Source organism: Diospyros lotus, chromosome 10 (genome assembly GCF_014633365.1).
Source record: "Diospyros lotus cultivar Yz01 chromosome 10, ASM1463336v1, whole genome shotgun sequence".
NCBI lineage: Eukaryota > Viridiplantae > Streptophyta > Magnoliopsida > Ericales > Ebenaceae > Diospyros > Diospyros lotus.
The window spans coordinates 29,410,300-29,551,568 of record NC_068347.1 but is presented as its reverse complement, the minus strand read 5'-3'; the positions used below and the strand labels follow the sequence as shown (position 1 = coordinate 29,551,568).

General features: G+C 36.4%; 15 protein-coding genes across 21 annotated transcripts in view; 7 read left to right on the top strand and 8 right to left on the bottom strand.

The window, feature by feature from the left end:
• LOC127811395 (isoleucine--tRNA ligase, chloroplastic/mitochondrial) overlaps positions 1-35,716 on the bottom strand; it is a 41,749-nt gene extending 6,033 nt beyond the window's left edge. For 4 of the 6 annotated variants that reach the window (XM_052351211.1, XM_052351213.1, XM_052351212.1 and 1 more), the window contains exons 1-17: positions 35,511-35,716; positions 24,512-24,710; positions 24,190-24,353; positions 24,008-24,109; positions 23,077-23,146; positions 20,731-20,843; positions 20,316-20,384; positions 19,572-19,679; positions 14,883-15,033; positions 11,056-11,287; positions 10,574-10,860; positions 10,314-10,450; positions 5,672-5,819; positions 5,202-5,333; positions 3,201-3,329; positions 870-997; positions 626-790 (exon numbers count right to left, since the gene is read on the bottom strand). In XM_052351211.1, coding sequence (XP_052207171.1) covers positions 626-790; positions 870-997; positions 3,201-3,329; positions 5,202-5,333; positions 5,672-5,819; positions 10,314-10,450; positions 10,574-10,860; positions 11,056-11,287; positions 14,883-15,033; positions 19,572-19,679; positions 20,316-20,384; positions 20,731-20,843; positions 23,077-23,146; positions 24,008-24,109; positions 24,190-24,353; positions 24,512-24,710; positions 35,511-35,606 — 2,430 coding nt within the window. In that variant the 5' untranslated portion in view covers positions 35,607-35,716. The remainder of the gene's footprint in view (positions 1-625; positions 791-869; positions 998-3,200; positions 3,330-5,201; positions 5,334-5,671; positions 5,820-10,313; positions 10,451-10,573; positions 10,861-11,055; positions 11,288-14,882; positions 15,034-19,571; positions 19,680-20,315; positions 20,385-20,730; positions 20,844-23,076; positions 23,147-24,007; positions 24,110-24,189; positions 24,354-24,511; positions 24,711-35,510) is intronic. The other 2 variants (XM_052351208.1, XM_052351209.1) reach the window with 2 other exon arrangements.
• A 1,538-nt stretch (positions 35,717-37,254) lies between these two features.
• LOC127812143 (uncharacterized) lies at positions 37,255-40,695 on the top strand. Its single transcript, XM_052352474.1, has 4 exons — positions 37,255-38,494; positions 38,853-39,121; positions 39,518-39,727; positions 40,261-40,695. Exons 1-4 carry the CDS (start codon positions 37,282-37,284, stop codon positions 40,390-40,392), a joined length of 1,824 nt encoding a protein of 607 aa, XP_052208434.1. The 5' UTR covers positions 37,255-37,281; the 3' UTR covers positions 40,393-40,695.
• A 78-nt stretch (positions 40,696-40,773) lies between these two features.
• LOC127812144 (uncharacterized) lies at positions 40,774-42,564 on the bottom strand. Its single transcript, XM_052352475.1, has 5 exons — positions 42,198-42,564; positions 41,976-42,082; positions 41,712-41,862; positions 41,286-41,480; positions 40,774-41,204 (listed from the first exon to the last, which is right to left on the bottom strand). Exons 1-5 carry the CDS (start codon positions 42,444-42,446, stop codon positions 40,971-40,973), a joined length of 936 nt encoding a protein of 311 aa, XP_052208435.1. The 5' UTR covers positions 42,447-42,564; the 3' UTR covers positions 40,774-40,970.
• Positions 42,565-45,633: 3,069 nt separating this feature from the next.
• Positions 45,634-52,281, bottom strand: LOC127812094 (cation/H(+) antiporter 15-like). Of its 2 annotated transcripts, XM_052352415.1 has the most exons (4): positions 51,098-52,281; positions 48,728-49,181; positions 47,485-48,489; positions 45,634-47,075 (listed from the first exon to the last, which is right to left on the bottom strand). In XM_052352415.1, exons 2-4 carry the CDS (start codon positions 48,962-48,964, stop codon positions 45,975-45,977), a joined length of 2,343 nt encoding a protein of 780 aa, XP_052208375.1. In that variant the 5' UTR covers positions 48,965-49,181; positions 51,098-52,281; the 3' UTR covers positions 45,634-45,974. The 2 variants fall into 2 exon arrangements, with proteins under 2 accessions (XP_052208375.1, XP_052208376.1); XM_052352416.1 differs by lacking the exon at positions 48,728-49,181.
• Positions 51,062-52,479, top strand: LOC127811227 (universal stress protein A-like protein). Its single transcript, XM_052350936.1, has 4 exons — positions 51,062-51,293; positions 51,726-51,820; positions 51,923-52,041; positions 52,191-52,479. Exons 1-4 carry the CDS (start codon positions 51,122-51,124, stop codon positions 52,276-52,278), a joined length of 474 nt encoding a protein of 157 aa, XP_052206896.1. The 5' UTR covers positions 51,062-51,121; the 3' UTR covers positions 52,279-52,479.
• A 470-nt stretch (positions 52,480-52,949) lies between these two features.
• On the bottom strand, positions 52,950-55,417 carry LOC127812095 (translationally-controlled tumor protein homolog). Its single transcript, XM_052352417.1, has 5 exons — positions 55,252-55,417; positions 53,954-54,027; positions 53,648-53,773; positions 53,404-53,561; positions 52,950-53,244 (listed from the first exon to the last, which is right to left on the bottom strand). The coding sequence occupies exons 1-5, from the start codon at positions 55,277-55,279 to the stop codon at positions 53,127-53,129; spliced, it is 504 nt and encodes a 167-aa protein (XP_052208377.1). The 5' UTR covers positions 55,280-55,417; the 3' UTR covers positions 52,950-53,126.
• Positions 55,418-57,801: 2,384 nt separating this feature from the next.
• On the top strand, positions 57,802-61,332 carry LOC127810905 (chaperone protein dnaJ 49). Its single transcript, XM_052350498.1, has 3 exons — positions 57,802-57,961; positions 58,059-59,203; positions 60,828-61,332. Exon 2 carries the CDS (start codon positions 58,158-58,160, stop codon positions 59,199-59,201), a length of 1,044 nt encoding a protein of 347 aa, XP_052206458.1. The 5' UTR covers positions 57,802-57,961; positions 58,059-58,157; the 3' UTR covers positions 59,202-59,203; positions 60,828-61,332.
• Positions 61,333-62,523: 1,191 nt separating this feature from the next.
• LOC127811493 (eukaryotic translation initiation factor 2 subunit gamma-like) lies at positions 62,524-74,413 on the top strand. The gene is made up of 9 exons (XM_052351412.1): positions 62,524-62,643; positions 62,888-63,081; positions 63,241-63,302; positions 64,103-64,215; positions 64,297-64,399; positions 72,208-72,435; positions 72,528-72,746; positions 73,235-73,495; positions 73,897-74,413. Exons 2-9 carry the CDS (start codon positions 62,976-62,978, stop codon positions 74,197-74,199), a joined length of 1,395 nt encoding a protein of 464 aa, XP_052207372.1. The 5' UTR covers positions 62,524-62,643; positions 62,888-62,975; the 3' UTR covers positions 74,200-74,413.
• A 3,598-nt stretch (positions 74,414-78,011) lies between these two features.
• LOC127811994 (phylloplanin-like) lies at positions 78,012-79,571 on the top strand. The gene is made up of 2 exons (XM_052352231.1): positions 78,012-78,308; positions 78,982-79,571. Exons 1-2 carry the CDS (start codon positions 78,116-78,118, stop codon positions 79,272-79,274), a joined length of 486 nt encoding a protein of 161 aa, XP_052208191.1. The 5' UTR covers positions 78,012-78,115; the 3' UTR covers positions 79,275-79,571.
• Positions 79,572-81,865: 2,294 nt separating this feature from the next.
• LOC127811435 (uncharacterized) lies at positions 81,866-83,506 on the bottom strand. Its single transcript, XM_052351302.1, has one exon. The coding sequence runs from the start codon at positions 83,207-83,209 to the stop codon at positions 82,124-82,126; it is 1,086 nt and encodes a 361-aa protein (XP_052207262.1). The 5' UTR covers positions 83,210-83,506; the 3' UTR covers positions 81,866-82,123.
• Positions 83,507-84,343: 837 nt separating this feature from the next.
• Positions 84,344-94,601, bottom strand: LOC127811434 (glyoxysomal fatty acid beta-oxidation multifunctional protein MFP-a). The gene is made up of 18 exons (XM_052351301.1): positions 94,328-94,601; positions 92,379-92,450; positions 92,232-92,297; positions 92,095-92,151; positions 91,934-92,001; positions 91,781-91,862; positions 89,683-89,738; positions 89,278-89,580; positions 89,108-89,194; positions 87,820-87,994; positions 87,592-87,713; positions 87,332-87,495; positions 86,991-87,245; positions 86,772-86,893; positions 86,542-86,663; positions 85,807-85,955; positions 85,579-85,717; positions 84,344-84,950 (listed from the first exon to the last, which is right to left on the bottom strand). Exons 1-18 carry the CDS (start codon positions 94,413-94,415, stop codon positions 84,915-84,917), a joined length of 2,163 nt encoding a protein of 720 aa, XP_052207261.1. The 5' UTR covers positions 94,416-94,601; the 3' UTR covers positions 84,344-84,914.
• An 8,463-nt stretch (positions 94,602-103,064) lies between these two features.
• On the top strand, positions 103,065-111,660 carry LOC127810908 (uncharacterized). The gene is made up of 13 exons (XM_052350507.1): positions 103,065-103,872; positions 104,856-104,937; positions 105,328-105,519; positions 107,081-107,145; positions 107,226-107,385; positions 107,598-107,843; positions 107,962-108,078; positions 108,335-108,523; positions 108,614-108,695; positions 109,060-110,006; positions 110,109-110,610; positions 110,711-110,901; positions 111,034-111,660. Exons 1-13 carry the CDS (start codon positions 103,109-103,111, stop codon positions 111,484-111,486), a joined length of 3,990 nt encoding a protein of 1,329 aa, XP_052206467.1. The 5' UTR covers positions 103,065-103,108; the 3' UTR covers positions 111,487-111,660.
• Positions 111,661-113,149: 1,489 nt separating this feature from the next.
• Positions 113,150-121,349, top strand: LOC127810923 (uncharacterized). The gene is made up of 3 exons (XM_052350534.1): positions 113,150-113,442; positions 113,548-113,653; positions 121,077-121,349. Exons 1-3 carry the CDS (start codon positions 113,290-113,292, stop codon positions 121,157-121,159), a joined length of 342 nt encoding a protein of 113 aa, XP_052206494.1. The 5' UTR covers positions 113,150-113,289; the 3' UTR covers positions 121,160-121,349.
• A 2,327-nt stretch (positions 121,350-123,676) lies between these two features.
• Positions 123,677-125,643, bottom strand: LOC127811977 (protein DETOXIFICATION 55-like). The gene is given in 3 exon segments (XM_052352208.1): positions 123,677-124,023; positions 124,025-125,394; positions 125,494-125,643. Coding segments are annotated over 3 exon segments (1,467 nt in total). The 5' UTR covers positions 125,536-125,643; the 3' UTR covers positions 123,677-123,968.
• Positions 125,644-133,070: 7,427 nt separating this feature from the next.
• Positions 133,071-137,068, bottom strand: LOC127812105 (uncharacterized). The gene is made up of 3 exons (XM_052352430.1): positions 136,451-137,068; positions 133,939-134,180; positions 133,071-133,632 (listed from the first exon to the last, which is right to left on the bottom strand). The coding sequence occupies exons 1-3, from the start codon at positions 136,925-136,927 to the stop codon at positions 133,386-133,388; spliced, it is 966 nt and encodes a 321-aa protein (XP_052208390.1). The 5' UTR covers positions 136,928-137,068; the 3' UTR covers positions 133,071-133,385.
• Between the last annotated feature and the right edge of the window lie 4,201 nt (positions 137,069-141,269).

Below are 141,269 nucleotides of genomic sequence, written 5' to 3'. Positions count from 1 at the left end.
ATGGTATTATGTAATTGCAGACTTGCTTTTAGTTAAGTTGAACCTTATTTTCAATGCAATATCTTATTGATATAACAACATTTTTCTTTCAAATTTTAATAAGCATACCAATACATTATTCAAAGCAAACTACAAACCAAACTGGAGTACCAACTAATCCTACCCCCCCACGAGTGCGTATCTAGCTAAGTAGCGTACCTCATATCCAAATACATACCACATTCTGTGTAACTATGATCTAGATATGCATTCAAGGGAAAATGAGCTATGTACTTCTTCACAACAACAAACACAAGCCTTAATCCCACCAGGTCAGCTATATGAATTCTAGACCCCTTATCCATGCAAAAATTTTAATATTTGTCTTTCCTACTAATCATAAACTTCTTTCTCTTCAAAAAATTATAAAAAGGTGGAGGATCCAAGTGTCTAATTTCGATACAGATGTAGCACACATATCCCATGCCCTTACCAACATCATATCATGTGGACACACGTAAGGGCAAACAGAAGAATCTAGGTAACAGGAAAATCAATAGCTTCTATAAGTATTAAAAACCATGACAAATTCCACACCAGATATATCTGGGACCCAACAGGTGTGTATCTAGAGAATGCAGCATACCCTCCAATCATGAAGATTTGCCAAAAGAAATCTCAATGTTCCTCGTAGCTTCCGATATATGTCAGACATTTGACGGAGGACCTGAGGCCCAATCATCACATCACCCGAATAATCTACACTTGAAACCCAGAGTCTCAGAACATCAGCTCCATAGGAAGGTGCAGCCTGCCATGACAAAGTAGAAATATCATGTATCATTCAATAAATGAGAACATGTCTTCAAAATTATCAACTGGTGACTGACCCCTTTGTTCTTCCCTCCTTCAATCACAATGTTTGGATCTACAACATTGCCCAAAGATTTACTCATTTTTAAACCTCTCTCATCCAGGACAAATCCATGTGTTATCACACTTGAGTATGGTGCCTTTCCTGCAAGATTGTACAGAATCTGTCAAGAAAAGCATGCTACATTAATGGCATCTTAGCAGCTAAACTAGAAAACTAGAACCAGCCTTAGAGGCTTCCACTAGAAAAAAAAAAAGGGGGGGGGCCTTTCTACATGTCCTTGGCTTTCTTAAAACTAATTAGATTCAAGATCTCAGAGCTCTTCACTACTTAATCAATGCAAATGAAAAGTGTCAAACTGCAATGCAGGATTTTGTTTTTCTTTTTCAAACTGCAAAGATCTAAGTGTCATTAAGAGGAGATCTTGCTGAGAAAAGTCACCTTTCATACACTCTTCTGGCAATTGAAACTCATGTAAGTAAAGATTCTGGAGAAAAAAGAGGCCAACTCAAATGTCCCAACATTGATAAACTGAACATAACTCACATTCCAGTAATTAACCATTGACATTTTGCACCAACAACGATAATCTGAAGCCTTAATCCCACTAGGTGCCGGTGGTCACGTTTTGCATAAACAAAAATTTCTCCTGGCGCAAGAAGTATTTGTTTTAAAAGAGCCAAGTGCTCTAATAGTGCCAAACTGCAGTACTCCCTAATCAGAGAGTAAAGAGGAAAAGAATGACCTTCCTTCTATTGAAACCTTCCCTTGAAGCCCCTCAACCACAAGTGCTTGATTAATTCCACATGGGGTCGTGTGAGGGAAGAAAAAGTAAAGAATCATTATCACTATTAGTGGATGGATTGCATAAACAAGTTGTTTTTTGCAAATTAATTAAGTAATACTGTTTTTACACTTGTATTGCTGTCAAGGCGGCACATGAAGGTTGCAGAATATAACTCAGGAATGGACCCTATTCTTTGCTCATCTAGATTCCGTTTTTCTTCATCCTTCACCAATTTATTGTGTAATGCTGCTGCTCTTACACACGAACAGTCTTCTAATTGCTGGCATGTGAAGGTTGGACCATTGTCTCAGGAATCACCCCTATTAGTTTCTTCATCTCTCATGTTCCTTTTTGACGTTCTCCATCAAAATTATGTTTTTCTTAATATCAATACACATTAAAATAGCTTTAGTTTCTCTTCCCTTAGGCCCGCCATTTCTTTTTTGGAAAAGCTTTTGCTTGGAATACTCCTTGGTCCCCATTTTCACCTTAAATAAACCTAATACCGGTAACTTAAACTTGATTGGGAATAAACAGACTTATTATCATGACATGATACAAGATCCCCACTTAGTATTAAATAAAGATATTTGGTTATTATTTGATCCACCTTCTTACACATGATAGTACTTGCTTTGATGGCAGAAATATAGTAGACAGCTATGTTGTCACAGGGCAGTGAATTCAACAAATTTTAAACTGTGCCTTGCCAATAAAGCCGCAATCCACAGATAATATTTGTACTCTAAAATGCATCCCCAATGCACAAGGTTCGCTTTGCAAGGATCAGGGGAGGGTCATATTTGTAAGCAGCCTTCGTCTTGCTTTTTTGCAAATAGGCTGTTTTCAAAATTCGAACTCGTGACCTTCTGATCATAAAGGAGCAACCTTTTTGTTGCTACCAAGACCCGCCCTCCATGAGAATTGTACTCTAAACACAATAATATATGGAGGAATTTTGTCCCCTACAAGAGAAGTTACATATAATGTTGTCCCCTTCAAGTTCAAGAGAAGTTACATGTAATGCTAGGATGGGAACTATGATGTATAGAGATAAATAACAGAGTAAGAAATAAAAAACAGGTCAATTGCACTCAAACCCCCTTTGATTCAGGACATTTGCACGGAGACCCCTTATGGTTTAAAAGTGTCTCTAGAGGTTCCTGTGGTTTACTGTTTTGCTTGGACACCTCCTCCATTAGTTTGAACATGTCTCTAGATGAGGTGTTCAAGCAAAAACATTTATCCACAAGTACCTCCAGAGACATTTTTAAATTGTAGGGATTTTAAAATGACTTTGGATGAGGTGTTCGAGTGAAAAAAAGTAAGCCATAAGGACCTCCATAAACATTTTTAAACCACAAGGTGTCTCCTTGCAAACGACCTAAACCATAGGGAGTCTTGGAGCAATTTACCCAAAAATAAAATTAAAAAATAAAAAGTAAAAATTAGTAAATTTTGACAAAGAACACTTAATAAAGATTCCTAAAAACAATGTAAGATTGTAATAATATAATTTTAAACTGTAAATATTTAAACAGGGCAACTACCAAAAATTACCTTTTGTCGCGATACTTGTTAGTAAAGAACTCTGGAACCACCCGCGATGCTGGTCTGTACCTTCGAGATAAAGATCAGCAGGAAAACTAAGCCCGCTTCTTTTCTCCAACACAGAAGCCCAAGAAGAGCCTGAAATATGTCATGAGAAATTAGCAAAATGTCATGATTTATGATTTTATGAAATTAAATTATGGAATGTAGTTGAAATGAAAAAATATCAAAAGTCAAAAACCATTGACCATCTTTGCAATTAGGAACTGTGGTATATATGTTGCAAAGGAATGGGAGTGGGTAGCAAGATTTTGGGATAAAAGGAATTATCTAGAAACTCATGCACTGTATGCAAAAACTAAGCACAGACAGGATGCCAAACATTGAAAACAAAGCATTTAAAATATGCTTAGAAGCAACTTCTGTTGAAGGACGTCCAAAAAACAAACACTAATGATTTCGAGATAGTTTATGCCAGCATTGTGGTTATAAGAAGCTGTCATGACCCTAGGGTTTCCTAGAGTTTGAATAGGGATTTAGAAGAAGAAGAAGAAGAAGAACAGAATGGAGAAGAAAACAGAACAAGAGGAAGGGGAGATTGAGAAGGAAAGGGGAAGGGTTTGGCGAAGAGAAAGAAAGATGGGAGTGAGAGGGAAATAGACTGATTCATTCAATTCATTGATATCCTCTATTGAGAGGGAAGGCCCCTTTATATAGAACCCCCAGCTACTGTTAGAACTATACAACTGCACCTAACAACCTATTGTTATTTGTTACACTATCAGCTATGGCTACAACTTCCCCTACAACCATTTAAACCTTCTAACCATCCTTAACCAACCATTGCGTCCTGACAGAAGCTTTCTTAAGCTTTCACTCAAACAGCCATAAAAGCTTTTTGATTGCTTTTGTTGAGTGAAAAATAATAAATTAATAATATAAACGATAGAGTTGCCCTCTCTCTAACAGCTCAAGTTTTTAAATGAGTTGTTGGTCAATAATTTAACATGTTAACATAGCAAGAAAAGGTCATGTTTCTCACTGTTAACTCAATACTAAAATAGAATCAGCCAAAAAAAATCATTATTTAAATAGTTGCACATGTTTGGCCCAGTTATATAGTAAAGCCTGGCAGTTGTGAAGGGACATATTGAGAGCGGAAATAATAATGTACCAGGCAGAAATACCTGTCTCTAACAATATGCAGGAAGACAAATGAAAATCCTTCATTGAAACAGGAAAAGGCACATGGTAATAGAACAACAATTCATTTTTAAGCTTTGTTGGGAAGTTAGAAAGCTTGGGTAAAGCATTTTCAATATTCTACAACATTTTAATGTGCTTATTAGCATATTGGTAAACATTACAGTAATTTCCCATCAAACAGATCTACAAATATTTATCCAAACAAAATACCTCAATTTTTTCTCTCATTCTTACCGCCTTGGTCCGAGCATCCTCACATGAATTCTGGTTCATTCATTTTCCAACTTCGACAACTCATAAAGAACTTATTCTTTCACAAGTAAACAAACACACGTACAATCAGGAAAATAGCTACACATGTTTGAATTCTGGTTTATTAATCAGTAAACAAACAAGAGAGTGAGATAAAGAGAATAATCAGGAAATCAATATCAAATGTATTCAATAATCAAAAGCATGCGTTTTCTGAATGCGTATAAGCCTACTTACAGGTAAAAGCTCTAATCCTAACTAAACATAATTATGAATTCCTATCCAAATATAATCATCTCAATAAAAAGATAAAACCTAACTAAGAGATAACAAGACAATAGGATAAAACTTGAAATAACTATATCTCTAAAGTTTAAACAAAAGATAAACTAAACCAAGATAAGAATCAATATAATATCCCTATCAAAACCACAAACCATAAACTGCAAAAGGAATTTGTAATATCATATCATAAAAAATATCCTTGTTCAAGATTCAGAAATGTTAAAGAATGGTAGTTTTCTATATTTGTGTAACATAAAATTATAATACCTGAATCAAACCAAACATCCATTGTGTCAGTTCCCTTTTCATATTCTGATGCTTTATCACGATATTCATTGGGAAGCAATTCCTCCACCGTCATGTACCACCATGCATCACTACCCTTTTGGGAAATTATAGCTGTCAAAATAAAACGATCAAGAGCATATGAAACCAATATTAAGATGTAAATATTCTGTAACTTCATATAAATTCTGAAATGCCTGTAATCAGAGAAGGAAGTCATTAATGTGCTGCAACAGCATACGGAATATGCTGATGGATAGAAGTAGGAAAACACCAAAAATAGTGGACAGTATATGCCAGATGTTCAGATGGGAAACAAAGTTAGGAATTTTGACTAAGATCCTCAAAGAATCCACCGTCAAGATGAGTCAAACCACATTGATTGTGGACCAACCATAAAATAATACAAAAGAAGAGGCAGAAATCAGGGACTAGTTCTAGGTGGTCCTTACACTTTATGTGATCAATAGTCTCTTCATTCAAGAGGGGTTCCCTTGATTCCACATGATAAAAGACTGGAATGGGGACTCCCCATGTCCTTTGTCGTGAAATACACCAGTCAGAGCGGCTAGAGGTCATTGCAGAAATTCTGTTTTCTGCCTGAAAGTGGACATGCATTTTCAAACAGTAAGCACAAGCATATGTGTCAAGCAAGGAAAAATGTATAGCACATGTTTTGTGGGAGGAAGCAAACTAATGGACTTCCACCTAGCTGGTTGTTTAAGAGCTTTTAAAATCATCTTCTACATTTGCTAAAGAAGATAAACGTAAACATCACAATCATAATTTATAAATTTTATAACTTATACACGATAAATGGCCAATCTTAATTCTTCCACTACCATTGGGCAGTGCCCCAAACTGTCTTCCTCTGTAATCTTACAAGAACTAATCTAAAGCAGTTAGAAGAATTGGGGTGGGTGGGGGTTTTTTTTTTTTTTTTGGGGGGGGGGGGGGGGGGGGGTGTTGTATATCATATCAGTGTAAGAGAAAGGACACTACTGCCTTCTTTCTCCTTGGATCAAGAAGATCATTCTTTCAGCTTCCTTTTAACCCCCAACTACTAGGACAGCCATCTACAAAGCTTTGAGGAATTCATTTAAGATGTCAGTGGGGGGAGGGCGCAGAGTGGGATATTTCGTCTTGTTTGACAACCACATTTCAGTTATCAAGACAGCCATCCGCTCTGCTTCAAGGAATTTCTTTAAGATGTCCGGCACACAACCATATTTAGCCTAAAATGTTTCCTTTTTTCTGACTTTTCAGGATTAAAATATTATTGTGAAACATGCCTAATAAAAAGAGGGAACATTTAAGGATAGCAACAACAGCTGTAGTAGAAATGGTGATGATAACAAAGAGGGAACATTATCATGCCTACTAAAATTTACTTCACCTAAAAAAAGCAGTTAAGCTTTCTTGACTCCAAAAGCTAAGAGAAGCAAACAGTTCAAATTTCTTTGATATTGTATTCCTAGCCTTTATAACTTTGAATAGTTTTGGCAAAAATTATCAATGCCACAAACTCTAGAGATATTAGATAATGACATTTTTATGCTCTAACAATGGTCACAATACCCAACCACTTAGCAATTAGCAAGAGTAGACTAAAATGCCTATAAACTGATTCTACTCCTCCCTACATGCCTCATACTAACAGAAGAAGCACAGACAACTGAAGTTGCTGATGACTACAGTGACCTGAAATTCTATAAGACAGTTACCAAAGGCAATTTGACTTTCATTTGCCCCTCTTAATATTCATGAATTAAAACATGAAAGAACCATCTGTGCCCACACCATTCAATTTATACGTGATACTTTTTAACATCAGCATCTGCCCCAATGTAATTCAATTTCTGATGCAGTCACCAATCAAGACTCAGCCCAAGGCCGACCCAACCGTACCGGAACAGTATCACCAGAATAGTAGCGTCAAAACAATATTTTAATACTTCTTAAGTTTTAGAATTCTACTTGATTTAGGATTCTACTTCATGTTTCTACTTGATTTAGGATTCTACTTGATTTAGGATTTTATTTTTATTAGGATTCCAGTTAACTTTTATTTATGATTTATTTCTATTAGGATTCCAGTTAACTTGATCAACTATAGCAGCAGCTGTTACAACATTCTTAGTTTCGGAATCTAATTTCAGATTAATATCAAAAGTAGTTGCACTACCCGAGTTAACTAGCCTGCGAGATCCAACACCCTTATCCACAAAGAGACCCATGTGACCATCTTGTTTTTGCGTCTTCTTGAAAGTCAAGCTTCGGCCATTGAAGTTTGCCCTTTCAAGGGTTTATTTTGGTGTGTTTTTTTCACACTCACGCTACATGCTGCGTCAGGTGATATTAGAGCGGTTCATCAACCAATCATATGGCCAATCTTAAAGGTAACGGTAGCAACCAGCCTCGTGACGGTGATCGGGGGCTGCCCGCGGTTTGGAGAGCAATCGAAGAACAACGGGAAATAACTCATATAATAGAGCAGCAATTGGAGCGAATCCGCAACCAATTGGGCGTTTTACAACGAGTTAAGGATAATCGGAACCAGACTAATGGCGTGAATCAAGCTAGCTACGTTAAACCAGGAAGATCAACCATTAATCCTGTCCTCATTAATCCTAGAAGACCAATGATGGATGGTAGCGACGATAAGGATGATCTTGGTCGTATGATAGCCAACCTTAGTGGTAAAGGGGTTAGGAGGAATGCGCAACAACACAACCATTGGGGAAACGATGAGTATAAACTAAAGAATGGCTTTTCGATGAGTTTGGAGCTTGATTTTAAAGATTAAGTTGTCCTAGTAACCTCAACGTTAGCAAACTCAAGTCTAATTTATGCTGCTAACATGATAGAAACTCCAAGGTTATTGGCTCATACTGGGGTATTTTCTAATCCCGAGGGCTCAGGCATTGCTTCGCAATCCAAGAATGGTGGTGTTTCTTCTTATCGGCTTGCAACTGTAAAGGAGATGGAGGTCATGGTAGCAAATCCTTCTACAGTTTATTCAAGCTCTGGCATAGTTGAATCGAAGGCAATAGGAACATATTCACCTTTGCGATTGCAAAAACAAGATGGTCACATGGGTCTCTTTGTGGATAGGGGTCTTGGATCTCGCAGGCTAGTTAACTCGGGTAGTGCAATTACTTTTGATATTAATCTGAAATTAGATTCCGAAACTAAGAATGTTGTAACAGCTGCTGCTATAGCTGATCAAGTGCTTACACTAGAGGAGGATTCAAGCATCAATATTTTAAGTGATGGAGAGACTACTGGTAGTCATGGAATACGCCTTTATTCAAAACAGTTGCAAAAGAATGCTTCTCTAGGAAAGAAAAATCTACAGATAAATTCGGAAGCTGTTGAGGAGTCAAAATCAAGAAAGCTGATGAGAGAAGAAAGACCTTGTGATAAGATCTACCAGATTAGAGAAGCGCTCAAAATGGAATATTTAATGTCCTCAATCTAACAGTAATAATACAATGGAGGCAGAGGGCAACAAACATGGCGATGGTTGGACCCATCCCGACGAAGATAAGGCTAAGAGGGGGAGGAATGTCTTTGCTCATGTTCTCTTAATAGAAAAGTTCAAGCGGTTCAAGAAAATGCCAAGCAAAAGTTGCACAAATAAAAAGTACAAGGCGACAGCTGACAAGCATAGGAAGCACAAGGTATTTGAGATTGGAGATGAAGTCATGATATTCTTAAAGAAGAAACGGGTTCCAGCAGGGTAACAGAACAAGCTCAAGCCAAAGAAGTATGGTCCTCACAAGATTACAAAGAAGATCAATGATAATGCTTATGTTGTGAATTTGCCTAATCATATGGATATTTCCAAACATTCAATGTGGCTAATCTCTCTTTATACTTACCAGACGTGGATTTGTCCTACCCGGATCAAAATTCTAGGTCGAATTTTTTCTCAAGTGGAGGTGAATGATGCGGTCACCAATCAAGACTTGGCTCAAGGTCGACCCAACCATACCGGAATAGTATCACCAGAATAGTAGTGTCAAAATAATATTTTAATACTTCTTAAGTTTTAGAATTCTACTTGATTTAGGATTCTACTTCATGTTTCTACTTGATTTAGGATTCTACTTCATGTTTCTACTTGATTTAAGATTCTAATTCATGATTCTACTTGATTTAGGATTCTACTTCATGTTTCTATTTGATTCAGGATTCTACTTCATGTTTGATTAGAATTTTATTTTTATTAGGATTCCAGTTAACTTTTATTTATGATTTATTTCTATTAGGATTCTAGTTGGATTTTGTTTTCCAAATATTAGATAGATTTGGATTAGCCAAATACTATAAATATGCCTAGAACCTAGAGTTTGTAATCAAGTTTTCTCAATACAAATTTCAGCAACATATTTGGGTTTTCTTAGCAAAACAAGTCTTGTTTTTGCGTCTTCTTGAAAGCCAAGCTTCTGCCATTGAAGTTTGCTCTTTCAAGGGTTTATTTTGGTGTGTTTTTTTCACACCCACGCTACACGCTGCGTTAATTCCAGTCTCTGAATAATTATGCACCTCAACCATGTCTTCTCAAATATTATTCATAACTAGAATACAATAAAAAAGATGTTTCTCGTATCATCAGGTCCAATTGTATGATCCTGTCAGGAAATATCCGAACATGCAGCATACACAGTAAAATTTCATAGGACCAATTAGGATTGATGTAACAAAATGCCCCTTTATACATGATGCTTACTGGAGTTGAGCCCAATGACTAACTAATAAAGGGCTCAAATATTGATAAGCCCACAGACATGCAATTGATGGAACATAATACAAATTAGAAATGAAGCAAACCATAGGAGCCATGTAGTTCTACAATAAACAAAGAGGGCTTACATTTACATTCTTGTTGAAAGTATGGTTAAATAAGGAACATACCACCATTAATCTAGGAATAATAAAATATAGCAACACATTCCATAAAGAAGCAATGCTGAGAAACCTCCTGTACAAGAAATACACAAAATGGAAATAGAAAGCATAAAATGGTGAAACTGTGCTGGCATACTCATACAATGGCCCCATGATGTGATGCAATTGAGGAGTTAATACCTGAGATGGAATCCATTTTACTTGGCTGATTGCATCCATTGCAACCTTCCTAAATCCTTCCACAGATGCAAACCATTGCTCGGTTGCCCTAAAAATTGTGGGCTTCTTTGTTCGCCAATCATATGGATACTTGTGTACTGAATGAAATAAAATTAATTAACATCTTTTGATATAACAAATGCATCACCTCATGCTTTGTGACATCAGAAAGGTTAGACAATTTCCTTAATGTCATAGTAAAATGGGAGAAGACCACTTACTGTATGGTTCCACCATGATAATTAACATACGTTCATCCAAGTATTCGATGATGGCATCATTACCACACCCTAGCACATCAAGCCCACTAAATTGTCCAGCTTCTTCAGTGAACTTTCCATCATCATCTACAGGGGAAATTACAGGTAGACCATACTTCAAGCCAGTGACATAATCTTCCTGACCGTGACCAGGGGCTGTATGGACTAGTCCAGTTCCCGAGTCCGTTGTAATGTAGTCTCCCCCAAGGACAACCTGACATTCTCTGTTATCTATTGGATGAATATATCTGAAGCCACATTTGCAATCCACAGATTAGAAGTTGCATATGCAACCAATTCATTACACTGGCATTCTGAAGATATGCAATCCCTGATATGACCTTTAATATTAAAAACTGGCACAAACTAAGAATCAATTATGGAATCTAATTGTATGGCATTACTCCTGTAGGGTTTTAATAAATTATATCTCAATACATTACCTGTAGTTTTCAAGATCTGAACCCATTAATAGTTTCTTCACAACAAGCTTTGTGCCCCATTTTGTCTCTAATGTTGATACAAGGTCTGATGCTACAATAAGGAATGGCTTTTGCTGCTGCTTCAAAACATTTCCAAACCTTTTCTTTTTATCTCCAGGAGATGCAGAAACATCTCCTGAGAGTGCATGCAGCTCAACAACAGCATATTGAAGCTTTGGATTCACAGCAACAGCTGATCATAAAAAAAATAAAGATATATTACATATAATAGGCATACATATACCTAGAGAGGGAGAGGGAGAGAGATGTGAATACACATTTCCACTTGCCAGTGCATGCAAATGCGGAACAAGGTCTTCTGAAGTGGATATGATACTAATGCATGTAGTTTAGAAGAATAACAGATGCATCACTTTCCACCATATGCCATATTTCTCCTAAAGATAATAGTGCATAAATTCTAGAAAGCACACCAAACATAGACAATTCCCCATATGATCTTGTATCTCTAATTGAGTGATCATAGGACAGTCTACACCATAAATATACACCAGGAGTCTTTGGCATCAAGAGTCATTACTTCCCATTAAGGCAGGACATAGTTTTCTCAAAACATACATCATAACAGTTACATGAATCAGTATATACATATCAAGAGACATATCATTTCCAAGCTCCATCAAAATTTATGTGAATACGAATACACGAACTCATCACGGATCACAGCAGTATACATTATATAAAATCCTTGTTAAGGAGCTCACCCAAGCACTCTCAATCAGTACATGCTAGCATTAATAAGTATAAAAGATAAAACCAATGGTATTGCAAACTTGGAAAAGAAGTGAAAGAAAAAATCAAATGAGCAATTTGAGGTTAATGCTAACCAGGGAGACACAAATGTTTTATTCTTTAGATTGATAATCAACATATACACAAATGGAATCATCCAAGTAGACCTACAAGACGTTGAATATCAATCAATTGTGATACTAACCTCAAAAGGTCATCAGATGACTTGTTATCATTAACTAACTAAAATAAATGAGAATTACAAAATAGGTCTTCCCAGGGCAGAAAGGATCCAAAAATAGGCAGACAAACAAAAACAAGAAAGAAAGAAAAAGAAAAACTATAACAAGGGGGGAAAAAGCAGCAAATAACTGTATTCAAAAGGAATTCTCAGAGACTGCTCGGTTACAGTAAATGCAAGATAACAGTTGAAGCACACACTAGGAGGTAACGAAAGCGTGTGATTGAACAGTATATAAATATAAAAATATTGATTTCAACAGTAAAAAAGGATTTGAGTTGCATATTTTCTAGGCCTACCATGAAATGTCTAAAAAGTTATAACTAAAAGACCAACATAACTACAATGGTTTGGTTTCAGAGATCCAGTTCCATTTCCTCATAAGTGAGTGATACAGTAACTTTTTCTCTCATCCAGTCTAATATAGAAGTTAAAACTGGAAGAAACTAATCTTTAAGAAAAGCTCAATTAAAAAAAGGTGTGATGTGATTAGGAAATCTGAAGAAGATTAGATTCTTGACTTAATACTATTTTTGAATGAAAAACAAAGGAGAACACAAATTTCTAAGTATATGCCACCTTAAAACTAACATTTGTATCACATTCCCCAAGATAGGTTAAACACAAGTCTAAAATGTGTCTTATTATTTATGTAACCTTTTCATAATAGAATAAAGTTCAAAAACTTGAGGGGACAGCCGTCTCCATTGACAACATAGGCACTAAAGATATCGCCAATTGAACAGAATGAGCAATCAAAATTTTGAAAAAAAAAAATGTGAACATATCTTATTAACATCTCCTTGTCACAATTCAATCCCATATTAGTAGTCTACTTGGGAGGTCTTAGGTATATTCTTTGGTTCCATGAACCCATAAGCACTTGGTGAGGGCTTGTGGTGTTACAATTGGTATCAAAGATAACCTAGGACCACTATCGTGTGAGTGCAGGCTAGAAAAGTGTTTTGAGACTAGCTTAGGTCAGATTGAGATATGGGATGTTTGGCCTTGCAAAGACACCATGCATTAAAGGAAAGGAGTCTGTCACAACCCAATCCCACATTGGTAGAGTATTGGAGGGGTTTTGGGTATATAGCATGATGCCATTAACCCATAAGTCACATTTAGCTAGCATTTTTGGGTGAGGGCCAGTGGTGTTGCACCCTTATTTTAGAAATTTCCATTACGAGAATTCAAAAGTCTAATATTCAGTTTGTTTCTGAATAAAACTTGTCTCTATATACATATATGTAATGATTTCTTGTTCACATTTTTTTTCCATTACATATGATGTCAAAAATCATATTTTATATTTTTAGAATATTGCACTCTTAGAAGTTGGCCTCAATTAGCAATGTTAAAGATAAATGCAATGTGTCAGCAGTAGTGGCTCATATTGCAAAGCAAGAGATTAGTTATCAGGGCCAATTAATTTTGTAATTTTATATGGATGCCTATTCACTTAGGATGTTGCCCATATATGTAATTTATATCTTGTTTTTCAAAAATTAACTGTCTCCTCATGTAGGCGTTGGCAAACTGCCAAACACATTTAAATCTCCAGTTCTTTGCATCCTTATTTGTCTACTTTGTAAAATCATCTTTTTCAAGTGTTCAAATAGCAATCTTTATCTTGTATTGAAAGTAAAAACATGAGAGAGAGAGAGAGAGAGAGAGAGAACCCTACTCAAGGTGTGTGGTTGAATATCCCCAACCCAAAGAACTTCACTAACATTGGAAATTTCAAGTGTTGCAGAAACATAAAGATATTATAAATATATGCTGAAATAGGTATATTCAACACTTAGCAAAAAATAAATTAGGAATATCCAAATTGTAGCAAGCAAATAGAAATCTGATAGCAAGTTGGTTAAACATACTGTTATGGTGATTATGCCTACTTCACCACTGCAGTCAATTTATAGCAAAATTAAACAAGGTGCCAGCACATTAGTGGCTCTGTTTAACTGTGCATTACAGATGAACCAGATGCCCATGGTGCTGGTGAAGGCAAAGGAAAATACAGGGATGCCACAACTGATGATCACATGAGCTCTGTTGTTTCTTCCTCACAGAGGCTATGAATGGGAATAATTTAATTGAGACATAGAAGTAATGCAGTATGAAAGGGAAAAAGGAACTGACTTCCATTATAGATAGTAGAAAGCATAAACCAACTTGTAACCTAATTAAAATGACCTTTACCTATCTAATAAAGTAAAATTTTGAAAATGAAATTTTCAAAAATAATATGTAATACATCCCTTAAATTCTAAACAGAATAAATGACACATCAAATGAGTAATACAAAAAATATTTTATCAACGCAACAAAATTAACTTTCTATAAGAAAACAAGAAGATATTACAATCTGAAAGAAAATTAAATGCAACTTAAAAGGTTGCTTTAGTCCTTCTATTACATTTGCAATGGTGATAAGGGGGTAAGTATAACATTTTGTATAGCAAGGGCTTTAAGTGATAAACAGAGAGAGTTTATGAGAGATTTGCGTAATTTTCTCAAAAAAGTAAAGTTCTTGGTTTCACGTATACCCAAAAAATAAATGTACCAGTGGCACCATGTTCTAATTTTTTGATAACTTCTTGGTTGGATGTCCCCCATTTGGTTTTGAGACTAAAAACATCAACTAATATCAACATATGCCACAAATGTTCAAGAAGCAAGCAACCAGCAGTTTGATGAGTATGGAGAAAAATAAACAGGAGCATTTTAGCAAATGAATAAATCAATCTGCAAATAAGTATTCAAAAAGAAACTAATATAAGATGCCTACCAGCATTGGCTGGAATAGTCCAGGGAGTTGTGGTCCAAATGACCAAGGACAAATTAGTAAAGAAATCCTCTAGTGAACCACCTGAAACTGGAAGTGTGCTGACTACTTTGAAACTGACATACATGCTCTTTGAAACATGCCCCTCAGGATACTGCAAGGGAGCTTTAAATTGAGTAAGAAAACAGTTCATACAAACCCTGAAAGATAAGCATCAACAGCACACCATGAAAAATGAGTGAAGGTGCAAGGTAGTCGGGCGAAAGGCACCCTTAGGGTGCTGTGAACCTTATATGATCCGAGGTGCTAGGCACTAAAAAAGCACTCGCCTGACCAAAGCAAGGTGTTAAATTTAAAAAACAATAAAAAAATATTTAATATGAAAAAGTTACATAATCAAAGAATGTAATATATAACATTAACACACAAAATATAAGTTATATAGCAAATGTTCAATATTTATATATAAAAAAAACAATGTTAACTACTTATTGGAAAGCAAACAAACATACAATATAATATAAATATTTACACAAAAAATATAAGTTATATAATTTATATAAAGTTATATGTGATATAACATTAACATACAAACAACATTATATATGAAGTTCTAAGTTAAACTGTGTCACGACCCAAGGGTCTTTATTGTCATTTTTTAAATTTCTTGCAAGTAGCAGTGTAACTAACTGGTCTGTTGTGGGGTGAGGACTGTCATACCTCATGTGCAGGCTGTTACTGCCTATGCATGGCCTATAAAAGGCTTATATGCATGAGGATGGGGATTCATTCATGATAATAACATTGAATTCTTTCCCTCTTAATTCTTTCTCGTAATTCTCCCTCCAAATTCTATCTCTCTTTCCCTCCCGATATTTCCTTTCTTGTTACCCATAAACATCAGAAATTCAAGTCTCGATCCAGAGGCTTGACATAATGGAACAACCAAAAGGTTTTGAATCTATGAGAGCAGGTTTGCTTGCTAAAGAAATCCCTCTATGGATTAAAGCAATCCCCTAGGCAGTGGTACAAGAATTTAACACATTTATGCTAACACAAGGATATGAAAGAAGTTCATATGACTGTTGTGTATACTTTAGGCATGTGTCAACTAGGATCTCCATTTATTTACTCCTATATGTGGATGATATGTCGATAGCAAGTCAAGGAGACGAGGAAATTCAGCAGTTAAAGGCTAAGCTTAAATCTACATTTGAAATGAAGGAGTTGGGGGAAGCAAGGGAGATCTTAGGTATTGAGATCAAAAGGGACAAACAGGAAAAGAAACTTCTACTATCACAAAAATCTTACCTTGAGAAACTCATCAGAAAGTTTCACATGACAGATGCTAAGGGGGTGAATGTCCCATTGGCATAACATTTTAAATTGACGCAGCGTGTAGCGCGTGTGAAAAAACACACCAAAATAAACCCTTAAAAGAGCAAACTTCAATGGTCGAAGTTTGGCTTTTAAGAAGACGCAAAAACAAGACTGTTTTGCTAAGAAAACCCAAATAGATTGCTGAAATTTGATTGAGAAAAACTTTATTACAAACTCTAGATCCTAGACATATTTATAGTATTTGGCTAATCCAAATCCATCTAATATTTGTAAACAAAATACAACTAAAATCCTAATAAAAATAAAATCCTAATTCAACATAAAGTAGAATCCTAAATCAAGTAGAAACATGAAGTTGAATCCTAAATCAAGTAGAATTCTAAAACTTAAGAAGTATTAAAATAACATGAAGTAGAATCCTAAATCAACTAGAATTCTAAAACTTAAGAAGAATTAAAATATTATTCCGGCGTGGTCAGGTCGACTTTGGGCTGGGTCTTGATTGGTGACCGCATCATAAATTGTCAACTGAGCAATCACCAACCGAGAAAGCAAGTATTGAGGAGATGAAAATGATTCCTTATTCAAGTGCGGTGGGCAGCCTAATGTATAAAATGGTATGCACTAGACCTAACCTAGCACATGCTATGAGTGTAATCAGTAGGTTTATGGCAAACCTCGGAAAATCACATTGGAATGCAATTAAATGGATTTTCAGGTATCTAAAGGGTTCTATTAACATGGTGTTGGCTTATGGTGTGGAGCTAAGATAGAAGAAGAGGCAAGCATCATTGGATATTCAGATGTTGATTATGCGGCAGGCCTAGATAAGAGGAGGTCAACCACAAGGTATATGTTTAAACTTTGGAACTCAACTGTAAGTTGGAATACACACTTGCAATCCGTGGTAGCACTTTCAACCACAAAAGCAAAATATATAGCAGTCACCAAAGCTATTAAAGAAGCTCTATGGTTGAAAGGATTAACAAGTGAATTATTGGGAAAATCAGTAAAGACATATCGAATGTGTGACAGTTAAAGCGCCATACATTTAGCAAAGAACCAAGCACACCATGAAAGAACCAAGCACATAAATGTGAGGTACCACCTTATTAGGGAGATTCTAGAAAAGAAGGAAGTAAGCCTGATGAAGGTTGCAGGGGAGAACAACGCTGCTGATATATTTACAAAGGTTGTTCCAATAGCCAACTTGGAACACCGTTTCGGACTACTTCAAGTAGTTCCATAAGAATGAACAGGTTTGGAAGAAGATATTATTAAGAGCAGATCACTACTCAAGTTTGAAGCACTACTCTTGCAAATGGTGGAGAATTGTTATTTTTGTTTGCATGAGTATGCCCAAAAGACATGGTCAGAAGTCGGTTAATTGTTAGTTAGGTTAATCACATTTCTGCAGATAACTAACTATCCTAACCGTAACTACTGCTGTAACTACTGGGGTTTTTTTTTTTCCATTGTAAAATCTGCCTCTATAGTCTATAAATAGAGGGCTGAATCATGTGTTTCATTCATTCAGAAAATACAAGCACTTGTGAGAAAGAAAGAAAGAGAGGAAAGCCTAGTTCTGATAGCCTTTGTAATCTCTATGTACTGAGTGCGCTCATGTGTAATCTGTGTACTGTTCTTTCAAGATTAGTGAAGTCATTGCTCTCGATTGAAGGCTGGACGTAGGGTCATTACCTTTGTAATGATCTGAACCAGGATAAACCCCAGTGTATTGTGAGTGGTTGCTTGTTTTTTTTCATTTATATTATTCTGTTTCTTGTTTCTATAACATTTGTGCAGTGTAAGAGTGCATCTGTGAGTCCTATCTGAGAGTGTTTCAAAGTGCAAGATTTAACAGGAAGTATTAGTCATTCTGAGCACTTTAGGCCTTCTAAAAGCAGCATTTGAAGTTCCTGGAGAGCACATGCCCACCAAGGGAAAAAGATAGGATTAGGTATGCACAGGCTGTTTTTGTAGCAATGGGGGATCACTGTTATTACATGGATCAAACGACAGAAGAACGCTGACATATATGCCAGCTCGAGAAAGTATAATCTGCTTTGCCAAAGCAGACAAAAGTTGACCCGGTCATATGATAACTCAATCTAAGGCACTACTCTCGCGGTTACAATTTATTGTTGTCTCTGTGATAGTACTTGAACCATTTAGTCTAATTGCCACATTTATTCTTTAGGCAATGCTGCCTCATAGCCACTAAGTTACTCATCCTCGCTGAAATGCTTTAAAATATAATGACTCATATTTGCTTCACATTGTACTCACCTGTGCTTATTATGCTAACAGTAGTACATCAAGCTTTTACACATCGTTTTCCCACTTAATCTTTTAAATGATGGCAAATCAGTTATAACTTTACAAAAATATCCCCTGCCTCTTTTTTTTCTATAAGAACACATCTACATGAGAAAACAGATGAGTAGGATGATAATAGAAGTTTTCTCCTCAGCTGGATCTAGTTGACATATATTCATCCACTTGGGTAGGATAGTGTCACAACCTGAGGGTCCATTTGTACCCTCGGCAAGTTGTAACCACAAGGTTAAGCCTATAAAAGGTTGAGTCATGATGATGGGAATTCATTGATGAATGAGAATTGAATTCTTTCCCTCTCAAATTCTCTTTCTCTTTCCCTCCAAATTCTCTCTCTCTTTGATCTTCCTTCTCCCTCTCTCTTTTCTCTCTTCTTAACGTCAACAAGCTCAAGTCTCACTATCAAGACTTGACAAATTGGTATCAGAACCAGCCCCATCCCACCCAGTTGCAATCGTGCAGTGACGGAGGTGACACCGATATTGCAATGTTCAGGACTAGCCGGGGCTAGTGCACAACCTATCATCGTGGGCGTCGAACTACAGAGCGTGGTGGTATGTTATGATCCACTACAAGGTATAAGACTTGTCCAACATCGAAAGTTTAGACTCTTGGTGTGGGGTTTATAACCACTTGAGCATCCTCCCCTTGACAGCTAACTTTTGAGGGTGAGTTCTACCCAAGGGTTATAACAGATAACAGAGAAGTTTGCCTCTCAACTAGATCTAGTTGAAAAATTCATCCACTTATATATACAACCACGTATTCACAGCATGAGAAAGCATTTTTGTAGTTATTTTGATGTTCAGATAAGTATTGTTAGGCTTAATAATGATCAATGGCAACTGAAAAGGATGTAGTTTAAATCATACCAAGATCCAACCTCTTCAGTAATTGTCAGCCATGTTGGATATTCTCAAAATGCATCAATTTTCATATCAAAGGCAACATGATTCTAAGGTACTCAATGTTAGGTTCACTGGATGAGAAAGAAAATTTAATAGCTCCATTTACCTCCAACTCAGCCTCTGCAAGAGCAGTTCGTGATGAGGGGCTCCAATGGACTGGTTTTCGGCCTCTGTAGATATAACCTTGAAGGACCATCTCACCAAACACCTCAATCTAGTAAAGGAGAGATGCAAATAAATTATAATATTTAAGCAACTCAAATAAACTACAATGTTGACATGAAAAAGATTGGACCACTTCATCAGCTAGGTTTGAAAATTGGCATCTGCAACCATATGGTGTTTCTTCAAGTGTGGTATGACTAAGATCAGAAGAATAGTAATCAAAAACATTAATAGAAATTTTGTAATTCTGGTACTACGGGTTTGGAATAACTTGAATAACCAGGCAACAATTCCTGACCTACCCTTACTGGAATGGATATGGGAGATCCTGATTGTAGAACAGAAGACCCTTGAAATGGGGTTAAATCCATGCAAGGATTCCAGCAGAAGTGGGTTTAAATGTCCCTGCCACAATCACCACCCTTTTCTGAACAAGTATTCATATCAGTTGAATTCAGGAAGGACATTTTCAGGCATGGAGGAGACATGGTGGAAGCAATGAGTCTCATAGATGATAGATTCTAGTTGCAGCCCTTTCATGTCAATCTAAGTCCAGGAGTCATGTCCAAAGATTGCCCATTGCATCCCTAACTCATCATACATGTTTACGTGACTCCTATGTAACATAAAGTTAAATTTACATGCAAAAATCCGAAACAGAAACTTTGTAAAATGCTCTAGCTACCTGAGCTGCTTCATATTCTGGATCAAGAGTCAGATAAGGATGATCCCAGTCTCCCCATACTCCATATCGCTGTAAAATTGAACATATATTCTTAATATTCAAGTATTCACTGAACTAACTATTGATACTGATTTACAAGTCAAAAGTAATTATGCTTGCGAGATCTTACAATGTGTTTACAGAAGGCATATGATAACATTACTTAAATGTTTTAGCTTAAAAAGAGAAAGAAAAGAAAAAGAAAACATTACTTTGATTTTTTAATACGGATACAGAATTTCAGGTTCTCTATTTGTCTCTATACAGCAGCTGCGCCCTTCAAGGCGCTTTTTGTGGTATGTACGTTTTTATTTATCAAAACAAAAAATGATAGACATGGAAATCATGCAACCATAATGGCAACTAAAATACAAACCTTAAATGATGCCATTTGTTTCTTAACAGTGGCTTTTGCAAACTTGGCAGCCTTTGCTCTCAATTTCAATGGGGTTAGCTCCTTTCTAGTATCTTGATCCAATGACTGCAAGACTGAAATAGTTTAAACTAGCAGTCAAATCACCAACAATAAATAAGAAGAGCAGCTTCCAGTTGAAGAAAGCTATACAACTAAAAGGTCTATAGCTTCCACCCAGCCATGTTTATAGAAAAAGGAAAACTTTGATGTTAAATTAAAAGAAAGCATACAAAACATTGAAGCCACAGATAATCCTGATAAGCTAATTACAATGGATTTGGAACTAGCAACCATGACTAAGAGATACAAGCTTTGACAAAAAAAGGTTCACTATACTATCACACTTATTTCTAATAACCTAGATAAAAGAAACATACAGCAATAGTGCACAGCTATTAAAAAAAAAAAGAGGTTCACAAACTATAAATTAGAACATAAAATAAATAGTGCTCTCTTAGAATGTTAGTGTTACCAAAATATTTTAATTAAAAAATCCATCCACCGTTTTCTTATGCTTCTCTTGTTTTCTGAAATTATGCATAAAAGAGATTCCATTAGACAATGTTGAACTACCAAATGCAACTTTATAACCAAAACTCCAATCTTAAAAAAGTAGGTGGTTTTCACCTTTTCTTTTTTTTCTATTTGTTAGTTCTGAGGGAAGGTGGCTTTGAGCATGTCAACATCGATTGTTGACCTAATCTTCTGCCTTACTCAAATACTCTACGCTCAAGACTACCGGAAAATGCTCACACACAAACTGCCTTAGAGAACAGAAAATGAAAACTGAAAAATAAGAACATTCAATCACACAAGTCCCACGATTTATCCTGGTTCAGTTTCCGTTAAGGAAACCTACATCCAGACTGCTAGGCGCCTTTCTCCACTATCTTGAATATTAGAATCAATTACATGCACTGCCCATAAATTCTCTTTCTCTCTCTCACAACCCAATTCCCAGGCTATACAGAGAACTAAAACAGATTACAAAGCCCTCAAAAGCTTTCCTCTACCACAGCAAGTTCTTGCTCAAAATTCCCCAAGATAGCATAAAGAACCGGTGAGAAAACACCAGACCCTGACCCCTTATTTATAGAACATAAGGGCGGACTTTACAAGGTTTTTTAAAATAACCGAACACTAGGGATATAACTAACCAAACAAACCTCTAGGTGAAATAACAAATACACCCCTAACATAAACTGTTTTAACCGAGACAACCAACTAATCTAATACAAATGCTTTAACATCAATGTTGAATTGTTAACCACCATATAATCTAAAAGCTTAAGTTTTGTTAGATAAAGAGTTAACTTTATCTTTTATACTATTGTTTTATTCTCAACACGCCCCCTCAAGTGTGGTTAGGCTTCACCAATAACTGGTCCAACCATGTGCAACAATTTGAATAGGATTGGCAGTGAGATTTGAACTCAAGATCTTTGTCAGCTCTGATACCAGCACCTGATCTAAAAGCTTAAACTATTAGATAGATGATTAACTTTATCTTTTATAATATTATTTTATTCTCTCAACAATTGAAAAAAGAAAAAGAAAATTTCTTAAGCAGGTGCACAAAATAGTAGAGCTTGAAAAGTGAGCAAATTCAGGTAAGCCACACATGCAACCAACCTAAATAAGACTGGTCTGTACTTAATTTCAAGTATGGGCAAAATGAGAAGGTATTGATCTGGTGCCGGTCATATTAATCTGCTTCATATCACTCAAAAAACTTAACTGTATATGCAGAGGCTCTCAGAATGAAGATGGATGAACAGGCACTTGAGATTACATTAAGGGAAACACCAGAACAGGTCCATTTTTTTGGGGTTTTTTTTTTTTTTTTTTCCCCACGGGGGGCGGTTCTGGGGGGGAGAATTCACAGGTTATAAGTGCAATTTAAGATTCAAGTAACAATGGAGTAATATTCTAATAAAAAGTAAAGGGCATAGCTTACGAGTACAGTCTATTTGGTTTGAGCTCAAATGGTAGAACCTTTGAGCTTCCAACACTGAGAATAGAGCTTGCAACACCTAACAAGTTAGAATCCAACTATGCCTAATCCCAACAAGTTCATTGATTATTCAACAAAAGATAAGTTCGTTGATTAAATAAAGATGAGGCTTTATGTTGTTAAAAGTTAAAGGAACACAGAGATAGTACTTCTCTTCCCAGATAACCTGCCACATGTAAACTTCTCATTTTTTGCAGTTAATGGTAAGCAGCATCAATAAAAATACGCTAAATACCAGATGAATTGAAACGAGAGGGTTATGCTAAAAAATGAGCATGTAAACTAAGACTTGCCTTTCAATTCAATTGGCAGTCCATGACAATCCCAGCCAGGCACATAACTAACTTTGTAGTTTTGAAGAAGCTGCAGCATAAAGAAACAGAAAATATCAAAGAATAAGAAAACAATATTTATGTGGAATTATTATGCATAAAACTCACAAGATTGGAAACAAAGTATACCTTCAAATGGTAGATGTCAAAATTAACAAAACCTAACCGAGGGCTGAATGGTCTCTATTTTTTTTTCTTTTTCTTTGTTTTTGCTGCTTTTGGAACAAAAAATAATGAAAATTTGGAAAATGTCATATTTTTCATTCTTTTTTCGGTTTAGTATAAAATGACTTCGTGGACAAACAAAAACATATATTTTTGTTTCTCAAGAGAGTTTTTCAGATAAATTTCTGAAAACAATTTCCTACTCCAGTTCAGTAAGCATGTTTTCCCTAGTTTATCTAGTACCAAAACTGGATACAGTTCTAGGAACTATAACCAAAATGACTGTTTTATGGTCAAGATCTTTACTTTTTCAACTCCTATTCTCAGGGTGGAAACGTTAATCTGCAACTGCATGTCAAATAAGATAACATGACTAAAGTCAACTTGGTCTTGTCATGACTCACGCCCAACTGAAGATTACCAAATTCCACATTTAACAGATCACCTTTGCTCTCTTAGGTTTCTTTCTCCAAGCATATTGATGACTTCAGTCCAACCAAATTCGCCAATAATGCATCGTTTATGTTTCTTATTGCCTACATAATCCTATCATATGCATGTGTGCCATATGTCACCCCATCCCTTCTTCTATATGGTTCCAATAACACAGGATCATATGGACACATAAAAGCTCAAAATGTTCATGCTCTAACAAATTAGAAGAGATGAGCATTAATCTAAAAGAAAAAAATACGAAGCTAATGGTGAAAATAACAAGAAAGCACACCTTGTAGCGATTAATTATATCCTTTAAAATCTTATTTAGCGCATGACCCATGTGTAAATCACCATTGGCATAGGGAGGACCATCATGAAGAACAAAACTTCCCTGTTAAAGTAAGTCAGCATCAGCAAAAATTTCATGCAACTATAATGCAACAGCATGAAACAATCTAAAAAAGAACTTACCCCATTATTCTTATCAACCGCTCTCTTGAACACCTGATTCTCATCCCATAGTTTCTGAATCTCAGGCTCCCTTGTGGAAGAGTTTGCCCTCATCCCAAACGTTGTTTTAGGCAGATCAACTGTATGCTTATACCTTCCTTCATCCTGTTTTGCCCCTGAATGATCTTAATCATGTCAATGAGATACAAGAAGAAACTATTCTCAGAGAAGAAATAAGGTGAAACAACAAAAGATTAAAGACAATGATAAATCCATAGACCTTTAGAAAAATGACACAGATCTCTTTCTGTGAATCACTGCTAAAATAAATGGTACCAAATACCTTCAGATGTTTTCTTTGCAGCCATAACAGGTCCACGAGATCTTCTCTTTGACGAGGAAAATAACTCATCGCTAGAATAAGTAGAATAGCATACCCTGTTCAAGAGGGAGAAAACTTTGGCTGGAGAATTTTTTCTGAAATATAATAGGCTAATGGAAGTGGTCTTCTCAAGTGATGAGCAATTTCTCAACAACAGAACCTGAGGACAGATAACACATTATATCAGTTGCAAGTTTAAAGAATATTTTTAGATGGATTAAAAATAATTTCAAAACCCAGCCATTAAAGAATCAGACAGATGGACTCAAAATGAGACAAATAGTAAATTTAGATCTCGATGCTTATTTTACTGGTGCAAGAAACAGAAACTGTGACAGTTAAAGGAGGGATATAGACAACGAGGAGAGAGAGAGGGGGGGGTAGGCCCATAAAAGGGTTGTAAACAGGTAAGTGGGTGGCCATATATATATCTGTGCTTATTTCAAAATGCACAATTTACCTAACCACACAATGCCTCCCATTTGAAATAGAAACTCAATGTGAAGTAATGAAAGGGCCATCTGATTGTGGCACCAAAACTAGTTTTCATCCTTAGAAACCAAATTGGCGAACTAATCTCAAACTGGTTTTTGAAAACTTTCAATTAGAACACTCCAAGTTAGGAGACACCAAAAAAAAAAAATGTATTTCCTGATAAAGGATGAGGGTTGTGTTAGGTAGCCGACAGCCAACGTAAAACTTAGTCGGATCCAAAACATGAACTCTAGACAAATTATGAAAAATCGTTTGGGCGTGGGCGTAACCCTTCATAGCGACGCGCTACACTACCCCGGTGTAGTGACAAGTGAGCTAGGGCTGCTGCATCGGCGCCTGGATGTAGTGATAAATGAGCAAGGGTTCCCGCATTTGCTTGGACGAATGTGGGTAAAGAAGCTAGTCCAAAATCAAAACCAAAATCAAAACCAAAACCAAAATCAAATTCAAAGTCAAGGCCAAAAACAAAATCAAATCCAAAGTCAAGGCCAAAAACAAAATCATAGATTAAGGATTGGGTCATGGAACATAGGAACATTAACAGGCAAAGCTATGGAAGTGGTGGATGTGATGATTAGGAGAAAAATTAATATTATGTGCCTTCAAGAGATGAGATGAGTAGGGAAAAAAGTAAAAACTTTATCAGAAACTGGATATAAAATATGGTACACAGGAACTGATCGAGCGAAAAATGGAGTGAGGATTATTATGGATAAAAGCTTAATAGATGAGGTAGTGGATGTAAAGAGAATAGGGGATAGGATTATTATGGTGAAGATTAGTCTAGGAAGAATGACTAACGAATATCTTTAGTACATATGCACCACAAGCGGGATTAGGTGATGAGATAAAAGCAAAATTCTGGGAGGACCTAGAGGGACTCATACAAATGATACCAAGAGGAGAGAAAGTGATTATAGGAGGTGACTTAAATGGGCACATGGGTAGAGACGGAAACGGATATAGAGAGGTACATGGAGGGTATGGATTCGGGGAAATTAATAATGAGGGTAAATCTATCCTAGATTTTGCTATGGCATATGGGCTCATTATAACCAATACTAGGTTCAAAAAACGGGACGAACACTTAATCACATATAAAAATATCACCTCAAGCACCCAAATAGATTACTTCCTCATGAGACAAGAGGATCGGTTATGTTGTAGGGATTGTAAGGTGATACCGGGAGAGTGTTTGACTACTCAACATAGACTTCTAGTACTTGACATCCAAGTAAGAAATTGGAAGAGAAAAAATCACATAAAACAAAATCCAAGAATCAGATGGTGGAATTTAAAAGGGGAGAAACAACTAATCTTCAAAAAAAAATTAAGGGGTAGAAGGGAATGGAATGGAGAAAGACAGACAAACCAAATGTGGAAAGAAATGGCTAATGCTCTGAGAAGCACGGCAAAGGTAGTCCTTGGAGAGACAAATGGTAGAGCCCCTAACCTTAAGGAGTCTCGGTGGTGGAATGAAGAGGTACAATTAAAAATTAAAAATAAGAAAACTTGCTATAAGGCGATATATCAATACAACAATGAAGAAAATCAAAAAAATTATAAAGAAGCAAAAAAGGCAGCAAAAAGAGCTGTTAGTGAAGCAAGGTCAAAAGCATATGAGAATCTATATAAACGACTTGATACAAAAGATGGAGAAAGGGATATATATAAATTAGCTAAAGCAAGAGAAAGAAAAACACGGGATTTAAATCAAATGAAATGCATAAAAGATGACAATCAAAATGTTTTAGTAAATAAGAGAGCGATTAAGGAGAGATGGAAAGAGTATTTCACAAAATTATTCAATGATGGTGGTGACACAAGAGTTAGGTTGGGACATCTTAGTAACTCCGAAGGGAATGTGAGCTACACATTCTATCGACGCATAAGTTCAAATGAAATAAGGCAAGCATTAAAAAAGATGAAAAATCATAAGGCAGTGGGACCTAGATAATATACCAATAGAAGCATGGAAATACATGGGAGAAGAGGGCATCTCCTGGCTAACGCAACTATTTAACGCCATCCTTAAATCAAAAAAGATGTCAGATGAGTGGAGGAAGAGTACTTTGGTTCCTATATATAAGAACAAAGGAGATGTTCAAAACTGTGAAAATTATAGAGGAATTAAGTTAATGAGTCATACCATGAAACTCTGGAAGAGAGCAATAGAGCAGAGGCTCAGAAAGGAAACAAAGGTGTCAGAAAATCAGTTTGGTTTCATGCTTGGTAGGTCAACAATGGAAGCTATATATTTACTGAGGCGTCTAATGGAAAGGTATCGAGATCATCAGAAGGACCTACATATGGTGTTTATAGATCTAGAAAAAGCCTATGATAGGGTCCCTAGAGAAGTATTATGGAGGGTTTTAGAGAAGAAATGAGTCAAAATAGCCTATATACAAGCCCTTAAGGACATGTATCATGGTGTAAAGACAAGGGTCAGAACATGCGGAGGGGATACTGAACCATTTACAACTACAATAGGACTGCATCAAGGTTCTGCACTAAGCCCATACTTATTTGCCCTAGTAATGGATGAACTCACTAAAGATATTCAGACAAATGTGCCATGGTGTATGCTATTTGCAGACAATATAGTGTTGGTGGATGAAACAAAAGAAGGAGTGAACACTAAGCTTGAGTTGTGGAGAAACAATTTAGAATCTAAGGGATTTAAATTAAGTAGAAAGAAAACAGAATATACGGAATGCAAATTTAGTAAAAATGCAAGAGTGGATGATGTTATAATAAAATTAGAAGACCAAATCTTACAAAGAAAAGACCATTTTCGATATTTGGGATCAGTGATTCAAAAAGATGGAGAAATCCACGAGGATGTCACACATAGAATTAAGGCAGGTTGGCTAAAATGGAGAAATGCATCAGGGGTGTTATATGATGGTAAAATCTCATTAAAATTGAAAGGAAAATTTTATAGGACAGCTATAAGACCAGTCTTGCTGTATGGCTCAGAATGTTGGGCAGTCAAATACCAGCATGAGCAAAAGACGAATGTAGCGGAGATGAGGATGTTAAGATGGATGTGCGGACATACAAGAAAGGATAAAATTAGAAATGAAGTTATTCGTAATAAGGTCGGAGTAGTGCCAATCGAGGAGAAGATGAGAGAGACTAGACTAAGATGGTTTGGTCATGTGAGAAGGAGACTAAGAAACGCTCCTGTGAGGAGAGTTGATGAAATGGAACAATTAGTCACAAAAAGAGGTAGAGATAGACCCAAGAAGACTTTGGGAGAGACATTAAAATTTGATATGAAATATATGGATCTAAATGAGCATACGACAAAAGATAGAAATACATGGAAGTCTAGAATTCACGTAGCCGACCCCACATAGTGGGATAAAGGCTGGATATGTTGTTGTTGTTGTTAAAACTAAAATTATATCAAGTAAGTGGAGATTTCAGAGTTGTCATTGTTTTCATGTCTGAACACAACAAAAACAAATAAAGCAAAAAACATAAGGATTAAACTATAAAGACCCTTTATCTTTTTTATATCTTTGTTGTGGAGAATTGGAATTTACATATTGCATTAACTAAAGTAAATGCAATGAGAGAGTGGGCAGATGGAAACAAATAGCTCCAACCCTTTTGCCCAACATCCTACAGATTGCGGTGCCAAGATTATGCTATTGATGTCTCAGAATTTCCCTTTGCTACTATTGTCTTTTTTTCTTCTTTTCGTTTTTTATTTTGCTAAGTCCTTTGTCACTATTGTCATAGTGTAAAATAAACCCATAATGCCCTTCACATCAAAAGAAATATATGTGATATAAATGCATAAAGTATATTGAGTCCATGGATCTGTTTGCCATCTTCACAGTTTTCTTTTCTATCTTTCTTTGCCGAAAAGTTAAGGGTCAAAATATGAACCCCAAACTGTGAACATCATTCCTAAATATGAACTAGCATGTCCACTTCTACCAAACAATGTCCAGCTGAGATCAAATTATTCCATTGATGGCTCCTAAACTACACCCATTGGATTTGTTACCAGTTTCCATGTGTTTGTTTTCTATTGTTATTTTATTTTGGTATTAGATTTTGTTTTCTAGTGGGATAAAGGCTGGATATGTTGTTGTTGTTGTTGTTTATTAGATTTTGTTTTCTGTTAAAAAATAGAAATTGAGCATTGTAGTTGAAAATGTTGCCTTTTCCCAGAATTTTAAAAAATAAAATAGAGAACAATGTTTGAAAAAAAAAAATGCTTATTTTTACAACCAATTGACTATATATAAAAAGTCCCCTTTCATATTGACAAAACACCTTTCCCCTTTTGACCTTATCCTCCTTTCCTATTCTTCTCACATTTCTTATTCTCCTTCTTCCTCTCCACTAACCAGCAACCTAGCGGGCTTGCCAGCCAAAGCATGAGAAGAAAATGGAAGAAGATTTTTAAAGCTGCCAACCAAGAAGAAGACGAGCTATGAAGAAGAATGACAAGAATAAATAACAGCAGCAGCATAAGAAATCTGATGAGGATGCAGAAGCTGTGAACAAGTGTGCTAAAAAAACCAAAAAAATAACAGAAACATGAACACGGAAAACACCCAATTTCCAGAAAAAATGAATAATGTGATCATATTGTCAGATCTCAGATCTGGCAAGGGCTTCTTCTGCAATTCCGATATAATTGCGCGCGAATGAGAACCCGAAGGTAGAGAAATTAGAAGGAGAAAGATAGGGGAAGAGAAAGAATCGAGAGAGAGAAGAGTGAGGAAAATGTGATTCAATTTGTATTATCAGATAGCCGCTAAAGGGCCATAAGCTGGCTTATATACCCTCCTCAAGAAGGCGCCAACATTTGAATTACAATCAGCTAACTACCAGCTTCTACATATTTCCCAGCGCCAGCCGCCTATACCCATTACCCATTATTACTACATTACCCTTCAATTAGCAGGCGCCCTTGCCCCTGACCGTGACAATTCCCCTCCCCTTCAGATTCTTCTTGTCCGCAAGAAGAGTTTAGAGGAGTCCGATTGCCCTTGAAATTGCTGGAGTAAGTCGGGGAGATACTCCCAGGTGTTGTTTTCCGGATGGAGGTTGGACCAGCGAACGAGCACCTGAGTGAGGGGTAGATGTTGTTTGTATATCACACGTTTGTCCACGATAGCGACAGGTTCAGCTGTCGGTTGTGCTGCTGGAGCAGCTAGGGGTAAAGATGCGCTCACCGGGTTGATACCAGGAGATGGTTTGAGGAGAGAGACGTGGAACACAGGATGGATAGAAGTCTCTGCTGGAAGTTGTAATCGGTAGGCCGTGTTACCCACTCGAGCTAACACTTCATATGGCTCATAGAATTTAGGACTCAGTTTGGAGATTGCCACTGGGGAGAGAGTCTTCAATTGTGCATATCGTAGTTTAAGATAAACCCGGTCCCCCACTGCGAAGGTGCGTTCACTCCGCTTTTTGTCAGCGTGTTGCTTCATACGGTTTTGGGCATTAGCTCATTCATGCTTTAAGGTCTGCATCACTTGCTGTCGTTGGGTGAGATAATCGTCCACTGTGGCTACCAAGTTAGGTCCACTACTGATCGGTAATAGGGGCGGTTTGTATCCGAATAAAGCCTCAAACGGGGTTATCTTCAAGGACGAGTGGTAGTTGGTGTTGTACCACCATTGCGCCAAGGGCAACCACTTGTGCCACCCGGTGGATTGGACCAAGCACACACACCGAAGGTAGGTCTCCAAGCATTGATTTACTCGTTCCGTCTGTCCATCCGTTTCCGGATGATATGCCGAGGACATGTGGAGCTTGGTACCCAATGATTTCATAAGTTCCTTCCATAGTAAGCTAGTAAAGACTTTGTCGCGATCGAATACAATGACTCGCGGTAAGCCGTGTAATTTTCCAACGTGATCAAGGAACACTCGTGCCACCTCTTGGGCTGTGAAGGGGTGAGTTAGACTTAGAAGTGGCTATATTTGGTGAGTCGGTCTACAATGACCAATATACAGTCTTTGCCCTCTGACTTGGGTAATCCTTCCACAAAGTCCATACTGATGCTAGCCCAAGCTTGCTCTGGTTGAGGCAATGGCTGCAACAGCCCTGGGGGGTGAATGTTCTCATGTTTACATCGACTGCAAATGTCACAATGCTTGATATAAGTCTGCACGGCCTTCTTTAACCCCAGCCAATAGAATAATTGTTGTATGCGGTTATATGTGCTTTGGATCCCCGAATGGCCCCCTACGGGCGAGTCATGCAAGGTGGTTAGGATCTTTCTTCGTAGCATTTCGTCATCTCCAATGACCAGTTTATCTTTGTATCGTAGCAATCCATTCCTTAGTGAGTACCCAGGTTTGCTCAAGGGATCTAATGTTAATTGCTCCAGTAGATCCTTGGTCCATTCTGTTTTCTCATAATTGGCGGCCACCTCTAGGTGCCATTCCGGTATGACAGAAGTCATGGCTGCTGTTGTTCCTTCCTCCATACAACGGGAGAGGGCATCAGCAGCCTTGTTCTCGTGTCCTTTCCTGTATTGAATAGTATAATCAAGTCCCATGAGTTTAGACATACCTTTCCGTTGGAGGTGGGTGTGTAACTTCTGTTGCAATAAGAATTTCAAGCTTTCATGGTCAGTACGAACAACCATCTGGCTCCCTTCCAAATAATGCCGCCATTTGTCTACTGCTATCAATACCGCTAACAGCTCCTTCTCATACACACTAAGACCGAGGTGCTTTGGTGCTAACGCCTGGCTGATGAAGGCTATAGGCCGACCTCCCTGAGCAAACACTGCTCCCACTCCATAGTTGCTAGCATCCGTTTCCAAAACAAACGGTTGATTAAAATCAGGAAGGGTCAATGTGGGAACCTCGCACATGGCTTTCTTCAGCATTTCAAAGGCAGCTTCAGCTGCTTCATCCCAATGGAATCCGTCTTTTTTGAGCAACACAGTAAGTGGCTTGCTGATGATGCTGTAATTTTTAACAAACCGCCTGTAATAACCCGTGAGACCAAAGAATCCCCGCAAACTCTTCACAGTCGTCGGCCTTGGCCAATTATTCATAGCTGCAATCTTTTGGGGGTCAGTGCTCACCCCGTTCTCTGATATAACATGGCCCAAATATTCCACTTGGGTTTGTGCAAAGGCACACTTGGACTTCTTGATGAACAACTTATTGAATCTAAGGATTTGCAAGGTTAACCGCAAGTGTTCTATGTGTGTAAGGAAATTGGGGCTATAAATTAGGATATTATCAAAGAAAACAAGAATGAAGTGGCGAAGATAAGATTCAAATATCTGGTTCATGAGGGCTTGGAAAGTTGCTGGTGCGTTAGTTAAACCGAAAGGCATAACTAAGAATTCGTAGTGCCCTTGGTGGGTCCTAAAGGCTGTTTTGTGGATATCTTGGGGGTTCATACGGATTTGGTGATATCCGGAGCGGAGGTCGAGTTTGGAGAAAACTTTGGCTCCATGTAACTCGTCCAGTAAGTCCTCTATGATAGGGATGGGAAACTTATTCTTTATGGTCAGGGAATTGAGTTGGCAGTAGTCTATGCAAAACCGCCAACTGTCGTCCTTCTTTTTGACTAGGAGAAGAGGGGAGGCATATGGACTAAGGCTGGGTCGAATGACTGATTGCTGAAGCATTTCCTTAACCATGCGTTCAATCTCAGCCTTTTGTTTTGGAGGATACCGGTAGGAACGAATATTGATCGGTTCTGAATTGGGTTTTAAGGTTATGGTGTGGTCTAGATTTCTGGGGGGAGGTAGAGCTTTCGGTTCCTCAAACAAATCCTTAAATTCATCTAAGAGTTCATCAAGTAAGTCCAGTTGAGTTACCTCCCAAGGAAGTGAGCTGTTCTTCGTTGCTTCCAGCTTGATTTTTCCACCAAAATCCAACTCTCCATCTTCCTGCTCAATTGTTTGTATCGAGAACAATTGGGCCACCTGTGTCCACTTGCTTTTGAACAGCTTGTGGAGTCTTTTACCTGAAATCAGTTTGCAAGTCCCTGTCTCCGCACCGCTGGTGATAGTCATTCGTTTCCCCTCTTTTTCGAAAGTAACTTCCATTTTCTTGAAATCAAAGCAAATAGGGCTTACCTCCCTCATCCAATCCACGCCTAAGACCATATCGCAGCCTCCTAACCGGAGAAGCCTTAGGTCAGCTTCGAAGTTCTCCCCCTGCATCTGCCAACAGAATCCCATGCAAGCAGATTTACAAATAACCTTCTGTCCGTTAGCCACTGTAACCGACAATGGTATTGTTCCGGTAAGGCGACATTGAAGCCTCTTAGCCACCCGTTCATCCAAGAAGCTATGTGTACTTCCGCTGTCAATGAGTATCGACAGGTCATCCTTTTGCGCTTTACCATCTACTTTTATGATTTTACTTGTGGATACTCCCCTTAATGCATGGAGAGAAATCTCCATTTTCTCTTCGTCTCCTTCTTTCCCTTGGGTCTCTGCTTCTTCTACTTCTTCTTCTTCCCCATCCTCTGTACCCTCTAGCAACAACAATTGGCGTTTGCATTGATGGCCTGGTGTGTATTTATCTCCACACCTGAAACAGAGCCCAGCTAATCTCTTCTGTTCCCTCAAATTGTTCCCAAACGATGGGTTTGGGGCTGGCAGGGCTAACGCCTTTCCGTTGGATCCCTCTATTCCTCCTTCCTTGCTCCACCCCTTGTTATTCTGTTGATTCAGCGCTTGCCAACCTCTCCCGACCCCTTTCTGTTTCTTCGATAAGGCCTCCACCGCTAATTCTTGCAGCTTAGCGCACTCAGTAGCCTGTTGTACAGTTTTAGGTTGAAACATTTTCACTATGGGGCGGATTTCTTCGTTCAAGCCACTGATAAAGCTTGACACGAAGTAACCTTCGATAAGAGTGGGATTGGAAATTAACATGAGTGCCTTCAACTCCTCAAACTTTTGTTGGTAGACTTGCACAGCTCCTCCTTGTTTCAATTTATTGAATTCTTCTACTACGTCTAACATTCCTTTCTCACCAAATCTTCCACACATTCCTTCCGCAAATTCTTCCCAAGAGCACTCATCTTTCACTCCCATCCACCCTTGGTACCACGCATCCCCCACATCATTGAGGTAGGCTGCCGCAATTGTTACCTTCTGTTGCTCGGCCACGTTGTAGAGACGAAACACTCTCTCACAACGCCTCACCCACCATCGTGGATTCTGGCCATCAAACAAAGGAATCTCCATACGCGACATCAACGTCCCGCTCTGGTTCGATCCCTGCGCTATGCCAAATCTCCTAACGCCCGCGATTTCCTCCATCACTAGTTGCTCTGTTTCCAATTCCGCAGATCCCTCTGATCTACCATTTCCCCCTAGATCGTTGAGGATCGGTTTCGAATGCTCCCTCGGAGGAAATTCCAAAGAGATTCGTACCTGAGTTTGGCGTGATAGCATCAGCATAAACTGATGCATGTGATCCAGGAGAGTTTGATTCTGTTCTTTCATTTGCTCCTCCAACCGAGCAGTCTGTGTTCGACTCTCCTCCCGCCACACATTCACCGCTCCATCGATCCTTCTTTCCACTGAACTTTCAAACGTCTCTATCCGATTCTGCATCTCCGAAACCGATGCAATCACCTGCTGGAGCTGCGCCTCCATATGCTTATCAGATAGCCGCTAAAGGGCCATAAGCTGGCTTATATACCCTCCTCAAGAAGGCGCCAACATTTGAATTACAATCAGCTAACTGCCAGCTTCTACATATTTCCCAGCGCCAGCCGCCTATACCCATTACCCATTATTACTACATTACCCTTCGATTAGCAGGCGCCCTTGCCCCTGACCGTGACACATATTTAATGAAAACACGATTTTTATTTTTTCTTTCCATTAGTTCAGTTTAGGAAAAATATTAAATAAAAATGAAGATCCCAGTAATAGCATAAAGCCAGTTAGGGTAGGGAAATAATCCAAGCTATTCAAGGTTGACTCGTGTGCAGGTAAAATTCCAGTTGAACTGTCAAATCAAACTTAAACACATCACTACTCAGGTTTAACTCAGCCCGCTTACAGCCCTGAATGTGATCCAAATCTTTATCTGGTCATCCAAAAAACTTTACAAAATCAATGGAAACTTGGAACGTGGCAAGAGGACTGAAATTTAATCTCAAGCACTTTCCTTTCCCGTAATTCAATCCGAAACAGCAATTTTCCACTTCACCTACTGATTCAATGGCTAAAAATTACAGAACCCGTTTCTGAAACACACGCAATATCACGTACAACTCTATCATACAGCATCCCATAACAATAGTACTCGTAGGCATTTAATCGAACAACTAGCATGCAATTGAAATCCATAATTTACGTTAAGTCGAAGGCCAAAGCAAGACCTGCTTCTCCAAATTAACACATGAACTGGGTTCATGGAACACAATAAGCACAAGCTCACTCCACATTATTGGAGCAACCACAAACAGATCCAGGGGAAGAGATCAAAATAACACTCACTTGAGAAGACGCTTGGATGGCCATCGCAGCTCCGGTTGGGTTGGGAGCAAAAGGGTTTGACACGACGAAGGGCTTGAAGAAGGACATGGCTTCCATTCATTCGCAAAGCTTGTCCATTGCGACGGAAGACAAGGAGAGATTTGTGGATAACTGGGCTGATAAAAACCTCTCGAGCTCTGTTTCAGAGGGCTGCGGTGCGTGTGATGTTTAGAAATTGCTACGAGGTCCCTCTACTCCATTATATTTGTAAATCATCGCTAATTATTTATCGTGTTCCCTATTTTAACCCCTTTTTTATGTTTACGGGTCCTTATTTTTGGGATAAATTACCCAAAAAAATCTTTCTTTTAGCTTAGTTTTAATTTTAAATTGAATCCTTAATATTTTAAATGGTTATACCAAACTTGTTTTGATAATTTCAATCATATAAGGCTATTACAATCCAATAATTTTTGTTCTTAAAAATTAATGCGAAATTAAAATGTAAATAAATAAAAGATTAAGTAATAATTAATAATTGTATAATTATCAACCTTTATTTTATCTTATCTATGTATCTATTTTTTTATTTGGTAATTGTCAAACTATTACTTGTTTTCTTTAATATCCTGTGCATAATAATATAGCCATAGATGAAAGTTTTAAATAAAAAATAAAAAATTAACATTAGAAAAAATAAAATAAAATATCGACATCAAAAACATTATTTTCCTTTCTATCTATTTATTTCATACCAAAAGACAAACAAATACAATCATATGAATTCGGACATATTAGTAGATATTAAACGAATATAATATTTAAGGCAAAAATAAAATAAAATATATTATTATACTTGTTTTTTTATTAAAATATTGATTATTCCATTCTTTCAAACATTATAAATAAATTTTAAATGTAATGTAAAATTCACATTATATATATAAAAAAAATTAATACATAAAGAAACTATGATTTTTCTATACATTTACCTTAATAATAGTTTACCTTCTTCTTAGTCTTAGTCAATTATTTTCCCTCGATGCCATGTTAATTTTTAACGACAAAAATTCATAGAATTTAGTTAGACATAACTATTGAAAGATTAAGATTACGTTCTCTTTATTGTTTTCAAGTCATTTTTATTTTTTAATTTTTTAAAATAATGAAAACACGTTCTCTTTACTATTTTTAAAAATACATTTTTAAAAATAAAAAATAAATATGTAAAAAAACTCAAAACAACAAAAAGTTGTTTTGAGTGTTTTCATCCAAAACAAACTCAAAACATATTTATTTATTCATATTTTATTATTATAATGAGAAAAAATATTATAAAATTTATTAACTTTAAAATGTATATATATTTTTAATAATATATTAACATTAAATATTTATAATTTACTTAATAATTAAATTTATTGAATAAAATATTATTAAAAAAATATTTTCAAAATTTCAAAGAAAACGAATTTTTTAATCTTTTTTTAAAAAATAATTTTTTAAAATGACAAAGAGAAAGTGTTTTCAATTTTCTAAAAATAAAGTATCAGAATAAAAAATTAAAAATAAATTCAAAACTTAAAATTAAAAATTAAAAAATAAAAAATAAAAAATAAAAAATAAAGAGAACGCACCTAAGAGTTTAATTTAAAACTAAAATAAACTAGAGGTTGTTTTTGTAATTGTCGAATCTTACCCATTATCTTTAATTAACTATAAATTTATCTTTATTTAAAAAAAAAAAAAAGTTGGATGGAAGCTTGGGAGGCAACAGATTCTTGCAGAATGCATGTTCCGCGCCTGTTATGAGCGCAGTACTCCTCCAAACCATCCGTCGTCAATGGCGGGTGCGCACTGCGCCACCACTGCCGTCTTCCCCCTCTCCCAACCTCCGAAAACAACCCTTATTACAGTTTCCTTCATCTCCTCTCCGACGCCGCCGAAGAGGAAAAACTATCTCCGCCAGAAGCTTCTCAAAACTCTCACAAAACCATACCCCAACGATGCCATCCCCGAATCGCCCCCCCCAACAAACCCTATAATCCCCGCCGTGTCCCCACGCGAACACAACGAAGGAGAGGCGCGGCAGGGGTTTGAAGTTTCCCGACCCTCGGAAACTGCCGGAGTTCTCAATGGTGGATTTGGATTTGGATATCCCTCGACGAGGTCAGTTTTCAAATTGGGGTTGTTTTTGGTCGGCGCTTTTGCATTTCAGACAGTTTGCGCTGTTATGGTATTTGGGTCGGCTGATTCTGACCGCAAAGATGGAAACTTGGGTACTGGGCATAGAACTAGGGTTTTAGAGTTGGGCGTAAATGGTGATAGCAAGGGGAAATCAAGTGCTTTGCTGGATGGAAATGGCGATTTGTTTAGCGGGAAATTGGAAGAGAAAATTTATGAAATTCAGGCAATGGCAAGGGAAGCAAGAGAACGAGACCGATTGGATTCGAAGTCCAGTGGTTTAGAAGATGATGATGATTTTGTTAAAACTGGCATTGAGAAGGAGGTGGAACGCAAATTGGTTAAGCTGAGGAAGAGGTTGCAGAATAGCCGAGAGAAGTTGCCGGTTTTTCCGGTTAGTCATTTAGGAAACGAGGATGAGTTTGAAGATGGGGTTGGTGTAGATAGTTTGGATGAGAATAAGCCGCTGATGTTTAGAAAGAAGTATAAATTTAGAAGTCCATCAACCAATCCGAGTATTAAACCCAAGGGCTTTCAGGGTTCACAAAATCAGACGATTACTAGGAGTAAAAATAGTAGTTCAGCCGTTGAAGATGAACTAATGAGGAAGGGAAGTGCTGATAATGATAATGTTGATTTGCTAGGGGAAGGATGGCTGCCAGAGCAGGAAAATAACAATTTGTCTGATGATGTTTCTGTGCCCTTGCTCCTAGAGGAAGACATTGGAAGAAATCTATCAAAAGGAAAGTCCAAATCTGCTCAAACTTCAAGCAATAAGTTGGGGACAGAAAGGGTTGCAAAACCCAAAGAACGTGGGATTGGTAATGTTAATAGAATTGACTACAAGTATGATACTTTTTTGTAGGGGGGCAGATTTGTTATGGCATCAATAGAATGTTTTACTTTATTTTATTTTTTTCTGTTATTGTGTTATGCTATCTGTTCACCGGATCCTCCTTGTAATCCCTAGCATTGTTACCTGTTATAGAGAACAAAACTGTTCAGGAAGAAACCGAAGGAAAGATAATGACAGTCAGATTTAAATATATAATTTTCCTTCTCATCGTAAATTTGTGTACTTTTGCAGGCTTAGTGTAATCTGTCCTTTTAAACTTATGAAAGGAGGTACTTCTCTATTTGTGTCCTGAACAATTTTTTGCTCACTTTTTAAATGTTTAGGTGCCACACGCCAAGCTGGTGACAAAGGGTCACGTAACTCTTGGAGCCAGAAGTCAAGAAAATCAAGCCCGATAGGATCACGTAACTCTTGGAGCCAGACAAAGAAAGTCCAGGCAGCTACCATAATATCTAATGAACGTGATTCATTCATGAGGAATGACACTTTAAAGAGCAGAGAAGGCAGAAGCAAAGGAGCAACCAGGAAAGTTGAGGGTAAACAATCAGATGACAAGGCTCATAAATGGTGGCTGAGTCTGCCTTATGTTTTTGTATGTATTATAAATTGTGCAAGGTCAGCTAGTTATTTTTTATTTATATAGGATTGTGTTAAACTTTGTTCCATGCCAAGGTGAGTTTCAGCTCTTAAATTGAACAATTTTGTCTCAAGTTTTCTGGTGTTTTCCTCTTATCCTGGCATAAATTTCTTTTCTTTTTCCTTTTTCATTTCCTTTTCTTTCCTTGCCTTTTCCCCACTGTCTCGTTTCTTTTATTCTCTTAATATGGATAAAGTTCACATAGAGGTGAATCCTCTAGACTTGTAGCGATTTGGTTTTTTGATATTCATTTTTCTTCAATGTCTCACTTAAATGAAACACAGTAAAAAGTCATTTTTATATGGCTGAGAGAGAGGTTCTGTTGTCTCTTACTAGGCATTTTTATTTCAGGCTATTCTTATGCACACAGATCACGATGGTGAAGGACCAAAGGGACTTTTTACTGTAAAGACCAATTCTTACACAATGGACAAGGATGGCTTATCATATACTGTTACTTTTGAAGATCGTGGTGATGCCACTAACTTCTGCTATCTCTTGCAATCCTTTTTTGAAGATCTCCACGATTTTAGTGCTGAAATTGTTCCTTTATCAATACAAGTAAGAACCTTGATGTTGCTTAACTTTGAACCTATCTGTGCATTTTACCTATTGTTGACCACGTTTGTGCATTCAGTTGGTTGCCTGCTTGTGGGGCTTTAGTACTCCCCAATTGTTTTCATATAGGGAATTCTTTGTCACTATTCTTTTGACTGCTAGTTATTCACAAATTTGCTGGCAATTACTATTGGTGTCTGTATCCTTACCCTTTTGACTGCTAGTAGTTATTCACATGTTGCTGGACAATCAATTACTGTTAGGGTGTGTTTGATTGCACAAGGTGGAAAAGAAAAAAAATTCCAACTTCCATGAAAAATCAAAACCAACACCCCCCCCCCCCCCCCCCAAAGAATTGATTTTCCTTGATTTTGTGGAAAATATGGCATTTTTGTACTTAGGTGGAAAATAAATTCATTGAAAAAAGTTGCCAATCAAACACCAAAAGTTGGAATTTGGCTGAAAAATATTTTCTTTTCCATATTTTCCATGCCAATCAAACAGACCCTTAGTGTGTGTCTCTATCCCTTTTTCAGGAACTTGACGAGGCAGTGAGATCGTGTACCATGAAGGTAATCGTGGTGAAGAAAGGGCAACTAAAGCTTTATGCAGGGCAACCACTTGCTGAGGTTGAATTGGCCTTGTGGTCTTTAGTTGAACGAAGTTGAACTGCCTCTACATGGAATGAAAAATGACTGGGGTTAAGACAATGATCAAGCAACTTGTTTCCAGGAGTAAAAGGAGACCATCATTTTCCTTCAGCGTATGTATATGCTGCATCCCTTGACAAAGTTAACCAACATGCAGATATGGGCACAGTTTTGTCTGTTGCATTTGGCATCTAGTTATAAGATCCATTGTTGGGTATACATTTTTAGCCATTGTTCGACTACATGATAGACCAATTCTGTAAGCTTGATAGATCAATTCTGTAAGAGAGGGGTTTTATCAAAAAAAAGACAATTGCTGCATTTGTTAGTGTCAATTATGCTCCATAAAGAAGCTTGATAGACCAATCCTGTAAGAGGGGGGTTATTAAAAAGACAATTGCTGCATTTGTTAGTGTCAATTATGCTCCATAAAGAAGCTTGATAGACCAATTCTGCAAGAGAGACAGAGAGGGGGTTATTGAAAAGACATAATACTAGTTCACTCAACACGCATCTCTCAGCTACATCCATGTAGAAACTTGTTCTATCAGTACTAGTGCTACTACCAGTACACTGTTCTTGAACTGCCACAAACATTACTGGGAAGAAAGTAGTTTAACCATGGACTGTGCATGAATAGCAGGCAAATTGGACTGGCAAAAGGCTTGCCATGTCTCCTGCTTCTGTTCTTCATTCTCTGTCAATGCCACATACATTGATGTCACCATGCTCCGAGCTGCTTCTCTGGCCTCTGGCAGCCTGTCGTTCAGCAGATCTGAGGCAAGTTGAATCATCGAAGGCAACCCGAATTCCTTCATAGGCTCTAACCCCTAAAATTCAGGACAAGAATGGCAAGTTCTTATACGCAATATGTTTGAGAACAATGCTAAGTTCAATGTGTTGATGGTTACCATATTGGATGCACAGTGAGCCATGGAGATTGCAGCCTTGGCCCTGACCCTAGGATTGGCATGGCCAACATAAGCCCTGAGCCTGTGGAACAAAGCAAGGGGACTCATTGACCCCACCATTGCATTTAGAGCCCTATCTGCTTCTTCACACACGAACTTTTTATCTTGAGAAGCCTTGAGCAGTAGCTGCAGTAACTGCCAACCATCCAACCGCATAATCAGAACCATTTACCAGAAAACAAGAAACCATTCTTCTTTTTAGCCACCAAATTTTGGTGGGCATTGAGTCATCGAGCTCATGTAATAGCCCATAAACCACGTGGACATACAGAAATCTGTGTGGGCTCTCTTCTCTAGTAAAGGGGTTAGAGTTTTGATCAGAAATGTTTTATAGAACTAAAAGAAGGCAATGGATTGCATATATACCAAGTGATCAAATGCATCAGAAGTGGTGGATTCCAGCAGTAACTTATCCGCAAAGGTATTGAAGATATCAGATGCAGTCATTATAGAAGTCTTGCACAGAGCACTTCTCGGATTCTTCATGCCCTTCACCAGCACCAGCATCACCTTTTCCCTGTAATCAACAACACAAACTGTCAATGGCATCCATTTTTACAGTTGATTTCGGAAAAAAAAAAAGAAAAAAGAAAAACGCGAATGGACAGACAGCAGGGAGAAATGCCTTACAGAATGGGGAACAAGAGGGAAGAATGATACAGCACCAACCGCCTCGCGTTGTTCAGCGAATCACAGACCCTCAACCAGTCCCTGGACTCCAAGCCTTCGGCCAGGCTCTGCGTTTTCCCAGATGGAATGAAACAACAATCTCAAAAGAAGCCAAACAGAAAACATGGAAATAAAAGAAAGAAAACCAATTTAGGAGAAAAAGGGGGCTGGCTGCTGGCCTACTTGGATTTTGATTTCGGGGTCGGGCAAGGCCTTGAGGTTTTCAGAGGAGATGTAGTAATCAATGCATGCGGAAGCAGCAGCATCTGCTGGTGGCGGCACTAATGGAGGCGCTTTGTTTTCATCATTTACGCCAACATCTTCAGGTTGCCGCTGCCTATGGATCGAAACTGCAACTTTTGTTTGCTTTTTGGGCCTTATTTCTGGAGTCACTGCAGCAGGTAGGGACTTGTTCAGAGGTTTCAGTGCCATTTTCCTCGCGCAGAGAGAGAGAGAGAGAGAGAGAAAGAAAGAGTGAGATGAATGGAAGAAGGAACTAGAGATTTGTGGACGAAGGCGCTAGGTGGTGAAATTTAAATTTTGAGAGAAAGAGTAACGGTCCTATTTCGTGCCGTGGTGGCGCTTTTGAAAATTCGGAAGGGGAGGGAGGGGTAAACGTAACTTTCCCGCAACGGTCAAATTTCGTGGGTACGGCTTCTCTGCGGCAGGCACGCATGCATCACCTTTTATATAAAATCGGACACACAGGAATAATGGTGCACCAAATTGATTAAATTAAGCTGCTTAGGTCTCATAGGACTGGAGATTGAAAATCTTTCTAAAAGTAGACAATCGATAGAAACAATTTTTACATGCTCATTAAGCATAGTTTCATTAGATCCAAAGGCGTCAAAATTTTTTATATGATGTACAAATAACACTATGATCTATATTATGGTACTGATTTTCTTGTTGAAGTTTAATTTAATTTAATTATGCATGATCTGTTCGCCATGAAATTCAAAAGGCATCCATTTTAAGAGGAAAATGCTAGATTAATATTGGGGAAGTTAAATATAGGTTTAAGTCATTGTGTTAAGCCTAATGTTTGTTTGGCCGTTTGATGAATATAAACTAAAAAATTACTTAATATTAAAATTAATGTAAATCTTGCCATAAAATGATTTTGAAATTTATATTAATTTATATCATATTATTTTTGTTAACAGGATTTAACAAAAAATCCAGAAAGGAATTGAATTGTGAAAAAAATTAAAATTAATGATTATGTTGATAAAAATTAAAGTATAAGTAAGGTAGTTAAATTCGGGATTTTAAGTGGCATCGAAAAAGGGTTCATAAAATCGAATCGTAAAATTTTAGAGACAATTAAAAATACTCTTTAATTTTTATAAATATATATTTATAATAACATAATTTTATAAAAAATAAATTAATATCATTTAATAATCTGATTATTCTTTATTATAACTCAAAAGATGATGTTTACAAAATATAACTTAAAACTAACATGTTGGTATAGGCAATTTAGAGGCAAAACATAACTTAAAAGTTTTTAGAGAATATTTCAATATTCTCCGTTAGATTTAAGTTACAATTTATATTGAAGCGTTAAATCATTTGGGGGTCTTTGAAGCATAAAATGGTTAAATTGTACACCTAAAATCGAAATTTTATAGGATTTTATCTCAAATAAGATTTTATATGAGATTTGAATTGTTTGGAGGTCTCCGAAATGTAAAATCGTACAAATAAAATCAAGATTTTAACAACGATGAGTATAAGAATATTATGTTACGAAGTGCAAAGTTTATAAAATTAATAGCCTAATTCACTTTTCAATTTTATTATAAATAAATTATCCTAAACTTTCACGGTTTAATCATTTGCATAAAAATTTATGATCGTTAAAAGAATGTCTCTAGTGGTTCCAAAGTTTTTTTTTTTTTTTACTTGATACACCCTTTCATCACTAATGACATTAATTAAACAAAATTATTATTATTAATCTTAATTAAATTTTTAAAAATAAAAATTAAACCTATAAGGGGTTTGTTGGTATTTGTTCAGTTGCTTAATCAAATTATTACAAATTGTGATATAATTTGGGCAATTGTTCCTAGGCATGTCAACAAGTCAAGTTGCCCCAAGCCCATTCATTTGCCTTCAAAAGATGGGTCGACCCAGCTTGACAGCGCAACGCAAGGCCTAACTTGGCTTGTGAGCCTATCCCGGATAGGCCGAGCCCAGCAGAAGTTGGGGGGTAAACATTGGATCGGTTTGGTTTTTAAGCTAATCGAACTTTAAAAACCGAACAAATTAAACTTTACTTACTAATTTAACCGACCAAACTTTGCATGATGTAAAATAAAGTCATTTCTAACAAATTTAATCCCACTATTATTTGAATTTTGTAGAAAAAAATATGTATGTTTTAGTAATGATTGTGTGCTCGATTAAACCAATTGATTTTGAAAATCTTCATGAAATAAAAAGAAATTGAGATGTGTTGTAATTCATTGAGTAAAATTTCCAATAGAGTGTGAATGGTACAAAAAGACAAAGATTGAGTAAAGTTATATTGTACACTTGTAATAAATATTAATTTTAATTTTTTAATAATTATTTAAATGATTATATGAATAATATTTATACAAAATATAAATAATTATATTATTAATAAAAATTTATATATTGCTATTAAAATTGTAATTACTTATAAATGATCATATTAATAATATTTTTACAAACTTAAAAACATTTATATGGCTATAAAATTTATTTTTAGCCATCTTAATATTTGATTTAGAACTTGACATATTAAGATTTTCTTAATAATTATATGAATAATGTTTATATGCTTTTTATTGATTGTCATTAATTGTATTGGTAACATTTTCTTTGTAATTTCATTTTATTTTTTATTACATTTAATGGGATATAATTTAATTAGATTAATTAACTTAACCGGAGCTTAATCAACTTTACTAGCAGCGGAAGAGGCATTCAAGCAAAACGAATAAATTATAGGGATTTTTAGATAATTTTTAAACCACGTGGGCTTGAATTCAAATGGCTCAAACCACAAGGTTATGGAAGCAATTTACTTTATTATAAAATAAAAATTAAATATAAAATTTGATATATTATTGTCTATTGGCACCCAATTGAATACCCCTGATAAATTGAAACTAATTAATATGAATTCAGACAAAATTAAAAGTTCTTTAAAATCAAAAGAAAAAATTTTATACGATCAATTTTGTTGTACGCACAAATAATAAATAATAAGATATTAACACGTACAAAATATAAATATATCACATATGAGAATGTTACAGTAAACTTGCGGCAAAGAAAAAAATAAAAAATAAAAAAGAGATTATTTATAATAATTTTTTTAAAAATAAAATATAATTAAAATAGTTTGATCATATAAGAAAAAAAACAAATAAAGACTTGTGTGAGGAGGGTAAATAGAAATTAAAGAATGGAAGAAGTGTTATTTGAAATAAGATATAAGTATAAGGGTTTTATAGAATATATAATTATAGATAAAAAATAATAATTAAGCTAATTAGCAAGAGAATTTGGAGGCTCACACTTAGTCAAGAGTATCATATCCTCCATCAATATTATCTGGTTGCTCTTACTTAGGACTCGATTATTTAGCCATTAAATGACCACCATAAACTTTTCTTAAGCAACAATTATAAGATACAACATTGAACAATACCAACCTCAAAATTCAAAACAACATTGTAGCATGCATTACATTACCATTCTCACACTAATTGTCTCTCATTGCTACTACAGCTTCTGCATCCTCTGAAACCACGCATTCAGCTTCAATAGGGACTGAGAGTGGAATGAAGAATGGCAGATGGAAGTGGTTCTGGTTCCACCAGTAGCAGTACTGATCGACGGATCCTCTACTGAAATTCCATGGTGCAGTTGAAATTAATTGCATGTCCAGAACCAGAATCATTTTCTAACGGTTTATTTATTCATCAAATCTTCGACGGTGGACTGCTGTTGCAAGATGAGAACCGATGCATCAATCTTCATGTCTGACGATGCAAGTATGTCTCCGATAATTCCCATTTCCTCAACATAGCCCCAGTCAGCAAGTCCAGCCACTAGGGGGCAGTCACTGTCTAGCCTTCTCCCGGTCAACATGAAGTCATAAGGGTCGTTGAGAGACAGAAGCACCCTGGAGGTTTCGGCTCCATCCCTCACAGTTACTTCCCTGTACTCAACACATGTGTTGTCTTTGTTGAGATTCCAAAACTCCTCCATCACATTTGCATCAAGTCTAGCGTCCAATAAATCAGTTATAAAGTTGTCCTCAGCAATCAGGCGAATAACGGTGAGCCTAACAGCAGGGTTCCTGGCCATGAACGTACCATAAGCCAGTGCCTCCCGAGAATCAGGTCCTCCAGCAAAAACAACGCATACCCAGATCTTGGCCGCATTTTTGTAGTCTGATCTCTGGGGCATGATTATCTTTTTGTCAACAAGGAGACCAACCGAGCATGGAGCCTTGTCAAGCACATTTTTAGTCACTCCCCTCATTCCAATGCCCTGAGACTTGCAAAATGGGATGACCAATAGGCAAGCATTTTTCTCAAGTGCCAGTGTACATATGTCATCATGCATTGTGGAATAAGGCGTGATGGCTGTGAAATACTGATGCTTTATCATTCCTCCACTGTGGAGTTCATGATAACGGAAGGCACTGATCATGCGGTCTGTTCTGGTGACCACAGAAGACCTTCGTTTGTGGAACTGGTGGTTGATAAGTAGGGGGTGGTCTCGCCCAACAAGCTCCATCAGCTCTAAAACAAACGCTCCGATGGGCTTCTGTTTCGCAAACTGAGAAGCTCTCATTAAATTCAGAAGGCTGAAAACATGGTCTTCTTCATGGATACAGAAAACAACACGAAATTCACTGTCATGGCCAGATTGCTGGATTGACCTCCTCTGGTAGTTCAAGTATCTTTTTGATGGATCGTAAAGATGATGGATTATAGGAGTCACAATTGCTGAGTACGTCAGTATCAAGAGAATGATAATACTGTAAAGCTCTGGGCTGATCATCTGCATAATTTGACTAGAACTTCAGAATTAAAGCTAAGGAAATCCAGTGTGCATGATTAAGCATGAAGTAATATACAGTTCTTCTTTACATAAAATATTGGTGAAAATATTTCAGCACGCAACTTTACATTTGACTTCACATTTTATTAATCCCTCCGTCAGCAGCAATGCAGTACACTTATAAAAATGTTCAGCAGCAAAATCTTGCAAATGATATGACTAAGCAATTCTTGAATGACCAGAGCAGAAGGTAAGGTTGTAATTGCAATTTTTGTGAAAGGAATTTTATGCATGAAATTAACAAAAAAAAAAGAGTTAATTTCTCCATCATTCACCCTTCAATCTTAAAAGATAATTAGCAAATGAACACTCTCAAGCATCAAAGAATTGGAAGTAAGGTAGACCGTACTTTAAACCTGAGGTGAAGTTTGAAGAACAGCACATCATAAAACCCTTGTGAGCTCAATACGAAGCCAAGCGCGAAAGAATCCTTACAAGGCATGTTCCATAGGAGGGAAGGGATTATAGAGGCAGAAAATTTCCCCAAATATACAAAAATGATAATGACCTCTGTGAGACAGAAATTTGTTGCAGTTATTGTGGACAGATCCACAAATCGACCTGCATCAACTATATATGCTGGCACAAGCACTGCTGAAACTAAAAACTCAAGCTTTTCCACCACTCCAGATCCTAGGGGTGGACCAGATGGCACAACCAAGCCAAAGAGCATTGCTCCAAAGTAGCAAGTATCTCCCATAAATTCACATCCAATAGCAACTCCCAAGAAGAGTGCAAACACTGTAAAGAAGTGATGTTCCTTTATACTCCTTCCTTCTGGGTTTTTCTTCATTAACCAAAACAAAAATGGAGGCAGCACGAATACTATTACAAGTATCGTAAAGGCTCTTGCAGTTTCTGATTTGACATAATCCATGGTTTTAAATCCCTGACTTTTAGAAAATCGAACGAAAGTACAGTAAATAATGAAAACCCAGCTGCTTACACTGCTAATCAGCGAAGAAGACATTGCAAGGCGGCCAATTTCTGAGTTAAGTATGCCGAGGTCTTCAAGTAGGAAGGAGGTGACTTGAAAGGATGTCGAGGATAAAATAAGGGATAACCAAAGGAGGTATTCTGCAGATGGATTGTCGGATTTCACAATAAAATGAGCTCCAGCATGAGCAAACGTCACTGGAAGCACGAAACACATGGCGCCGATGATCCATGACAACTTTCCTGAAGTCTTGATAACGTTTACATCTGTTCGAATGCCAACTACAAATGCAATTACTGTCAAGCTAAAGACCTCGAGGAAACTCATTATAGTCGTGAGCTTTTGCGTAAACAAGCCTTCATAGAACTCTCCCCATCCTAAAAGTCGAAACAGTGTAGGTCCCAAAATCAAGCCAGTCTGATTGATGAGCATAAGACGACGTCATTAATCATCAACTAGCAGAAAAGGGGAAAAAAAGAAACGTAGTTTGGCACAGTGGGGCAAATAATGTAGGCAACTCAAACGGAAAATATATATATATATGAACGAAAGTTCTGAATTGAATTAAGCACGGGCAAATTAATACTGTTAAATGTGCATCAACTCAAACGCAATGACATCGAATTTAAGAAAGGGAGATGAAGCAATCAATTACCAACATTTCCGCAACAAATCTCGGCTGCTTGAGAGGCCGGAGAACGCGTCGCATGATTGCAGAGAGGAAAATTGCAACCCCAAGTAGCAGCAGGAGAAATGGAAGTGGTTGGTGCAACGGATCGCCATTCAGGAAAACACCCTTTGAAGTCACAGCCGAGCCGAGATATTCACACGCATGGGACACCAGGAAAATGGTCAGGTTGAAAGGAACTTGCGCTATCTCGGCCCTGTCCATCCCCGTCCGTTTTCTTCTTCCGGATCTTCGAAGAAGAAGGCGACGGCGACGAGGATGAGAAGAAGATGGATATTGGCGGAAAAATGATACAAAGAAGAGAAGATTTCTCGGCCAGAATCAATATACTGATGCATCATCATCGTTCACCAAAGCTGCCGTTTTGACCCGTTCAAACTTCAATTGCCAAAATTATGCTGTTTGATTGTTGAGCAGAATGCTAAAAATGGTGAAAAGCAGCTGTATGAATGAATGAACGGACGAATGGATGGATTTGGATATACTCCTAAATATATACACTAATCCCTTCACACACACACACACACATATATATGTGTCTCTGTGTGTTTTTGGGCAATCAAGCTTGACGAGCTTGCCATCACCTTTCTCCTCCCTCGACGTTTGTCTTTGTGTACAATTGGATTATAATATGAATAACAATATTTAAATATATATTTATATATACACATTAAAATATATTAATTTTTGTGTGCTTCGTAAAAATAAGTTTTTTTTTTTTGGGTTAAATAAAAGAGAAAGGTTGGGTGAATGATTAGTGTAGCAATTCTTTTTTAACATGAACACAAGGGTATAAAATTCTTTTTTATTAGAAAATATTACTACGTTTGGACCACAATTATAGTGGAGAAGATGAACTCATTAGTCTAACTCCGCTGTAATGTATAACGTCAAACCTCATGTCCACCGATTATTTTGAAGTTATGAATTTTGGTTTTGTGAAAATAAATTAAATTTAAAATTCAAATCTCAAATTTAGGAGACAATAGATAACTCTTAATTAAACCACTAAAATATTATTATATTTGTAAAAAACAAGTTTGATATCAAGCTTATAACAACTTTTTGAACTAAAACTTATGAAAAAAAAAAAAAAACCATCAATGAGCTAAACTTGACGTCCACAAATTTTTAAAGAAACTTGTCCTTAAAGATCGTTTAGAAATTTATATCGAAAGCTAGATCAAGTGATAACTCACATACTATGATAAGTATGATTGGATCAAGTGATGAGCTACCTCTTTGAGATCATGGATTCGAATTTTCTTACACCTTAATAATGTGGACATTTCTAATTATTTATTATGTACCAGAAAAATAAAAAACAAGGAAAGAAACAAGCTAGCTTGACCTCACCTCATATTTTAGCTCAACTTATTAGTCTTAAGCTTAGACCCGTTGATATAAATTTCCAAGGAACAAACCTAAATCTGTATATATAGACTCTACTTGATTGCAATTTCACTACTTTAGCCTAATGTTTGGATGACTCCACAACCTACCATTTAAGAGTGAAGGGCTAGAGCTAATTAATAATAACTAATTAAGAATGATGTCTATATGGACATTAAGAATGATTGCAGTGCAGCGAGGATTTGAGTTTATCTCCAGAACTAAGTTTGATAAGGTTGTATTTAGTAATTTCATATCCTTGGCTTGGCAACAATGCATGCACGTACATATTGGATGGATAGTTAGCATTGCGAAAACAAAATCAGAGCTAAAACAAAATTAGAGCTAAGGAGAGATGATTAAAATTAAAAAGTCTCTTCGACATTTTATGTAATAGTAAAATTATATTAAAATTATAAAAGGATGAGTTTTTGTTAGGTGACACAAATTATTAGACAATAAGACATTAATATATGTGTAAAATATGAGAAATATTAGAGATGACAATGATATGATAAATTGCGACTCAAAGTGGTGAAATATTTTGTTGAATTAAGTAAAAAGGGCTATGTATAGGTCTCGTTATATTCATCCAAAAAATAATAATCGTTTGGTATTAGAATGAGTGATCTTCCGAGAAGTGTTCGCTTTACTTTGTCAAAGATGCCATATCAATCCGTCCTTCGCGTGTAGCCATTAGATCAATGATCACCATAAACCTGTGGGTTTTTTTTTTTTTTTTAAGTTTTTAACGATTATCCTTGAATTAAGGTGCATTGGACAACGGCAACCTCAAATTATTCTAAACAATTAACATTGTAAATTAACCTCCCAGGAGCATCAATTCTGTGACTGTCTCTTACAAAGCAAAAGGGAATCCATCATCCATCATCAATCATCAATCGAGAACATCAAAACACAGAGAGCAGTTTAGGAATTAATTACCTGATCAGTGGGAATTAGTGATTAATGGCGGGGAAACAAGTGATGCTGGTTGGAGTCGACGACAGCGAACGCAGCTTCTACGCTCTGCAATGGACGCTCGATCACTTCTTCCACTCTCCCTCGGCTTCGCCTTTCAAGCTCGTCGTCGTCCATGCCAAATCCATTCCCATCTCCGCCATCAGCCTCGGCGGACCAGGTACGTGTATTATACTCGTCTCTCGAGTAGGAGTGTTCCACGCATCAGCTGGTTAGTTGAAATTTTATGTAGATTTGAATTCGATTAATCATGATCTGGTTTGTAGTTTGGGCCCATAAAAAGAAGGGTCTAATTACAATGTAAAATAGAACCAAGGGTCTAGATTAAATTCAAATTTAATCGAGTCCAATCTGGGTTCCAAGATCCATGCATTTACATCAAAAGTTTATGATATAGAACCTATAATGCACTTAAGATCAATAAAATTTATGTTAATATAAGTTTTGAATGAAATAACAAGCACAAGAGCCAATTGGGTCTCGTTAGCTTAATAACCTTAACTATACCTAACCTAATATCAAATGGCTGGTAAATTAACGAACAGTTCTGAGTTTTGAGCATGTTTCCCAATTCTGATTGAATTACCCGCAGGAGCGGTGGACATTTTATCGCTTGTGGAGAAAGATTTGAAGAGCACAGCGGAGAGGGTGACAGAAAAGACTAAAGAGGCATGCAAGAAAAAAGGGGTAATGGCAAATGGGATTAATTAATCTTAATAGAGAAAATAATAACATTCCTTGAAGGTTACAAAACCTTTTTACTTGTATTTTTGTGGGGTTGCACTGCAGGTTGAAGTGGAAGTGGATGTGACAGAAGGCGACGCTAGGAATGTCATGTGTGATGCGGTGGAGAAACACCATGCTTCCGTCCTGGTTCTCGGCAGCCATGGCTATGGCGTTTTTAAGAGGTATCTAATTAAACTCAACTCTAGTTATTTACTCGTATATTTGCTTAATCTTTATTTAGTTTACGTCTCTTTTCATTGCTGTCGCCACCCAATGAAAGAACATAGACATAGCTTGTACTAAATCTAGACAATGGTGGTGGTATTTGCAGGGCTGTGTTGGGGAGCGTGAGTGACTACTGCTCTCACCATGCTCATTGCTCTGTGATGATCGTCAAGAAGCCCATGGCCAAGAACTGATCAAGACATTATTGCCCTTACAACTAGATCTATTCAATAACTACGTGAACTTGCCAGTTCTTTTCTTTCTTTTACGAGGGGATATGGTTCGATGTCCAAAAAACGCCGTGTGCGCTACCCTCTATTTGCCCTACTAATGAGGAACGGATGACAGACTATTTGTTTGATAACACCCATAACCATGTCTCTCTGTTCCATCTATTCCACTCAATGAATAACATTGACAATCCATAGGATTTGTTTCATCTTTTCTTCTTTTTTTTTCCCTTATCAATGTGAATTTCCATTGGCCACCCAACGAATGTAAATCACATAAATTCACAAATAAATACTAAACACTAAATAAGTACACAAATTTATGTTTGCTCACCTCTAAAAAAATTTAAACAATAGCAGACCGAACCCACTATATCCTCTTTTATTTAGCCCTAACAAACTAATGCAGCACTGCCAAACTTAAAATGTTGGAATGATTGGTTTTATTTGCCTAAAAGAACATAGGTGTAGAAAAACAGACATGTCCTTTTATCATTATTCCTATTTGATTCATTTGATCATGCAATATTTGACAACAATGGGGTTGAGCTGTTAAGAGATACTGAACGATAAACCAACTAAGATTGTATGATTTTCTTTTTTGAGAAAAAAAAAAATGATAAGCAAATAGATAATAGCAGACAATAAATTCAATCCACGTTACCAACCAAAAACAGAAAATGACATGTTCTAAGCAGAGGTTCCATAGAACAGTGAACTATAAGTTCCAAAACTTATGGCAATAATAATAATCACTGAAACTAAAATGAGTGACTCCCACTCTGAACCAGGCGATTACAACTCCATCCTTCTCAGCATTTGACTTCCTTCAACCCATGCGCTAAGTACAAAAACGTTGGGTCAGTGGCACCCTCCTTGTAGTATGCAAACACCATGGTACTGTCATCGTGCAGGCCCTCTCCAACAAAACTGCAAAACATCATGTTCAACTTCATTGAGTTCCAGACCGAATATGCAACTTTATCATCTTCGGCATTTCACATTTTGGATGGTGCGGTCAGGCAAGATGATCATCAAGTAACAAACAAATACTTGTGACGGGTGTTAATGTAAGCCAAACACACTTACAATTGGAGGTCACTGAGCTTGGAGAGCAAGAACTTAGTTGCCCCCTCAATATTCTTCTTAAATTCCTCCTGCTTCTCTGCATCCAACTTGGGTGTCAACAACTTGATGTACTTCTTGATGAAGGCAACAAACTGCTTCTTATCAAAAGGGGGTTGTTCCTGCAAGTTTCACATGCTTAATTTTCTTAGCAGCTAAAATTAGGTAATTCCCAACGTGTCAAGATCTGAAAAAGGGGAGAACTAACCTGGAGTCTGAAGGTGTCAACAATGTCAACCACTTTGACACACTGATCATCAACACCCTCGTCTTCCCCACCTTCTGCAGAAGGGTTAGCACCAATGTCTACATCAACAGCCCCTTTAACAACCCACTGCAACAGGCCAATGAATTCGCAATGTAAAACAAAGCACTCAACATCCAAAATTCAATGTCATCTATAGGGAATAAGCTAGCATATTAGAGTAACAAAACTTGTTAGCAAGACTAGTAATTCAACATGTTATTTTTACTCTAAACAAAATAAAAAGGAGAGAAATTTTTTTTTACTAACTTTCCCTTCAACTTCCCACAATACTCCATTATGGATTTCCTTGTATGGAAACGAGTCCGAGAGAAGCTCATCACCTACATTGATGAACATAAACCACGTTAAGTAGTGGCATATTATCTATTCTCAAAGGACTTTATAACAAAAAAAATCTAGCCTTACGACACACACAAACTAGAAATCAGGCAGACACTATATTTTACTGCAGGTTAATAATAAACAAGCTCACCCATATTGTAAAACAAGGAATAACAAAGAACATCAACCGGCTCCAACTTGTTCAGGAAGAGAAATTCTCTCATGATTTAAAGTTCTCAATAAACACATTAAGGAAGCCACACAGAAGTAGATAATTTGTTCAGCAATGGGTCCAATTTAGGGGAATAAAAGAATACAACTTCAGAAAGTTCACAAAGACAGCTGAGTAACTGAATTCAGATAAAACCATTCCAAACCCACTGAGGAGCTACTTCACCTTCAAAATTATATTCAATAGATTTTGCAGCAAATACTACTAGATTGGAGGCATCAAATTCATGCTGTAATTAATAATTGAATGAACTATTTTATAGCTGCAAATAGTAGGGCAGCGATATGATAACTCCAAAACCTAAAATCAGCAATGTAACTGCAAATTGATACTGCCTTACAAACGGCAAAGCAAATTCAGAAACAAATCTGGTTGTGCCAATTCAATAATTAAGTTAAAGAGACCAATTTTTTAAAACATTTTTTTTCTGCAAGCAAACCAAAACAAATATCAATAAACAGAGGACAGGCAGAAGGTGAATTCCAAAACAAACATGATCTGTTTTTGTAGAGAAGATAAAATTAACGTGACGGTCTTCTTGTTTGACAAACCGCATCAATTTGAGAGTTACAGAGATTTCGAAATCCATATCTGGAAAGTAACAAATTTTCGACGCACTTAATGCTTGCTTAAGTTCGAAGCAGATCCATTTAACATAAAAAAATCAGATCCACTAGGAAAAAAAATCCTAATCAATCTGACCGAAGACTGATCAACCAAACCAACTGTTAAAACACTTAACCCAACACAGATCGCCACGGAATCATGAAATTGAGCTCAGATCTAAAAACAAATAAGCCGAATAACACATAAACACGCAACCGAACACCGCACAGACCGCTAGGCTTTGCCAGGCAAGCCATGAACATCGCATAAACCAGATAAAATCAAAAGTTTTAATCACATGCCAAACCTCAACTTGGACTGATTTGATCATAGTACAGAACAACTCCGCACATGAATTGATGAGATTTGTAGAGAAAATTGTTACCGGTGAGTAAGTCCTGGTAGACCAACATGATCGCAGGAGCAAGCTCTCGGGTCGTTCCAACGAAGGGATGAGAGATCGCAAAGACGGACACGGCTCGAAGCGAGAGAGCGAGAGGGAGTCGGCCTGAAGGTCGACAACGAATTTATAGAGGCGAGGGTTTTGGGATAGAAAACATTCGGCGATGCCATGGATTACCGAAAAGGGGTCGGCTTTTAAATAATTACCAAACGTGTCCTGATCGTATTCCCCGCCGCACACATTTTATGAAATTGCATATTTTTTCTATTTAAACATTTAATTTTTTATTATTTTAATTATATCATAATTTTAAATTAATTATTTTTTATTTTTTATTTTTTATTTCAATTACATTTTTAAACTATATAATTTCCAATCAATTACATGTCTCAATAAATTTATTTCAGATAATAAATTAAATATAATTTTAAGAATGTGACTAACACAACAAAAAATTTAAGAATACAATTAAGTCAAAATGTATAATTTAAAAGTATAATAAAAATAATAAAATTTTTAAATATTTAAATAAAAAATACAAATATAAAGAATAAAATATCTATTTAACCCCCACTAAATCTACCTTACACCCTATCAACTATCAACTATGCAAAGTGTGTTTTAACTATTTCTAAATATTTTTGGATAATTTCTTATTCTAAAATATTAAGAAATATTAAAAAAAAAATTTGAATTGTTTTCTTAATTTTAAAAAATATTCAAGAATAGTTTGTAATATTAAGCGTTTTCAATTTAAAAATGCATTACTGTTCTTTGATCGTATTGAAGACATAAACAATTTCATCTTTGTTATTTTGATGATCAGATTAGAAACAAAAATAACATGTATTTATATTTGTTTGAATAGATGATATAATTTATATTTATATTTGATTAAATAATTATTTTTTAATAAATTTTTATATTAAAAATTATATTTACAAAAGAACTATATTTTTTATTTACTCATTTCTCCTTTAATTTTGTTTCTTATTTTTTTTAAATATATATATTATTTTCCTATTTTTGTTTTATATCGTATCTAGTTCATGCTTTTGTACTGTCTAAAACACCTCATATTTCCCATAAATCCATGGTCGGCCTCCAGCTCGACTTTGATAGTAGACAAATTTGTTATAACTTGAAACCTGAAGTTTAACTTTTCGAATAAATACAATTGATGCACAACTTTATACGGAGGTAAAACTAAATTCATGATCTTACAGTATCTTAAACTCTTTAACGTTCCACGGACAAATAGAGACAATTGATTAGTTTTGCAAATCTTAATATATCATGTTATGAAATTTATATATGATTTATAAATTTGTATTCCTGTGCTGTGCTTTATCTGTGCTTACTATGATTAGTCTTAATTAATTCTAACATCAATCATGATTAATTTAGGCAAATTTATCTAAATCCAAACCCAATCCAACACAACTTGCAACAGGATATGGACGGTCAAATATAATAAAATAAAAATATTGTTGTTTGTTCTTTTCAAAATCTTTTAAAATATTTGTTGCAATTAAATAATAACGCTTTTCAATTAAAGTATGAGTAAATTATAAATGAGGTTTGGGTGAAGTTGTAAAAAGTCTTGATGTTTGACTGTTAAATAAAAGAATAAAATGATTAATTTATTTATTATATAAATTTATCGTAAGCACGTGATAAATTTAAGCTATGAAAAGAGAAAGAAAACAAAATAATGTTGGAGTTCAAGAAAAAAGAGAGAGATTTAAAAATAAAAAATAAGAATATAAAGAAATGAGTAAATAAAAAAAATATAAGTCTTTTTTAAATATAATTTTAATATAAAAAATAATTACTCAATCAAATATAAATATAAACATAAATTTTATTATTCATTTAAATAAATATAAAAATAAGCTATTTTTATCTTTAACTGGTCATCAAGACAACAAAGATGAAATTGAGATTGCCAAGTATAAAAGTATTACAAAATGGCCCCAAATATTTTTAAAATTACAAAAGTAGCTCAATTTTTTTTTTGTGATATTTTTCAGTATTTCAAGAGAGGAAACATTTAAAAAAAAGTTAAAATGACAACATTTTGATATTTTTGTGCATTAGAGATTGCTGGCACCATCATAGTTGTCATTGTTGTCGAGTATTTGAAAAAAAAAGAAAGATAAAATACAATACAAAAGAAGAATTTGAGAAGAAAAAGAAATAAAAATAAAAAAGTATTTGAATGGAAATATATTTTGATGTTTTTAATATTTAAGATAGATTAGTTAAGGGTAGGGAAAAAATTATAAAATTATATTAAATTTCAAGAATATTTATATTTTTAATTATTATTATTTTTTTACAATTATTCTAAAGTTTCAGGGGTGAAATTTACTCTAAAAGTATTCTATAAAAGTAAATTTATATTTTGGAAATATTATTATTACATTATATTTGTGATAACAAATTATGACATTAACTATTCACAAGATATTCCATTTCTTACGTAATAAATTGATTGTTAGTGCTTTATGGAGAGAGCCGCAACGAAGTTCATCTTCTGCGCTCGCTCTCACTCTCTCTCTCTCACACACACACACACACCCCTCAATTCACAAAGCAACTAAATTCATCTGTGAATTCCGTCTCCGAAAATTCTCAGTTCATCTTCAGATTCGCTGCAATTCAGAAGCCCCAATTTTGGTGAAATCATGTGAGTTTTCATCGCCTTCTCCTGGTCAATTGCTCTCTTCAACAGTTATATGCAGTCTGCCTGACTTCTTCTTCTTTTTTTTTTTCTCCTGATTTAGGTGAATCGATCTCTAATTTGGATTTCTTGGTGTTCGTTTATGGGTCGAGATTATTAGTTTGTTGGGTTTAATTCGGGAAGTCCACTGTCCGAGGTTTCGATGATGAACAGTAACAAGGACGAAGCTTTAAGATGCATTGCCATTGCCAAGGAGGCAATTTCGTCGGGGAAAAGGCAGTGTGCGGTCAAATTCATTGCAATTGCGCGAAGACTTGACCCTAATTTAGGCGTTGATGATCTTTTGGCTGCTGCTGATAATCCAGAATCGGCGTTCTTTAGTGATTATAATGACAAAAAGGATGTGGGAAGTGATGAAAACGACGCAGATTCTGCTAGGATTATTTATAGCGAAGAACAAGTGCAATTGATTAAGAAAATTCAGAGATGTAGGGATTACTACGAGATTCTAGGTCTGGAAAAGAGTTGTTCCATGGAGGATATGAGAAGGGCGTATAGGAAAATGTCATTGAAAGTTCATCCAGATAAGAATAAGACTCCTGGCTCTGAGGATGCCTTTAAGAAAGTTAGCAAGGCCTTCAAGTGCTTGAGTGATGATGATTCGAGGAGACAGTATGATCGGACTGGATGGGTTGAGGAATTTGAGCACAGCCAGCAGTACAATGTGAGCAGGAGGAGGAGGAGGAGGAGGACAACTGAGCCTGATTTGTTTGATGATGATCTTGATGCTGATGAGATGTTCAAGGCTTTCTTTGGCCAGTCGGACATGTTTCAAGCCTCTCGTGTTTATAGGACTAGAACTAGAACTAGAACTAGAGCGGGCAATCAACAGTGGGATGATTTTGGTAGAGTAGGGCTTAATCTGATGCTTTTGCTTCAGCTATTACCAATTTTGCTAATCTTGTTGCTTGCTTATCTACCATTCTCAGAGCCCGATTATTCTTTGCAGAAGAATTATTTTTATCAGTTTCCCAAGATCACTGAGAAACATGGAGTGGATTTTTTTGTTAAATCACCTGAATTTGATCTGAATTTTCCACTTGGAAGTCCTTCACGAGCTAATATCGAAAATAGTGTGATAAGGGATTATGGTCGTTATTGTCACATAGAACTCCAGAGGAGGCGATGGAGAAGCAACTTGCCCACTCCTCATTGCGACAAGCTTCAAAGCTTTGGTGTAGCCTGAAGGTCAGCTGAAGCGTCTTTATACTTTACTTACAGAGAATTTTGTTTGGATTGATTTTCTTGTCCTACTCGGCTGGCTTGGCATTCACTTGCTTTCTGAAACAATATGCTAGAAGTCTATGTAATTTGTCTATTATTTTTCATGAATAAGTTCCCTTTCTTATCCTGCTGTCATGTTTAATTAGACTTGATTATTAAATAATGGATACTGGCTTCAACCCTCGGTGTATTTATATACTCAACCTTCTTATTTCATTATTTCTGATGGATGACCAAAGTGCTAGATGACCCCCCGGCGATATAGAATAACTTTTATACTAAAAGGTCCTGTGCCAGCAGAAAGAAATGGCATAAAGGATGTTTTTAGACAAACTGCAAGTTAACCATGGATTTCAATCATGAATATGATTGTTAACTCTAACTAGATAATGGAAACATTTGGGCTCGTATTTCAGCTGCAAGACACACAACACATATTCCTCCTTGTCTTGTGTGTCTTTTCTGATTGCAACACCATGAAGCTTCCCTTTTTATTCCTGTTTGAAGAAAAATAAAGAAAACAAATAATGCTGATCATTTGGATATTGCCATTAACATCACCATGTACTGATACTGACTCCCGAATGTTCTTTATCCATTTGTTGTCTTGTTATATTATTGATGAGCCTCAACTATTTAAATCTTGGTCTGTTTTCTCCCTCTTAGTGATTGGGGAGCTAAAATTTATGTAGTGGGCCCCACCTAATGGAATTAAGGCTTGATATTTGTTGCTTTTGTTCTCCCTCTTATTCTACTAAGTTTGTATATACTTGTCCGAAAAAGAAAAAGTATGCAATAACATAAGGATAGGATTGGTGAGTTTCTAAAAATATATTAGCATGGTTTCTATCCCTCGATTTTTTAATCATAGTATAATGTTATTCAACTGCACTAACAATCTAATTAATTATTAGTTTATTCTTGTAATACTGTGTGAGCAAGTCCAAATGGAATTTCAGGAGGAGAAATTGCAAGTTCATTATCTGTCTCAAACATTATGACTGATAATTAGTTATAGTAAATGCTGGAGTACACACAGACACACACATATTTATGTTGATTGTCCATTTGTTCAAATGAAAGTGAGATGGTTTATTGCTTGGAGTGCTATGCCTTTGTCATCCTCTAAACAAATATAATTTGTAAAATGATTTACAGTTTGATAAGAAAATCATCAACTGCAATCCAAACTGGTAAACATATTATTTAGTTGTGGATATTAAACTGATTTGAGCTTGTTTATTAAAAATATGGCAGATGTTACCCACCCACACCCAGTTAAAAATGGTGCTTTGTGGTTGTCAGCATGTTTCTATAAGCACTTTCAAGGAATTATGAAAATTCTCTGCTTGATTTCTTTTTTCGGTTACCCACCTGTCCCACTCTATCATATGCTAGGTACCTCCAATAGTGAAATTACTTTTTAAGTTATTAGTTCTATGATTTCAGCCATGGAATGCATCAATTTTCTGTCTGCCTATTAGAACAATGCTCTTCTTGCATTGCTCCACAAGCTTTTTATGTTTCCCTTGAGTTTTATTCTAGTGGCGGTGACATCAACACAACTGCTTTTGGCTTGGGAATACAGGGTTGCATGCACAAGCTGCAACACTTTCACTGGGTTGGCTGGGGATGCCATCGAGTCCTACAACCCCAAGAAGAGGAAAGCTAGAACCCTGTCACCGAGTTAATCAATCTTGTTGGACATTGACAAAAACACGAGGCTTGGAGGGGACTGGAGGTGCACAAACGGCGTTACAGATGTACTACTAATTCAATGTCTGATTATAGTGTCGATCGACCATGAAGAAGTTACCATTTTCACACTTATTCCATGCCTGAACTTCCATGGAGGGTCACCATTCGCCACCTTGTGTCAACAGGCTCTTGTTTATTTTCATGCCCGATCGATCATTGTATGTTATAATCGTCTTGAGGTGGTGGATGGAAAGGCTTTTAGTTTATGGAATGGGATTGTTTGCTGATAACGAGTCTTAACTTGTGACAATAGCCAGCTTGCCAGCGTTAAACAGTTTACTTGGCTCTGTTTGTTTGGGAAAAATGTTTTCTTGATGGAAAATAGTTTTTTTTTTTTTAAATGTGTTTTCTGTTGTTTGCCTATAACTTGAAAATTTTACTGAAAAATTATTTTCAGTTGTTGGCTGACACTTAGAAAATTATAATTTTTTTATCATAAAATAAAAAAGAATAATAAGCATATAATGAGTCATCGATGACAACAATAATGGATCATTAGCAGCACTATCAACATCAAAAATATCAAAAAATTTCTAGAGAAATTTATTTTCAAAAATCATCAATTTAGAAATAAATCCGGTAAATAAGTTTAAGAACACAAACGAAAAATAAAAAATTAACTCTAATGATCAATTTAGAAATCAACATAGTAAAAATTATCTTTAACCAAATTGTAATTTATCCATTGAGAGTAGTGAATAACAAAAAATAAGAGAGCCAAAGAACGAATAATGAGAGGTAGAATGAGATGAAGATGACGACAAAAATAACTATGCAGACTAAGAGGGGTAGAGCACAACGAAGATGGCGACACACGCGAAAAGAGATAACTTTTGTCAAGAAATAGAGAGCAGATGTGGATACTACTTTGAGAAAATAATTTTATTTTTTATAAATGAAAAGTTATTTTTTTTAAAAATAAAACATTTTATCTTTTGTATTTTTATTGACAAACACTTTTCCTCAACTCTCTTATTTTCTTAGTCCCAAACACAAAAAAATAAGAAATATTTTTCTCAAACAAATATAGCCTTAGATTGCTCATGGTTTTAAGTCTTGTGCATTTATTATATTTTTAATGTGTAATTATCAATTAAATGAAATGACATAATTTAAAAACAATACGAATTGATTAAATAAAGTGCCTTGAAAAACCATATCACTTATCTTCAAAAATCTCTTATTTGTTAAACACGATTAATTAAATTAGATATTAAAAATAATATTAATTAAGAATTAAAACCCTCTAAAAGGTAAATATATATGGTATTTAATATTATTAGTCTTTTAATGAACAATTTTAAAAGAAACAAATAATAGTATAAATTTAAAATAAGTTAAAAATTTAATGCTAATATTAAAAAATTAAAAATTTAATATATATAACTAAAAATACCAAAAACAATTATCAAGAGTCAAATACCCTTAAACCGTTTAAACCCGACCCGGCCCACGTAGACCGGTAGGCACTGCGATGGAGTCCCGGTCTATGACCCGTTGTATTCAGAATCATATTATAAAACTGTCTGCTTTATACATAATAGAGAGCTAGGGTTTGTAAAGGCGGCCAAATCGTTTCTTTTGCTTGGGAGCTGTGAAAGTTCTGATTGCGATTGCACTTCATTTATCGCGATTCCGTTCTCCAGGTCTCTCTTCTCTTTCTGTACCACGCATCTATTTGTGCAAATGTATCCGTGTATATATTTTGATATGTACTCGTTCACTGGATGTTATTGTTGAATTTGATCTTCTTCCCTCCCTGTATCTGTACCAGTGATCTTTTTTTTTTTTTAATTGTACTCTCTGCCAATGATTTTGTTGTTGTATCTGTATGTGTTGCTGTTAACGAGGAACCTTTGTTGCCAACTGATGTATTGGACATGTTTACAGGTTGTAAATCTTTTTGAATTCACAACTGAGCTTTTTGGATCAGCATTTTCTTGTATTGGAGCAAGTAATCCCGTGCGAATTGTCAAAAATGTCTCGAAAAGGGTTGATGGAGCAGGATTTGAGCAAGCTGGATGTGACAAAACTGCATCCACTTTCACCTGAAGTTATTTCGCGTCAGGCCACCATAAATATTGGTAATTTCATTCGCGAATCGTTTTGACTTCTTTCAGAATACATTAAGTTGCGATTTTGGTGTTTTTGGGAGATTTGGTTTCCCGATTTATGCATTAGCATCCAGTTTTTCTAGTGCTTAAGGTTGTAACTGTAACTTGGAGTGAAATTGATTATCCCAGGTACTATTGGTCATGTTGCTCATGGCAAGTCAACAGTTGTAAAAGCAATCTCTGGTGTTCAGGTAATATTTTGTTTTTCTCATTATGGTATTGTTTACTACATGCACATTATCTCTTCTCAGAATTGTCCTGGGACCTGAGGGTTGTTGCTCGTTAGTCATCAGGTAGTCTGCTTATTTGTACCAAAGTAAAGCTGCTAATAATTTATTTGTTCTTTTTTGTTTTTGTGTATGTGATGAACATGATGGATTGAAGGAGTAAGGGAAATAATGAGAAAAAAAGAAAAAGAAAAATGACGCAGTTCTCATGAACTGTTTGTTATGATTAAAGTTTCCTCCATGTGGAAGTCGGCTAGTATCACTTTAGAGTTGAGCTGATTGTTGATCAGTCATCCCTAGCTGGGGAAGCGAGTTTCAGAGTGTCAACTTCTGGGATTAAGTTGCCATTGGCATTCCTTATCATATTTTCACATGGGATTAAGTGCCTTCCTGCTACTTATATGTTTGTATGAGGAAATTGAGTGCAATTCATGGACAGCTTCTCCTGACTATTGATGTAAGCATTGATTGTTTAGTTGAATGTTTGGATACAATTAAACTGATTTCATCAGGGACCCAAAACTGAAAAGTCAACTTTTAAGTTCCTTCCACCAAACAATATATCCAAACTTTTACTAGTAGACTATTCAAGGTGGGATTTGGTCATGATGGATGGAGTGTTGATTGTTAATCTTATGCTCTTGTTCAAGAAAATATATTAACTGAGAATTTGATAGAGCCAAATAGAGTGCTGTAATTTCAAATGGTTGGTTCAATTTATACATGTTAACTGTGAAGATTTTTATGATTTCCTGTTTCTGCAGACTGTTCGTTTTAAAAATGAGCTGGAGAGGAACATTACAATTAAGCTTGGCTATGCCAATGCAAAGATATACAAATGTGAAGATGAACGCTGCTCTCGGCCCATGTGCTACAAGTTGGTATTTCATGACTGCATTGTCCTTCATGTTGGCATTTCATAGGCAGACAGTATATTTATGTGCATCCCTTTTTGTAGAGCTTATGGAAGTGGTAAAGAAGATGGTCCCATGTGTGATGTGCCAGGGTTTGAGAACTGCAGGATGAAATTGTTGAGGCATGTATCTTTTGTTGATTGCCCGGTAAGGTTTATGATGCTATTCTTGGGAAATGCTGTTAATTTAGATCAAGAATATTACATATTTTCCTATATTAGTGGATGGCCATACCTAAAATATGTCAATGACAATGCAGTTGACCAATATCGTTTGCTATTTGTAAATGACATGTTTGCTTGTTGCTTGTGAATGGTTTTCTGATCTCGGCTGATGCACAAGTATATTTATGTCAATGTACAATATTCATCTTTAAAAGAAAGACAATCTTTGTGGTATAATTGTCTTGGTATTATCTAAGCATGGTGTTTTTATGATATTGATCCATCATTCAAACCCCATTGTAGTCTCTAGAATCTAAGGTCAATTGTACACAGCCATCCCCTTAGTAAACAGGTTGTTTCCAGACATGAACTTGTGACCTCCTGGTCACAATGGAGCAATTTTATCCAAGTATATATTACAAAATATAATAGATATAGAAAATACAAGAAAATCCAAAAATGTAAAAAAGGAAAAAGAAAAAGAAATATAACTGAATAAGCATAAAATGGATATGTTTGTACAACTGTGAAACATAAATTCCAAAGATTTGACAAGTAAACTTCTAGTACCATCGCGACTTCCTTATATAGCATATGCCGTGCATCATTAGAGATTTATATATAATGATTACTTGTATGACACACAACCCTCAAAGGAATAAAGATGGATCCATATCCGTCTAATATTAATGAAAATAACAGAAAAGCCCAAAGGTTACATTAGCTTCTCTTTATACAAGATTGTAGTACATGAACAATAGAAAATCAAACTAAACTTTGGCTACCGCTTTGCCTTTCCTCTTGTCTTCGGGGTACTTGACACGTTTGATATACTTGAGACGTTGAATATCTCAGGAGTATGAAACACCCAAGTTAGATAATGACATCTAAGTGAGATGGTTCAGGAAAGAAAATACATGCATTTGTATGCAAGTATGTCAAATGTCATGAAATCATTCCCTTCTGTGGAAACCATGCCAGGATGTTGTCATGTTCGAACCTCTCGGCCCCTTTACACAGGCACGAGGTAGCCCCCTTACACAGGCCACGTGATCAACTCTCTTATACAGGCCCACATGATAGTTCACACATGATAACCCACCAACCAACCACCAACGTTGAGATGCGTGACGAATAGTGATACAATGCAATTTTCAAAGAAACATATGTTATGCAAGCCACATACCACACATGTTCAGGAGTACTAGTTTCGGGTAATTTTTTCTCTTCTTCTAATACCCCTTTTAGTCCTAGGTTCCCTAGAAGCGCTTTCATCTTAATTCTCCAATGGCCAAAATCATTTTGGCCAGTGAATTTTTCTATATCATATCTTGTCACAGCCATAATCAGAACCAAAGTCTTAACAAAATTCAACAAGAAATTATCAAGAAAAGTATCAAGAAAGCTTATCTTGGTCAAAGGATGGCTCTAATACCAGATTGTTAATATTAGGACTGTCAAACGAAGACCAACCCGAAGAGAATTCCCTCTCGAATTCTTACCAACTCATAGAACTTAGAAACCAATTAAGAAAACAGATAAAAAATAGAATGAATATTGAAATTGCAGAAAGATAAAACAAACCAACGAAGAGTCGAGATTTATCCTGGTTCGGAATGCCTTTGGCAAACCTATGTCCAGCAGTCAACACCCACACATACCAACCTTTTATTAGGATGAAATCAATCAATACATCAAGTCTCTAAGCCCTCATCTATATCCCCGAGTACATACACACATTCTCCCAAGAATACACAAGACTAAACTCAGCCTTTCTCTTCTCAAGAATGAAAAACAACACTTGATCATAGACAATATTAGAAGCTCTCTCAGAATGATTTTCGACTACCTCCGATGCCCTCTTATTTATAGAAAGGGCGGACATCCCAATATAATTAACTGCTATTGAGATATTACAATTAGGCCCTCTAAATTACTAAGTAATTACACTTGGTATTTTAACCCTAATTGTTCTAATCTTCCAGCCGATGAATCTTCGATACTTTACTGATCTTCTACTGCATAAACTCTAGTCAAACACAACAATTCTCCACCATTTGCCTTGAGTTCTTCACTCGATATCCTTGAACCTGCTCTCATCTGGAATGTAAGACAAAACACTGATCATATTAGACACAACATTAAGAATGGATAAGCAATGCTGTAATTTAGACTTAGGGACAGGCTTGGTAAACATATCAGCTGCATTTTCTTCTCCTGCAACTTTTATTAGGGTTATCTCCTCCTTCTCAAGAATTTCCCTAATGAAATGATATCTAACATCTATGTGTTTGGTTCTTTCATGGTGTGAAGGATTCTTAGCCAAATGAATAGCACTTTGACTATCACACATTAGCCTAACCTTAGCATCTATTCCTAGTAGTTCACTAATAATTCTCTTAAGCCAAAGACCTTCTTTTATTGCTTCAGTTATAGCAATATACTCTGCCTCGGTTCTGGACAATGCCACTACCGATTGCAGGTTTGTTTTCCAGCTAATGTAAGATCCCCATAGCTGAAATACATAACCTGTTGAAGACCTTCTCTTGTCAATATCTGCAGCAAATTTTGCATCTGTGAACCCTAAGATGTAAGGTTTTTCTTCTAATTTACCTCCACCATAAACCAAAGCCGTACCTAAAGTCCCTTTGACATACCTAAAGGTCCATTTTACAGCATTCCAATGAACTTTACCCGGATTGGCCATAAACCTACTAGATACACTCATAGAATGGGCCAAATTTGGTCTTGTACAGACCATGCTGTACATTAAGCTCCCAACCACATTAGAGTAAGGAATCTTACTCATTTCCTTAATGTCGTCTTCATCCCTAGGAGACTGCTCATGTGATAATTTAAAGTGTTGGGCAAAAGGAACTGATACACCCTTTGCATCACTCATGTTGTATCTCTTAACCAACTTGCTAAGATAGGATTTTTGAGACAAAATTAGCTGCCTATGCTGCCTGTTCCTTTTAATCTCTATGCCTAATATCTTCCTGGCTTCTCCTAATTCTTTCATTTCAAAAACTGATTTTAAACTCAGTTTTAGATTCATGATTTCCTTAGTTGATTGGCTTGCAATCAACATATCATCTACATATAAGAGAAGATATATGGATACATTATTTGACATATGTTTAAAATAGACACAACTATCATATGAGCTCTTCTTAAACCGTTGGGACAACATAAATGATTCAAATTTCTTATATCATTGCCTAGGGGATTGTTTTAAACCGTAAAGAGATTTCTTAAGAAGACACACTAGTTCTTTCTTTCCTCTTACCTCAATTCCCTTTGGCTGTTCCATTAGAATATTTTACTCTAAATCTCCATCTAGAAAAGCTGTAGTGACATCCATTTGTTCTAAAATTAAGTCTTGATGGGCTGTGATTGCAAGTAAAATTCTTATTGAGGTGTGTCTCACTATAGGTGAGAATACCTCATTGAAATCTACACCGGCTACTTGAGTAAAGCCTTTAGCCACTAGCCTAGCTTTATACCTAGGCTTATCTTCCTTCCCAACTCCCTCCTTAATTTTATATATCCACTTACAATTAACAACCCTCTTTCGTAGGGGTTTTTCTACAAGAACCCAAGTATTTTTCCATTTAAAAGAGTCCATCTCAGATTTCATGGCTTCCTGCCGCTTCTGAGAGTCTCTGGAACTTATTGCTGCTTCATATGAAAGGGGTTCCTCCCCTATTTCCGTCACTGCACTTGACAGGTATAGGAAACTAAATCAGAATAACCATATCTTATCGGAGGTCGGGCAAGCCTCCTCTGCCTATCCGTAGCTACATTGTACCGCTCTGGATCCAGAGGATTTTTTGAGCAGGAGGATTCTTCATAATCCTCTTGTTGTCCAGAAGAGGATGCCTCATAGTCATCCTGTTGACTTGGAGAAAAATCTCCATACCATTCATTTTCTTCTTGAAGGTTTAAGTCCTGATCTTGAGGATTATTTTGGCCTTTATCCAATGGTTCTTTAGATAGATCTACATCTATTGATTTTACTTTCTCCGCATCCTTTGATTCTTCCTTTCCCTCAAAGTCTTTTATGTTAGATTCCTCATTAAAGGTAACATCTGTACTTACAAAGGTCTTAGGCATATTTGGATCTAAACTCCACAATTTATAACCCTTAACTCCTTTCGGGTATTCTATAAACAAACCTCTAATTGCTCTAGGGTCCAGCTTGCCTGGCTTAGAGTGAACATAGGCAATACACCCAAACACCCTAATATGATCTATATTAGGCTTGTGACTAGTCCACATTTCATAGGGGGTTATGGCTGTGGATGGTGACCTATTAATAACATAGGCTGCCGTAGATAAGGCTTCTCCCCAAAAAGATTTGGAAAGCCTAGCATGAATTATCATGCACCGAACTCTCTAGTTCTGGTCATTCTCTTGGCCAAACCATTTTGTTTGGGGTTTCCTGGAACCGATAGGTGTCTTAGGATACCATCTTGTTTACATAGGTGGACAAATTCCTTATTGCAAAATTCCAAACCACTATCAGCCCTAATGATCTTAATTTTGCTTTCTTTCTGATTTTCTATCATGGTTTTTCAGGTTTTAAAGGTTTCAAAAGTTTTATCCTTTGATTTAAAACATAAACCCAAACCATCCTAGAATAATCATCAATTATGGATAGGAAATACCTAGCTCCACCATGGGATAAGGTTTGTGAAGGGCCCCATAAATCAGAATGAATATATTCTAGAGGGGCCTTTGTGGAGTGTATAGCCTTCTTAGGGAATTGGACATTTACAGATTTCCCAAATATGCATGTACATTTGTCTATAGCTGTAATCTTTCCAGCACTTAAAATCCCTTGCTTAGCCGATTCTTTAAGTCCTTGCTCACTAATGTGAGCCATCCTATAGTGCCACAACCTAGACTGCTCATAAGATTTTCCCTCTCCTAATGCTGCCTCTCCACATACTGTGGATGCTTGCAACATATATATGCCATTTTGAAGGATAGCCTTCATGCATATGAGGGACCCCTTTACTACCTTATGGACTCCATCAACTCCTCTATAGGAGTAGCCTTTTTTGTCTAATTCTCCAAGGGATATCAGATTTCTCTTCAAATCCGGTACATATTTTACAACAGACAATGTCCTGATTATTTTATCAACAACAACAACAACATATCCAGCCGTTATCCCATTATGTGGGGTTGGCTACATGAATTTTAGACTTTTATGTGAGTTACATCCCAACAGATAGTTTGTCTAGAATTCATATTTGGATCCGACTAAGTTTTATGCTGGCTGTCGGCTACCTAACGCAACCCTCCTCTTTTATTTCATCATGTATTTTTATTTTAACATCCCCAACCTCTTTGATTTTACATTCCTGGTTGTTTCCTAAAAGAACTTTACCCCATCTTTGTCGCTAAAACTTAGGAACCAATCCCCATGAGGAGTCATGTGGAAAGAACAACTAGAGTCTTAACATGCAGGCCTACTTATCCTTGGTATTTGACACAATTAGTGCATCAGCACTATCATAATCAAATTCACAAATTGAGGATGAAATTTCAGCATTCCCTTTATTCTGAAATTCCCTCTTTTTCTTAGGGCAATTCTTCTTAATATGACCTTTTTCGTGACATAAGAAACACCTTATTGTTTTCTTACCATTTTTTAGACTTTGATCTAGACCTTCCCTTAGTCTTTTGATCCTTCTTTTCTGTCCTTGACCTAGCTGTAAGAGCATCTCCTATAGAATTCTTGACTTCTACCTTTTGTTGAAGTTCTTTGGAGTTTAAGGCTCCAATAACATCATCTAAAGACAGGTTTTCTCTACCATGTTTTAATATATCAACAAAAGTCTCATAAGATCTTGGAAAAAAGTGTAAAAGGACAAGAGCCTTATCCTCATCATCATACTTTATTTCTATGTTTTCCAGATCTAAACATAGCTTTGTAAAGTCATCTATATGGTCTTGCAGCTTCTGATCTTCACCTATTCTAAATTCGAAAAATCTGGTTTTCAAGAACAGTCGGGTGGAAAGAGTTTTGGTCAAATATAAAGTCTCTAACCTATTCCATAGGGATAGGGCAGTGGTCATCTTGGCAACCTCTTGCAGGACCTTATCACCAAGACTAAGAATCAAAGTATTATAGGCCTTTTCATCTATTTCTTCCCTCTGTTTACTATATTATTGTTTCTATTCAGGAGTACTAGTTTCGGGTAATTTTTTCTCTTCTTCTAATGCCCCTTTCAATCCTAGGTTCCCTGGAAGCGCATTCATCTTAATTTTCCAAAGGCCGAAATCATTTTGGCCAATGAATTTTTCTATATCATATCTTGTTGCAGCCATAATCAGAACTAAAGTCTAACAAAATTCAACAAGAAATTATCAAGAAAGCTTATCTTGGTCGAAGGATGGCTCTGATACCAGATTATTAATATTAGGACTGTCAAACGAAGACCAACCTGAAGAGAATTCCCTCTCGAATTCTGACAAACTCACAGAACATAGAAACCAATTAAGAAAACAGATAAAAAACAGAATGAATATTGAAATTGCATAAAGATAAAACAAACTAACAAAGAGTCGAGATTTATCCTGGTTCGGAATGACTTTGGCAAATCTATATCCAGCAGTCGACACCCACACAAAGCAACCTTTTATTAGGATGAAACCAATCAGTACATTAAGCCTCTAAGCCCTCATCTATATCCACTAGTACATACACATTCTCCCAAGAATACACAAGACTAAACTCAGCCTTCCTCTTCTCAAGAATGAAAAACAACACTCGATCATAGACAATATTAGAAGCTCTCTCAGGATGATTCTCGACTGCCTCCCATGCCCTCTTATTTATAGAAAGGGCGGACATCCCAATATAACTAACTACTATTGAGATATTACAATTAGGCCCTCTAAATTACTAAGTAATTAAACTTGGTATTTTAACCCTAATTGTTCTAATTTTCCAGCTGATGAATCTTCAATACTTTACTGATCTTCTATCGCATAAACTCTAGGCAAACACAACAAAAGCCCACCTCAAATGCCTGGTGCAGTCTCTCACCCACTGAGACATTTATGGTTTGTCCAAAGAGACTTGATTCTTCCCACAGGCCAGAACTGCCCTGAGGCGATTTTGCCTCACCTTGAGGCTGTTTTACTACAAGAATGATTTGGAAATTGCTTTCTCTTTCTTTCAGGTTCAACAAACTGTGGATCATGGTAGCTTGTCAAGAAAAAAAGAAGAAGAAAGAAATGATGTCTTATTCTTTGCGAACCTTAAACTTGTTAACCTCAGATTATATTTTTGTACTGTTGTCAACCATGTAATCTTAATTCTCTAGATTAGGAGGTGGAATGTAACATGCTAGTGTGGCTCAACAATTCTATTAGAATAGTATTTTCAAGTATTGTTTTTATATGAAGAAATATGTGTAGTATTGAGGTGTACTAATGCAGAAATGAAATTTTAGACTTCTATGCCTTGAATATGATGGCTGGATATAATGAAAGCTAAGGCCAAATTAAGGCATTTCCTAGATTGGATTGTTTTGCAGTCACAACAAGTGGTGCACCATGTTTCTAAGGACCGCACAGGAATTGATGTGTGAGAGAAGAATGTGACAATGGTTGGAAAGGAAACTCAGGAGGTGCCCAAAGACAAAGATTAAGAGACATGAGAACCTAAGCAATAAAATAATGGAATTGTTAGCCTTGGGTTATTAACTATCTTTATGACCTTATGGTGGAACTTTCCTCTGAAAAATTTTGTTTCCCCCTATTTTCCTGTAGGGACATGATATTCTCATGGCTACAATGCTTAATGGAGCAGCAATTATGGATGGAGCCTTACTTCTCATAGCTGCTAATGAAAGTTGCCCCCAGCCTCAAACTTCAGAGCACTTGGCTGCTGTTGAAATTATGCGGCTCCAACATATAATAATTCTCCAAAATAAGGTTGACCTTATTCAAGAAAATGTGGCTATGAACCAGCATGAAGCTATTCGGAAGTTTATTCAGGTCAGTTTTGTTGGGCCATTTATGGTACCTCCATCCTTCTCCTCTTTTCCTGACTCAATACTATACTGAACTGGACTTCTGAACACTGTCAGGGGACTGTTGCCGATGGTGCACCAGTGATTCCAGTTTCTGCACAGCTGAAGTATAACATTGATGTGGTGTGTGAATATATTGTGAAAAAGATCCCCATTCCAGAAAGGAACTTCATTTCACCTCCTAACATGATTGTGATCCGGTCCTTTGACGTCAATAAGCCTGGTTTTGAGGTTGATGAAATTAAAGGTGGTGTTGCTGGTGGAAGTATTCTCAAAGTATGTTTCTCTTGTCTTTCCTTCAAATTGCATGTTCCACAGTGAATATCAGAAAATGAAATATATGATAGAACTCGCAAATTGCTGTGTTGGCACCCCCAAGGCAAAGAAAAAAAAAGACAAGAAAAGCCTGTTTGGTCTTCACCACCAAGCTTGATTGTCATTCTACGTAGGCAGTATATTGGTTTGAGCTTTTTCTCCCTTCTTTTTTACCGCATGTACTGTTCATTGGTGCATGCAAGACTGCAAGTGCAATGTTAGATTTATGGTAATGCATAATGAACTATGATTATAGTGAACAGCTTCTGTAACTAGGCATGCAAATTCAAAGTAGATGTATGCGAGCATATCATGAGCTAAAGTTTCGTTATTACACATCCTTAATTGTTTGTTTTTTCTAACACAAGAAACTATGGGTCTCTTGTGAAGACAGCTCCAGGAATTACTCATGTAGACTGTATTTTTGTTTGATAATCTGTTTGGTGCAGGGTGTTTTGAGAGTAAATCAATTCATTGAGGTTCGTCCAGGGATTGTTGTTAAAGATGAGAATGGCAACATCAAATGCACACCGATTTACTCCAGAATAGTTTCTCTGTATGCTGAGCAAAATGAATTGCAATTTGCAGTACCTGGAGGTCTTATTGGTGTTGGCACTACTATGGACCCCACTTTGACTCGTGCTGATAGATTGGTCGGTCAGGTCCTTGGTGAGGTTGGGTCACTCCCTGAAGTTTTTGTTGAACTAGAGGTAAATAATTCTTCCAAATCTCTCATTTCTTGTGAACAGTGGAGCCTCAAATATTCTTTGGTCTGGGCAATATATCATTTTGCTTTAACGTCAAAGTTGGGTCAATGGAACAATTTATATTTTGCATTCTAGGAACTTATTTCTCTTTCCTATTTCTTTATTATCTGTAAGATTTTGTTGCTTGTGATGTTTTCTTGTATTGGCTGATGACTAGTATTTTCCTTATTTCTTTTTCTAGTCACTTTTGGTATTTTTATTTCATTGATGTGTTGATATAGGATGATTTTGCTGTATTGCATCTTTTTGAGCCTTTAAAATGCCTTAAGAACAATAAGAGCTCTTATTGTCGATATAGAGCTTGTGATCCAGTGTGCCCAACTATCTGCTCTTCAATTTTTCAGGTGAACTTTTTCTTGTTGAGACGCCTTCTGGGTGTGAGGACAAAGGGCACAGAGAGGCAGGGAAGGGTCTCGAAGCTGACAAAGAGTGAGATCTTGATGTTGAACATAGGTTCCATGTCAACAGGTGCTCGAGTTGTAGCGGTAAAGAATGACTTGGCAAAACTGCAGCTCACATCTCCTGTTTGCACCAGCAAGGGTGAGAAAATTGCACTGAGCAGGCGAGTAGAGAAGCACTGGCGTCTAATTGGATGGGGTCAGATTCAAGCCGGCAATACACTTGATGTCCCTCCTTGCCCGATTTGAGTGGAACTGACCTACCTACAAAAAGTATAAGCAAAGAAGAAACAAGTGAAACAGCAAATCAAACGGAGATTTGGGTAAAAGATGTGGGAGGGTAGAGAGCTGTTAGGCACAATTTTTGTGAGATGGAGGAGAAAACATTTCAGCAGGATATGTACCAATTTATTTGTGATATATCTGTTTTTAGCTTCAAAATTTTTGCAGTGGTTTGAAACTTCTAATTGCTGGTGGATTCTTTTAGTTGTTTCGGTTTTCATTACTGGAACGTACTGCTACTGCTCCCCTTGACAGTTTCCCAGTTGTTTGTGGTTCAGATTGAAGTATGCCAACTGGAGTTTTGAGTTGTCTTTTGTGTTGGGACAGAAAAGAAAAATCGTGATAAGAGGGTGGGTTCAAAACTTAATCTAATTAATGGGAGTCTTAAACCTTTTTTTTTTTTAAGGCCCATTTTGGCCATTTTGCCTTTGGATCAATAATCAATAGAAGGGCGAAATGGAGACAAATTTCAGTTTTGGACAAATAATTATCATTCACTGAAAAATAATAAACCCAAACCATAGCCTAAAAAATGGACCCAATACCTAGGGTAGGGGTGAGAGGCCCATTGCAACCGTTGCACCCATTGTTTGATAGGTATATCTTTTAACAACTTTGACTTATTGCACTGTGCTGGTACCACAGAGATTTCTTGTGAAGATCAAATCATCCCGTTGCCAGTGGGTATACATTCTTGTTCTCTTCTAAGTTGCCCCATTAAGTAGCTAAAGGCAACTGCATTAATGGACCACTCACCATTTCCTTCGATTTTATCATCAAATTTATCTTCTACACAAAACTCGGTTTGTGATCTCTTATTTACTTCAGTCCCAAACTTGAATAAAGGAGAAATTCATTTGGTAATTAACAGCTAACCAAGAATTCATCATTATATTAGATAACAACATCCATTTTTAGTTAATTTTGTCGTTTATTTATCGTCCACAAATTTCATAATCATTTATGTGATTGTCTCGCTTTATATATATACATCTCCTCCCAGCACTTACTTACATTCCCTTCCAAAATAGTCTAACCAATCCCAATTATAGAATCAAAACAAAAGCTAAAAAATACCCATTATAGATACGGTTATGTGATAGAGCAAGGGACAAAACAATCATTCTTTTTTTTTTTTTTTCTTTTCTTTCATTTTTATATTTTATATTGTTGGGGGTTGAGAGAAGAAAGAAAGAATCAACCCAAGGTTGCATGCAGACAAAAGATTCTGACCTACATTTTCAGCTTACAGAGATATTGGCTGTAGAGTTCAGCCCATTGGGCTCTGCACATCTTTCCTACATGATGAAAAATCAAATTCTCCTCCATTCCAAAGGGTGCTCCACTCTTCTCGAACTAATAATTCTTCATGGACATTGAGTTGACTACCTGGGTTCCATTACAAGGCATATATGTCAGCTCCTTTATTGATCAACAATACCATTTTATTGGTGGTTAGGGTTTTTTTCCATACAAAAACTATCATAATGAGAATATCATGTCACGCAAGTATTTAACTTATTAACCATAAGCTTGAAGGATTGAATTAATATAAAGGTAAAGAATGGGAGCGAAAGTGTGAAGGAAGAATAATGCTAGCTAGCTAGGTAGTTGCAGAAAAGTAGAAAGCTTGGACCATCACCTATATGTATATAACAAAACAACTCAATCAATTTGGCAAGCAGGCAAACGGGGGCATTGGGGCGGCACTAGGGTTTGCTTTGTAGACTGAAGCTAGCCCACAAAAGCAAAAGCTGTGTCGACTTTGCATGGATCGGTGGTGTCATTCTTTCATGCTTTCATTAGTTATAAAATAAAATCTTTTCCTTTATAGGAATGGTTTATAATTACACAAGCAGTTGTGAATGATAATGATATCTTTTCTCTCATGGTATCTTTTCTCTTTCTCTTCGTCCATATATGTTTTAGTTTCTTTTATATGTATATATTTTTTGATTAACGCATCATCACGAGCATTTTTTGATACTCGATCCTACGATTCCAGCAAGAGATGTAAATCAGGGAACCCAGTAGCCAATTTCTATCCCTAACATTTCTTTACTGACGTGAGAACGACCTGATATTTTTTCAAATTTCAGGATAGCCCCTGACTATTAAGCTTTCTCTTCTGACCAGAACTCGAATATGAAACCTAAGGACTCAAAGAGTAATATCCCAGCGATTCTTCCTTTGCTAGTTGATCTATGCCCCCAAAGGCTTCTTTCATATATTTTGTGCCTATACTTGTATGGGTTGGTTTGGTAACATATTTTTTCATTTTCATATCTATCATATGATATATGATGTTTATATTCATTTAATTTATGTGTGTATATATATAAATATTAATTGTATAAATAAATGGAGATGTTGAAGAACCTATATTCTAGACTAAAACCATTATAAAGGAAAGTAATATAAATACATTATTAAATACGTACAAATTTGTCATGGGTTTAAGGCCCTATGTATACCCGTCATCTTATTCATATAAAATCGAAGATTTTTTTTTTTTTCCCCATTGTAAGCAAATTTTCCAGCCAAGCTTGTCCCAAATAAGCTTGATAGTTGTTGGGACATATCGAAAAATCCTATCATTTTGGTGAAATTTGTTTTTTTTTTTCAAATAATGTGAAATTTGTATCTTTAATGAAAATATTATTAAGTACGAATTTTGACATTTATGTGACACTTAATGTAAATGGTAAATTATTTATTGAGTGACAATTATTTACTATGCAAAATAGTCACTAACTATTTTAAAAAATATGATAATTTTTTTCTCACATATTTAGGGTCAAATATGTATTTTTATCCATGTACTTTCCCATTTTTTTTCTTATGTGATACCTAAATTTTTGTTTGTTTCGATTACACATCTAAATTATATATTTTCGAGTCAATTGCACATATCAGTTAGAGATAATAACACACACGTGCTAAAATACTCAAATTACCCCTCACACATGTGCAAACCGACCACCATCTTCACCATTTCTTCTTCTTTCAGTGATTGGCCATGAGGTAAAGGAAGATGCAGAGGTTGTCGTCGATGATGGTGGAAGGTGGAAGGAAAAGACGAAGGCATCGGTGGTGGCGAAAGGTGCATCACTAGGGAAGGCGAAAAGCGAAGAGATGAAAGCATCAACAATGGCAAAAGGCGAAGAGACGAATGTGTTGACAATGGCAGAATGTCGCTTGTCGTCCATTGTTGGTCGAGGAAGATGGGAGGTGAAGGCAAAGTCGATCGACCTGATCTATAAAGACAGACAAATGACTTCGCCTCTACGTCTTCCACTTTCCCCTAATTGATGATGGCTGACTTACAACTTTTTTCTACTGCCAATGCCTTGGTCTCTTTGCCTTTCTCGACTAATGCATCTTTTGCCGTTGCCAACACCTTCGCCCTGCATTCTACCATTGCCAATGACAACCTCTACGCCTTTATTACTTGCCTCGTCACTAGCCACTGAAAGAAAAAATTGTAACAGGGGATGGCTGTCAATTTACACGTGCGTAAAGAGATAATTTAGATATTTTACTATATGTGTTAAACTCTCTAACAGAGATCTGTAATTAACTTGAAAATGTATAATTTAGAGGAATAATCTAAATAATTAAAAGTTTATGTGACTATATAAAAAAAAACATAAAAATATAGAGATAAAAATATGTATTTGGCCCATATTTAGTCATTTATGACTGCCATGACATGCGTGGCAATTCCTCTATAAATGGCTGCATGCATTCTCAAAGTCCAGGCAAGCCAGCCACTTCTTCTTCTTCTTCTTCTTCTTCTTCTTCTTCTTCTTCAAACTTCGATTGCAATTAAATATATTAATTAAGCTCTCTTCCCATCACTGATCACAGTCACAGCCAAGCGATGGCCTTCAAATACTGCCTTCTCTTGGGTCTGTTCTTGGTGGCCGCCGCCAGCATGGCAATGGCAGCTCAAGCCCAGATGGGACTTGGCGGCGGCCTCCTCGCACTGATGCGAATTCAAGGCACTGTCTTCTGCAGCGCCAATGTCACCGACGTACCTATCAATAATGCCACTGCATCCCCAGTTTTCCCCAGTAAGTCACCCCACCCCCCATATTCATTCATTCATTCCTAGCTAGCTAGTTTAATTAATATAATTTGCTCCCTTAATTTGTCCCAGGAAGATCACCATCATTAATTCAATCTCTTTTTGCAGAGAGTACATAAGAGTGATTACGCACGAATATTATGACCCATCTCCAATATGTTCAAACGAGTTTTAATTACCTCATGCGATGAATCATATCAATACTGTTAGGATGAAATCACACATTTAATGTAATCCGGTCCCATCAACAGGCCGACATACGATTACATTTTCAAAATCGACTCAGTTATATATCAGAATCGCAACAAAACTAGAAACCCTAACAATTAATTCTCACAATGCTATCTTATGTATTGGCTACGACCCTTTTGGGTCACCGTTTAGCTCCTTGGCCATACAATATTGGTATGGTGCTAATTCAGCCCTACAATCCCAAAGGCTTCCAAGTGTTGCTTATGCTCTCTTATATTTGCCAGCCCTTTGGTTATTGTTTGCTCTTAGTTTGCCTTCAGCACTGATGTTTATCTCTTAATTAGCAAATAAAGAAAGAAAACAAGTTCTCACAATTTTAAAATAATTAGTTGGTAAGTAGCTATTAGATAGTGGTATCATGTACCTTAAACATACATAATCACAATAACCTGATTATATATATGCAGATGCCGTAGTGCAATTGCAGTGTGGAGCAGGAAACACAGTGGTCGCCGGCGCCACCACCGATGGGTTTGGACTTTTCTCCATCGTCTTGGACCCTCTTCAGAACGTCCTCTCCACCCTCCTCACCGGCTGCACCCTCGTCGTCAAGACCCCTCTCTCCACCTGCAACGCGAATCTTCCGGCCGCCGGCCGACTTCTGTCCTCCCTGCAGTTCGTCGGAAACACCCTCGTAGGCCCCTTCAACGTCTCCAACGTCGTCCCCGCCGGATTTCAGTTCCTTCCGAACCTTAATTAACTAACTAATTAAGAATAATTGCATCATATCAATGGGGTTGGTTGCTTTAATTGCCAATTTGCCATATATCTATATATATATGTGCGTGTGTGCGTCTGTCTGCAACTGCAATCCGCAATCTGCAACCTGCAGTGTGTGTCCTGTATTTTAATTTCTTTGAAGCTTTCTATATATGTCGTGTGTTAAAGACTTAGAAATGATGAATTTTAATTCCATGGCTTTGCCATATATAATATATGGCTGTATTATTGCCATGTAATAATTATTGAAGTATAATTACCAAAGTTTCTTGTTTAATGTGTTGATTTTGTGCTTCAAGATTACTGTCCTGCATGCAAGCAGCTGCAAATTCAGGCCTTTAACTATCACCCTTACATTAACTAACTTCCTTATAAGAACAAATACCCTTCCTTTGGAAGAATTCAGAAACTGAGTTGGCATATATTCTAAATTAATTAAACCATACCCACCCTCTTAAGTCACCTTAAACATCTTGAATTTCAATATTATAATGACACTATCCATGAACAAATCCGTTTGGATCAGGTGGCCGGAAAAGATGGTCCAGTCACAGAGCAAACACAGCCAAACTCAATCAGGAACGGACGCCAAGCCAGTTGGAAAGAACAATAATTGTTGCATTTGGCATATTACGTATTATGATAATAATAATAGAAATGCTATTTGTACATATAATTCCTTTCTTTTATATTTGAATAATTTGTGTAAAAGTTATTTATATAATAGTATTTATACCAATATATAGAATGTATATATTAAAACTAACTATAATACTGATAAAATGTGTAAACTCTATGTCTAAATAACAATAATAATGAGGAGACAACAATTAATGATGAACCCTTGTTCAGAACTTATAAGGGCCTCCAACCCATGCATAACTGTAGCAAAGTTTGTCCATTTTCATGGTTTGTGGGCTCCCAAGGTGCATGTTTTGTTAGGTCGGCCGGATAGATAGATGAACTTCTGGGCCAACGCACATAGCTTTGTTTGTCTTTCCAGACAGCCTTTTCTTCTCTTTCTTGTCTTTACTCTTTATTATTACTGTCAAATAGTGTCCAATATGCCATTATTCCTAGCTCTATATATAATATAATACTGTGTGCCACCACCTCAATAATTATAGTTGTACGTGGATTTTCTCTTCTGATTTGGTAAGAAAGAAAAGAAAGACGTTTTTATAACTCTAATTTGTAATTTTTTAATCAATCATATATTAAGAAAAGATGAGCTTAGTAATTAATTAAGTTCAAATGAGTTTAGATCCGTGATTTATTTATCAAATGGACCACCAAACATGTGCAGCCTTTGACTGAAACTGGATGGATGTGGATTATTAATTATTCCTCTTCCCACCATCTTGTTTTTGTTATCTCCTTTAATTTCTTTAGGATTATGGTTAGTTGTACAGCACATGCATGCTCAGCTAGCTAGCTAGTGACTAATTGTGATGCTTGCATCTCAATATTTTCTTTTTCTTTTGCTTTGTTTGGCTAGCAAGAAAGTTCACTGAAATACAAGGAAGACTCCTGGATTGAGACATCCTGGGGTCTAACCCCACATCTCGCATTATTGTTCTAAAAGGTCACTACAAGTATGAACAAAAGTTGGGCCATCATGCAATAATCAGGAGACAGCATTGATAGAAATAGAATTTTCATAAAATCAATACACTCACTGCACCAGTAATTGCTTCCATGAGAGGTTTTTTTCTCTTTTCTTTTTTAAAAAAAATACTTCTATTTAACTCCTCGTGAAAAGATTAAAGAATCAATTTTTGTAACTCGTAAAATGAGAAGTCCCGTTGTAAATGATATATATATATTTTTCTTACTACAACAATCAAAAACATTAATTTTATGTTTATGTATGTATAGTCATAAATTTTGAACTGTCGAGGTGCTCCTTAATTTAGAACTCATGACAAAAAAACTCATGATTTTTTCAGTAATTGTTAGGTAAACATTTCTTCCTTATTTCAAGCTCAGGATCGATTATTAATAGGAAAATTAAGTACATTAATACTAAAAATATTACACAAACTAAAAGAACATAATAAATGGACCAGAAAAGCAATTAAAGCAACATGAATTGGAAAGTAGCCTAAATAATGCAAATCAATAACCCATTTCATGTTCACACAGCTGGCTCACAATCCATAACATGGATAAAGCTATTTGTACAGAAGGAATGTATAGAAGGCTTTACAGAATATGAAATGATAAAATTACCCCTATGATAAATGACCCAAAACACACACTCTCTCTCTCCTCTCTCTCGCCCGCTGCACCTCGATTGGTTTGCGTGGTTGCGATTGTTGAAGATTGCAGCAGTGAGACAGAGAAGCGGTAGAAGCAAGGTAGGTGACGAGAGGCGGCAAGGAGGGGAGGCGCAAAGACGAGGCAGCAAGAGGAGGCGAGGCGGTGAGGTTGCAACGACGAGAGTCAACGGTGAGGTTGCAGGCAACGGTGAGGTGGGAGAGAGAGAGAGAAGGGAATGAACAAATCGCGTTATAGTAAAAGGGTTCTGTGAACCCCTTCTTTACAAATGTCGTGGTCCAACACAATATATATGACAGAATCTCACATATAAACAGTAGAAAGGTTACAAATTATCAACATCTTCTTCACATATCCATCTCTGGAATTTGTCAACTTTGCGCCCCATTCAGCATTGGACTTCCCAAGATTATTCAGCCAAAGAAATTGACAGTGATTTAACTTTCTAAGACTAACACAGAATGGAAGAGTAGAGGGTGGCAAATTATAAGAGGTTTCCAAAACTGCTTAGCTTGCAAGCGAGAAGTCTACTGTAAAGCGGCGTCATTTTTAGCCTCTTGCAGCCAACAGAGAAGGAATGGCATTAAGGTTTGTGGTGGTGTTAGTCTTATTGGGAGTCTCCCTTTTCCCAGAAGAAGGCTTACTGAAGGCCCTAATTGGGCTGGCAAATGTCCAACCCCAGCTCCTGCTTCTTCCATGGGCAAGTGGTCCCACCGCGGACGGTGGCGGCTGCGGCGGCTTGCCATTCAAGTTGCTGTCATTATCTTCAGCTGAGGATGAGGAGGTGGTGGCCATGAGCCCACTGAAAATGCCACCACATTTGACTCTCTCCCTGATACAGTCCTGTCCTCCGGCTCCACCGTGCACGGCCGCAGCGGCGGAGGCGATCCTGGGCTTGCCTTCTCTCTGAGACTCGACTCGCCGGAGAGTGCAGTCGCCGAACCCAGTTGAGATCCGCTCGAAGAAGTCCCCAGAGAAGCTCCTGCTTCCACACCCAACCGACCTGGATCTGGACACCTTGCTCTCGAGCGCCGGGGCCCCGGCCGGAAACTCCGCCGGCTTCTTGGAAGAAGACGAAAAGCAGCCGTCCTTGGAATGCTTGGCGTCGAGCCTGCTAGCGGCGCCAGAGTGTTTGGAAAGGTAGAGGAACGGCCAGAAACTGCCTCTCTTTCTTGGGCTGAGCTCCGCGCCGTCCAAGAAATGGACGCCGCGCCGGGGCGTGGTGGTGGATTTGCTCCTCTTGAACACAACGCTAGCATGGTCCTTCTTCTTGTTCTTCTTGTTTTGGGCGTTTCTAGAATAATGGTGGTCAAAATCATGGGTGGTGTTGGATGAAGATGAAGAGGAAGACGAAGACGTTGGAACGACATTGTTGGGTTTTACGGAGAGGGTGGTGGTGGAGGAGGAGGGGGCTTCAAAGTGGTGGGATCTGAAGGAAGGGGATGGAGAGGAGGAGGAAGAAGGGAAAAGGGAAAGGGGGAAAGAGGAAGAAACGAGCTTGCCGAGCTTTTCCTGGAGGCAGAAGGCGCAGATTCCGCCCCCGGGGGCGGGGTTCCTGTAAGGGTGATCGGCGCATTGCATGTTGGCTTCGCCCGTGTCTTCTTGAACCCCTACTGCTAGTTCCGTCGCCGCCATTGATGATTCTGCAAATAACAATGCCACCTAGCTCTCTCTGAGTTCTTCTTGTTCCAATGAGAGTGAGAGAGAGAGAGAGGGTTGAAAAGGGTTTTGCATAAGAAACGGAGATATATATTGAAGCATTGGAGGTGGTGGTGGTGGTGGTGGTGGGGGAGTGGAGGAGAGAGTCCCCAGGAGGAGCACGTGGAAGCCTGCCCATGTTTAATTATAATCTATTTACAGAAATACAGTACATGGAAGACGACGACGATACATGATGGTGATCAGCTCACCCAGACGAGACGACAAAAGGCAACCCCCCTTCTCTCTCTCTCTCTCTGTCCGCTTTTTGTAGTCTTGTTAGATTGGAGAGAATCTCTGACCTTGCAGCATGCTATTATTCCAGAGGAGAAAATAAATAAATATATTTTTAAAATTTATTCTCAAAAATGCTTTCATCCCAAATAGTAATAGTAATAGTAATATATAATCACACCTTATACAAAATACTTTTCACATTTACGTAATTAAGTTATCATATCACATGTTATGTCTGAATATTTTTCTTAGTAACTGTTAAGATGATATATATATAGTTGGTTGCTCATGAGTCTCAATTTAATTCCACTGCTATATATGACCCTCACGCCTTCACTGCCACTGCTCCTCCATCATGCGTCCTCCCTCCTACTGTAACCACATCAAGCGATAAATAATATTAGTTTATAGTTCAACATAAAGGATACTTTAAATTGGGTATTTATGATGTAAGACCTCAGATGTATCCATCCAATGGCCAGCAAGTCGCCAAAGGGCAGGCATCCCAATTATTTGTTTTTAGTAAGCAAGCACATCCTTTATTTCTCAATTTTTAAATTAATTTGACTGAACTTCATTTACATTCATATATATATATATATATCCCTCCCTTCTTTCTTTCTTTGTTTCACGTGCAATCAAACGAGACGTGGCACCCAGACATTCACAGGACCACTGTCCTCCCTTTGACACCCTATTGTCTGCATTAGTCCCTAAATAATAATTAATAACACATGCAAACAAACATTTTGTTTTATGATTTTTTTCTCCCTTGCATTCTTCTTTGCACAAAGTTAATTAACTTCAGTTAGTATAAACAGATTCTAACATCAATTCAAATCAATATAATCAAATCCATTTAGTTCAATTTTTTAAATCCAATTGACATCCAATCAAGCCTGAATTAAATCACAGGCTGGGTCTAATTAGTTTGAACCCATATTTATAAAAATTCCGCACTCAACCTAATTGACGAACAGGAACAGGAACAGCAACAGCAACAGGTACAGGTACAGGTACAGGTACGGGTACCATTAACATGATCTGTCTCCTTCTTTACCTTTTTACTTGGTAAAAAGAAAACACAACTCCCATTCTTCAAATTGGATCGCCACAACAAAGACAGAAAACAACAACATTTAGACTTGGTTTAAAGTTAAAAACTATATTATTATCTAAAACTCTGCAATGCAACACGAAACCAACCAATCAAATACAACTAGTCGTGGATCCCTTTGCCGTCGCCAATACAACTAACTGCCCATGCATTTATTTGGCTTTTCCAGGCCTCCTATTTCACACCATCAATAAAGGGTTAAGAGGCAATGGGAAAGCAAAGCAAAGGGAAGGGTGAAACTTGGGCAGGAAAACTACATTTCAAGGCGATGCAACATGAAACCTGATCTTAGAGGCGAGATTTTGCTTGCTCCGCCGGAGAACTCTGCAATGGAATGAGCAAATGTTATTATTAGTTTAAGAAGATTCGAAGATAGAAGCATCAGCTACTCAGTTTACAAGACTGAAAAAAGGGCGTTACATACACCATTCACCACTGCAGTTATATTCACATCACACAAAGTATACCTGACGTTTTATATGCTTATTCAGATGTCTAATCTTCTCCTCAATAGAGGGTTGGTCGGTGTCATTCAAAACTGTGGTAGAGGATACACAGTGTAATATAGTGAAACCTTAAAGAGTGTCGAGTGTAATTTGCTCTAACAAACTAGCAATTCCAGACAAAATTGAACGGCAGTAATGAATTCGGTAATACTTCTGGCTCAATTCTTTTGCTCAATATTATACAGGACGAGAGTGATGATTACAAGAAGTCTAAATTATGCCAATTTGTTCCAGAAATTGGGTCCAATATGCACAATGAAGAAGTGGATTTTAGGGTTCCAAGGACCTAACTATACAAAATTTTTTAACACACAGAAATAGTATAAGATTTGTGCTCAAAACTAGTTTATGTTTCCATGGCCATGGTAAGGAGTAACAGATGATGATCACACACTAAAAGTTGGTTCTTGAATTATTAAATAGGCAAATCAGTACAGAATACTCACCAGAGGGGCCCCCTTGGCAGCTCTTTGAGCCAAGTAAGCACAAGGTTTGAAGAACTCTCCATACATGTTTGACCATTCTTCCAATCTCGAACAGATATACTTTGATCCGAGGGAGTCTGCCCAGAATAAGATCCCACCCCTATAGCCAAATTTGAAACCGACGTTAGTTAGAACAACAGTTCTACATGGTTTGCAGGAAATGCACCACAGTTGGATGAAACCAAAAACCTGTAAGGCGGGAATCCCATGCCCATTACGGAAGCAATGTCAAGGTCTGCTGCTTTGACTGCAATACCCTCGGAAAGGACTCGGCATGCCTCATTCACCACAGGGAAGAAAATTATCTCCACAATTTCCTTGTCTGACAATTTCATCATCTGTATCCATATTCAAACCCACAGACTTCAGAAAGAATCTAAGCAGAACTGTTAAAATCAGAAAATAAAATTTTACACGGGTATGTTAAATATTCAAGATTATGCAGATATTCTGAAATGTAACACACACACTACTGTTAGATCACATAACAAAGTGTCAACAGATGCTTGACATCCAACCCAAAGTTCCAGGCTATTAGGTGGTGCTACTACTTTGACCCAAAATTTTTCTTTTTTATCAAATATAAGATCCAAGACAAAGTCTCCTACCCAAATCCATTCTGCGCTCCTAGCAGGTCATGCCACCCTACCTACTGCCCCTGGAGCACTTGGCGAAGAATTAGATCAAGAATTGGGCCGCTCTAATGAAACTTTCCATGTATCAAGTGCTTACTATAGAACCTAAAAGCTTAAACTATTAGGTTGTATTGCCTACATTTTTCTATGACCCGGGAGTTTCCGTCCCTTATTCAATGTGGGATCTATGACAAAACCTGGTTAATCTAGGTGTAACTTTAAAAATAACCCTCAAGAATTTAACTGGAACAAAGGAACCGGAGAGCGAGAGAGTGAGAGAGAGAGAGACCTTAGGGTCAACACTAACACCAGAGATTTCCCTTGCCTTCTGAATATATTTCTTTATTTCAGGATCTGGGGTTGCCTTGCGTTGGTTGTCATAAATATAGAACCCTTTGCGAGTACTTTCACCTAAAACAAGTGCCATAGAAGCATAAAAAGTGTGTGACTAAACAAGAAGCCTGACAGTAGAGAAGCACAAATACAAGTTGCCACTAAATTTTTGACAGCAGATTCTACCTGCTCTTTTATCCTCCTGCATGAGTGGAATTATCATTGATTTATAGGTTCTTTCAGGAAAATTTAGAACAAATTGACCACCAGTGGCAACTGCAACCCCATACCCAACCAGATCACACAATCTGCATGCACAAATTATATAATTAAAAGCCAGCTTGCAACATATTGTACTTCTTTTAGAAGAGATACCAGATAATGCTGTCATAACATTTTGTGCACCTGAATGGACCCATAGGCATCCCAAATTTGGTGATGATCTTGTCAATCCGATAGATATCAGCACCATGTTCAGCAAGTAAAAGGGCAGCTTGAGTGTAAGGGAAGAAAATCCTGTTAACGGCAAAGCCAGTGCAATTTCCAACGACAACAGGGGTTTTCTTTATCTTTTTCCCGACATCCAATAAGTCAACAATTACTTGTGGAGAAGTCTTTTCAGTACGGACAATTTCCAAAAGAGGCATGACATGAGCTGGACTGCACCAAAAGAAAAAGCCATTGGGTTAATCTAGTAACTTATGAGAGGGCAAAAAAAAATATGAAAACCTATTACCAGATTTTACCTGAAGAAATGTGCTCCGACAATCCGATCATGGGACTTGGTTTTTTCCCCAATCAGGTTCAAGTCAATTGTTGAAGTGTTACTAGCAAGTATGCAGTGTGGAGGGCAGTATTTTTCAAGATCAGCAAAAATTTGTTGCTTCAAAGAGACATTCTCAATAACCGCCTGTTTGGAGCATCAAGAACAATATACTATAAGAGCAGAAAACCTAAATAGAAAGGAAAACATGACAAGTTAAGATTTAAAATTATTCTTTTTTACCTCTATGACCATGTCTACATCTCTAAAGCTTCCATAATCAAGGACACCCTTAAGAAGAGAAAAGGTTTTTTCAAACTTCTCTTGCGTCATTTTCCCTTTCTTGACACGGCTTTGCAAATTGGCTGAGTAAAAGGAATGCTAAATTAGAATTAACAAACCACATAAACAAAAGAAACTTGGACTAAGAAAAACTGAAAATTTAGTATGAACACTATACTCGGGACTCACTTTTGACTCTACCCAGACCAGCCTCTAGGAACTGCTTGTTCACTTCCTTCAGGACCACATGATAGTTACTAAGAATCAATGCCGTTGCTATTCCAGAGCCCATTAATCCACCACCAAGAATTGCAACCTTACTTATCCGTCTTGGTACCAGGCCTCGGTCAGTGATGCCAGGAACCTGTTATAATGGTAAGCAAAAGATGTTACAACTGTAATGTTCAACATGCCCAGCAACTATCTTTTTGGGAGGGGGAAGGGGAATGAACTATGATATAGGAGCAACTATACCAAGGATCCAGTGAGCATGTATTCATACCCCCTCTAAGAAGCAGACATCTTAAAAAATACAGCCCTTTTTTCAGATAGGTTTGTTTATGTATACTTTTCAGTGGTACAGGAAAAAAAAATCTAAGATTAACTTTTTTTCCTATAACATACAAGGCCATAAGACATGGCAGTTTTTCCTCATTAGAGTAATTGGAATCAGTAGTAGAAGCTTTGCACAATTTATGCTCACTTTCTTAAAGGCTCCTAAAATATGTTTTCACGTCAACCAATGTGTAGAAAAATCAAGCCAAAAAAAAAAAACGAATTTTCTTATGAAGGAAAAAAAAAAAAAAAGAAAGAAAAATCAGGAGCAAGTTGAACCAACTTTAAAACAACCAAATCAGAAAATTGCTTCAACATTTTCATTGGGCAGTAGCATTGCATTGGTATGCCTACTTAATGGCCTCATAAAACGAGTTGTGGCCACAAAACCAATAATAGATTATGACATACAAAAAATAAACAGTGTTATCTACAACCACTAACATCAAAAAAGCAATTCTAATTCCAAAGTTACCCCAGACCAAAGAAATAAATTCAAAGAGTCTAAAACCACATACCACCTAGTACGATTAAGGCTTATGATAAGCATTAGAAAATCTTCTAATTCGAAAGTTACCTAGTAGGATTAAGGCTTATGATTGTTGTTGTACTAGTCTAAAGAAACACAAAAAGTAAGGTGACGATTTGATACTGATTACCTACTAAACAGGTCATTTTCATCTTTTTGTTCCTTTCTGAAGTAAAGGGAATTTTTTATATTGAAATATCTAGCAAACTACCACAAAATTTCACTGTGCATACAGATGATTTTGCTTACAGAAGTGTAACAGAATCAAATTTAAAACCGAAGTGAAAAATTGTGGCTTCTAGCAAGAGATAATCCTATTGCAAGGAATCACAAATATTTTTGAAGTAAGCAAGAAACAAATTGAAAAGAAGTGCAACCATCCTAACATCATACCCTTGAGGTTCCACGTTGAGCAAAGAAAATGTGAACCAAGCTCTTGCAAGTATCTGACTGGGGAAGATCTTGGAAAGCTTCGGCTTCCTGCCAATATGATATTTAGAGTAAATATGGCAGGCTACCAGCAATTTGAAGAATTTGAAAGAGAATCAGGGGCGGGTTAGAACCTTCCACAAGCCAGCACGGGGACCAGAAACTATACCCTCCTCCACAACATCAATGCAAATTAATGGATGTTGAAGGTTGGGTGCTCGTTTACGGGTCTGATCTCTTGCAAACTTAAGCATTTCCCTTGCCTCACCAAGAGGCTCTATCTTGTCAGTCTTGTATAGGCTAGCAACCCATGGTCTTTTACGTTCCAAAATATCAAGGGCCCACTGTCGAGCAGTGCTTACCAATTCATCTGGTGCAACTATGGCATCCACTAGCCCCAAATTGTGAGCTTCTTCCCCTCTGACTGGTTTTGATGTCTATCAGAGAGAGAGACAGAGAGAGATCAAATAAGAAGCTTACAGCTAATGTTTTATATTTTTTAGCATAAGCAAGAAAAAGGAAAGCAAGTTGCAGAATACCAGCATCATTTCAAGGGCCTTGGCGAGGCCAACAAGACGTGGAAGCCGCTGCGTGCCTAAGTCAATTTAGGAGCATAAGAAGATGAATAGGAAGAGAAATACAAGATTCAGTCACATCTGAAACCATGAACATAAAAGAAAATGATATAAAATTACACAGTATGATGCAACGCAAATGCATCTCTTCAAATGGATTACAACAGCAATTTTGCTATAAACACAAGTTCAGAAGGGGGTAGAGGACTTGGGGGAAGGGAACAATTAATTTCCCAGTCATAAATGTTACATCTAAACTCTCCACAGTCACTTTCGAAACAGGGCCTGATAACTGGCTCAAGTGTCTAACCCCCAACCCACCCCTTATCTAGGGATGCATTCCTACTCCCACTTAAGCATATGATACTTGACCTGATTACCAAAATAAGACATACCAAAGAATTTAAAACTACAATCCAGACATTTGATAGGCCTCCGGTGCAGCGGACTTACCAGAGACGCATCAAGCATCAAGCACCAAGGGCAGAATGGTAATAGGGCAGGTGCTAGTGTAACAATCAGCATGTGCGCGAGGGGTAGAATAGTAATATAGCTATGCTGGTGTAACAATCAGCATGTGCGCAAACGATTCTGTTCTAGAGAGCAGAAGAGGGGTAGGAACAACATATAAACAGGTGGAGAAGGATATAGAAAGGAAGGAGAAATTGAGTGTAAATAAAGGAGAGTTCTGGGCCTCTCGAATGCCCATTTTCTTTCATTCATTTTTATTACTCGTAGTCGGGGATCGCTACTCAAGCAGTGTTTCTTCTTTACACTATCGGTAATTCTATCAATTTTCGGTGAATCTATCAACATTCTTAACTAGCTTGGACTTTTTGCTCTTTGCCTTTTTGAAGGACACATACAAAATAAGTCTCCCATAGACCACAAGCATATTTCATCAAATAAAGAGAGAAGAGATGTTGAATGGCTTTTTCTCCATCATAGCCATGTCTGCTCTGAACTGTTATGAGAAAATAAATAAATAAAATAAAATACTCCTTAAAGAGGTACAGGGCTTACCACATGTTTGACTTTGTCTTAGTGATAATTAAATACAAAAACAAAAATTCTTCAAACAAAAGCAGTTATGCCTTGAAATTTAATCAGACTTGACATTCCAAATCCATATAATGTTGCCTCTTGATTCTTCCTTAATGTGATAGTGCAATGAAAAAACTTTACTGAATATGAGAGACCATTTTATGCTGAGTGAGAAACCATCTTTTAACCAGATCCTATTACATCTTAAGCAGAACAACAGCCAAGATATGCCACATTAATTGTTGAATAAGCATTCATTTGCATCACAAGAATTCCAATCCCCATAATTGGATGCGAGAAACCTCTTAACCAGATCCTATAACATGTAAGTATACAACAACAACAACAACATATCCAGCCTTTATCCCACTATTATTACATATAAGTATAACTACAGAAAATATATGACCACATTAATTGTTGAACAACCAGCCACTTGCATCACGAGAGCCCAAGCTCCATAACCAACTAGGAAAATAGTTCACAGAATCTGAACTGTAGGAGCCATTTCACAAGTTACCATGTTTACCCATGTAATTTTATGGGTCAAATTAACCCTCTAGTTTTTGGATGTTCTGATAAATGGCAATACATGATGTTCTGATCAATGACAATACAAAGTACACAAAACTGAATAGTATGTTGCCATAAGGATCATTTACCAAATGCTATGCACTCAATTACTACTCTCCACCAGATGATCAATAGAAAATAAAACTGTTGTGTCTAGTTTAGGGGTTCGTGACTTCTTCAACATGACAAATTTCATAATTGCCACCTTAACATTTCTGCACATCTGCTATAAAAGTGGAAATTCTGATTATTTAAAACTGACTCAGAAGTAAAGATGGTTGCACTTAACTAACATCCATTAAAGCCTCCTGCTCATCTCAAAAGACACATGCAACAGTTAGGGGACTGCTTAGAACCCTTTGCCACAGTGCTTATAGTTACCTTTAAAAAAGGTCACAGAAGAGATATATCAAATGATCAAATGCGCTTAAAAAACCAGCAATACCTCCTAATCCAGGAATTATCCCAAGCTGAAGTTCGGGCAAGCCTAGTTGGGCATTAGAAGTACATATCCGTCCATGGCAGGCCTGGAAGGTTATAACTTCATTAAATGAATTCAAGAGCACATCATGGATCCAATGAGTGAAGCAGCACATACCATAGCAACCTCCAGACCTCCACCTAAGGCTAGGCCATCAATAGCAGCAACAGAAGGTTTGTTTGCAGCTGATAAAGGACATGAGCCATGAGAAATAAGACAAACTGTAGGGACTGCATAACATAACATGAGAAGGAAATAGATACAAATCAACCATATACCTTCTACAGTATCCGTAAGAATCTCCACTGATATAAAACCAGGTTTTGGAGGTGCAACTGGGAACAAACAAAACATGACTTTAACGAAGATATGACTGTACGGTGCAAGAATTTCAATGCATGAAAGGTATACCTACCCTTTCCCCCCTGGACACTACCAAATGCAGTGATATCAAAACCTCCAGAAAACTTGCCATTTGCACCTGCTCCAGCAACATAAACTATTAGCTTCTCTAACTCTCAACACTTAACAAAATGAGAAGCCATCATCTCTTCAAATTTACCAGTAACAACAATTGCCTTCACGTCATTCCTTCTGAAGGCTTGATTATAACTCTCTCTTAAGCTCTCCAATACTGAAAAGGTGAAAAAGGAAGAGAGAATGAAAAAAAGTTATACCACTAACTCAGGACAAGTAGGAATCCAGCATCTATTTTGTTAACTAAAAGAAAAGATCATAAAACTCAAGCTCTGTTTCATAACAGTTTAAACCAGATTTCTTGAAAAAGGTTATAAAAACAATGGCCCAAGTGAATTTTTGGTCTTCCTGCATTTGAGAAAGAGAACTGCTTCCAAAAGGCTAGGGAACTTTTAGCAATGTTCCACAACTTGGCCAAAAGCATAAAAAGTAGATGCATACATTCTCTGTCATATTGATTAAGATAATGAATAAATGTATACATTGAAATGGATACTAATAACGGCATAGAATGACTTAACATTAGAGAGGGAGGAACGGGATACAACAAAAGATAGGCTATTCTTTGGCACAGGTTTTAAAACAATTTTTTTTGAATTCCTAGATACAGAAAACTAAAACAGAACTTAATATTTATGTGATTCATTGTTAAAGATTAAAATAAGAAATTCTGGTTTTGGGGGCAACAACCCCGGGAAACATCAAACTGTTGATCTCTATTCTTAAATTCTTTTATTTACTAGGCAGCAATTAGGAGAAAAAGACAGTAAACCTAATATTCACAATATTTGCAGTTAGTGAAAAACGTTTCTGGAAACTTCATTCCATGGAAGCATGATATCTGAAAAGACTTAGACCAAATAGGCACATAGATTGTGAGATAGACAATTACCTGTTGGATAACCAGTAAGATGGTCAATACATGACCAATAGCCAAGAGGCCAATAACAAGCCACAAGTTAGATACACACAATAAGGCTTGCTATAGAAACAAAACTTGAAAAACAATCAAGTGCGCAAAAAATAGAGTTCAATACCTTATGCTAACCTTTCCTCTTTTGTTTATGAAAGACCTATGTTTACAGGTAAAATAAATACAACGGAAATAGACATCAATGTGAACAGATCTAAGTTAAAAGCCGAAAATAAGTAAGAGATACAAATAATGAGTAAAAACCATACAAAAAATCTGACATAGCTAAGTATGTACTCTCTAGATCAAAGGAACCTTAGCAATCTTTATTTCATGGACTGGAAGTAGTACGGGATTCACCAAGTCAAGCAACTATTCATTTAAAAACAGCATATTTAATTTTCTTATTCAGCCTTGCATAAGATGAAGCAAAGAATTGAAACATAAACAACAAAAATAATGTCCAAATATCTATATTTATACATTTAGCCAATATGAAGACACGGTTCCTCGTTACCCAAGGGGACCTAACTAATTAGAATATAACAGCGCCATAAGTACAAAATTACGCGGATAGAAGGGTAAAATTAAAAAATCTGACACTCGCATAAACCCTGTGAGGAAGCAAGAAAATATGTCCATTTCAATAAATTATGCCAATCAATATAATTTCTGAAAAGGCCATTGGTGCTATGTGATCGTTGCCACAATCTAGAGCTCAACAGGATAATATTTTTTCTTTTTTGAGTAACCTCAGGGAAAAATTGAATTCGGCCTTGATGTGGAAGTGGACTTTACAGTAACAATAAATTAATAATCGCCAAGCACACAGAACACTATAACTGAGTGAAGTGACTTCCTTAATATTCTTTCACAACTATCGGATTCCATTTTTTTCCCCAATTTTTTTACTAGAATTTGAAGAAACTGAGTAGAGACAATCATAAAATACTTAAAACAGTCTGATCCAAACATCAAGGCAGCTGGATTGATGGCATCCAACGAAGTCATTCACACAAAAACACACAGAGAAACATAAACACGACCTGATCAGCATATAGTGCATATAAAAGCACCAATAAAACACACACAAACGGATCACAAATACATGCGTACGGTACCATCAATGGAGAGGGAATTGACGGGAGGATTGAAGATTGTTATGACGGCCACACCGTCTGCTCCGACCTCAATAGATGTTCTTCCCATCTCTCTCTCTCTGAAACTTAATTTTTCTCTCTCCGTGGTCTGGAAATTGGGGATTGTCTCTTATCGGTGGCGTGGACGCCTGTTCACGGTGAAGTTTGGCGGTGTTCGTAAGAAACCGAAGCCGATAGCTATTGCGATTAAATTGAATTTATTTATCAAATTGACATTTGGATATTAATAAATATCCATAGAAATCATTGGAGGTATGCTCCAGTCTAGAAATAGAATAGAAAAGAACAGAAGAAAGAAGCTGGGCTGGGTGTGCATCTCACGCGCCTTCCCCTAGAGTTATCTCACACTCCATTCATTCGATGACGTTGCGTAGGGGATTGATATTTGACGATGGATCTTTGTGAACAAACAAGCCGTGATGATTTTAAAGATGTATTATGTAAATTTTTAATAATTTTATAATAATTATATATGTAATTAATAATAAATTTATATATATTACGTCAAACTTATGGGTATAATATGTTTTATAAATTAATTTTATATTTCATTGTTGTTTTAAATATTTTTAAATTAAATTATTTAATTATAAGATTTAGAATAATTTTTAATATTAACTAATTTTAAAATTTATAATAATATAAAAATTTCCAACATATTAATGCATTGTTATGCAAATATAATTGTTCATTATTATTTATAACGTTATATTTATTTAGGCATGATTTTTTTTTATAAGTATTCTATATTTAAGTTAGATAAATATAATAATTAGATATATTTATTTCCAAGACATATATTAAGTGGTTGGATTATGATAAGATAGAATTCGCATCAATAAGTCATAATTTCAATTCTTTACTGTGCACAGTGAGATAAAGTTTCTTCTATTGAAATTGAGAACACGAGTGAGGGAGTCCGCGCAAGAACAATAATGCCAAAATAACTAGATATATCTCATTTTTTTACTATATGATCTCATATAAATTATTTTTGGGAAATTCTATCAACAATTCAGTGAATTACTCTTCATAACCCATAGTTTTATTTCTTCAACTACCCTCCATTAAAAAGCCTTTATTACCTTTACCTAACTATTTTCTCCCAACTACTTTCTTAACTTTTCGCAGCCTAATCTCCCATCACTTTCATTAAATTTTTGTGAACGTTATTCTGATCTTCGCAACCTAATCTTCGATCACTTTCACTAAAAAATTGCGATTCTGATCACTTACAGCGATTACCTTCTTGTTTCTATTAATTTTAATTCTATTCTTGACTTTTCTCTATGGATGATTATATCCAAAAATTGATGAGATGAGAAGAGTTTTATGGAGAAGATGATGAACACCAGATCGTGCACAATGAGCAGGTGGACTATAATGAATCGCACCAGCAGCACATCAATATTCTGGTAACTCATTTTATTTGTAATTTTGGATTGATGCATGCTATTAACTAATGCTGAGAATCACTACAATGACGGCCCGAGCTTCCCGACACATTCTAGTCAGGGATACCCAAGTTCCCAGACTATAACTTGTCGGGGAAGCCGAGCTTCCCCGATGCATTCCAGTCGGGGATACCCAGCTTTTCCCCTGACTGGAATGTGTCGGGAAAGCCGGGAAGCTAGGTATCCCCGATTGGAATGCGTCGGGAAAGCTCGGCTTCCCCGACTCTCAGCTGTTGGGGAACTCGAGGGTTCCCTGACTCGCAGCGGTTGGGTTCCCGACTCGCACCCGGTTCCCGACCGCTTACAGAAACCCGAGGGTGATCCCTGATTTTTCTCGAATGGGTCGATGGTTCCGGGTTCCCGACCCACGATTCCATTCTCCATTCTGTCCCATACTATTTTAAAATTTATATTTTTTCTTTTGTTTATATAAATTTTGTTATTTTAATTTATATATTTTATTCATATTTTGTTTAAAACCCAACCCATTTTTAATTTATGTATCTTATTTTTGTTTTGATAATAGGGATTTGATCATCAAAATTTAGAGAATTTTGAGAATGAGAATGGCGTATCATTTGATGCTAGTCAAACTTTTGTTAGGAATGAGATTTTCAATAATAAAGAAACACTGATTGAATGGGTTAAGATAGTTGGAAAAGAAAATGGAATGGTTATTGTTATAAAGGGTTCTGAATCTGGGGGTATAGGAAGAAAACCTAGAGTTCGTCTTGCTTGTGAACGGAGTAGAAAGTATAAATAATCAAAAAAAATTAGATGAGACAATAGGAGAAACAAATCGTAGGACGACAGGTTCTAAAAAGTGTGGTTGTCTATTTGAGTTACTTGGTGTTAAATTGTCAAATGAACACTCGATGTTGAAGGTTTTATGTGGATTGCACAACCATTTACCAGCAGCTCAACTTAAGGGTCATTCATATGATGGACGACTTACAGAGAAAGAGAAACAAATTATGATAACAATGTCTAATAATCTTGTGAAGCCAATAAATATTTTAATGACGTTAAAGGCAGAAGATGAAAAAAATGTGAGTACTATCAAAACTATATATAATGCACGACAAAAATATAGAGTCATGGATAAAGGTGGTCGATCACAAATACAACAGTTGATGAAAAAATTGAAAGATTGTAATTATGTGGAGTGGCATAGAAGTGATACATCATTAGATTGTATCATAGACTTATTTTGGGCTCATCCGATGGTTATAGAGTTATTTAAAACATTTCCCCATGTGTTAATAATGGACTGTACATACAAAACTAATAGATATAAGTATCCACTGCTAGAGATCATTGGTGTGACGTCACTTGAGCTAACTTTTTCTATTGCTTTCGCATTTATAGATCATGAATATGAGGATAATTGCATATAGGCAATGGAGAGATTAAAGAGTCTAATGACTCATAATACATATCCATGAGTAATTGTAACTGATAGAGAATTGGGATTAATGAATGCAATACAAAAAGTGTTTCCAACCACGAGCACCTTGTTGTGTAGGTGGCATATATCAAAAATGTGCTCGCCAAATGTAAGAAATTATTTGATAAAAAAGGAGATATGGGAGAAATTTATGTTAAGTTGGAACCTGGTTATTTTTGCGTCGACTGAGGATGAATATGAACGTCGTTTGTATGAGTTAACACTTAAGTACTATGCATATGAGGGCGCACTTAATTATGTGAGAAATATATGATTGAATGATTATAAGGAAAAAATTGTTGCAGCATGAACAAATAGAATAATGCATTTTGGCAACGTTACTATGAACAAGGTTGAGAATGCACATGCAAAGTTGAAAAGACATCTTGGATCATCTCAAGGTGATTTAGAGTCATCATGGACAATTATCAACAGTCTTATTGAGTTGCAACATGTAGAGATTAAGGGGTCATTTGAAAAAGTTTAACGTTGGTGCAACATAACTTCAAGCCAGCAATTTTTAGAGAATTGTGAGGTGTTATATCGAGAAGTGCATTGAATATGGTACTAATGCAGTCGCAACTCGCTTATAAAATTGGGATAGATAAAGTTTCATGTGGTTTTGTGATTAAAAGCACATATGGTTTACCTTGTGCACATGAAATTGCAGAGTTCGTGGTACAAGGACGGCCAATTCTTTTGTCAACTGTGCATCCTCATTGGACAAGATTGCAGGTAGAGCAATCAACTTATGATGGTGTGTCATCGCAGGTAACGATTGAGCCAGAAATAGAGAGTATATATAAAATGTTTTATTCAGAACTGGAGCAAGTGAAGCAAGTATTAAAGCAAAAGTTGAGAGAAATAGTTAATCCAGACACAACTTCACTACAACCACCAACCATGAAAGTTAGGACGAAGGGTAAGCTAGCATCGAAGAAGAAAATTCAGGTTGATACATCCACCAAACGTGATCCGTCCTTATTTGAAATAGTTCAATCTGGTCAAGATAGTAGATCCCTAACAACATGGATATCCAAGAGAAACACCAACCGATTCAAGGGGTATGATGATTGTTTCCCACCACAAATACAACCGTTCTTGCATAGTATTGTTAATGTAGAATCAGATGGACATTGTGGAATTCGTGCGATAGCAGGGTTACTTGTATGAGTGAGCACAGTTGGAGAGATATTCGTTTTAGTCTGATAGGAGAGTTACAATCTTTTCGTGCGATGTATACGCAATTATATGGATCAGAAATGCATGTGGATGAGTTACTACATATATTGTATTGCTTTGATAACATTACACCGTGTGAGCATTGGATGACTTTACCTGACATGGGCCATTTAGTTGCTTTAAAATACAATGTCGTATTGGTGCATTTGTCACAGATCCAGTGTCTTACATATCTTCCACTCAGATCGATCTTTCCTCCAGCAGTATAACACAGGATGATTACTATAGGATTTGTGAATGACTGTCATTTTGTGCAGGTATTCTTACTTATTTTGGTATTTATTTGTTTATATTATGGATTTCATACGTTTGTTTTAACAATAATTTTTGTTGCATATGTCATTTATCAAGTATTCCTTAAGACAAGCTCACAAATTCCTCTCGTCGCACTGAATTGGTACAGATTTCAATGTGATAATGCACGTGATTGGGAAACACCATACATATCCAGAATTCAAGCATTTTTATCTTTAGTAGGTCAAGATGTGGCAACACAGGAAGTTTTTGACTTATCTGACACATGATTCTTAGGTTGTGTTTCCGAATAAGGCTCAAGGCAATGATGATTTTTCGGGCAAGTTTAATCTTCATAGGCTTTAGCCCGTGATTGAAACATTAACCCATATCACCACTTATTGGAAGCTCAATTTGAAGTCCATAAGCCCATTTGCTCAAGAGATGGAGAAGCCCAGCCCATTACGTATGATAGCCATGCTTTCGGGCGAGAGAGGAGGACGGTTGGGCGATTCGAGGTTGGGTTTTGTTGGGCTTAGTGGTTTTATTTTTGGAGTTACCTAAGTGATGATTTGTTGTCCATATCTGAGCATTTCTATACTTTGTGTATATTTTCGTATTTTATTTTGTGGATTATATTGCACTAATATCTTGTTTTATAGATTTTCTATTCACAAACTTGTTTCACACAAGATGTATTTGATTTAATTGACTCATAATTAAAGTTTATGATATAAAGGAGTCTGATATAAACAAGTTTATAATATCTTGTTTTATAGATCACTTATAAGTATTTAAAATAAGTTTTGTTAGTAACAATAAAATTACTTTTTAAGATAACACGGTTAGCTATTCGAGTTATGAAAATAATTTTTAAAGAAACTAAGAAAATGAAATCCAAATAGAAAAGGGTTGGCTCCATTTATATCTTGGCGACATATCCGAACCTCATCAAAAGAAGTCAAATAGATAAGACTCCTCACTATAGCAAATACAGATAGTCTCATATTACAAAAAAAAAAAATAATCTCTATCAGTCCTTTTTCTTGTCTCTTGAAAAGGGCCTGGGGCTGGATGATGTGGATCTGAACTCGTAGGTAGTGGATTTATAATTGGTGCTGAAGGTGATGTAACTACCGTCGGTGTTCGTACCGCACTAGAAGGCGCTTCGCGAAATACTATATATGCATGAGACTCAGTAGAAAAAGACCTAGTAGGAATAGTCAAAATATCATATACGTGAAGACATGCCCGTCTCCACGCATCTACATCTTGAGTGGATCCACCTGATATGACTTGCCTAAGAGGAGACAGTGATGCCATGATGCGCTACAAGACACAATTATTTTAAATATAAAAAAGTAAACATAATATATTAAAAAAAATTACAATTACAAAATGAATCTTACCACATCAGCAATGGTCACTCTATCTTGATCACCTCTGTCAAACCCGGATCTATTTGTAGGATTTTGTATGACTCGATGCGTAATGCGATGATACCATGCCAAGTAGTTTTCACTGCACTCCCGTGGCACTCGGGCAAGTCCACCCGTCGGTGTGCTGGCAATAAGTGAAAATCCCATCGAGACCAACTATCATTGATAAAATCATAAATTACCTTATATATTGCCATAGCTCTACCCCGCTTGGCTTCAATAGGGGATAATGGAGGTGGAGGTATATTCTGCATATGCCCAAATTGTCACAGAACCCTCTCCGAATGATATGGCTCAATCACACCTCCATACTTAAGACATCCGGAAAAAAACGCAATCTCATGCAGTGGGTGTTGTGCATGATGCCTTCTATATGGTGTCCATATAACTTGCACATGTTTTAGAATTTCAATGACGAGCAATATTAAGTTGCAAAATATAATGTGTGAACAAAATACCTGATCTTCAGTTAAGTCATCAAGTCGCTCTCGCAAAGATTGCAAAGAATCGTACTCACGAATAGGAAGCCAACGGTGAGGCCTATGCAACTCGTCAGTATATGATAAGTTATGTTTACTTCTAGTCAATGGAAAATGTTTGTATATACAAGCCTGTGTACATTTAATATAAATAATTGTTAAGATATATGGAAAGACATAGTAAAAATATGCACAGAATAATAAAATTTAAATGATTACCTCAAGTAATGTTAAATATTTACAGATTCCCTTGACATCTCTTCTACTCGCGATACCCAGCTGCCTATATAAATATGCCAAACAAGCAGCACCCCATGCATACGTACCAGATACACTCAAGTCTTCAAACAATGCAAGATAGGAAATCGAAATCATGCTACCAATCTTATCCACAAATAATGTATAACCTAATAAAAATAACAAATACGCCCTACTGGTATTGTAGATCTCTTCATCCGGAGCTGAATTTGGTACGTTCATAAATGTTCTTTTCAGCCAATCTAATTTCACATACGGTCCTCGAGTCTTAGTTATCTGGCCTACTACTTCTACTACTGAGACCCCAAGTAAACGACAAAGTAAGTTCTAAGCTTCATTACTTGTCAAATGAGGGACTGCTATAGGGCTACCATCAATTGGTATCTTCAGAATAGTAGCAACGTCATCTAGCGTGAGCGTCATCTCACCAAATGGTAGATGAAATGTGTTAGTCTCGGGTTGCCATCTCTCTGAAAAGGCTGACACAACTGTAGGATTCACAAATCGATATATGGATTCTATCAAAGGTGCCAACTGAGATCTTATGACAACATCATAAATACGTTGCTGATTTGCCAATGGCCAATCAGGAATTATTTGTCCATGGCTATTGTACTTTAATACACCTCTTTCCTATTACATAAAAATAATAAAATAATTACTAAAATTATAATAATTATTTTAAATGTAAAATTATTTTCATAATCGCTTACCTCTCCAGCTTATATACTAACAACAACATGATTTTTAAAACTCTTTAAAATGGATGGATCTTCAGAGCCTCCCAAAAATAGTTCAATACTATCGTCCGGAGCACTAATAGACTGCTCCGGAGCATTAGGAGGTGATGAGTCCAAAGTACATGGCTACTCAAAAATGTGCGCCTCTAAGATAGATGTATCAGCTACAGAATGACTATCATGGCCCTTTACCCCTCCTCATTCTCGTGGAAGCTATCGGACGCTGATGAGATGAAGATGGGCGAGCTCCTTCTACTTCTCCTCCTCGAGTACATGCCATACCTATAAATAAATGTACCATATTAGTTATTTTTAAAATAATAATAATCTACTACAAAATTAATTTAATTCATATAAGAATGTTATATTAAATGTCTAAATGCATGATGACAAATAAAATTGTTTATAATAAGATTAATAATAATTAGATTTATTAGAAAGGTGAAGTGTAAAATTATAATTAAAATAAAAATTAACATGTGAGATTAATATGAAATCAATGATATTTAAAAAATAAATAAAATGGCACAAAACTAAAAAAAATAAAAAATAAATACATTAATAAATCTCCGATTCGGGTTTCTCCAACCTGAAATTGTGGGTTCGAGAACTCGGAACGAGTTTGGACCCCCGTACCTGCTGCCACCATCGTGGCTGATAAAGGTGGCCATGGTGGTTGCCATTGTCGCCGCTAGGGTGGGGGAGGGGGGTTTCTGAAACCCCCGTACCTCGCTGTGCGGAGGTCTACGGGTGACAAAGGCGGCCATGGTGGTTGCCATCGGGGTCGATGGTGATGCCGCCATGTGCAATTATTGAAGAAATTAAACACTAAATAGAAGGCGTACCTGATTTCAGTCTGATTTCTTCTTCCTCGCAAAACAATGGCCGAAAATTATTAGGGTTTGTTTGAGAAATGTGAGAAATGGTGTGATTGTGTCAAATGGTGTGGCTGTGAGGGCATATTTGAAAATTTATGGACTGTAAATAGTAATTCTTGTGGTTGTAAAGAGTAAAAATGAAAATTTACTTGAACGGGTTGTGAATAGTATTTTATCGGGTTCTCAATAGTATTTTTCATTGTTTTTTTTAATTAAAGTATTTTACTTAGTGAAAAAGACAATAATACCCAACCTAATCTCATGACACTCTATATGATAATTAAATAATTACTTAATTTTCTTAAAATCTAAAAGTATTTTGAAGACTGATTGGATGTCAATTTCATTCCCTTTCCCCATTCACCATGTGAATATTTATTTGTGTAACGGAAATTTATAAATTAATTTAATTTGGAAAATTTTAATTTATTGGCGAATTACCCAAAGCCCCCTCCAATTTTCCCGCGCAAAAGGACCTCGAAAATCCGACCCTCCCGGCTCCCCCCCCCCCCCCGGCCGGCCAAACCTTCCTGACACTCGCGACACCGTCGCAGAAAGCGCCGGCGCCGCCATGTCCACGGTCGCCGCCGAACAACCCCACGCCCAGCGCGCCCCGCCTCCTCATCCTCCCCTGCCGCTGCACTCCCTCACCGACGTCGACCTGGAAAACATCCCCATCGGAGACCTCCCTTCCGTAGCCGACTCAATCATCTCCAGCCTCTCCCAAATCTCCGATCCGGAAACCGCCCGTATTCTTGATCTCCTCCCAAAATGCCTCGAGCTAATCCGCAACTCGAGCGAAATTGAAAACTCCAGAGACTATCTGAACTCGTTGATCGATCGTCTTCTTAGTTGCGATTGGTCTAACCTTATTCTAGTGAAAATGGTCTCATTAATCCGTGAACTTTCATTTCTCGACAAGGGGAGGTGTAGAGAAATTCTAGAAAAGGTGTTTGGCAGAATGAGGGATGTCGAATTGCAAGACTTACCTTCGCTCGTGTACCAATTGTTGGTTTTGGCTTCCAAGGGGTTTGGCAAGAGGGAGGTGATGGAAGGGATAGTGAAGTTCTTCGGGTCAAAAATGGCGTCTAGGCCGAGCTCGATCGCCCGTCAGGTCGAAGGCACTGTGTTGCTACATGTCAATTTTGCAGTGAAGCAGGACCCTTCTCTAGGGCAAGAAGTTATTGGGCTGGTGAAATCGGACCATCGGGCCTTTAACCATTTTACTGTTGCACTGTTGTTGTCAATTGCAAGAGTTCGGAGGTTCAGTGAGAGTTCGACTAGGATTTTGAAGACTGCAGTAGTTACAGCCTACCGTGATTACAGTTTTGCCACGTAAGGATTAAAGGGGCACTTTATAATTCTACGATTTTGCATAGAAATTAGAACCATTCAATTTATTTGCATTTTAATGCAGTATGATTTGGGTGGAATTTTATTTAGACTTTTGAATGTTGTCGAGCAGAACTGAATTTGTGGGATGTTTGTTGGATTTATTATGGCATGGATGGGAATGAATGTAGTTAGCTTGTATTCTGGTAACGAGTTAGATTGGGCAGTAGTTTAGGATTTCTATTTATGTTTCATTCTGAATTGGCTTTGATAATATAATTTGTATAACAATAAAATTTGTTTTGCTGAACTGGGTTTGAGGGATTTTACATGAGTGCCCCATGGTATGAATACATTGAAATGTCTGTCTTGTATTCTGGAAGCACGTTTTATTGGGTAGTTCTAATTCCATGATTTCATTTCATGTCCTTGTTTCCTTTTCAGTTTCATTGTTGCAGAATCATAACCAATTTTCCACGGTAATCTGTAAGGGGTCAAACAATTCAAAACACTGAAAAAGGAGAAAAAGAAAGAAAATGACAAACAGAAGAAAAGTACATGGATGAGAGTGGTTGTTTCTACCATTCTTAATTGAAAAATACATCTAAGTATATACAGAGGGCGTGTTGAAATCCTAATTCTTGGGAGGATGGAAATTCCCAAAACTGTACATAGGTAACAGATTTTTTCATGGTCAGTGAAACTGAGCCATCCTCTAACTCTATAGGTCATGTGTTGCAGGGTTTGTATCTCAGTTATGGTCTTCAAACTACTTGGTTCTTGATGGTGGGCCTCAAGGAAATTATTAGTTTAATGGTTGCTTGCATGATAATTTAGAAAGTTGATGGAGTCAAGGGGCACAATTTTTATTGGTTATCACGTAAAACTAGGTGCTTGATCGATTTTGTATAACAAGTTTAGCAGTTTAATCCAGTACCTTCCATTCTTCTTGTTTAGAATTAGTTTGACACATTTTCATCTTTCAGGGTCTGCAAATGGCTACCAGATGGCTTGAAGAAGGAATATCAGCAAAGTGCTGAAGTAGTGGAGAAGGCTGTACTGAAAGCTGTAAGTTTTCCTAGCCTTTTTTCTTCTGTGCATCTGAACTAATTTGCACAATGCCAGACTTGTGAAAGTGAATAGGATTTATGCACTCGTTATTAAATGTTAGTGAGATGAGGCCCATCAACATATAATGTAAATATGCCAGTGATTGCTAGTTACCGTCGTTTGTAAAGTGTATGAGATTGAGAACAAGTAAACAGATGGTGGCCATTTGTGATGCTTGAGTAACAAGAATATATTAAAATTACTAGCAGCATGCATACAACATGATTGATGATTTTCACTTTTTCTTCAAGATCTATCATTGGAAACCTTGATTGCATTTCTCTTTGTTGTCGTTACATTGAGAATCATTTGTCCCTATACGTTCTTTATGTATCTATTGGTTTTTAGGTGAGCGAGAGCAACTACGGAAGAGAGCATATTGTTCCTAGTATTGTACATTTTGGCTTTGTCTTGCTAGAATCAGTAGAAGAGGGAAACAGTAAACAACTTGGCAAGTCTGATGGTCTGATGGGCATCGAGGAGTTGGGCGTTCAGATGCTGAAAACTTTATTTGAGGTTCATGATATGGCAAGAAATGAGGTGGGTACCTGCCCTTTAGAGTGCATGCACGAATGAGTTTTCATCATTTGGTGATTTTTGTCCTTAGATTGGGCCATATCACCTCCCGTTGGAAGTACAACTGCATCCACAGAACAATCACCATACTTGGCAAGTCTTTTAGCAAGTTCTATTGGTCTTGATTTTTTCTTGTACCTCTTAATTCCGCCACCAATAAATTTTTATTTTTTTTTATTTGGGGCTTTTCCCTTAATTTATGTTATAATTTCGAATAGCAGTACTAGTTGCCATCTCAATCCACATTTGGTTAGCATTTCCTTCTACAGTACACTCTATTTGGCACACATTTTTTTCCATGAAAGTAGCTTGTTTTTCACCTTCTTCCTCCATTTATTGATATGGACATCAAGGACCATAAGCCTCTATGGATTGGTTAAGTATTCTTCTGGTATAAATTTATAATCCTTTGAAATAAGTGATCCTTTTGTCTCAAAAAAAAGTAGTCCATTTGGATAGTTTATAATCCATTTTTGTATGTAACCAAGTGTTCATCCTGTTTCTTGAATATAGTATTAACTATGATGAGCTCATATATTATGGCAAAATTGAAAATAGCTTTACCCTCATTATCTTTTTCTTCTAATCTGTAACCTACATGTATATCTGTATACCTATTCAGTTTTTACCCACATGACCATTTAAGTCACCTCCTACAATCATTCTCTCGTCTAGGTATTCCTTGCACCAATTCCTCTAAGTTCTCCCTTCTAACCCAACTTGTGGTGTATTTATACTACTAGTCTAACAATATTCATAGTCCCATTCTCCTAGAATAACTTTAACAGCAATAATATTGTCTCCTACTCTCTTCACATCATCTTTTAAAGTCTTATCCATAATAATCCCCATTCAATTCCTTGTATGATGCTTCCCTGAGCACCAAAGTTGATATCATACTCAATCAATATTTTGGCCTTCTTGCCAACCCTTCTTGTCTCTTTGAGGCAAATAATATTAATTATCTCCTGATTATCGTGTCCACCACTTCCATAAATTTTCTTGGCAAAGTTCTAATGTTCCACAATCCAATCCTTAATCTATAATCCTGGACAAACTTCTTTACTTGCATTTATCTATGAAAATATGAACCTTGAAGATTTAGCCCTGCATTTCCCCATCAATGCGGCAGCCCTAGCTCATTTTTCACTGCATTTGGGTAATGCAACACTTAGCTGAAAGGGTTACACCCCAACAATTTATTCATTTGTCTAGAATATATAATAGTTGATCAGATGAATTTTGTGTTAGTTATCAATTACTTAATGTAGCTCTCCTTTATCCAGGCTTGGGATCAACTTCCAATATGTGAAACACCTTCAACACTAGAAGTGTTGGGGGATTACTCCATCCATAGGTGGAGACATGGAGTTCATTTTAATGTGCCTCTCTCTCTCTCCCCTTTTTCTTTTTCTTTTGTTGGGTCTTTTGTTTTACTTTCCATGTTTGAGAGATAACCACTGACAACCTGTAGAAGTTTGTATATATATGTGAACATACTATTGATCTAGGTAATTTTCCGCAGATAACTGAACAATGCAAATTTCGCATCCTTTCTTTAAAGCCTGAGCAGAGTTTACCTATAATAAGGTAACCTATTCTACTGTCACCTTTTTTCATCTGAGTGGTGCTTATGTTGTACATCATATGGCTAAGTTTCTTATTTGCAGACTGCTTGGTCATCTGGTTCTGAGGTATCCATATCCCATGTTGGAGCATATTTCACGTCTGAAGGAACTGTTGGATTATTTCACTTTCATGCATGGAAAACTTTCTTCCCATCTAGTTGCCATTCTATTACCCCTCATCAAGTTCAGCCGTGATCTTCTGGTACTCACTGTTCTGTGTCTTAATAAATCAACAGACTGACATTTGCTTAGATGATCTTCAACGATATAATATAATTTGGATATTCTCATGTTTTGTTTAGAAGAATAGGCACAGTTGAAATCCCATTATAATGATCTGTCCAAGTAAAATCAATTAGTTCCAGTAACTTGTATACATTTTATGAATCAATTATATCTTTCACATTGATGCAGGATTACATCATTTTAGTTGTGCGCAAGGCTATGTTCAGCCGAGAATATTCTGTTCGTCTTGCAGCAACAAATGCCATTATTGGTTTGATTCTGGCTGAAAAGCAATCAAAAACAGATGGTCCAAACTCTTTTCAAGAATCATCAAGCCAAGCCAGTTGCAGCCAGCAAGCTGAAATGCCCTGTGGCATGGGTGTTGGTCTTTTTCAAGACCTGAGTGGTTTGCTGCAGAGATGTCTTTACCAGCCGGTCATTTTCAAAACTATTCTATTGTCCTCCTCTTTCTCTTACTCTCCATCTTTTGTGAAATCATGGATATTTCTTGTTTTAAGCCATCTTTTAACTACAGTTAAATTCTAATAATCAGGCAAAAATCAAAGAGATAGTGTACCATGGGCTTGTGAAAGTCGTGTTGGTGAACTCATTCTCTGCAGGAGCTGTCCTTGATTTCCTCTTGCCTCACTTCCTTCGGTTTTATAAGGAGGTATTAGAACATACAAGTCTTCTTACTCTTACCATACAAGAACAACAATTACAAGCCTTACTCCCACTAGGTGGGGTTGGCTACATGAGGTCATGTTACTCTTTACCATAAATTTGAATATTTGATTAGCTAATTATAGGTATAAGTTTTGAGCTTGATGTGTGGGAAATGGAGAAAAACAACATATCAGGCCTTAATCCCATTATGTGGGGTCAGCTACCTTAAACAAAAAGTTATGTTCTCCTGCTACTTTCAGGATGAAGATGTTCTGCTCAACATTATTCATTGTGTTAAATCAGAGAGTGGGAAAGTATACATTGAAGAGCCATTAGATTGCCTTCTGTCTTGCATCTCTTGGATTCTTCTTCTTCAGCCTCGTGGTAAAACCAACCATCCAGAAGATTCATGGGCTTGCTTTGGTTTCTCCCTTACTCCAGAGAATGAGGTATCTCAACATAACCGAATTAAGTTAAACAACAGATAATGCAATCATGAAGTCAAGTTCATTCTATGTATTTATGTGGAAGTGCCACAGGGAGGAAGGATATCTTCTGGTGAGCCACTGTCCACTGCTTTATCAAAGATCCGGAAATTACTGAGAACTGGAAATTTGGAAGGTTTGTCAAGCTCTCAATGGAAGTTTACAATTGGCCTCACCTTTATTTCAAGTGGTCACATCAAAAGTCCACAAAGATAGAGCTCTTTTTTTTCCAAAATAAAATAGAGAGCTTTAAAGTGATTTAGTATTTTTATTTCTTTACTTCTCATGTTTTAGAGTGTTTTATAAAAGAAATAGTTTCTTTATTTTCCAAGAGAGACAATCTCTTTCCTATGCTACATGTCTATTTCCTTCCTGCTTTATGTATAAACTCCCTGATTCAGTTACTTAAAATCACTACACCATCTCAGATTCTGATTCCTTGCTGAAAATAAATAAATAAATAAGTAAATTATCTTGGTTATTCTTTCATGTCGGATCAGGCTTATTGGGTCTGACTCAGGATGCTGGCTCCTCACTGCTGCAAGAAGAGAAGTACAAATACTGTGCTTTTGTTTTATCAGGAGTTTTTGAGGTGCTGCTGAACATGGTTGCCACTGAAATGCAGAAAGTGAATGATGCAAAAAGAGTGGATTATGAGAAAGAGCTTATTGAGCTTGTTGATGCGTACACATCTTTGGCAAAGTACAAATGCACATCTAAACAGGGTAATGGTATGAGAAGAGGGATAATAGGATCTAGTGCTAAAGGTACACCAGATGACTTTGATGCAAGCAACACAAAATTTTCTCAAGAGAAAACACCTTTCTTGGCAACTTCTAGTATATATCAGATACTGCAAACAGCCATGAAATTATATAAATCTGACTGCTCCACTGACATTCCAGCTTCCGAGGACCATAACCAGTTACCCTCAATCAAGGCATTGTCTTGCTGTTCTAAAATTTTTTCATTTGTTTTGAATGCTTCCTTTCTTCAAATAAAGTCTTTTCTTTTTGTTGGAAATGATGATCCATTGAAGGCTCTTATCTACGGGGATATCAAGGTCTTGGGGCCTCTTCTGCTTAAATTGGTTTGGCTGCTGATATCAGGGCTGAAGTTCGGAAAAGATCAGAAGAAAAATGAAGTCAAGGTTAGGAAACATGTTGAAGACAGTAAGGAACATGCCCATATAGCCTTGGCTTGCCTAAAAGAGTTGATAGCGATCAGTTTGTTGGGACCAGACCATACAGGCTTGATTGAAGATTTGGTGTCAGTCTCTTTGCCTGAGCATGAATCAAATAAGCTGGATGTGGGTTGGGAAGATGACTGTCGAGAAGATTTTGGCATTGATGATTCGCACACAAGAAGTAAAGAATTGTTCATCAAAAAATGCATCAAACCATTGTTATCTGAGCTTCTTTCACTTTCATTTCTCCGTGAAGTTGAGGTAAATGCATCATCTCATTTTATTCATTCTTTGTTTTTGCTTAACATATGTTTGTAGATTCTTTTTGCATTTAGAGATACTAAGTCATTAGTTTGTTGTCAGATACTATTTGATATAACAATGATGATTGGGAACAAGTTACCTTGTGAAAGAAGAAACATTCTTGGAGCCTGGGCAATACAAATCTGCAGAATCATTAATGTGGCAGATTCAAAAGTAGCAAAAAGTGTAGTTTCACTTGCTCTTTGTTTAAGTTCTCCTCCAAATGATTTAGTTGTGGCCCAAGACATGGCCCAAGAGCTATTTAAAGTAGTGGGATCAGAGACAGCTGACCCTATTGAGATGTCTGAAATCTACCCTGTCATAAAGCAATCTACGCACACTGCAATAACTTCTTCCATGCTGCAGTTAATTGAATCAGTTGTAGCAGAAATGAACCGTATTATAATAAAACTGAAGACATGTCTAGCAGCAATTCACAAAGGCATTCCCCTTTATTCTAATGAAGAACAAGCCCCAGTATTAGCTTTGGAAGAGACACTTTACTTGAGGGCCGAAGCTGTGGTGAGAGTCTTGTCTTCTTTTGTGTTGATGGAACTTAAAGGTGAGCTGCAATAAAAATTCTTTGAACCATTTGTATTCCATTGATTGTTGCTCAATATATGTATATGAGTATGGGATACTATAATGAAAAAAATCTACAGATTCTCAAGCGGAACATTTGCTCAGATTGGCTGCAAAATTTTACAAGAATTTAGCTCAACTGTCAAAGCTTCGGATTGCTCCTAAGGGCTGCAAACAAGTTTTACCCAGCCTTAAATTCCAGAAGCTTGTGGAGACTACCTGCAAACAGCTAACTGCTCCTCTGTATAATTTTGTGGCACAGGTTCAACGGGTAGGAGCCCGGATCCTCTGAAATTCAATTTTTTGTTCTGCTTTTAAAGTTAATTTATTTTTGTTTTCATGTTTTCTGACCTTAGTATCTTCTTTTTGATTGGGGCGTCGTTATATTAAACTGGACTTGCAGAATCAGCAACGAAGTACAAAAAGTATAAGAATTATCAACAAGATCAAGAGGGAGAATAGATGCATACCTGACTTGATCTTCCAGATAGAAGATTATGAAAAATATCTCATCCAACTTAGCAAGCTTAGCAAAGTTAATTTGTTGAGGCATGCCAAGCGAAGCACTTCCAGGGATTTCAAGATATTAGACCCCAACCAGATTGTCATGGAAGAAGGTGCAAACCAGGAAGCCAACCACAATAATTCTCCTGCTGCAGCTCAAAATGATTCAGGAGAGGAATCTGAAGACAACGATGGAAATGGCTCTCAGGGTGGCTCGTTACCCAAACTTCACAATCCTTTGGCTGCAGAGGCATCCGAATCTGATGGCGAAGATGGAAATGCGCTTCCCAGTGCCAAGAGAGCCAAGAGAAATAACGTTGTGCAGGACTCAGACTCAGAGGATGAAGTTTAGCCATAACAAATTAAGGGAGCTAAGGCCTAAGATGGAGCTGCTGGGATGGGAACTGATGGATGTTTGTACATATTTTTTGGGATCTAATTCTTGTTAGTTTGGAAATTTGCATGAAGGATGAACGGTTAGTGAGAAAACTTTAACAAACTTTAATGAGTTGTGCAGGATTCTTCTAACTTCGAGAGTTGATGCTCTCTCAGTGTAGAAATCTGCTTTCTACTTGTCATGCTTTGAGCTTCTTAGTAGGCCTAGGGAAATTTGCAAAAATAGGACTGCTGGCAAAGAACTTTGTAAAAATAGGACTCTTAATTTTTTTTACAAAACTAGGACTTTTGAGAGTTGAATGGACTAAAATGCTCCCGATTTAAATCAGCTTACGATCCCCTTCGTCTTCTTTCTCTCGCATGCACATCCCCAATCGCCTTGCCGACCAGAACATCTCTCTCGCTCGTCCTCTGTTCAAAGCATTTAAGGTTACTGCTTCTTCGTCGGTTTTCGCCTTCAAAGCTATTGTAGGTAATTTAAGAATATTTGATATTTGTTAAAGATACATGTTAAGGATATCGATAACAGATACTGATATCGGTATCTGTTACCGATATCCTTAACAGATATCTTTAACAAATATCAGATATCCTTAACAGATATCTTTAATATTTATTTGTTAAAGATATCTGTCATGATCACGACAAGAAACTAAAATAGTCGCAGTGAATATATCAGTCACGACTGCAATCAACGATGTCATGGCCTTACTGCAATCGTTTTTCTCATTTTCTTGTACATGGCTGCCATTTGTCTCTTTTCTTCTCCCATCAACGCAAATACATATAGTACGTGTATAATATATGATACATAATGGAGAGAGAATGAGAAAGACCCATATCTCTTGAATCATAAACAATATATACACATATATTTAGGTTACAGAGAATGGTAAAAGAACAAAAAAATGATATATATATATATACCTTATATATATAGAGTAATAGAGAGAGAAGGAAAAAGATCTATTAAAAAAGAAGAAGATGAAGGGGATTTTAGGCTGATTTAAATCGGGGGCATTTTAGTCCATTCAACTCTTAAAAGTTCTAATTCTACAAAAAAAAATTAAAAATCTTATTTTTGCAAAGTTCTTTGCCGGCCGTCCTATTTTTGCAAATTTTTCATACGCCTATCTCTATCAGGATGTGTTAATAAGGGAATGTAAATGAACCAATATAGTTAATTGACCAGTTTTTGAATTAGTTTAGGTTTATCTCATTTATATTTGTTTATTAATTATTTAAACAAAACTTTAAAATTTGTTTAATAACAGGTTAAGTTAAAATATAAATTTGTTTTAACTCAATTATGATAACATTGAATTTCTTATTTTCTTCAATTTTATATTATAGATTTACTTTCTAATTTTTTTTATAAAAATTAATACTATAATTTTTTAAAATGAAAAATATTGAAATATTTTTAATTACAAAATTAAAACTAAAAAATAATTTTTAAAACTGAATGGCGCTTAATTTTTTTTTTTATTAATATTTAGTTTTGACAAAATGGAGGAGGAAAACGACGACAGGGCAATCGGTGGAAAAAGTTGGACCCACCTGAGCAGAGCCTTTTACCAGTCTTACGGTGCCATACAGATGCACATTACACAGTAAATTCCAGAAGGTCTCGCTCTCTCTTTGCTCAAATCACAGGAAATCGGAAGACCACACACTGGAGTTACAGTTTAGAGGAAGAAGACGCACTCTCTCTCTCTCTCTCTCTCTCCACCAAATCGGAATCAAAATCGGAACGGAAATGAGCGAGGAGGCAAAGAGACTCGGCGCCGGAGCTCTCGTAGTCTCCGGCGATCGGAAGCCATCGCCGCCTTCTCAGGCCAAGAAATTCATCATCAAGAGCGCCGACATGAAGGACGACATGCAGAAGGAGGCCGTCGATATTGCCATAGCCGTACCTCTCTCTCTCTCTCTCTCTCTCAACTAAACTACTTGCTTCACCTTTCTGTTTTTACTGATTAAACACTGATCGTTTGTTTACGTTTATATGCGCGTGTAGGCGTTTGAGAAGTGTAGTGTAGAGAAGGATGTGGCGGAGCACATAAAGAAGGAGTTTGACACGAAGTACGGCCCTACCTGGCACTGTATCGTCGGAAAAAATTTCGGTAACATTCTTACGAAAATATTTCTTGATTTCTAAATATTTTCACCTTCTTGCTTTCTGGTTATGTTGTCCGGTGAAAGGTTGGTATGGAAGTTTTAAGCCGTGCCTTGAAATATGCGCGTCCTGTTTTGATGTATGGTTATGATTGTGGAACGGTCTAGATCTATGCTTAGATCGGGCGTAACTTCCTCATTCTTGCAAACTCAGATCAGATGTATTATTTTGTTGGACAAGGATGATCAAATGTTGCATAATTACCACATTCTCGTTCCTAAGGTGTATGCAAGTGTCTTCTTATCTTCATTACGCATCTATTTATAGATGTGTATGTCTGCATGTATACGTCTGATTTGATCCATCTACAGAGGATACATCAGGTGGACCTAAAAAGAACTGACTGTGCTAGGGACTTGTGGAAGAGAATGTGATTAGGATAGAAATAGTGGAAAGTGTTACTTTCTTTGTTCGTTATGTAATGAAAAAGGAAAAAAAATTAGTAGAATGATTTTCTTTTATATGATTTCAAAAGATAGAGAGGAGGAAATTATAACATGACTATCAATGCATAAGGAGGAGACAAAATGAGAGGTAAGTGAGAAGGAACATAATTCTCATCTCTCTCTATATATACTTACCTTTCTCACCCCTCAAATTAAAAGCCACGCAAAAGGAAGCAAATGTTTCTATATGGTAATGATACTAATTAGACAATGGATCAACATATGAGTTCTTGTCTATTCTTCTAAATGATGAAAATAGATGAGGAAAATTTTGTGAAATGATGTCAAATATTGTTGTGAAATTCCTCAGAAGGGGGTCTAGCCTAGAGTGCATTGGGATTTTTTTTTTTTTTTTTACAGTTTTTTGGGGGCCTTAGGTGAGGAGACCTCTTGTATCCTTCCCTTTGATCTTGGTCATGGAGGTTTTAAACTTGAAATCAGGTATAATTGCAGTTTATGGTGTCTTTAGCTATAGGGTTTCCTAGTGCATGACAAAGTAGTGAGCTGTTATTGATGCCTCATTTATGGTTACCAGATGATACCTAATTTTTATGGTCCTTTGGATGTGGAACTAAGACATCTTCATTGTACAATGCTATATTTTGATTCAGGGTTGGGTGGTCCGGTGGTCAGTCTAACCAGGCATGATATGATCCCTGTTGGGGGGCGGGGCAGATTTACAGTAACAAACATCTAATTTGACATGTTGGCTGGGTTCATACATTGACTTTCCTCTTGGTATTAGTTTTGAAGGCCAAAGCTGTATGATTAGTGGTTGGGAAGTTGGAAAAGGTAATTGGTTTTGTACAAGACACAGTAATTGTGCAGAAGGTTTCATTTGATTCCAGTAAAATTACCCTTTCCAACTAGCATCTACGTTATGTCTCTATTTACTATAACATCCTCAATTGCAAAAACACTTATGGTACTAGATGGTGGCTTGTAAATTTGATCTTATGTGGGGTGGTTAGTGTACTGGGGTTTTGTAGAACCCTATGGGGTTGGGGCTTGGAGGAGTATCATCAGGAGCTGGAGGAAATGTAACCTGTTTCTTGCAAGATGTGTTGAGGACAGGTTTTGATTGGAGAACTCATATGGACATAGGCCACTGACTGAGGTCTTTCCAGATCTCATTTTGTACAGAAGCACCAGGCAGCTATATTTTGGGTACCATTGCTTAGCTAGTGTGCTCTTTTTAGTTCAGGAGGAATCTTAAAATACACAGAGTCAATTGCTGCTGTTTGGCATGCTACACAATACCCTGTGAGTGAGGAAAGTGAGGATCTGAGGCTGTGGAATACACTGTTGTTAGAATCTTACGATTCACGATTTGAATCGTACGATTCAACTCGATTCATATAGAAATCGAGTCAAATCTATAAGGTGAATCTAAAATCCCTTAGAATCGTACGATTCACGATTCGAATCGTACGATTCGACTCGATTCATATAGAAATCGAGTCGAATTTATAGGGTGAATCAACTATGAATTAGACGAATCGACCGTGAATCGCATCAATAGCACGATTCGTCAAATTCATCCAATTCGTGTGACTTCATCTGCATGTGCGCTTTAATCAAATATTTGTTCGATTTGGCTATCTTTGAAAACAAAAAAGATGATGAAAATGATGATGCTCTTGAACTTGAAGATGAAGATGATTGATAACTAGTGAAGATTATGGACAATTGAGCTTATTAGTAACTTTATAGTTGTAGGTTTTTTTATTTTTGTTTATTTTATTTTTTTTCTAGCTTGTTATTTTGAAAGTGGTTTGGTTTGGTGCAATTTGAATTTAAAGGCAACATGAATATATTTTTGTCTTTTAGTATAATTTTAAACTTAACAAATATATTTAGAAGTTTATTTATCTATTTATATTTAAAAGAATTGATCATGGTGGACACATTATTTATTTTCTATGGATATATATTATTTATAGTTGAAATTGAGAATGTGTATCGAATCTTACGATTTGATTTGATTCTCGATTCATAAAATAAGGATTTCGATTTTCGATTCGAATATCGATTTAGCAACTATGGTGGAATATGCTACAGAATGACTTATTTCTATCAAATCCTTTTATGAGTTATATGGAGGTGAGGAAGCAGCTCTTTTGGTGGAGAGAAATATGGGCTAATGCTCCCCCTAAGCTGGCCTTCTTCCATTCTCAGCATCTCGGGAAATTATTTTGACAGAGTGGATAACTTAGGAAGATGATCTTAGATTGGTGCTACATGCATGGGATGGGTTAAGATCTTCAAAGTCATTGCTTGCTTTGTCTGGGGGCTGGGACTGCTTGAGTCTAATTTACTTCTAGGTGAGGGGTATGGTAGGTCATGCCTTCTCTAGTGAGTGCTCTATTTTCCAGATGATGGCATGAGACTCTCAAGGCAGAGATGCTTGTGGAACTGGCTGCCTTGTGCAACTTGTGGAATATTTGAAGAAAGGAATTAGAGAGCCTTTGGAAGGATTAAATCATTGGGTCATACTTTCTTATTTTCTTTTGTTGAACCATCTTGAATGATCTGTGTATGCCTATGTATGATAGGCAATTAGGTGTTCATCTTGAACTTTTATACAGGGTCTTTCTCTTTTTTGGCACTTTATCTATTTATCTAGGTCTTATCCAAAAAAAAAAAAAAAAAAGAGTGGTATAGCATTATAAGTAAACACTGCAACTATATGAAAGCATTTTTAATTAAAATTCACTAAAACTTTGGTGATGTTTAATAGTTTTTTATAAGCCAAATGTTCTGAATTTATCAAGTCAGTTGACCTTTTCTTAGTCAGAATAAGATTACTCATTTGATTTTTACCAAGACTTGTAATAGGATTAAATGGATTATTGTCAAGGATTTTGTTAGTTATTATTACTGCTTGTGTTATCATGTATAATTTGAGCTGACAATTGGCTGACTCTTGGTTGCCAATCCTTTGTAAAAGTGCATCTTTATAATGTAAAATGCCAAATGGAACCCTCTGAATGGTTGCCAAGTGCCATGATTCCTTGTCAGGATGGATCTGACCGACCATACTTTGTTATTTGTTTATTTCAAGTGATGTTTATATCTCTCTTTGATATGTCATCTTGATCATGTGGTTGTAGTAATTTTTTTTGCTAAAGAAACAACTATCCACTATTCAGCACAGTAATTCAAAACATCATTCAAGTGCATATAATAATGTTGTTATATTGCTGCAAACTGAGGAGGTCTTACCCCAAACAGGATGGGGCCTGGAGAATGTTAACGTTGGCAAATGCATCCAAACTTTGTCTTGTACTTGCACTATTTAATGTCCTGATTCCCTTATGGTGGTCAATAGTGATACTTCTCTCCCCCTCTCAGATTTCCAATGATGAATGTTGTGTTGCTCATGAGCTTTGGAATTTGTTCTGTCAAGATGTTTTATGCTCGTTCTTAGAATGGCGCATGGATGTTACCTGTCCATGTGATCCTTATCTCCTAAGCATCAACTTAGAAATCTACTCTGCTAGTATCATGCAATTATTTGCATGGTACATGAGTGGGCGTAGTGGGCACCAATATTATATGCTCAGTGACATATGCCAAGTCACCTCCTCATCAGAAAACTCCCTCTCTCTCTCTCTCTCTCTCTCTCACTCTCTCACACACACAGAGGATTGAGCTCATTTTGACCTTTTAAATTCAAGTTTTGTTGGGGTGACATGTGAATCTTCAATCTCTTGCTTTGGAATTGAGCTCACTATGATGCTTTTTCAAGTTGCCAGTCTCATTAGGTGGCACATTCATCTCCATAGTCTTTTTTCCAGTGGATTGAGACTCAATTAAGCAAAGGGTGCATGTGGTGCCCTGACTACAATCAATTGTCATAATGGTACTCATGGTAGATTCTTGGTTCATCCTATGTGTAATGATCAGCAGAATTTGGAGATAGGAGATAGCAGAAAGCAGTTGAAGTTGTTTCAACTACAATTATTACAATTACAGTAGTTGTAACAAACTACTGCAACTGTAATAAGTTGTTAGTAGAATCTGTTACAATGTAACCAATTAACTACTGTAGATAGTCATTTATAAGGCTATGCCACTTTGTACCAAGACATTATGAATGAATTGATTTGAAATTCTCTCATTTTCTCTCTATCCATTCTCTGTTTCCCTCTGTTTTCTCCCTGATTCCTCTCATCTCTCTCTTTCTTTTTTCTTTTATGACTATCAACTAGAAACCCTAGATTCAAAACCTAGGGTCCTGACTATTTGGTATTGGAGCAAGTCCTAGGCCATCGATTCAATGTCTGTTGAAAAATTTCCATGGCTGATGGAACTTGAATGAAGCAATTTGAGGCACAGTTGCAACAAGTTAATGCAACTATTTTTGATCTCCAAGCTTGAGTAGATTCGCTGGAATCTGGATCCAGCTAAAATCAGGATGCGATTCTTGTGCTGGACAGGAAATTTGAGGCTTCCATGGACAAATCTGTAAGAAGATTGGACGGCTTCATGTTGATGTTCTCCAAACTGCCTCAGGTGAGTCTTCCAAATGATTTTCCTCCTAAGAAATGGTCTGATCCAATGCTCCAAGGAAATGGAACAGTTCCTAGGACCGCTGGTTCTTCAGAGTTAGAAATTGAACCTGCTGTAATTGGAGAAAATATAGATGAAAGAGCTGTAGAAAGGAAGCAGGAAGCACAGGCTGCACCTAATTAGCCTTATTTAGCATTGCCAAAGCTGGAAATACCAATGTTTGACTGCTGAAACCCTAGGTGGTGAATTAGGCGATGTCAAAAGCTCTTGACCTTGTATAACATTCCGAATCAGCAGAGAATTACTTTAGCCTCTGCCTATTGCATGATGTTGTGGATGCTTGGTTTCAAGGATGGATCTGGTTACGAGACAACTGTCAATGGACAGATTTTGCGGAGGATTTTTGTTAAAGGTTTGGTGATAGAAATATGACTGATGTTATAGAAGAATTCAATAAGTTGAGACAGGTTGAAATAGTTTTGGATTATCAAACCAAGTTTGAAGAACTTAAATCACCAATGATCATTACTAACCCCTCTTTTTTGGAAGCATATTTTGTTTCGAGTTTTATAAGTGGCCTTAGTTACGAACTTAGGCCAGTAGTGAAGATGCTGCAACCGGCAACAGTTGAGCACACAACAAAGAAGGTAAAAACTGCAGTAATTGACAGTAGAGGCCATATTCCATAAACATCTACCAGAACCAAGTTTCTCTAAGTACTAGTTCAATGGTCTCATTTGCACCCGGATAATAACACTTGGGAATATCTCCTAGCTCAATTTCCTCAAGTGGTTTAGCTTCTTTGGTTTTCTTGAGAATAAGAAAGTTTTGAAGGGAAGGGAAATGTTATGATCAACAGAATTGGGAGATAGCAGAAAGCAGTTGAAGTTGTTTCAACTACAATTATTGAAGTTACAGTAGTTATAACAAACTACTGCAACTGTAATAAGCTGTTAGTAGAATATGTTACAGTGTAACCAATTAACTGCTGTGGATAGTCATATATAAGGCTATGCCACTTTGTACCAAGACATTATGAATAAATTGATTTGAAGTTTTTGCATTTTCTCTCTATCCATTCTTTGTTTCCCTCTGTTTTTTCCATAATTCCTCTCATGGATGTTCATGATTGTGACATATCCTTGACTTGGTTGATAAAACTTTCCAACCAAGCTTCACTAAGGTCCTCATGAAGGACACTCATGAAACCTCCAAGACAAGCAATTGAATTGCCCACCCAATTGTTTGCTTTCCATGTATTCCCCCCAATCTGTAGAGCTGTGATATACAACTAAGTTGCCCCCACATTCTTTCAACAAGATAGGTTGTGGCAAGGTTTAGATCTCATTTTACTTGGAACTTGGAGGGACTTGTATTGGAGGTTAAAGTTATCTGTTTCATCTATATTTTACTTTTTCCCTGAGAAAAGCTTGGTCTTGATCAATCACAAGAGAAAAGTGTGCAAGCAAATACATAATGCCCACATTCTAACACTGGAATTATTGGTTCCACTTCCACTGCTATATTAACTATTGGAGTATGAGGCTGTGACTCTACACAGTTCCTTAGACATTGGCATTCTTATCTGCACTCCATTATAAATAGGGTTCCTGGTCATAAGGATAAAGAGAACAATCTAAGCCTGTCAAACTCCTACTGCGTCTTCATTAAACTTGAAGGACATCTCTCTCTCTCTCTCTCTCTCTCGCATGACTCCTTAACCTCTCTCCTGCCAACTCTGATTGTCTCCAATGTGTTTGAGGTCTACCATAATTCCCAGCAAGCTTCCTTCTGCTAGCTCACAGTGGCACCCTCTCCAATCAGCTTTAACTGTTAGTTTGGTACCTCTAATTGCAGAATGTTAATGTGACCAAAACTAGAAATTATTTTTCTGGAACTGGTGGTCTAAAATAGGACGAGTAGGAGATAAAATATTTTTACTACTCTAGCTGGCATGTCCTTTTGAGCTGTGAGGCAAGTACCAACCATGTTCAGATCACATTGGAGATGCACCAACAATTTTTCTCTTTTGTGCTTGAAGCCTCTTATCAGTGGCAACTACTACATAAGCCATCTTCATCACTCTGCAAGTCCTCCCCAGCATAAAATTAGGTTATTGGTTTCTGTTGGTACCGGATGAAACCACCAAATTACCTGAGTCATCTTTAAATTGGATCACACTTTTGTGTAATGACGATGTGTATAGAGGTGGCATAGTTTTTTATTTGCTTGGTCTTGAGATGATTATAACTTCAAAAGAGTATAGTTTTATTGTTCTTTCGCTGTTTTGTAATCATCTTCTTAAGTTGGTTACACTCTTTCTACTCATTTTTCAATGGAGAAAATGATTTATGACTTGTTATGAGAGGTTACATTGGTCATTTACTTTCTCATGTGGTTGTTGTGTAGGTTCTTATGTGACTCACGAGACAAATCATTTTGTGTACTTCTATTTGGACTCGAAAGCTGTATTGTTGTTCAAGTCAGGTTAAGCATGGTGGGACATTGTCAGGTACGATAATGATGATATGATAACGACGATGATGATTGTGTTGTTGCAATCTAGTCGTATGTACTATTTGAATACTCCTGTCCCCAACCTGTATATCTCTCCAAACACGAACTTTCTTCAGCTTCTACGGGACCTGTATTTCAGTGGGTGTTCAATTCGTCTTTTCATTAGTTTTGCCTGTTAATTGATGGAATGGCCTAAGATATTGCGGACTTGAAAGCATTAATCGCTTACTCATGAATCCACCTAAAATGCTTTGCGCTTGTGATGCCAAGCTCTTGTGTCGTCTTTATTTGGTTACAGAAGAAATGAAAAGAAAAGAAAATCTCAAGGCCAGATTGCATTTTAGGCATCTGCTGGATCCAGATAACCATGGATTGTTGGCTCTCAATTGCTTGGAAATAAACAACTCGTATCAAATATATCTCGTGAATGGTCTGAATTGGAATCAGTTCACTAAAACTTATTGGGCCGCCCAAATTATTATGATTGGGCTATTTATCTCGTTGAAGCTAACCCAGTTACATCATTCGAACAACAGGAATTCCACCTAAAAAAACTATAAAATTAGCTTGCCTGATTATCTAATCTAATTAAATAAAGGCTATAAAGCACGTACAACCGAATAACCAAACTAGTTAGATATGTCTCCATAAAAGGATAACAAACTTTGAAATCCACGATTTTTTAATTAAATTTTAAAATCCGACAAATCTTTAGCATAGGAAGTCAAAAAATTAAAGTGCACACTGCACTCGGAAGAACAATATACCAAGCTCCTTTTATTTTTTAGATAACCAACAATATATTAAGCTTATTAAATAGGGTTAGGTTAAATAAGCTATAGTTTTGCCACAAATCCTTATTTGTAATCATATTCTCTATATGGTCATGCATGTTTAGCATTGTTATAAAATTCTTGTTATTATAAAAGTCATTATGTTAAGAACTACCTTTATAGGAATTACTTTTAAAGAAAATATTTTAGTATTTAGCAAAATCGTTAGCTAATAACTTTTTATGTATGCATTTGACTAACGATTAAAAGTCATATTTTAAAAAATAAAATTCTTGGAAAGAATATTCACAAAAATGTTATATAGTTAATATTATTTGAAAAAATATATATATTTTTTGTTTTCAAGAGAATGTTCTTAAAATTTTTTCCAAATATTAAAAAATTTGTATATTCGTATTTATTTAAGAAGTAAAATCTTACTGACTCTCTCAAATGAGATAAGAAAAAGATATACAAAAACAGATTAAAAAGTGTTTACAAACATAATAGTGACAATGAGATAATTGTAATTATGGAATAGATAATAGTTGATGAGAATTAAATTCAAAGATATTAAAAAGAATATTATTATAATAATCATATAACCATTTATCACCATTTTTAACGTTTCTGCAACGAGAGGCTGGTGAGTTTGTCATGCCATTACTTAGTCGAATTGAGTTATTGAGACTTTGAGAGTGATGTATGATTCATCTGTGGTAAAACATTAACATTAATCTTTCACATGATGATAGTACGTAGCTCACATAAATATATATGTGTGTGTGTGTGTGCATGCGAGCTAAATTCTTAGGTTTTATGTTTAATGCAGCTAATTTGGCATGTTGAGTTACGTTACCTATACGGGCCGTCGTTCATGAAATGTCTAAATTCTAATATTAATTTGTTGCGTCTGAGACGAATATTGTCCGCATTAGTTGAATCACATTTGAAACGAATGTTGATTTACGTTACATAAACAGGCCGTGACTGGTGAAATTTCTAGTTTTAATCTGTTGCGTCTGAGAGATGAATGGTTGAATCCCATTCGAAACTAACAATTTGGGCTCCATCTGAGATGAATTTTGACATCATTTGCCGGATTTGTTCGATGTCTTTACTTTTGTTTTACAAGGCACTTGAAATCCATGAAGCTGCGAAATTTGGGTTCTGTTTCTGAAAGTGAATGCCAGAGCTCTGACAGCAGATGCAATTTTGGTTTGCTAATTGCTACAATGAGCGTTTGTTCTAATCTTTCGTGAAAACTGGAAACAGGGCTTTGTGGTGTTTTCCCTTTTGCTCCTTCTGTAGGTGAATTATTAAGTATTTCTTATGACTTGTGTTTCCTTATGTTGTTTGGAAATAGTTGCAAATGAGGTTGAACAACAGCAACTTCATGCTGCACTTTTTAGGTCCCTTATTTTCCTTTTGCAGAAATCTCCAGTTAGATAACACTCTCTGTACACCCCCATTTATCTCTGTTCGTGATTGCCTCTAGCAGGTTCCGAACGAAATTATCCAAATATTCTCACTTTGATCCAAAGAATGTGGTTTTAGTAACTGCCGTTAACCGAAATGCCAGAGTGAAATTGAGTATTTCTGATGCAGCATGTTTTACCACAGATTAATGTTAATGTTGTAAAAGTTAGTTTTGCTGCGTCTTAGTTTGCATTCATTTCCTTCCGCACATTCAAAACTGTGGGCAAAAACAATGCTGAATTTAGCTATATGCTTTTGTATATCCAAATGGAAAGGGTAAAACATCAGCAAATGGACTACCAGAGAACTGAACTCATTAACTGTACCTGCAGTAGTTTCGCTTGGGAAATTTGCATACATCATGACACTCGGAGGTTGGCAAGGATGGTAATTGGAAAAAATGTATAGATATAAGAGCACAACCAGATCTACTGAGACTTTGAACAATGAAAATGAGATTTTGCAGTTATATTGTTAATAATGCACTATCTACACGTCACTTCCTTGAATTCTGTTCAGTTTTCAGAAGCTATCATTGGAATCCTTTCTCACACTTCACTGTTTGATCCGCATGAAAATGAGCAACTCCTTCCCACCAAGTCCTTAGCCTTTAATGATTCTCTGTCCCAATCCATCTTATATATCACTGTGAAGATTGAAATTACACATGTCGCCTGAGCTGCTAAAAGCCCATAACAAAGGCCCGGAAATCCAAGTCCCCAAACAAAGGCTAGAATGATAGCCACTGGTGCGCCGACCAAGTAAAAGGAGTAGAAATTTATACGTGCACCGACACCAGGACTAGCACTTCCACGGAGAACGCCACAGCATGTGGTTTGTGGACAGTTTGCAAGCTCACATAAACCAATTATTGGCAGAACAGCCATTGTTAACTCTAGAACTTCATTATCCCTTGTGAAGACTCTTCCCCATGCTTCTCTCCCTAAGGTGGTCCATAAGAGACCAAAAGTAGATGTTAGAAGGGCCAGTCCTATGGCTACCACCGTTGCCAAACTAGCTTTACCTGGCCTACTTGCTCCAAGCTCATTGCCCACTCTGGTTGACACTGATGCACTAAGTGCTGAAGGAAAAGTATACATAAGAGAGGTGGTTTGGATAACTATTGCTGATGTTGCTAGAGCAACATGAGGCTTATTAAGGTAACCAGCTAGAAGTGTCATGAACTCATACCACCACCACTCCAAACAAACAGCTAGACAACTTGGTATAGCAAGTTGCAGTAGCATGGCCCACTCTTCCCCCAGTGAACTTGTTGTGGAATGTGGCATTGTTTGTGTTACTAATGACTGACAAATAGGCTCCTTTGGGGTACGAGCGCAGATCATGTAGGCTAGAAGGAAGAACAAGGTATTAAAGTTGGTGACAAAAGTTGAAATTGCGATCCCTGGGACCCCAAGGCTAAGAGTGAAAGCTAAGAAAATGGTGATTGGAAGGTGGAGAAGTGTTGCAAATAATGTGCACCACATCAGTGGCCATGTTGTCCCTTTACACCTTAAGTAGATGCGAAGCGGATGAAGGAGGCTATTAGCAATGAGATCTGGTATGGCATAGCGGCAGTAGAGGCTTGCAATATGTGTTATATCTGGGTTTTGATGGAGCCTAATCATAAATACCTCAAGGTTATACCATGACAATCCAATTGGTATCGAGGCTAATAGTAGCATTAAAACTGTTCTTTGAAGAGTGAGTGACACTAAAGACAAGTTTCTAGAACCAGAAGCCTGGCTGCAAAGTGGTTCCATCCCCAGGGCTAGACCTGATAGAACCGAGTAGCCAGTGATATTGGTGAAGCCAATGGCTAGTGCTCCTCCAGCAAGCTCAACATTCCCTAGCCTTCCCATGCACACAACTAAAATCATGTTTCTGAGGTAGCCAACCAAGCCCATGGCCATTAGGGGGAAGCCTATGCCAGTCATTCTCTTCAACTCCTCCACCACCTAGCAAAGTGAAGGATCAAAAGAGGGTTGTCAGAATGTGAAAATAGACATTTGCTTGCAGAAAGGTAATTGGAGTTTTAAAGATTCTATTGTTCATACCTCTGGCATTGTCGGGTACTTTTTGGTTTGCTCTGCGGCCATCTGCTTTTCCTTTCTGCTTATTCTTCTTTTTCTTGTTTGCTTGTGCTGCTAGAGTCAGAGTTTAGAGGTAGAGATAACCCTTTGTTTACAACACATACAGTGAGAGAGAGAGAGGGGGGGGGGGGGGGGGGGGGGGGGGGAAGATGCCAGTTTAGTAAAGAATGAGAATAGCACAGCATAGCTTTATAAGAGTGAGAGGTGGTGGTTTGAAAAATTACTTTCTTAAAAAGCTCTTAAACAAAAGATATATCGCTGTAAAAAGTTAAAAAAGAAAACACAAGTACTAACCTTTTGAGATTGGAGGTTTCATCTACTGTTCAAATTATATGTTGCCACTTTTCAAAATAAATGAGAACATCTGTGCTTCCTTTTTGGAAAAATCATGCCTAATGTTTACTTTGGGGGCAAGGATTGTTCTTGATGTAGTTGCTGTCATCCTTGACTCCTTTGAGGTGTGATGTTACCGGCCAGCATGACTGGTCACTGAGAAGGTATTTTGCTGTCATCCTCTCTTGATAGTACAGTGTGATTTCTTGTTCGAGTTAATTGGGAAGAATAAAGTGTGAGAGCTTCAGTTGGCTTCAATCAGTTGAGTGAAGGTACAAAAGAAAATGCCTTGAACGAGCTTTTGATATACGCCTGTTTGGATATTTTATTTGTATGTTTAAACTTCAAAAATCGTACTTAGTATGTGAGAATTTGTTTTAACAACCATCCTTCTAATGTTGTTTTATGCACCTTTTGGGTTGCAGTGTCTGCAAAATATAGAGTGGAGGCCACGCAGAAAGTCCTATGTAACTTTCCTTACACTTGCATCATTAATTTGTAACCATAAAATAATCAGAGTATTCTACTCACATGTATAGATTTATGAAACTAGGGAATTATGACAGTTTGAGCATTTAAATGTGTCTCTGTAGCATTATCATGAGATACCAGCCTTTTGATTAAATCTTAGAATTATTTGAATTTGGTTATCTTGCCCCATGGGTATGATGGAAATAGGCCACAGAAAGACAGTTGGTGGAGGTTTAGGACCCAGTCCCTCCCCTAATACCCCACGTTTCCAATTCTTCCATGGAGCTTTTCCAAGAAAGATAACATAACTGACCTCTCTCAACATCACATGTTATTTCTTTCTTTTGTTGTGTCCTAGTGAAGAAGAGCACATTCTTCCTCTGTTCTGGTTTATCGGTTGGAATTGAATTATATGTAGTTTAATCATGTTATTACTTTATCGATTACTTCATTTAGGATTAAGGTTTTAGCATGAGATAGGAATTTCAGTTGTTGGTTACGTCAAATTGCAAGTTGCTACAGCTTGTGGTGTCTTTGGTTACATCCATGCATGCAATCTCTGTTTCTTGGGTATCTGTAAGTTTTATACATTCAAATATCCATGCAAACATGCAAGCTAGCAAATGCATAGCTTATTACTTAACAAAAAAAAAAAAAAAAAAAGCATAGCATATTCTTGAAGATGCATGCTTATTCTTGGTAGATGCTTTTTTTTGGGAAGATCATTAGAGTTTTATTCATTTATGTCAATTTATGTTTACAAAATAAAACAGCAATAGCTTAAGTACTGTATTTGTTGTGGTATGTGATATAACTGCCATCAATGGTATGACAATGAAGTTATCCATTTTGGCCTTTAAATATCTAGAATGATGTTAATACTGTTGTTGGACCTTTAATTTCATTTGGAATAAGAAAGGAAAGGGAAATCGAATTACTATTATTATTCCATGAGTAAGAAGACCAAAAAAAAAAAAAATTTAGAATTTTTTTGGGAACGCATATTCACTTTCCTCACATTCTGTTGCAACCAAATAAAAGCAAGTATTTTGGCCTCTTTCTTTTTATTTTCCCTTTTCGCTTTTGCTGTTATTTTCTCACCTTTCTTTTCCTGTTGGTATTTGTTTTTCCCTTAATTCCTCTGTTGATTCTCCAAAATCTCTTTTGAAACCCTTACAATAATTTGCTTGATGTTTTTCCATACATAATCAACACTTAACTTTCTGTCACACTTCCATGAAACAAAGCATGTGACATTTGGTTACACCAAATGTGCAAGAAATCAATCGTTATCAACAATAATCATCAATACTTTTATAATTTGGTACACAGATTACTCTCCCATCACTTTTTTTTCAACCATGTCAAAGGTGGGATATCATTCCTGCCAACCCAAAACCCTTTCAGCAACTACCATGTTATGGTTGTTAAGAGGAAGGACACCATATCCAATGGTTTAAATCTCTCATTTTGTTGATGAGGTTTCTTATTTAGGTGTGTTTCTATGGTCCCTCAAGCCTTGAGCACTGGAAGAAGTGACAGATTTCTCACTTTCCCCTGCAATTAGTGAGTGATAAACAGTGCTAGCCCCTTAATTCATTGAGAAGTCAGGACTTGAGTGCCTTCATTTTGTGATTGAAGAGGCTATCATGCGCTAACCACCAATGGCATTGCAGATCTCATTATTTTAGTTTAAAAAAGCTCGAGCAACCGAACCACAATTTGCACCAAAGTTGGCCAGATGCTTGTAATATGCCCCCACACACGTATTGGTTGTTTGTTTAGTGTCTCTTCTTAACCAGGAAAAGATGCTACAAGCTTTTAGAAGAATGGAAAAATAACTTAACTTTTATTAATTTAGCACTTACTCAAGTCAAATATCCAACTCAATGCTGAGAGTTTGTGGATCTTGGAGTAGCATTGCTTATGGGGGTACTCATGAGCTTGATATGTCTTACTAGATGCAGCACTACTTTTCTTTTTTCTTTTTTTTAGTTATTTTATAGCTTAAACATGATTGCGATACTACCATAATTAGAATTCTTAATAAAAAGTATCTTTTTCTAATTGATCATTCACATTTCTTGGTCATTAGCTTCATCAAGTGCCAGTAGGAGGGCTGTCCATCGAGTCAAAACAAAAATACCAGAATTTTGACCATGTGTATTGTTCTCTCTCCTTCATGCAGGCATAGCTGTGAAAGACCAAAAAAAAAAGTAGATCTCTTATACAACTCTTAAGGTGATAATCTAGATCTTCTGTATTTGATCTATGATGAATATTGCCATGCTTACCTCAAAGCATATTAGTGCTATTTTGTGTGTAATACCCAATTCTAAGAAAGTAAAAGAAAATTGAGTATTCAAATTAAGATGGGAGATACGTATGCATATGTGTGTGTGTGTGTGCGCGTGCGCATACATTCAATCAAATGGTGCTTAGAAAAAAATGAGTTTTAAGTGGTCATGCAGCATGTTGCAATACATGATTTTTGCCGACAATCCCCTGATCCAAAGCATGATTTGTCTTTCCTAACTTTGTCAAATATTTCTGCTTAGAAGTGCTTAGAAGGTCAATAATGCAATCTGAACTCAGCAAACCTGCTTTTGATATAGTAAAATTATGTTGATCACAGTCACCATCAAGCTGTGCAGACATGCCAACTTTGAGTGTGTGCATTGGTCAAATCTCAATGATGTCATTGATTTGATCTTTGAATTACGGTTTCATGAATGAATATAGCTTTAGCTTACTGTCTTCATGTTGTTTGTTTCTTAGTTCCCACCCTGTATTCTTTGCACATAGTATCATTCATCTCTTTGAAAGCAGTTTAACGGGATTGAAGAGCAAACAATTAGCACATGTTTAGTTAAGGTTTCGAAAATTATTTTTGGTTTTAACATAAGATAAAAAAAAAAAAAAAAAACAAAAAAAAAGATAGATGTAATGCACGAGAATTACTGTTTTGCTTGGGTTAGAGAATTATTATTATATATAATCTTATCGTTGTTTCTTTAATTTGCAATACTCCGAAGAATGGACTCTTCGTATGAACTTAATAAAAGAAAACAAACGTGGGCAATGGGGTGTTGTCATAGCATCTGACTTTAAGTGGACAAAGGGAATATTAAAGATTAGCTGTGCTCAAAGATGATACCACAACTGAGCAATGGTCCAAAGTTCCAAACGTATTCTCCCAGGAAAAGCAGTAAAAATAGCAAATAGTAGCCAAACACATACGAAATCAGTTGAAAGGCCCGTGGAGAAGAATTAGACAGTGGATGAAGAGGAGAGGAGAGGAGAGGAGAGGAGGTGACATGTGAACAATGAGGTTTTTATGTCACAAAGAAACATGTGTGACACTTTATGCTTAATTAGTTTTCTCCATCTTCCCAGTTGTTCCCAACCCATTGGAGCTCAGTCCACTGAGGGGAGCCCCAAAGCCCACCTTGGAAATGAGTTCATAAGAGGGAAATAAAGGGTGCATTTGCTTTTGTTGGAGTCCATTAAGTTTACATAAATGGAGAAACAACTGCACATTGCGGGGGGAGGTTTCTGTGCATTGAAACGTGATTGTTAGGCCAGAATCATGTGGAAAAGAGTCCACTGATCAACTTTATTCATCTCGGATAGTATCCACGTGATTGGGACCACCCCATTGGTATTTATCTTCTTGGCTTTTGTTGGGAAGTTACAGCCGTCCGATCAAGTTGCCTGATCTTGATCTTTGTGCTGGAATTCGGTTGGGAGTGGGGTTGGAAATTGGCAAGCAATACGAGTTTGCCTCATGGGCCGACTTGGTGCTGGCCCATTTTCTTTTTGGGCCTGCTTAAGATGCATCATTGGCGGTTGAATCGTTTTAAGTTCAAATAATTTCAAAACAGTTTCAATAGTCCAAGCTTAATTCGGTCAACATCAATTTTAAAATTATTTATTAACATTTTAAAATTATTGCAAATGTTTGGAGAGTTAAACCATTGTCCAGCTTTAAAGCTATTGGGCTAGTGGTTTTGAAAAAGATTGAGTCAGTTAGGTCTTCTTTTTGCGTTTTTAATTTTTAATTTTTAATTTATTTTTATTTTTTTTATTTTGATAGTTTATTTTCAAAAAACTAAAACGTATTCTTTTTGTTATTTTAAAAAACGATTTCTTAAAATAAAAAATTAGAAAACGAGTTTACTTTAAAAATTTGAGAAAAATTATTTTATTCAATAAATTTGATTACTAAATAAAAAAATTAACTATTTTTAATAAAATTTTTCTATTAAAATAAAATAATAAATTTGATTAATAAATTACTGATATCTAAGTGATAATTTATATTAAATATTATTATACATAATATGTGTAATATACTTAATAATATACTATATGTTGTTTTATATTTTTAATTATAATATAAATATACTAGATTTTTTAAATTTTAAATAAATATATAATTTTAATTTTGAAATTTAAGAATAATTTTTTTTTCTTTTTTTCCTTCTTTTCTTTTTTCCCTTTTATTTTTTAAGACCAAAATATGAAAATTTGATTGTGTTTTCTATGTTTTGAATTTAGAGATTGTTTTGACTGGAAACAACTTTGTTTTGAATTTCTTTTATCATTTTTTTCCTTATTTTCGAAAATATATTTTTAAAAATAACAAAGTAAATATATTTTTATTATTTAAAAAAAATAAAAACTAAAAATGATATGAACATAACAAAAAGAATGCAGTCTTAACTTTTGATTTATAAACCTTTAAAATTGGTGAAAAAAAGTTAAAGTTGACCAAATAAAAAAATAATATACCTTCAAACAAATCTAAAAATTATAATTCATATCTCTCAATCTTGCTCACCACTATTTTCCAATCATCGTAGCCATTGTCGTTGTTATCTCCTTTCTTACGTCAATTGCCACCAGCAATAATAGATAATTGGGTTTTAAATTGCTAATGTACCCCTACCTTCCTTCTCACTCTCTCCAAATTCTAAATTACCAAAATCTAATAATTTGGAAACCTTAAAACTCATCCTCAATGATGGGTTCCATTTAAGGGTGTTCATAGTGTGGTTTGATCTGTTTAAACCATTTTTAATACTTTAAATTACATTTACAATTTTTTTTATCACTCCAAATCACGTAATTTGATTTGGTCTCCATAAATTACATCAGACCGCAATGCAATTTTCGTGATTTATTCAAAATATAAAAGCATATCACACAAACATAACAACACTAAAATAATTGATGTATAAAAAGAGACGTTTATCTAAATATCAAGAAAAAGACTACAAATGAGAACCCAAGAGATACAATAACTATGGGAGGAATTTCTATGATTTGTCAATCATCTTTTTCAAGTCCTATAACAACTAGAGATAAATCAACAATTCCACGGATATTCCTGGTAGCGAGCACTATAGATAAATCCAAATGAAAGGTTTAGAGAAAGGAGGATGAGAGGTAGAGAGTGTTGGACTTGTCGATAAGAGCTGAAATTGTGAAAAAGCTTAAAGAAATGGGAGGATGTCGATCTTGGTGTGGCGAGGGCTGGGTAGAGAGGAATGAAAGATTATGATTTTATAATTTTTATATTGTTAGATTAGTCGGATGGTTTGGTTTTTAATCAAATATATTTTTATCATACCACAGACGACATGGTTTGAGTATTTCTCAAACCATCTCAAATTATTTTCCTAAAAAAATTATGGAATGTGATGCAGTCAGGTTTCACGATTTAGTAGTTTTTTTGAACACCTCTAGTTCCATCAATGATTGTGATACTTTTATAGTCACCAATTGAACTTATTTTATTCTGTGAGTGAAAGCTTTGGGTTTTTATTTTTTTTAATTTTTTATTTATAATTATATTTGTATAAATATATAGTTTATACATATATATCACTAGATATATAAAAATGTATTAATTAAGCATAAATTTATAACTTAAAACATAAATTTAAATCATAACATATGTTTTTTTGAAAAAAATTATATGCGGTACCCCTAAGATTTAAGGTAATTGCAAGAAATTTTTAAAGTTTGAGAAAATACAATAAGTACCCTTGAAATTTAATGCTGTGTTGAATTTTTCTCATTATTAGTTAGCCCTAATTAAATATTTTTAAATGACCAAAATGGCCTTATATATTTACAATTTCTAAATGACATTTAATGTTGTGTTGATCTCGGGTTTGCATGAAAATTGGTAACCATCTCCAATGATTAAGAGAGATTTATGATTGAAAAGGTTGATGAATTAATGACTCATTGGAGGATTTGGCATGGACTTGGACAGACATGCATAACATATAAGTAATGAAATGTCAAATTGATACTGCCAAACTCAAGCATTGTTAGTGATGCAAGGGTTTAGTGAGATCAAAGATGAAAAATTGCTACTCTTACACCATTGTGAATATCTTAGACTACATAATGGTGTAAGAATGTCTAAAATACCCCTGAACTTCACTGTGAGGCGCAATGAGACGTAGTCAGGCAGAAGGTATTTTAGATATTTTATACTATTATGTAGCTCAAAATGTACACAATAGTATAAGAGTAGCATGACTCATCAAAGATTGCCCACAGTGGCTTGGACTATTTTGTGTACAACATGTACATTAGAGTGTTAAATTAATTCCATTAGCATAATTTCCTAGGCAAAACAAAGATTGAATGAAATTCATTCTGGGCGCATGAAAGACAAAATTTAACTCTTAAAATAAAAAAACTCAGGATGATTGACAAATGATTTGTTGTTGGGAGTGACCAAACATACAAACAGGGAACCATACCTTAATATATTAAAGAAAAATTATTCTCCTCATGAAGGATGAAAACTGGCCAACATAGAATAATTTTTGACAATAAGAAAGCAAACACACCACCAGCATCAGTAGACCCAAACACAAAGATCTGAAAGTAGACATTGGAAACAAACACATAAAAACTAACGGCCAAATCGGATGGGCTCTTAGTGTTCAGTATAGCACTGACGGACGCTGGCTTATTGCATGAAATGAAGCAAAACAACATCAAGGATCAAAGGAAGGGAGATGAGATCAGAACTTGCTGACAAACTCAAGAATGTGTTTGTTGATCTCGTCAGGCTTCTCTTGGTTGATGAAGTGTGCTGCGTCTTCCATGACAACGACTTCATCCAGTTGGGGCACATCCTTCTGGAAACCACCATTGTGGATGTAGTCCTTGGCTCCTGGGATGTGATAAACCAAGTCTAGATCACCCACAATGAACTTCGCCGGCACCTTTACTTGGGCCCCTGCCCATGGAGCTGTGAGTTCCCAGTTTCTGCATTAAGTTAACAGGGTAAGATGGATTGAACCTAGGAATGGAACAGACAAAAGAGACCACCCTAAAGAGTTGTCCAGGGCCACTATAGCCAGTTGGGGATGAGACCACTTTGAAAGCTGCTGTAGTTTACTCAGTGTGCCCTCGGGGGACAGTCGCCATGGGTTCTCGTCAATAGAAAAAAATAAAATAAAAGGGGCCAAGATTGGCATATGCATCAATATGTCCTGGAAAATACTATTTTGTACAAACCTCTTATGTAAAAAATTTGCAGTGCCATTTTGAAAGTGTAATAAGATAACTTACAAATCAGATGCCCGATAGTAGTTAATTCCACCAGTGAAGCCAGTTTGTTCAAACTTGCTAGCATAGTAATCAGCATCTTCTTCTGATAACCAAGAGGGCAAGATGACTGGATCATCAGGTGAATCTCCAAATCCTTTACCTTTAGGGAAACGAAATGGCTCTGGGTTCCGGTATGTCAGGAACTTTTTGACGACCCTTCTAGGACCAATCTTTGCAAACTCAGCTTCAATTTCTCCAGGTTCCTACAATATATATATAGACACAAACACACACACACACACACATGTATGACTTAGGTAAGACCATAATGAATTGGGATTTCCCATCTAGAAAATTTTGAACATCAAGAACAGTCTTTGCCCTGTGGTCTGCAAACTGCAAGTAATTCAATATTCTCCAAGATTCTGAATGAATATTTTTCAGCATCAACCCAACATTGCAAGAGCAAAAATATAAATATATCTTAATTACAGTCTTTTGTGATCTTATAATTAATAGCCGTCATGTTCAATTATTTCTCATAAAAGATGTTACTATAATTGGTCCATTAACATAAATTAAACTTAAAATTGAATAGAAAGAAATTTTTCAATGCACAATTTTTATAAGGAGAACATTTTTTTTTTCTGGAGTCTTAATAATTAAACAAGTGAGAAAGCAAAAATCCATGCCACATGGAGCAAAACTCAATTGAACATACTTGTTAGTGGTTTCAGCTTTTTATTTATTTACAGAAAAAAGAAGAAGCTGAAACCACTAACAAATATGTTCAACTGAGTTTTGTATAAGGTTGCATTCTCTAAATGAAAACGCTAGTACATAGGAAATAATATATTTGTAGTTCTTGATCAAATTTTGATTTCTCTACTCAAACCATCCAAATAGACCAGAAAAATTTTCCCCTTCACCCATTTTTTAAATCAAGTAATCAAATTGACAAGATAATTTTACTCTATTACCATCTCATTCTTGAGATATTCAAAAACTAGTAAAAATTCAAAGCACAGTAGTGATGCACTGACAATTATGAAATAGTTCTAAGAATTCAACTAAAAGTGAAACAAAAAAGTGAACATGGAAACACCATTTTAAAAACAAAAACAAAAAAATTTTAACCTACAACAAAATGAAAATTGTCTTCACTTTTTTGGGAACAAAACATACAATCAAATCGACTTTTCTTTTTCTTTTTTTTTTCAAAATTTTAAAAATAGAAACAAAAAACTGAAAATAATAATAAATCAAACAGGGTACCAGAAACCAGGTGTTATTTATTTCTGAAAAATAAACAAGGTTAAAAAACATAAAAATAAACATAAATGGAAGTAATTAAAGAATCCCAATTGCACGGGAAGACTTCTAAAATCTGAAACTCTGCTGTCCAAATTGGAATAAAATAAAAAATTTCTATTCTTTTAGAATATTTATGCAAATTCATGACAAGAATAATGTAATCGTAGTATTTTTGCAACCAAAAGACATTTTGAGGGGTCATTTCGCTCAAAATAATATGTTAACAGCTAACCAAGTTATTTGGTATAAAAATTCATCATGATTTTTATATTTATGCACTACTCCTCGTAAAACAACATTATCCCTATACTGAAAATTACCCTCTAACTTAGAGAGAGAGAGAGAGAGAGAGAGTCGTTTATACTGAAAAGTTATTTGGTAGATAAACCAAAATCTAAAAAATTTTTGCAAGTCTAATAATTAGAAAAATAGACAATATTATTGAAGTTGGACGAATACAAACAAACAAACAAAACAAGCAGATCCACCAAATCTTAAAAAAATTGTCCAAAATTGACCACTACAAAAAATTTTAAAAATTCTAATGCACACAAGTAGGGATAAATTTTAAATTTTATCTTAACTTATCAGAACTTGATTTAGTATAAATTAAGGAATCTTGTTTTCTCCGATCTCAACAATATCAGCTGCCAATCATTGGTAAAAACGTGGTTATATTATAGTAACAAATGGAGTATACAAAAACTCTACAGCAGATATATTAATGTGCAAAGGCTCACACTAAAAAAGAAATTCACTTCACATAACTAATATGAACCACAATTGACAGTAAGATAGATTGTGTAATGAATCAAACTACTTGAAATCCACATGTATTCAGCAGCGCAACTCACTGAAAGTATGCTAGAGGCATGCCTGTAAATAACTTTGCACGACAAGGTTAATGCACATTACAAGAAAACCATGCTACTCAACTCATGAACTGAACAACATTAACCAATTCAAATAATGATTAATTTATCTCTCATTCAATTTAAATATATAACACGACAGTTCTCACCCAAAAGTATAGCTGAAGGTCACTTACAAGTTCACGGGACAAAGTAACATACCAAGAACTCTCTAATATACGTACTACCTACCACTGTGGAGTTGGATCTTGAGAAAATAGCACGAGGTATATGACTATCAATACATACTTTGCAACTAAGATCAGTTCACACTTCACTATTAAGATAATATACAGAAGAAAGAGCACCTGGAATCTGCAGATATAGTGATCATCGCCATAGAAATGTCTGAATGTTTCTACAAACTTTGCTGTGGGGTGCCTTGCTAAGAAATGGACGCTCAAGTTCACCAAAGCCCTGACTTTCTCAGGCCTAAACAAGCACAAGTGCCAAGCAATATAGGCTCCCCAGTCATGTCCCACAACAAACACCTTCTCTTCATGCGGCGCAATGGCGTCAAGGAGCGCCACGACGTCGCCCACCGTGTGCAGGACGGTGAACTTGGCGGCGTCGTTGACGGGGGCGCCGGTGGTGTCGCCGAAGCCGCGGAGGTCGGGGGCGACGGCGCGGTAGCCGTGGGAGGCCAAGAAGAGGATTTGGTGGCGCCAGGAGTACCAGAGCTCCGGGAAGCCATGGAGGAAGAGCACCACCGGGCCTCGGCCCTTCTCCGCCACGTGGATGTTGAGGCCATTGACGGCAATCGTCTTGTGCTCTATTCCCTCCATCTCTCTCTATCTCTCCCCAAACTGTGGGTTTCACTGGCTTGCAGGATTCGTTTCCTTCGATTAATACATGGCGGCATCAAGAGCTTGTTTGTTTCCTGGGAAAGTGATCAAATGAAGGATAATGCTTTCACTGGCTTGCAGTATTCGTTTCCTTCGATTAATACATAGCGGCATCAAGAGCTTGTTTGTTTCCTTGGAAAGTGATAAAAGGAAGAATAATGCTACGCGAAATCAAAGGTGGACCACTTCAATAAAATTACATATCTAACCTTTAGCGTAAAATACAAGTTCATTTTTTATTTGGATAAAATTAATAAATAGTCATTGATCTTTAAAGTTATTGTAATACCCGAAATCTTCATGAAATTGATATAAGTTTAAAATATTGAAAAACGACTTGATAGTAAAAATAAATCGCCGAATCGATTGGAAGGAGTACTTGGGACCTGGATGCCTAAAAAAATGGTACATTAGTAAATGTGTCCCAAGAATGTTTGGTATAGGTTATAGTTGTTTTTAATAAAAAAATATTATGTTTTATCATGTTAGAAAAAAAAAAAAAACAGAATTTGTAGCGTGAGGCATGGTCACCACACTTGCCGTCGTCACCCTCAAATCAACGACTACGGCATGGGCGAGTTTGGCATGGACATGGGGGTTTGATTAGGATCGGATATGGGTCGAGATCGACCGAGGATGGTAGTGATTTAACAGAAAATGGCGAGGCATGGTCGCGGTCGTCGAATTTTTTGAGGAAGGACGATTCGTATGAAATCATCACGATTTGAGGTCATTAAATGGTTGTAAGGATGATAGAGGCGTCGATTTGATCAGCTATGGCTCGATTGGGTTTCAAAAATGAGTATAAATAAAGGTTTCAATGTGACCGAATGCATCAAAAAATTTTACTTCGAATTTCTCACGTTTGGGAGCGAATTAGAGGTATGGGATAAGGGGCTTTTATTCCCCATGTATTGAGGATCAATTCTGGAGAATTTCGTGAAGTTTCATTAAGGTTTGAAGGTGTTTCGAAGCTCGCCGGAAAACACGAAGTTTTACCAGAGTCGGACTGTAAATCGACCATTCGGGCTATTTTCGGCAAGTTTTTAGGCCATATGAGGGTGTCATTGTGATCGTCTTGAGGAGGGCTTCAAGGTGGTATCATCATATCAGCCATCAGAGCAGGTCGCCGGTCGCTAGAGAAGATGACCGGAGGTAATTTCTATATTTTTTTAAATGTAAAAAATATAGAAAATTTGAGAAAAATAGAATTAAAGGAAATAAAATTCTGAAAAAATATTCAGAAATTCAATAAAAATGAATAGTTTATTTTTGTGAATTTTTATCTTGGAAATTTCTTAAGGAGATAATTATTTTGGATTTTTGAAAGAAAAGGTAGATGGAAAATAAATATGAGGAATTTTTAGAAAATTATGAGAAAATTCCAGAAGGATAAGGAATTTATTTTATTAATTCTGGTGATTTTCATGGAGGAAATTCTAAGGAAATCAAGGAGAAATAAATTTTCTCAAGGAAAAGTAATTATGGAAATTGAAGAAAATAGGAGAAAAATCTGAAAAATTTTCATAAAATTCCAAAGGCTTATAAATATTGTTTTATGAATTTTTGGGGAGAAAAATTTGGAAAAATACTTGAAGAGGTATTTACTTGAAATTATCGAGAGAAAAATAGGAAGAAATTAGAGAAAAATTATGAGAAAATTGGGAAAATAGATATTGACTTTCCTTTGAATGCATATGATGTCTAGGGTATCGTTGAGCTCGAGGTTGAACTATAGAACGCTTGGCACGAGAATCGAGATCAGGCACGCATTTCGAAGAATCTTAAATTTTGCCCAATGTGAGTGGTTTTACTAGAAAAACTTGTTTGTGGCATGTGAATGGTTTACTGTGAGTTGTTCAATCCAATTCTTATGCATATTCTTGTTACTTTTGATCACTTTTGATTTATCGTGAGCGGCTGGTTTCGTGCGATGGTTCGTCCAAACGATTATTTACACATGCATTGAATTTCATACGGTAAATTGCATATATTGAAATGTTGATTTTATGTCATGCATGTTATGATTTTCGACATTGGCATGTTATGTGTTGGCCATGTGGGTCGTGGGTTGTTAACTTGTGACGTGGCCCTTGAGTGACAGCACTCGGGATGCCTGCCGAGAATTAATGCTTTGTGGCCCACTTGGGACGGGGTTGAAACGGATTTCACCTTATGGTACTCAAGTGGCGGGGCTAAGAGTGGACACCACTCCGGTTGTTGGCTCAAATGGCGAGGCTGAGAATGGACATCACCCCAGGTTCCTTTGAGCAATAGCATTAATATCAAGGTGTCGTTGATTCCGGGGATAGTGCTGATGTGATACTCTTGGGGCTAGGGTTGCATTGGGTTTTGGAAAGCTTTTGAGTAGAAGCGTAATACTTAACAATGATAATGGGGTGATTCCCGAGTTCATATGTCGAGGTTGTCCCTCTTAAGCAGGATTGTGTTTGCCAATGGGTCGATGTGGTCGTGTAGCCTTTAGAGAGATTGCATTTTCCCCGGTTAGGGCTAAGTGCTATGTGGGATTCTCTTAAGTTGAGGCTGGTCAGGATTTGTCAGTTTTATACATGATTTTGCATATATTCATGAAGATGTTTTTGAACTCTCACTTAGATGATTCAGCATCTAATTTGGACTATATCCTTGGAATATTCAAACGTTCCAGGTGAAAGTAGTGGCGCTAAGGGAAATGATGTCATCGAGATGTAGCTGTTATGTTTAGTTTTCGTAGCTCTTTGTCTATGATTACGATGTTCAGAGGTTATGTAATATTTTGATATTTTCATGTGAAACATCGATTTGGTTATTTAATTGTAAAAGGAATTTGTCGGTTATATATCTTTGAGGTTTCGGTCTTGCTTCTGCTGATGTGATTGATAATACCTATCTTAGTTTATAAATTTTTAAATTTTGATATGTTGAGAAGGTATAATCGGGATTGTCGAGAAATGATTATGATGAGGGTATGTATATCGAGAGATTTATATTGTGTGTTTGATGTTGAAAACGAGGTGTTACAGTTATAATTATTTATTCATAGAACTTTAAATTTTAACCAGTTACTCATTGAACTTTACTCAACGTTAACCGTCCATCACTCATTATAACTCCGTCAACTATTACTAACGGAATTTGACATGGCTAACAGAATCTAATATGGCAAAAATTAATTTAACATACACTCACTAAACTTAAAAATATAACTACTTACTCATTGAATTTTGCTCAACGTTAACTGATTAGTGGTTAATTTTGTAAAAATTTTGTTATAATTATACCCTTCTTTCGATCTTAAATATGGTTTAAATTAGATATTAATATATATTTTATGGTTATATGTAAATTTAAATTGAAAGATGAATGAAATGAAGTTCTAAAGTAAATAATAATAATATATAAAATTATATATAATACATATATATCATTATATGCATGCATGTAATATATATATAATATAATCTAATATATATATATGTGCCATGTGTAATACATATATATAATATATAATTTATTAATAACATTAAATTATTTTTATTTTTTTTAGGCATAAAGAATTCAAGCCCATGAAGACTTAAAGTCCATGAAGAATTCAAGTCCATGAAGAAATCAAAGCCATGGAGAAATCAAGTCCATGAAGAAATCAAACCCATGAAAAATTAAAGTCCATGAAGAATTCAAGCCCATGAAGAATTAAGGCCCAATTTGAGCAACCCATGGAAAATATTATTTGGAGAAGGCCCAAGGATTATTTTTAATCCTAATGAAGATTAAAAACCAATTTATAGAAATCTATTTTTATTTTTTATGTGAGAGCTTTATTAGGTGTGTTTTTTAGCTAAAATCCATTTAACTATTAGGTGGATATTATAGCTAAAATCCATTTAACTTTATGAGTGCTTTATTAGGTATGTATTTTAGCTAAAATCCATTTAATATTAGGTGTGTATTATAGCTAAAATCCATTTAACTTTAAGTGTGTGAGTGCCCATTAGATATAATTATGTCTAATTGAATAATTGAAATTGTGTGGTTTGTATTGCATCTTGTGGCCTATAAATAGCTCACTTGATTGCATTTGTAAGTGTGATTATTATTCTTGAATAAAAGTTTAGTTGTTTCCTTATAATTCTCTCTTTGAGAATTGTTCTTGTTCTTTCTCATTTTCTTTAGTACTTTCTCTTATAATCTTACTTTTTTTTCTTTCTTCTTTTAAATTCTTATGTCATTTATTATTACTTTATTATTCACCGCCTAAATGGCCGGTTAATTTAAATTTCTG

Bases quoted from the DNA above. Each gene is read 5' to 3' on its own strand.
- LOC127811434 (XM_052351301.1), bottom strand. From the start codon at position 94,415: ATGGGAAGAACATCTATTGAGGTCGGAGCAGACGGTGTGGCCGTCATA. The intron at 89,195-89,277 runs GTTCTAACCCGC...TCATATTGGCAG, and splicing joins CCCGTGCTGGCTTGTGGAAG to GAAGCCGAAGCTTTCCAAGA. The intron at 87,496-87,591 runs GTAAAAAAGAAT...TGCTCCAAACAG, and splicing joins ATGTAGACATGGTCATAGAG to GCGGTTATTGAGAATGTCTC.
- LOC127811227 (XM_052350936.1), top strand. From the start codon at position 51,122: ATGGCGGGGAAACAAGTGATGCTGGTTGGAGTCGACGACAGCGAACGC. The intron at 51,294-51,725 runs GTACGTGTATTA...AATTACCCGCAG, and splicing joins CATCAGCCTCGGCGGACCAG to GAGCGGTGGACATTTTATCG. The intron at 51,821-51,922 runs GTAATGGCAAAT...GTTGCACTGCAG, and splicing joins AGGCATGCAAGAAAAAAGGG to GTTGAAGTGGAAGTGGATGT.
- LOC127810923 (XM_052350534.1), top strand. From the start codon at position 113,290: ATGAGCGAGGAGGCAAAGAGACTCGGCGCCGGAGCTCTCGTAGTCTCC. The intron at 113,443-113,547 runs GTACCTCTCTCT...ATGCGCGTGTAG, and splicing joins CCGTCGATATTGCCATAGCC to GCGTTTGAGAAGTGTAGTGT. The intron at 113,654-121,076 runs GTAACATTCTTA...GTTGTTGTGTAG, and splicing joins TATCGTCGGAAAAAATTTCG to GTTCTTATGTGACTCACGAG.
- LOC127810908 (XM_052350507.1), top strand. From the start codon at position 103,109: ATGTCCACGGTCGCCGCCGAACAACCCCACGCCCAGCGCGCCCCGCCT. The intron at 110,611-110,710 runs GTGAGCTGCAAT...AAAAATCTACAG, and splicing joins TGTGTTGATGGAACTTAAAG to ATTCTCAAGCGGAACATTTG. The intron at 110,902-111,033 runs GTAGGAGCCCGG...CTGGACTTGCAG, and splicing joins TTGTGGCACAGGTTCAACGG to AATCAGCAACGAAGTACAAA.
- LOC127812144 (XM_052352475.1), bottom strand. From the start codon at position 42,446: ATGGCACTGAAACCTCTGAACAAGTCCCTACCTGCTGCAGTGACTCCA. The intron at 41,481-41,711 runs GTATATATGCAA...GATGGTTGGCAG, and splicing joins CTGATGCATTTGATCACTTG to TTACTGCAGCTACTGCTCAA. The intron at 41,205-41,285 runs GTAACCATCAAC...CCTGAATTTTAG, and splicing joins CTCACTGTGCATCCAATATG to GGGTTAGAGCCTATGAAGGA.
- LOC127812105 (XM_052352430.1), bottom strand. From the start codon at position 136,927: ATGGAGGGAATAGAGCACAAGACGATTGCCGTCAATGGCCTCAACATC. The intron at 134,181-136,450 runs GTGCTCTTTCTT...TATATATTGTAG, and splicing joins ACTATATCTGCAGATTCCAG to GAACCTGGAGAAATTGAAGC. The intron at 133,633-133,938 runs GTAAGTTATCTT...AACTTAATGCAG, and splicing joins TACTATCGGGCATCTGATTT to AAACTGGGAACTCACAGCTC.
- LOC127811493 (XM_052351412.1), top strand. From the start codon at position 62,976: ATGTCTCGAAAAGGGTTGATGGAGCAGGATTTGAGCAAGCTGGATGTG. The intron at 72,436-72,527 runs GTCAGTTTTGTT...GAACACTGTCAG, and splicing joins CTATTCGGAAGTTTATTCAG to GGGACTGTTGCCGATGGTGC. The intron at 73,496-73,896 runs GTAAATAATTCT...TCAATTTTTCAG, and splicing joins AAGTTTTTGTTGAACTAGAG to GTGAACTTTTTCTTGTTGAG.
- LOC127812143 (XM_052352474.1), top strand. From the start codon at position 37,282: ATGTTCCGCGCCTGTTATGAGCGCAGTACTCCTCCAAACCATCCGTCG. The intron at 38,495-38,852 runs GTAATGTTAATA...TTAAATGTTTAG, and splicing joins ACCCAAAGAACGTGGGATTG to GTGCCACACGCCAAGCTGGT. The intron at 39,122-39,517 runs GTATGTATTATA...TTTTTATTTCAG, and splicing joins TGAGTCTGCCTTATGTTTTT to GCTATTCTTATGCACACAGA.
- LOC127811994 (XM_052352231.1), top strand. From the start codon at position 78,116: ATGGCCTTCAAATACTGCCTTCTCTTGGGTCTGTTCTTGGTGGCCGCC. The intron at 78,309-78,981 runs GTAAGTCACCCC...ATATATATGCAG, and splicing joins TGCATCCCCAGTTTTCCCCA to ATGCCGTAGTGCAATTGCAG.
- LOC127811435 (XM_052351302.1), bottom strand. From the start codon at position 83,209: ATGGCGGCGACGGAACTAGCAGTAGGGGTTCAAGAAGACACGGGCGAA.
- LOC127812094 (XM_052352415.1), bottom strand. From the start codon at position 48,964: ATGGACAGGGCCGAGATAGCGCAAGTTCCTTTCAACCTGACCATTTTC. The intron at 48,490-48,727 runs GTAATTGATTGC...CTCATCAATCAG, and splicing joins GATTTGTTGCGGAAATGTTG to ACTGGCTTGATTTTGGGACC. The intron at 47,076-47,484 runs GTACGGTCTACC...CAAATTATGCAG, and splicing joins AACTTCACCTCAGGTTTAAA to ATGATCAGCCCAGAGCTTTA.
- LOC127810905 (XM_052350498.1), top strand. From the start codon at position 58,158: ATGATGAACAGTAACAAGGACGAAGCTTTAAGATGCATTGCCATTGCC.
- LOC127812095 (XM_052352417.1), bottom strand. From the start codon at position 55,279: ATGTTGGTCTACCAGGACTTACTCACCG. The intron at 54,028-55,251 runs GTAACAATTTTC...TCATCAATGTAG, and splicing joins CTACCAGGACTTACTCACCG to GTGATGAGCTTCTCTCGGAC. The intron at 53,774-53,953 runs GTTAGTAAAAAA...GGCCTGTTGCAG, and splicing joins TGTGGGAAGTTGAAGGGAAA to TGGGTTGTTAAAGGGGCTGT.